Below are 104,385 nucleotides of genomic sequence, written 5' to 3'. Positions count from 1 at the left end.
TTCTGTATTTATTTTTGGACAAACTAGGGGTTTTGCTCCCTTCTTTATAATATATAATAATTTCAGATGATTAGACATGAAAAGTAAAGTCATTTTGTCACTTACGATCGGCATGTTATGACTTATGCGATGGAACTGTTAATCTTAATTTTCGTTTGCCGCTTGTCGCTTATCAAATGCATAATTTACAGTCTAAATAATTATTATGTGTGGTCTATTCAGTTGTCTATTACTGAGAAACAAAAACACACATATTCATATCCCAATTAGGTCTGTTTCCATGTATGACGTTATAGGGTTATAATAATGGGTGTTGGTAATTAAATAGTGTTAAATATATTAAGTTTGTTATAGAAGGCTCCGGAAAGTGTCGGTATGCTTTCCAGATGAGTTGCCGCACATTCTTTTAAAGTTTATTATCGATAAGTTAATATCGTCCGAATTTCTATTCTGTTAAACAATAATAAGAAGGCACTTCCATAAGAAACAATGTTCGAATTAAAGTTTGAAGCTTCATTTAATTAGAGAGACAAAGGTAGCTTGTACATGGAGCATGAGGTTTCTTTATAAGTGATGCATGTAGTGGTCCAAAGCACTAACGTAGCCACGAAGCATTATATAAATTTAGGGTTTGTTGAATTGAATGGAGGAAATTAAATCCAAATTTCCAGAAAAGGGAGCAAAGCGACAGTGTCCTCGAGTTGGCTTTAAGATCCCTTCACCCTTTTTCCATCTCTCGGATCTATGAACTAGAAAAATCTCTAATCGAAAATATGAATAAACGGAGTTATCTCCGACGTCTTTCTATATATGCTTTGCCTTTTACCAGTTGTGAAAAATAACGAGAAAGAAAGCTTTGCCAGGTTAACTTGTATCGTGGCCATGCATGGTTGGTGAAGCTTTGCTGTGCTTGCATTCACAGTGTTAAAAACTTGCAGGTGCGTACTAGGAGCATTGAAGGGGACCAATGACAAATTCAATTTTTCACTGGAAGAAGATGAGAAGAACGAGGTATATATGGAAATGTATTCTCGAGTATTATTTGTCATGTTGGGTGGGTTCGATTTGGGTACATTAATGTTCGATCAGTTTCGTATATATGGTAGAGTGGTAAACCAGCTTAGTGCATTAACTTACCAGGTTTGTAATAAACTTACTAGCTAGGTTTGCCAAATTGTACAACGCTCTTGATGTTCTTCATCTACTACTACTAGTACGTACAGCTGTATAATTCACTGCTGCATGCATGTATAACTTTTTCTAATCTTTTCGGACATGAAATCTAATAAAATTTATTAGCTATAGCAATTTGATCAACCGAGTTTCTCTTTAGCTTAACGCGAGCTTAAGCATATACTTTTTTTTTTCTATAATCAAAGGAAAAATTATCAAAATTGTACCGAAATTTCGTAATTAATCCGGTGAAAAAGTATGTACGTAGTGATTCTCGAAGATTGTAACGTACGTGATGAAGCCATGAAGCTTAAATTACAATCATTTCAAGAGGGGTTTTGAAGACCATTTCCTAAACATCCCGAGGTTTCTAATTAGCGATGTCGGTATCCCCCTCTTACTATGTTAACCAGGGATCGATGCTGCAATGTAAGACATGCTAGACTCTCTTCATCTCCAAATGAGAAGAATGTTCGTTCAACCTACAGGTATATATATTGTTAGATCAATGGTAGAGAACTTCATCTCTTTTATTCCAAAATTTGCTGTGATTAGAAATTTCTATTCGTGATTTATTGTTTTACCAATAGTAGAAACATTCAAAATATCCCGAACCCTAAATCCTACAGTACGTTATATCTAGCATCCAATGATTGTTCACCTAAAATGAATAGATAATGGAGCATTATTCTTGGCTAGCTAGCTAGATATTTTGATCAAGAAAGAGAAAGGGGGCTAAAGACAAACAAAGGTTGTGCCTTGGGTCTCAACTTTGTATGCTTTTTTAAGAAGAAAAATAATAAGGGCTTCCATAAATGTGATTACTTGAATGGTTGGAAATGGGTTTTAAGGGTTTTGTTTCTTTATTTGCTTTCTTTCCCAGTTTCTCTCACTCATTATTGAAAAAGAGTGGTGGTGATTTTGTTTGTCTTTTCACTATTGTTTGATCGATGATGAATTTGCACGACTAAATCTGCAACTGTATACTCTGTTTGTGTGATGAGAAAGAGGCTAGCTCGCTATGTACGTAAAAGTGTAAAACACAGAGACTGGGACTTGTCTATGGAGGTGTTCATTTTTTTCTCATATAACAGTGATGAGTGAGAGCGAGAAGTACTGTTGGTTCTGTGTTAGATCGCTTTCATCATTCAACTCAAACAAACAACTTCTTTGGTTTCCCTTTCCTGGACGCGCCCAAGCTTTCACTCTTTTTTTATACCCACACCCATCAATTCGATTCCCCAGCTTTTGCTTTTCTATTATATATTTATATATATATATATATATATCTGTCTCTCTGTCTCTCTGTCCCTCTTTTTCTTGGTTACACCTGTCTCTCGCTCTCTCTACCTTAGCCAGATCTGGGCATCACAGTATTTCTATTTTTGGAAATTTTGTTTTTTCGTTTGCCACTTTGTTATTGCACGGACGTCTTCAATAATGTTAAGAACATGAGACACCTCTCTTGTCCCACCATTCCAAGCTTACTTAATTGTCAACTAGAATTCAACCAAACGTTAGCTCAATTTTTTGTCATTCTAATTTTTAGTATATTTGAAAACTATCGCATTAGTTCCTCAAATTTCTATTTCAACATAATTTTAGTTCTTTCCATCAATTAACATTATTTATGGCTTAATTTCCCACCAATTTTTAAGGCATTTTCGTGACTTCATTATTTTTCGATTTCATCTTTCATTTTCTTCCAATTTCAACTTATACATTTTTTATATAAAAAAAAACTAAGTTAATTAATTCACATCATTTCATTATAAAATTAATAAACATTCTTCATTTACCACAACTATTACAACCAAATTGGAGTTTGCAATTACAAAATAAACCAGCATATATGTCCATTAACCAACAACCATATTGTTATAATAATATACTCAAAAACTCTATCATAGGCAATGTTTCTTAATATCGGGATATATCGGTGATATATCCCCGATCTATCTTTGATTTTTACAAATGATACGATAAGTCAATTATATTGATCAACCCGATAAATCAAGTCAAATGACGATATATCGGGTCAAACCGAGTTTGACCCAATATATCGATATAATTTTATTTTTTTTAAACCATGTCGTTTTGAAATTTTTTTTAAAGAAAATGAAAGAGTCGTCGATAACATTCGATAACGAGAAAGTTTATAATGAATGATCTCCTTAATTTATCTTTTAGGCACCTATTTTTATTAATTAAATTTATTTATGTATTTTAATTGTCAGAACAATAAAATGTTTTTCTTTTATGAAATTTATTGGGTACATTTTGAACTATAAGTTTTAATTTCTCAAGTTTATTTGGTATATTTTGAATATGTTAATAAATATATTAAATTTAATTAAAAACTAGTAAAAATGATAAATCCGATATATTTCGATATTTCTCCGTTATATCCTTATTTTACAAAACCGATATGATGCCGATAACCACTATTTGGAACATTGATTATAGGCATTTAAATGTTTCAACAGAAAAGTAAAATGCTTATATAACAATTGGTTAATTTGAATTGTATAAAATGTTAGCTATAATCTAAGTGAAATTAATATAAAATAAAATAACGAAAACCCCTTAAAAATTAGTAGAAAATAAAGCCACTAACAATGTTAATTGACGAAATAAAATAAAATAAACTTAAAAGAGAAACTTTAAGTATTAATACTATAAATTTCAAATGTGAGATACTAAAAGTTAAAATAACTAATAATTAAAGTGCTGTCGAATTTACCATTTTTCCTTTGATCCATGATCAAGATCATCAACCCTAAACCCTACGGTCCATTGGATTTCATATTCTTCCTTTATAATTGCCTTTAGCTTGATAAATTATTGATCTCCAATTCATCATTATTTCTATGACAAACCAACCAACCATGCCATTCGTACTTTCATGAAATCAATTACTGATCGACGTGTATGTATTATTATCGAATATATCACGTGACCATGTTTAGCAGTTGTTTATCCAATAAATAGTAGCTCGACATTTGTTTAGAAATTGTTATGTTCGCACTCACTATGTAGCTAATGAATGATAAAGATAAAGTATTTACTTTCAAAAAATCTAAAAGATTTCATTTATTTATTTTACTGAATTGATTTTTATTTATATGTTTCTATAACAAACGACCGGTCGTACTTTCTTGAAATCAAATTACATACTGTTAAATTACGTGATGACATTTAGTTATATATGCGTTAAACTGTAGCTAGACACTTTATGAAATTAACTATATATGCACTCATTATATACCTACTACTAAATAATAAAGATATATTAAATGATAAACATCAAGTGCCCATTAAACATTAAAAAAATTTATGGTTTATTTTACAGGAATTAATTAGGTTTTGGATTTGGCACTCTGATTTTGCATGAGTTACAATTTTCGATTGATAACTAATTTGTCTAATTATGTGAGATTAGTACAGCAAATTATATAGACAAATCGACGAGTGTGGTGACAGAATTAAAGAGTACGTGGTATTCCTCTTGTTCCTTGAACATTGCACTCAATAGCTTAGTGCTAAAGCATAATGCTGGAATTAATGCTGGGACTTGCTATATAAGTTCCCCACTAACAAAAGAGCATGCATTCGATCAACGGATTGAGACAGATCGATCTAACCTAGCTAGCCTGACAAAGACTCGATCGTAGAGATGGAGCTAACTTATTAGCTAGGCCTAACCATATACCCAGCTGAGTTCTTGATCAAAGTACTTTCTCTAGCACCAATTAGCGATTTAGCTAGGTAATGCACGCAAATAAAAGAGATATCACTTGTACGTGCTACCCCTTCTCGCTAGTATACACAATAACAATGGAAGATAAGTAACATCAACTCTAGGACAAGCACGTTTGGGGAAAAAGTCTAACGTACCTAGCTATAGAATGCTCAATAGTAAAATCGATGAAAACCAGTTGGGCAGAATGGGGGATATATAGTTGAAGGTTCTAAAAGAATGATCTAGGTTACCTTAAGGAGCGAATAATAAGATTGTAAACATAAAAATGCATGTCATTCAGAAACTAAACTAATTCAGAAACTGATGAACCATTTGTGAGCATATTTGTATTTTGCTTGGCCTATTTGAGGGAAGACAATCAAATACATGCTAACATGCAATGATGCCAACCTAATTTTCGATTTAATATGAGGACCAAAGATCTATTTATCTGTAACATGTTTTTCTGGGTAATTGGTTTCATGGGAATTCAGTGAGACAGTTGGGAAGGGAATCAGTTTCCTATAATAATCCAACAATTTAATGCTGAAAACGAAAACGAAAGTGAAAGTTGTTGCCTAGGAATCTAACAATAGTTGGGTAGATATATGAGGTATATATCTAAATGATCTCATCCATAGGTTCATATATTTGCAAAAGAGATAATGTGCTGTTATAAATTCTTTCCTTGGTTTTACATGAAGCAGATGGAAATGGACCACACAGAAGAAAACTCTGTGGAATGGAACCTTGAGATAGAAGGTCGGTTTCAATGTTTCATGGTCCCGTTTCGATATAGAGTTAGGTTTCGAAAGTTGATGCTCTTAAAAAGATGACCATGGATGTAATTTGTACAATTCGTAATTGGAATGCCGTAATCTAAACGACTATACCAAAAATGTCTAAAAATGAAGTGCAATGAATCTTATTATTACTATCTAATAATCTGCAGCGGTAAATAGTAAGGGTGGAGTTCAGCTTGTGTTTTTCCTTTAGGGCAACAGAAGTAGTCTCCAGAGGTGAATTGAACTACATTCTAAATTCCAGAGTTGAACTTGTAGCTGTGGTTGTTGCTCCTGCACCACCCTCCTATGATGGATTGTGGTGAGGGGTCTTCCTTAGCTCATTTGTTCACAATTCACAAGTCACACTACATATGACTGTTCAAGTGGGTATGGATCGTTCCTAGCTGAGAGGAGAATGCACTTGCATATTATCATTGAGGAACAGCTCGAGGAGATTGAATGTCATATATAGTCACCTAACAACAAGCGAGGACTCTTGAATACTCCTTAGAACCCTTTCGTTTCACATTCTCTAGAAACTGAAAGCAGGTTTGTTACATTACTGATCATGATCCTAAACTACTTGAATCTAATTTCTACGATCCACCAAAACTTTAGGTACGCACGTACAATATAAACTTCTGTTCCCGCTTTCTTAATTTGAGCAAGGGTTTATTGTCGATGTTGTGCTAAACGAAAGTGCATCACCATTCACCAGTCCACGTACCACGCTGATAGTGTTTTATTAATTATTACTTGTGTGATGAATATAAATTAGAAATAGACCTTTGGCGTATAAAACCCGGTGTTATCTTAGATTTTGCCATAAGTTGGATTACCAATTAGCAGCTATGTCCACCTTTTGTCTTCAGCAAACATAACCCAATCCCACGGGAACGTCTGCTGGTATTTCACCATACAAGAGTAGTTTTATTCATATAAGTAAGAAACAAAGAAGCACCTATAAAGTACTGGACCATATATATCACCAAGCTATCTACCATGATATAAGATTGATCTAGATCTGTATAAACAGCAACACTGAAACCATCGTTATTACCTAGTACGATAGCTTCAATAGTTCTCCGTTTCTTAAGATGTTGAGTTGTAATTGGCCCAGTTTGACCATGAGGTGCAATTGAGAAAATATGCGTTTGCAGATTTAATCAGCAGCAGTTTTTAAAAAGTTCATTTTCCAGCTTTTATAATTTGGCTAAAAGTTGTATTGGAGTTTCTTTTTGTAGCTTTTATAATTTACCTAAAAGTTGATTTATCAAACACTTTGGTCAGATTATTTGAGAATTTAAGCCCATAATCTGGGCTAAACACAGCCTTAGGGTATGAGCATAAAGTTTGTTGTTTTAGCTCCTCTAACTTATTTTAAACGGTGTGAGGGCTAGGGCACATATTTTACTAATTTTAGTTATGCTTCCCATCAAAACTTAATTTGATCGATCTAGTACACTAAAGTGACTAAATATTAGATTAGAGCATCAAACCAAAACTTAATTAATATGAAATAATAGATTTAACACCTTTATTCAAAGCGCTTATACAAAGTCCATATTACAAGTTTCATTTCCGACATCGACCGGCATCGACGGAGTCATTGATTAAACATTTTTGTTCCGACGGATGGTCCATTGCATTAACATCTTCACATGCACGTACTATTCTTTACATATATACAATGAAATCGACGCATCATATAACACATTTTCACGCGCGCACTTTGCAAATGAGTGGAAGAACTGGTGGTACGTTACCTTAAGACACACAAGCACAACCTTTAATGCGATTCGAAAACTCAGATTGGGTCGATGTCGATGAGCTGTGTGACGAGGAAAGCTCAACTAGCTAATACATGAAGGTAATGAGGTAGGGGCCTCCCTCTTTCTCTCCGTGTCTATACCTTAGTTTTACATGCATGAAAGTGATAGTGAAGGATTTCCGAGAATGGAAACTTTCTCGACTGAAACTTGGAGCTTGTCTTTAAAGTGGTCACCGAAAGGAGGAGGCATACATCTCTCTCTTTTTTGGGGGTAACATGAGGGCATTCATCTCTGGCCATTAGTTCACTCTGAGAAGTAACTAATTAAGTGAAAAGGAATTATTGGGCTGATTGAGTTTCTTGAAAGGTGGCTTGCGTAGTCATGTACTCATGTTAGGTATGCAAACCCCCTACATTCATGCCTTTCCGTTCCTCTTGTGAAAAGAACCTCCGGTGGGTTAAAAAAGAAGAAGCTATCAGTATAGCTCTAAACACATGAATTGCCACTTTTACACTAATCTCCCTCTTTAATTTGCTTTGTTCGAATATTGTTTTCTTTCCAGAGTTTCGGACATTCATCATCTTAAATTGCAAATTTCCTCCAATGTGGAATTAATGTTAATGTAACCTTGAGTTGTAATTAAACCAGTTTATAACGAGTTGTTGAGTTTGTTTCGGAAATTCTAATCACACACTCGCGGTCGGTGTTGTTTAGTGAAGGTCCTAGAGGGGGGGGGGGGGGGGGGGGTGAATAGGACAATTGCAATTTTTCGTGTAAATTGATCATAAGGATACCAAGTGTGTGTACTATCATGAGATATGATTGTACGATTGGTGAAATGTGAATTGCAGTAAAATAAATAACACCAGGATATTTTTTATCCGCATAAACCTTAAATGCATGGAGAAAAACTGCGTCTCCTTAACTCTTGAAGAAGAAACTTTCCACTATGTTCTAACACATCAATTACAAGCTTGTAGCGACATAAGGATATCAACCTCGTGTTGTATCCTATCTTAGACTCTTCATAGTCTAGACTGTCCTACCTCACTTGCCTCACAATTTTTTTATAAAGTGAAAGTTCCACTAAAGACTTACTACATATCCTCAACCTAGTTAGGACACAGTTGTTGTAATCTTATAATGGTGTAGTCTTCGTTGCATCTATCAATCTGTCATGGCTTGCAAATGATATGAACGTGGGTTTTGAAAAGGGTTTTCAAGGTTATGTTCAAGCCTTAAGAGTTGCACTCCATAAGAAGGGAGCCTTAAGGCACATGTGAACAAATGCAGGATAACTAAAGTCCTGGCTGAAGAGAGAACACAAATTCTCAACTTTTCTGACCAAGGAATAAGGTGAGCCTAGCTCTCCTTATATAAGGCAAAAATCCTTCAGCCCCAAGTAAAGGTAGAAAGGTTCAAGACAGCTTCTAAAATATATGAAGCCATGAAAGTGACATAAAAAGCTTGCAAGTTGCCACACGGCAAGAAAACAGAGTATGAACCTTCAAGGGAAGCAGATGATTTTTAAGGCAAAGACTCAAGTGTCTTCTCCAAGTAATCAGATGATGAAAACGACTTGTCCCTAAGCCTAGACAGCACCAGCTGCAAGCTTAGAGAGATGTGTAACATAAATTTGAAACCTTAGACAAGGAAGGTCACAGGTTGGGCAAACACTCAACCCTATACAAGCTTGGACATCAAGACTTGCATAAATCTAAACTGAATACGTTAAGTGGTAAGCACACAAATGTGCTAGACAAGAAAATCTTTATTTCAAGGAGTATAATCCAAGTTTCAAAACATTTTGATGAAGAACAATGAAACCCAAAAAGTATGATAGACAACACTAAGTGTAACCTGCCAGGCAGGTTACGAAGGGAAAGTTCTATCCTAAGTGAAAACACGTGATATGTACATGCATGATATACTTGATTATACCATGACAAACTAGGCCTTGGGCTTCACTTGATCTGATCCAACTTGGTCTCGGGTCAAATACATCATTGGACTGTGTTTTGTTCATAGGGAAGGAGCATTCTGTTATGCGCCCTACCTCCGAGATCCCCAACAACATTTTAATACGTGTCAAGCATTCACTGGACTAAGTAAGAGTAGTGGGACCAACCTCGTTAACTTGCAGACGTTATGAAAAAAAAACAGATACCGTGCATGTGATTTTTGTAATTGAAATGGGGGTAAGTTCGGGGTAACCCCGACTTTGACTTAAAATGAGTTTGTTGATTTCTAAATCTGAACCGAAATCCGAAATCGGAGCTCCACAAAAATGGCGTCCACCACCTTCAGCGGAGACGGCACCCTTCTTCGGCTTCCTCGGCGCCGCCGTTTCCCTAGTCTTCTCCTGTATGGGAGTGGCGTACTGGATGGCAAAGAGTGGCATCGGCGTGGCGTTGATGGGAATGATGAGGACAGAGCTGGTGATGAAGTCGAGTGTGCTGGTAGTTATGGCGGGAGTGTAGGGGATTTATAGTTTGATCATTGATGTGATCATTAGTATTGGGATTAATCCTAAGGCTAAGTCTTATTATCTTTTTGACGGCTAAGTCTCTCTTCCGGTCTTACTTGCGGCCTCGCTGGTCTCTCTGCCGGAATGGCTATCAAGATTCAAGATCGTTGGTGATGCCGGTCTAACTAATGCACAACATCCAAAGATTTTTGTTAGAATGATTTTGTTTCTCATCTTCGCTGAAGCGTTGACTTTTTATGGTTTTGATTGTTGGGATCATCCTTTCATCCCAAGCTGGGCAGTCCAGAGTAGATTAGAGGTACCGTTCGTGCAAGCTTCTTTTGTAGGATTTGATGATTTGGTATTAACATAGAGTGGGAGTATCGGGGAAGTGATTGGAAGGTGTTGAAGATGAGGGCGAATCGTTGGATATTGGGGAGATTGAGGTGGAGGATGGGAGAAAGAGAGGAGAGGGAGATGGAGATCACCTGGTTTTTCATCAAGTTTTTGATTCAGATGGAAGACAAATGGGTTTTTGATCCTAACTCATGTTCACGTGCGACATAACACGTGTTTTGGTCAAACATAGTGAAATTCACAAGAGTCTAGGTAAAATTACCGAGATTGATAAACTGACGCCGTCCCACAAAAACTCGTGGGCTCTCCGAGGTCGGGCCTATTCCAGAACGCACCCATAGGGAATAGCCAACACATTTTTCATACTTACATTTAGGGTTTAGTCGTCTAGGGTTCTTGGTTAACGACATCAACCAGCATACGTGTTAACAAGTTAGATACATGCTAGCTAGTCAGCTAGAAGTGAGTAATAGAAGATTACTACCTCTCTGAAGAGTGGTACTAATAGCTGTCTCTAGCAAAAACAGATACATTAATTATTAAGAAAAGATGTATCGAGGCGTACTGGGGAAAACACCTAAGGAAATTATTGGCAAACAGATTTCAGGCAATTGTATTTGGACGTGAAATTTACTTCGCTTTCAAACCCTAAACAAGCTGGGATTTTCATTAAATTTCTGATAAGCAACTCCAACTAGAAAGCAAGTGTGTGTGTGTTTGTATAGTGTGTAATTCAAATTCCCAACATATGTTACATAGATCAGGATGTTCGATCAGCCATAAAACTAAAACCGAGTAGGTTTTATTCTTGACCATTGAAAACACTGATTAGCAGTGCCAGCCCGCCAGGTGCATGAAAATGAAACTGAAATATCTCATCGATCTCAAAACAGTGACATATATATATATATATACACAAATTTGTGATAAGATTTAATTCCATTTCAGTGATTTTACTCGATACTAGTCTATAAAGTGAATGCATGAACCTGTCAGCATATATAGTATGAAATATGCATCCCATCCCATACCTCTTGCTCATTTTGTCCCTCTTCAATTGTCAAAGTTTTCTAGTAGGAATAGCTAGGTACTCAGAACTAGCAACAAGAAACTCAACTATTCAACTTCTTCCGTTTTTAGGTCAGAAAATTTGGTACGAGTTTCCATTTAATTTCGGGAAGTAAGACTCTATCTGATGATGCTGCAGCGACTATATATGGCTGGCACCCTAAACTAGCAAATGGGCTACAGCTTAATTGATGGATTAAGATATTTCATACATTTCCATTAGGGTTTCTTCTTTTGTGAATGATTCTCTCAGCGAGGTCGTTTCAGATGGAATTTTTGACGGAGATGTTTTCATGCATATATGGAAGTCTCTTGGATTCAAAGCAACGTTTTCTTGTCACTTGTCACCTACCTGGCCTACTAGACTCCATATCGATCGAGTGCCATTTTCTAAGCCAAGCATTCGAATGTGCCTTGACTGAAGTTTGCGTGGCTTTACTTGCAGGTTTGAAGGACTGGATGCTTCTATAAGAGGTATTTTAATGAGACTGAAATTGGCTACGTTGAGGAAAACAATGTACGCATCCATATACATCTTTTTCTTGCAAACTTGAAGTTTGGGAAGAACACTCATGAATTTCCAACAGTCGTGCCACGGGTTCTTGTTCAGACCATATCTGTCTTAGGTGATATGGTATACCTGTTCTGACTGTTGATACCCTAAACAGGGAACTCTGTAACTCCAACCACAGATGATATATTCCTTAGGATAATTAGGCAAAACCTACCGTCCAAATAAAATAGAAGAGATAGAAACCAATATGCATGGGATAGTAGGTAATTAGTTATTACGAGACTTGACTGTCGGATGTCTGCGGGATTAATTTTAAGTAGTCTTAGGCCAGCTAGACGTGACTGCGCTTACGTGGTAATTACGTTGGACCCAGATGTTAATTCAGTTTATGCGAATGATCGGTAGGTGGTTCATAATGTTTAAAGGCTGACGGGTGGAACCTCTTGTGTGTAAATTCACTTATCCTAGGAGTACGTTGGCAATGAATTATGGATTGTAAGCACTAGCTAGGCCGCCTAAGTATAAGAGGGATGGCTGGATAATATGAATTAGAGTTAATTAGCGATGAGAGCTGTCTAGCATGCATTATAATTTAGTCGAGGGGTCAAAATTGAGGTCAGCCACGCACACCTAGACAGCTCCTTTCTTGTTTCTTCACTAAATAATGGCCTGTGATCATGGATACAGTGGGATGGATAACAGAAGATTAGAGGAGTGCAATGATGATGAATGTTCACATAAGGTTTTTCAATCAGGTACAACAAAGTGAAAACATCCTTTAGTATGTTGGGTATTAGAATTGCTTACCATAAAAACTTAAAAAGGAAGTAAAACGAATAGGTGGTACTGTGGTTGATGGTTAGATTGTTGTTAAAGTGGTTTCGGGACACTACGGAATGTTACCAAGTTTTCAAAGAAGTGTGCCTTATGATATAGATTGACGCAACTGCATGGGCCTTATGATTAATTGACATATCCATCATCATTAGATCTGATATGTAGAACCCAAACTAGTTAGAACCCATAAGCCTAATAAGAATTTAAAACCCAACTATTTTGGGCTGGAGGAATGACCCCAATATGCATTATCTAAAAGAATAAAAAAACAAAACAACTACCAGTTAATTCATTCTTTAAGCCAGACTGGTAGTTTAAACTGGCGATTGATTCTTCAGACAACCTACGTACTGTTAATGGAGCGGCAAATCTAATGGCTTATATAGCAACTACATCCGATATTGATCGCGGGCGCTATTCTTCTATTTGTGGAGGACCTTATTTCTTCTACCCCCAGATAAAACACATTTGTCTGGAGCTGTTATTATATCTTCTATTAATAAAACCAAAAGAGAAGTCAAAAAAATCAAATTGTTAAAATTTTGAATTATCTAATTTGCTAAGAGTTTATTAATTATCACTATATGTAAGTATATTCTTAAGAGGTATAAGAGTGTAACTTGACAAAGATTAAACCAAAAAATAAAGTTTTTTTTACAGTGGCTGACCCACAATCTCCATAATTGAAAAGAACTGTCATACCATGATCTCAACACCTCTAACAAGTATTAGACTAGTATTTTGGTAATAGGATTGTGCTAACTATTACTTGTTGGCTATGGTCTCAATTTGTTAATATCTTATATAAAATTCATATGTAAGCATAAGTACTTCTATTGGGAAATTAATATTTAATTTATTGTAATTATTACTTGTTGCTGTTAACACTGATGCTTGTTGGGTGGATGACTTCAAGGGAGGATTGGGGGTGATTGCCCGAAACCATCATGGTATATTGGTGGGGGGATTGGCTGGTCCTCTCAGAACCGAATCGGCTCTAATGACAGAAGCTCTGGCGCTGCTTGCTGGGGTCAAGATGGCAATGGATCTGAACTTGAAAGTAGTTGACTTTAGATCAGACTCTAAAATGGTGATCAGTGAGCTTCAATCCCCTCTCACTTCCCCTTGCAGGATATGGCGGATCGCTGTTATTATTGATGAGATAAGATGGCGATTTGAGTACTTCGATCATGTCAACTGGACTTGGTCTCCCCGAGAAGCTAATTGCGCTGCCCATGCAGCTGCACAGCTTGGTAATAAGATGTTGGGCTCCCACAGCTGGTTGGAGACTCCCCCACCATCCCTCACTCTGGTTCTCAGAAACGATGGCTTACCTTGTCCTCATGTTGCTTGATTATTGGCTGGAGAGTTTCTTCTCCAGTACCTCTTTTTGTATCGTGTATGTTCTTCTTCCTCTTGCCCTGTGTATTGAGATTAGAGCAGCTCGTTTTTCTTTGTTGTAGCTGGATCTCATCAGTAGATGGGTTGTTGGGCTCTGCCTGTTTTATGAAGTATTCTCTTTAACCAAAAAAAAAATAATCATTTAAGTTGTTATTTTTAAAGGGTTGTCTACTACCTTTGTGAAGCGATACCAAAACCTAAATCTAGGTTTTGCACAGCAAAGCGGCGTCATGTCGGACTTCGTCTACACCAAGACGCTCTGGCGTGCAAGTCCTAGGTTAAGGAGGCTTCTCTCTCGTGCAGGTTGAAGGTGTAGTGCGGGTTGTCAACTAGTTGTTTTTGATTGATCAAGGGTTGCGTCTTTCCTTCATATTGGCGTGTCAAAGTCCAAGCGTGGTGGATCAGAGGGTTGATCGAATATGCACTTTGTGTCGATCTATTGTAGACGACTAGTGGGAGCCGGATTCAACCCATAACTAAACTTGACGTCTTAGTTACCTAGAGGTGGCGGTCGAGGCTCAAGCTCCCTTAGCGGTGGCGGCAGAGTCGAGTCCTGCTTCTTCATGGCTCCAAAGCCAGACATGGCAATGGATTGAAGCGATGGAGAAACCTAGGTGGTTAGGTTTGGCTGGAGTTGCCGTGGATGAGGGAGGGTGGTAGGTTGTGGGCCTTAGCCTTATGTGTTGGGCTTCATATTTCCTGACCTCTCTCTCCTTCATGTTGGTTCAATATATGATTTTGGCCTCGTGGGGAAAGACCCTCCTCAAATTCTAGTTTCAACAAATCTTCCGGTTTGGGTACGTAATTGATGCCTTAGGTTTGAGTCGGTTAGTTTCTGTATTGAAATTAGTGCTTGTGAAGTTACATATTTGTTTTGCATTTTATTTTTTGTAGTGTCCGTTTGTTTGGACGCTTTCTTTCATTTTTGTGATTGAATAAGCGCATTGGCGCGTCTCCATTTGCGTAGTTTAGCTTGCATTTAGAGTCGTTTTGTCACTCTATTTGTTTGGTCATTGTGACCGTACATGACGATTGACAAATGAAGTTATTCATTCCCCTTAAAAAAAATTCTTTTTCAAGTGAGGCTCTCATGTACACTTGCCGTAAAGGTGTTTGTGTCAAGAAAATTGAAATAAGTAATTTTTTAAGTTCTAACCTTAATGAGAGATTAGTTCTTCACCCTCCTTTTCATTTCTTGATCGATCATTAGCAAACAACATAGCTAGCTTGGAGGACAGTTAAAAAATGAGGTTGAAAATTCCGTTTGGAGGCTTGCAGCATTAGAATCTAATCTTAGGATAAAATTGAAAGCATCCGAAGAAAATGTATCACCTAGATATAGTTCCCTTTCACTAGAATGACTATATCTACCTTCATTTTCAAGTTTGGTAGGCTGCAGTAATGCTGCAGGAACGTACTGAATGGAGTCAAGTGATCTTAGACCCACATGTTCATCAACATTATTGTCGTCCTTTTGAGGTTGAATGCCTTTACAAGGAGAAGAAACCAAATGGAGACCTTAAGAACTTGTTCAGATCAAGATGAAAAAAGAAGAAACACAACCATGTAGCCTGAAATGTGAAGAACACAACAAACACAGTCCTTTCAGATTACGACTGTACTGTTCTCTCTGTTTGGCAAAGTGGGGCTTCGAGGATTTTCAAGATCGCTAATCTTTCACAAAAGCTAGTGTGGTTGGTGGTGAGTGATTACGGCAAAATGACAAGGATGGAGATGCTGTGCTAGTGAGATTGAGAATTCAATATAACAGCTAAAGTAGATAATGGTTTTGGTTATTAGGTATGGGATGTGACTTTGCTTTCTCTCTAGCCATTCTATGATGAATATCAGAGTTCGTCACATGCCTAACTAGTTTCAGCATTGGTGTGGCTCTGGTTATTGGTATTGAATGCTTATCAACTTAACCATAAACTGTTTGGGGAAAGTGGCTCATCAGTAAGCAGTCATTCAATGTGTGTAACAGGGATTGGTGTTGATTTAATACAATTTTACGGTAGTTTGATGTACTTCAATACTATAACTTCGGAAATATATTGCATAGAAGTTTCTTCTGGTGACACTTTCATGTTTAGGTCGATCATGAGTTCATTCATGGTCTCATGGATGACTATAATAATAAATAAAAAACATGCCTAGTTACTACAGGTAATAAGCCACTATTTCACCAACTTTGTATATAGTTACTTGGCACCTTAGATTAAAATGTTGATGTTGATAACTTTCATATACAATTTCACTATTATAATTCCCAGATATGGGTTCGTGCTTATACACTGTATGCACACTAAGCAAGGGAATACAAAATAGGAGAAAACAGATGGCAGAATCAACAAAGAGTGTCACCTAAGATATTCATAGCTAGCAGGTTAAGCATCATTATTGAAGAAACTACTCAAAGATTTAAATAGCAGAATATGTATGATATTTATAAAATATGCTGTGGGACAATTGCATATATTAATCAAATCATGATCTGATACTATACCAGAAAAAATGAGGGACCTCTCAACACTGGTCAGCTAGATCATATTTTGAATCAATATGATATCTTGGTACAGATTTATAATGAATTACAGGCTTCATCATTGAAACTTGTTCCTAACTAAGAGCAGAAATAGCCAAATGATACCAGTACAATGTCTATACATAGTTGTTCATATAATATAGATATGTAATGTTTCATAAAGAAAAATGTAGGTATGTAATGCATCTTCTCTTATAGTAACATAAAGTAATAAAGCATCACAAGTTCTTAACTTCTTTACCTCAGAAAAACGAAAGTATCACAGAGTCAACACATAAAAATATTGAATGTGCCCACCTACTCAATAATAATTACAGGTCATGATAAAATGTTTTCATACGGGTAATTATAGTAGTGATACCGGTTATATAAGAATTATCGAATTATTACAGAACATAATATTTTTCAAAAAAGAAAGAGTAAAATCTATTGTTTAGGGTTTAACTTGATGATGACTCTATAGTCTTGAACAAATTTGAAGACTGAAGTCACTTTAAACGAACAAATTAAATCGGCCAAACCCTATTGAGATAATCAAAGAAATTCAATCTAAACACTTCATAAAATATTAAACCCTATTGCCACATAACAATTTGCTTTGCAAGTGAGTTCAAGACGGAGAACAGTGTATACCGAAATCTAGAACTCAAACTACCAGAATTTCCATAACATATTTCTGTTTTTCAGGCATGTGAAGAAGACGGCTGTTGTCTCAAACTGTCATGTATAGACAGGACAGAGACCCTTCTCCTCTCTCCCCACACTGTTCGTTTTTTTTCCTCACATGAAGACCGCGAGAAACGCAACAAACCAATAAACACTTTCAAGTTTCAACGACTCACAATCTCACACGCTTTCTGCTCCTCTCTTAGATCGTGTCGGATCCCAAATCCAAAGCCCCATCTCTCTCTCTCTCTCTCTCTCTCTCTCTCTCTCTCTCTCTGCTTCTTCCCTCAACCTTTACTTTGCCTTCATTTCACTTTTCCCTGTTTACCAAACGCTGCTTTCTCTTCCCTCTCTCGCTGCTTCTAAAAAGCTTAAACCTTTGTGGGTGTGGTTATTTCCACTTCGTTATCATATCATCATCGTTGAGTCGACTTCTCTCTTTTTAAGTGTCGGTGGGATCCGAGCGCACTCTTCTCATGATAACCATCATTGACTCTAGTTAATGCTTTCTCTCTCTGCTTCGCATTATAGCAAGTTCTTCTGATCATCGTCCATGCAATGTATGTAGTGCTCTCTTCTTGTTTTAGTTTTCAGGTTTCGTTTTGGTGTTTTGGTTGTAATGATTGTTGGGTTAACTTGTTTGCATTTCGATGACTGTTTTTGGTTTAAAGAATCGAGCTTTGTTGGTGAATGAAGCATGGATAAGGCGTGGCTATGGAAGAAGAAATCTACAGAGAAGCTGCCTATTGTTGCTGACAAAGTCAATGATTTGTCGAAAGGGAATGAAGAAGAGGTAAGCTTTTCTAGTTTTACAGAGATTTTCTTTGTTTGTAGTAGTAGTTTGTAGCTTATGATTACTGTGTTTGTTGCTAATTTGATGTAAGACCATGAGCTTGTTAAATTTATAGCTTTGTGAAATCCAGGTACATTGCAATTTTACCATTTTGGTCGTACCTGTCAATCTTGATGTGAAAGTTGCTAGTTTGTGTTTATGAAGAATATTGGTAATGCTAATCTGGAAGAGTCAATTAGCACTTGTCGCATTTTTTGGAATCTCGAATTACTTAAACTTAGTAAGGCTCTTCTGACCGCTAATACCAAGATGGGGTTCAGAATTTGGATTAGTGATCTCTCATAACTATAAATTGATATTTGGAGGCAGTTATGTATTGTGATTGAAAAGAACAGCTTAGTTGCTTTACATGATCAATTTCCTTTTCTTTTCCCTTGGACATCAACATAAGGTAGAGAAACCAAAGTGATCTGGTTTATTTCTTTACTAAACGAGATCTGATTTGGCCTATAGTATACAATCCTTATTTCGAACTGCTGTCTACACTGTAATTGTATGGAGCAATATGCATAGTGTCTGTGAGATTTCTTAAGCTAGTTTTCGACTTTTGATGATCATAAACAATTAAGGCTGTCAAATAATTAGTGTCCTGCCTAGTAATGTTGACAAAGAACTTAAATGATGATTTCCTAACAGAGTACTATTTATGTTGATCTTCAAGCATGTTTGCCATGCGTTGTGGTTTAGGTTGATGTATAGAATTTTTTATAATTGGGAGCTTTGAGCAGTTGGTGGTTATATATCTAATGTATTCTGTTCCTCTTTAGATGGAGGCAATTTTGAATGAGAAGGCAGAGCTAGAGAAAGATATAAAAGCTTTAAGTGATAAGTTAGCTTCAGCTCTCTCAGATTGTAAGAATAAAGATGAAATTGTGAAGAAACATGCCAACATGGCACAGGAAGCTGTTCATGGTAATATGTTTATGTTAGTAAACATAATCGTTGCCTTACATTCTGTTACTATATATTGTCATTATCACAGGTGAAATTTATTCTATTATATAATATGAACATATTTTGGTTAGGCTGGGAGAAGGTAGAAGCAGAAGCTGGGTTCCTAAAGCAAGAATTGGATAAATCATTGCAACTCAGAGACTCTGCTGAAGAAAGAATAGCTCAATTGGATGGAGCCCTCAAGGAGTGCATGCAACAGCTACGATATGTTCGAGACGATCAAGAGCAAAGGGTCCATGATGCTGTGATGAAGACAACAAGGGAATTCGAGAAATCCCAGATGGTGTTGGAAGAGAAGCTAGCAGAGACCAGTGGAAGGCTTTGTAAAATAGGTGCTGAAAACTCCCATCTTAATAAGGCTCTTTCAGTGAAGGAAAAGTTGACTGAAGATTTAAGGAAACAATTGAGTCAGATGGAAGCAGATGTGAATGCACTTATGGCCAGATTAGAGTCCACAGAGAAATATAATGCTTCTTTAACATATGAGGTTCGAGTTCTTGAGAAAGAACTTGAGATCAGGAATGAGGAAAGAGAATTCAATTGTCGGACTGCTGATGCAGCACACAAGCAACACCTCGAGGGTGCAAAAAAAGTTGCTAAATTAGAATTAGAATGTCAGAGGTTGCGTGTCCTGGTCAGGAAGCGGTTGCCAGGTCCTGCTGCCTTGGCTAAAATGAAAAATGAAGTTGAAATGCTTGGAACGGATTCTGTTGACATGAGGATGAGAAGTTTGAGCCCAAATGGTTTCTGGTATGAATCTACTGCCGACAAGTTTCATGAGGTTCCCACCAAAAAGATCAATTTTCTAACTGAGCAGTTATGTGCTATGGAAGAAGAAAATGCGATTCTCAAGGAAGCACTCAATAAGAAGATGAATGAGTTACAGTTTTCCAAAAATATGTATAACCGTGCAGCCTCCAAATTATCACAAGTTGAAACAGTGGTTGGAGAATCCCCAAGAGGCACTCATATGCCACATGAACTCTCTGTAGCATCTATGTCTGATATCGGTAGCGATGATAAGGCTAGTTGTGCAGAATCATGGGCTTCTACTTTGATTACAGAACTGGAGCATTTTAAAAATGAAAAGCAGAAAGACTGGCCGACGTGCAAAACTGTCGGAGCTTCAGACATAAATCTAATGGATGACTTCGCTGAAATGGAAAAACTAGCAGTGGTCACTGCTGATAAAGTGAGTGTTGGTTCGTATGCTTCCTCACCAGCTAATACAGTTGCTGGCCATTTGGAAAATCAGTATTCCTTGGAATTAGGGGGTAGTGATATAGTTCCTGTATCTGACAGTGAGTCAGGCTTCAGTTTGTCAAACAGGGAGTCCAGCCGTGTTGCTGATGCCAAAGCTCCTCATTGGCTCCAGGATATAGTGAAATTGGTGTTAGAGCACAGTCGTGTTGCAGGAAGAAGCCCTAAACAAATACAGGAGGATATAAGAATAGCTTTGGCCACCACAACTAATCCTTCTTCTGCTAAAAGCTCCATCTCATGGAAATACTCAAATGAGTGTGCAGTAACTGGTTCACCCAATGGAGCAAGTGGTGAGCAGTTACAACCGGATCTTAGGAAATCAATATGCAAAATAATTGAGCTTATTGAAGGAATCAGTGTGCCATCTTCAGATTATAACACAGACGCCAGACACAAGAATTCAGAAACACAGGCAGGCTACATGGTACGTGTTTTCCAATGGAAAACTTCTGAACTTGGCAGTCTTCTACAGCAATTTATTCATGCTTGTTATAATCTGTTAAATGGAAAGGATGGTCTTGATAAATTTGCTGAAGAACTAACTACGGCGCTGGACTGGATTTTGAACCACTGCTTTTCACTTCAAGATGTTTCAAGCATGAAGGATGCAATTAAGAAGCAATTTGATTGGGATGACACAAGAAGTGAAAGCGAAGCAGAAGTTGGAATGGCTATTTCTTCAAATGGCTGTAGCACTCAATTAGAAGAGCTGCAGTCCAATATGGTCCAAGAAATCAGAAAGTTAAAGGATGAACTTGTGAATACAGAATCTGGCAAAAGGGAGTTGGAAGGCAGACTTCAGTCAGCCAGTGATAAGAGTGAATTCCTGATCAATCAGCTTAAGGAATCTGAGAAAATTGTTGGAGGCTTGCAAGAAGAGTTACTAAGCTTAAGAGAGTCAAAGAGTATGATTGAAGATCAACTCAAAACTCAAGAGGCAATGAACGAAGATCTTAGCACGCAGCTCACAGTGGCTAGAGTTGAATTGAGTGAAGCTCAACAGAAGTTATCATCTCTAGAAGACGAGCTTGAAAACAAATACAAGTGCTGTGAAGAATTGGAAGCTTCATGTGTAGACTTACAGCTTCAGCTCAAAAGGTACCTACACAAATACATTAAAAAAAAAGTTGTATCTCATAGTTAACCATAGTTCCAACGACTTGCACTATTGCTTATGCATCTTTTTCATGTGTGTACTAGCAGTATGAAGAAGAAAAGCCCCGACTCCGATCATAATCAGGAGGAAAGGCAAGACCAAACTGTAAGTAAATAATCTCTACAATTGCATTTATCATTTTGTTAAAGGGAGATAAAAGATTAACATGTCTTCAGTTACACTAGCATTTTCCTTACATTTGACAAAGTATGTATTTTGTTTAACGAAGTACTCTTTTTTCCTCACTGGAGCATGATTAATGACTGTAATATGAATCTTTTGTAGTGCAAGAATGAGTCTTTTGTTTGCAGCACTTGATATTCAACATCATATTTCTTAATTAGATGTCTGAATTAACATAAGAAGCAGATATAGAACCCTGACACATGAAACCTTGACTTTAGTTTTTCAAAGCAGATAGTGTTAACCTTGAAAAAAAATGATCCACTTATGATGCAACAATATCTCTTTCCTTTCGTGTGCTTTGGTATTATTCACGAAATTACACTAAACAATTCAAAGTTTTTCTTTAATTTTTTTTATCTTTAATTGTGGGTGCTCAATTTTGCAGGAATGGGAGATAACAGCTGCTTCAGAAAAGTTGGCAGAATGCCAAGAGACTATACTTAACCTCGGGAAGCAGTTGAAGGCAATGGCTGCACCAAGAGAAGCAGCCTTATTTGACAAGGTCATCACTGATCCTGCTGATGTAAGTACCACAACAGTCATAGCCACAGACCCTACCTCAAACAAGACCATGAGCCGCCGATCGTCTCTACTTGATCGAATGCTAGCAGAAGATGACACTACTACCAAAGAATTTACACCTCCAAAGACGAAACAAGTTGACGATAATTCCACTTCCATATTTGGTCCCAAGACGGTAGTAGAGCCCCTTGAGAACATCCTCAATCTCAATGTTAAATACCAGGATGAGAATGCTGCTACTGGATCATTGGCCATGGTGCCAAGCAAGAAAAGAAGTGTGAGCTTATGGAGAAAGCTACTCTGGAGAAAGAAGAAAAGTAGCAGCAAGAAAGCACCCCTTCCGATTGCCTCGTGAGAGATCACTATCCCATGATAAAAGCACTGTTGCAGCCCCGGACTCGGTTTTTTGGTAGTTTAGTTAAACACCAGTGGGAACTAATAAGGATACAACTTCTGTAGGTTGATAGAAGGATACTGGAGAGTGCTCGAGAGTGATTTTTTCTTTTGGTTGCCATATTTTGTGCATCAGTCGTGTTTGTGTCAGTGTGTATATATATCAATGCCTATAGCTAACTAGGAATTTGCAGCAATGTCAGCACATTAGAAGTTGACATTTTTGTACCATCTTGTAATTCCAGATCTGTACACCCTTAATATCCAAATGAATAAAGTAATATTTCCCTTCTGAAAATTATGCATAATACTTTTGATTCACTGGTTGGAAATAAACTCCACAAAAATTTAACAGTACCCATGCATAAACAAAGTTTTAGTTTATTAATAAATAAGCGTTACAGCAGATTAAGCAATGTCAAATGGACACCAGCTTTCTCAAAAAAAAAAAAAACAAAACTATAATGATGCCACAAAACTTGGGCAGAAATAACATGTTGTAGAAAGATCTGCTATGAATTAATGCTCAACCAAAAAAACCTCTCCCCTCTCTAGTCATGAAGGCAGTCTCACGACGCTGTATATGCCAGTTGACACGTATCTTTATCTATACTATCAATCTCTGTACAGCACAAAATTTGCAATATCTGGGAGGCCACCCTCTTTATAACAATTAGCAACCTGCTCCAAATATTCATCCCAACTCTCTTCAACAGAAGCTAAATCCAATAAAAAAGCTGCTTCATCCAACGCAACCTGAAAAAAAGGTGGAACTCAGAGGGTAAGAAACTGTTTTACCAACTACTGTTTCCTCCTTTGAAAGTCACAAGGGAAATATAAAAACCTGGGCAGGGGCTTTCCCCTTCTTCAGATCTGCTTGCCTTCCCTCCTCACCCACCCTCTCCTTAATGTACTCGATTTGCTCATCCTCCCACTGTGCCATATCAGCAACTTCCTGAATCATATGCCACAAGAGAATTTTAGCCGAGGATAGGAGGCTAGAAAATTTAGGAAGTGACCGAACAAAGTTGTAACCTGGTATTTGCACCCCAAAGTCCACCAGGGTGATTTTAAAGCTCCCCTAGCAGCATCTTTAGCTTCAACTGTACGACCGACCCTATAAAAAAACACACAAGACTCCTTAGATAATGAAATGTAAGTGGTTTGGAAAACGAATTCACAACATTGTATAGGAAATAGTAACAGGTGACGTTTCCTACGAACTTCAGCAAAACCTCAGCATTGAATACAAAAGGCCGTGCAAATCCAGGAAAATGCTCCTTCTTTGTATAAAATTCTCCCGTTACCAAGGCCGAGACCTTTCAAAAGCACAAAGAAAATTAGGACCCCAGCTTCAAATGAAGTTAACATAGAGACAGCACTAAAAGTCAGGTGCTTACTTGGTCCCCTTCCTCAAAATGCGACTTCACTTTGCGCTCCAGGACATCTGGAAATAATCCAACCTAAAAAAAGAACTATGAGTTAGAACTCATCTATTAATAAAAGGAAACAAAGAAGCAGCAAAACAAACTACAATAGAAATGTTCCGTACGTTTCTTAAAATATAGATATCTAGTTTTGAGATCTCCGACTTGGCAAAGTCACCCTTTCTATAAAGTTTCTCCCCAACAACACCAGATGCGTGAAATATCTCTTTATTGCTTTCCCCAGCGTGTTTAGCATCTTCTTCAACTAGCATTCTATGGATAAGTTGGTCTACCTGTCGATGAAATACATAAGACTTCTTCGAAGAGAGACTAGAGAGTTCCATACCAGTAGAAAAAATCCATTGAAATTAAAAGATTACCATAAAGCCACAAAGCGAAGCACAGTGCTTTACTTACATTCTTAGCTAAAAGCCACACTCCATGCTTCTTGACCTCCACCACCGGCATATCCATACTGCAGGAATTGGACTAGATAAATGAAGTGTTCCAAAAGGGATCAAAATCGTTCCTGAGAAACACTCACCCTGGTGGAGCTGTAGGCCACCGGAGCAATGCAGTTACAGAACCTGTTCACAAGGTATAGCTGAACATTACAACAGCTTTAAACAACAAGACAACTCTTGGGGTGATAATAAACAAGATAAAGGGATCCCTTTCCATACCTGAGCTATTTTTTGTAAGCGGTACAGCAAGGGGGATTAAACCTTGCTTTGCTCCCGGAGAAATAATCGAATCACCTGTTTTTCATACTAATGTATGTAAGGACTTGCTGAGGAACACACAAAATACTTTTAGAATGAGAGTGTATACATTATTGTTTTCTAATGCCACAGAATTCGGCACAAGATTGTCTTCTAAAGATAATATATAACCACTGTTCAGAAAAATCAATCTTTTGATGCATAATATGTCAAGCAACCAACACATGCAAATCCCATAACACAAAAAATGAGTGACCAAACAAAGTAATGATCTTATGGCTGAAAAAATGAATCTTGAAGAGATTAACAAAGCATCACTAAAGACCCACCTCTTGTCTTGAGCATTTTCAGCAACTGAGTTAAATGCTGAGGAGGCTGAGTTCCTGCCACCTCCTTAATGAAAGACACATGGTCTGCAAATCAATTCCCAAAACAAAACCTAAGAAACAAAACATAACAAACAAGCAAGCACTTCCAGAATCCAAAACCAAACAGAGCCTTAGCTCACCAGAACTGGAAGAAGAGTAAGAACAGCGAGGACTAGCTCTGCCATGTCCAAGAAGTACAGTAGGGAAAGCAGTGGCTCGAGGACGTCCGCACACAACCCCGCCGCCAATTTTCATTTTTTGTGCTAACTGGTCTGGTGTTCTTCTGTCTTTGTTAATTTATCTTGATGTTTGCTCCGTAATTCTCAGCCACATTACACTTTGGGCTAAGAGAAGTTAGAACCTGACTTGCCTTCAACCCAAGGGCCTCATACAGTCAGGCCCAGATGATCTTTTATTACTTTTGGTCTGAACCCAGATGATCATGATCTTTCGAATCAATAGAATTATATACGAACCTGTAGAAGGGGTTTATCTTCCTTAATTTTCACATCAACTTTCCGCAGTTGGTCCAAGCATTCATAATTTCATAGAACTCGTTCATATGGTCCATGAGACTATCATCGTTGTCCATCTTCAGCTTGTACAGTTTCCCCTTCAGATGTAATTTGTTGGTCAAACTATTAGCAGGATAGAGCTTTTCCAACTTTTTGGGAAGAGCCGACGGAAAATCTTCATCCATAGTTCCATACCATCGTTGGTAATGCTATCAGCTATATAGAGACAAACTGTGCTAACACACTGAGAATAAGACTAGTACAAGATACATGAGTTAAATCTCATAACCAAAATCTCAAAACTCTTGTACACACTCACTCATTCAATACCTAAGATCAGAAAATCACCTAAGAGAATTTTCCTCTGAGAACTATTTTCTTTCACTGATTCACTCTCATGCACAACACACAAGAGGTTTCTATTGCTTGCCGGTGTTACTGTCTGATGCTTACTTGTTATGCATACTTCAAATAGTTTGCCATGCAGCCAATTTATAGGCAATAGATAATCATACATGTGGCTTTTTTCTTCCTCCCTATTCCAATTGCTGCACCGCACAATTGAAGATTACCTCTTTAACTTCCAGTTCCACAAACATCATTTAAAGCCTAGCTATATTCACCCAAGTTAAAACTTGCCGCATCATTATTCCATGAGTCATATTTCCATGAGAATAAATACCAATCTCAACAAGACAATCATTTTGATATGGTTTCAAGTTTAGCGATGGTTCTTGGAACTTGCCTCAGCTTCTACGTACAATTTTCCTCTCTGTTAACACTATCTTAAGATCTCATCACTACTAGAAAAAAAAAGTCTTAACCAACGAAAATGTTTCGCCGTCTAGGGGCCATAATTCGTCACAAAAGTACTAAAATGTTTTTCTTTCATCATGTAGTAAACTAATAAGAATAGTTCCACTTAAATAACAGTCACTTTATCGTTTAAGTGTTTAAAATTTTATTTTAAAAAAGTAACAATTTTCTATTTATTCAATTGTATTAATAGTCAATGATAATTTCCGCAAAACTTTCTCTCTTTTTTTATTTTCCTTTTCAGTTAATTTAAGATACGATTATTTCCTTTTGAAATAATAAGTTTTATTTTTAATTTTTTCTTCTTCTCACACCAAAGACCCACGCGCCGCCATCAAAATTCCCCAACCACCGATGAAAATATAGTTCCGGCCTCTACTACACTTCCCGGCCATGACCTTGAGCTGCTACTCTATCCAATCTCACTGGTGCTGCTCCAGAAGTCCTCCAAACTTCGTCCAAGCTAGGCCGTCCAGCCGCTACTGTGGCGTCGAGGAAGGTAAAAGGAACACCAGATAAGGGAGATTCGACGATGATGGTAAGGAAACAGAGGAAAGGAATGAATTTAGAGTCAGATCCAAATCAATGGAATTGAAGGCTGAATAGATCTAAAACAAAGGACCGAAAGGATTCGCCATTTCAGCGACGTCGCTGGAACTCCTCCGATGGCTCGGTCTGCCTTCAAATTGATCTCGTCGGAATCATAGATCAATATAAGGAGAGAGTTTAAGTAAATAAGGAGATCGATTAAAATTTTGGAACTTGCCCGAAATTTCAAAATGTGTCGTTTGAATTTGGCTCAAATTTTGGGTGGAAAAGGAAAGCGCTTAAAATTTTAGAACTTGATCGACGAATTCTAACATAGCGTCGCCTAAGTTAGAAATTACTAATAGTTGATAAATAAGAAAAAGCATACAAAAAATCTTCAAAATCAATCGGTATGTGAGTTATGTCATTAACCAGATCATAAATATCCATAAAAAGGAAATAAATCTCAAATTAATTAATCTATTTTCTTTAGAAAATAGAAAATTAATTTGCTACTGAATTTGGTATAGAAAATATATTATTCAAAAAAGGAATATACTATCGTAAATCTCAATCATTAGTTCGTATATTTTAATAGTCCGTAATTTGTGAATAATTTTAACTATAATTTGGGTGTCCACATATCCAAAAATCTAGTAGTTAAAAAAATACCATAAAAAACAATCCAATCAAATGATTTTAATCATCTAAAATCAACCGTCGGATATAATATCTCCATAAACATACAAGAATATGGAAATAAAAAAATAAAATCAATTATTATTATTATGGAGAATAATAAAAATAATAAAAGATGAATGAATCGTGAATACATGAGTTATAACTGTTAAAAAAATTAATTTAATTTAATCTTTAGGTTTAAGTGCATCTTATGCAAAATAAAAGATAGTGTAAAGAAATAAATTGTAATTTTTAACAAATTATTGGTTCTTTAGGATAATTTTTATATCGATGTATTTTGGTATTTCAATAATTCAATAATTTATGGGATAAACAGAGTTGACTGTGGCGTAACAATAGCCGCACCCTTAGTTTATCCTCGATCATGTAAGTACAAAAATTGTTGGCCAATTTGAAGTTAGGTAAGGCTTTGATCACATCAGTCAATTGCGAAATTGAAATTCTTATGAAACGAAAACTAAAAAACATTAATAACTGGTTTTTAGTAACTTCAGTTTTTTAATCATGGACTTTCATAGTCCCCTTTTTTCCACTTCTGTTTGAGATTTGGAAATAGAACAAGGAGATAAACCATTACTTATACGACGAATTATATCGTGGCATAAGTGGAAAATATTTGTTGGCAAAGTGGACCTATACGACATCTTTTTTTTGTCGCTTAAGACTTCCTCAAAACGATGAATATAAAACGACGAAGCGGTTTCATCGCATAAATCCTTCTCTAGACGAGAAAATTATAATTGTCTCGTGTAAGAAACGTCTAAAACGACTAAATGATTTTAAGTGATTATTCATTGCTTAAAGGCTTATTTTATCACCAAAATTTCTTCGTCGTTTAGGATTTTTTTTTTTCTGGTAGTGTATGCACGTATAAGATTGATCTCATGTTATCATTCTAACGTACACGCAGGGGCTAGGCCGCGTATGGTAGGTACTAGAACGTACGTGGCTAGGTTTTGTGACTTAGGAAATGAACAGCAAGATGCATGGTTGCTTTGCGCACACAGGAAACAGGTCTATATATATGTCGCGTCATCAGTGCATCATTACTACCGCGCGAGCATATGGATGCTGTGTCGGTTAGCAATTTCATCGGATTAGCTAGCTTGCAGTTGTATATACGATTCTCTTCCATAGTGGAATACTAAGTAGGCTTGATGGCTTATCCTCTATTGAAATTTATTCTAAAGAAAAGAAAAGAAAAAATTACAAGAGTAAGGAGGTGACATTAACCGAACACCTTAAAGTAGGAACAAATGACAAAAACAAGAGAAAAATGAAACTTAACAAAAACAATAGAGGATAAGCCAAACAACAAATCTGTTAGGACTAAGTCCAGACCCTAAGCCCATAATATACTATTAGCCTCTTAAGTAGATGACTAAGTATACTGGGGCAATGAAGAGAATAACAACTATCTCTATTGTCTTCTTCTGGTGGTCCTTCGACACCTTTCTTCTGCTAGTGTAATGACTAAGGCCTTATATCCTTGTATGTGTGACTCTTTTGAGGGCTATGAATGAAATGAGTATCATGTTTATCTAATTTATTTGCTTGCATTTCCTTTAATTTCCTTCATTGCCTAGTTCGATGGATTATGATCCTATTATCTGGTATTAGAGACATTCGATCCATACAGGCGAAGTGTTTCCAGCCCCTCATTATCCCTCCCACCCATCTCAACTTCCACCGCCGTGGTGAGAGTTGTTTGATGGTGTTACTGGCCGCTATTACTACTGGAACACTGAGACGAATCACACTCAGTTTGAAAAACCTGGGGTGCATCACAGCCTCTCCACCCATCAGCCTCTCCAGATCTGTTTTATCAACCACCTCTCTATCCCACTTTTTCAGATCTGTTTCAGCCACCTGCTACTGAGAGTGTTCCTCCGCTAGATGAGTGTGCATCACTCTGCCTTGTGGCTCTTCAGCAAATGCAGAAGGACTTTCATGAAATCTTCAGGGAGGAAGAACGTCGGTCTTAAGAGAGCCGTGTGAAAATCTTGGAGAAGCGTCGCCAGCTTCGGGAAATCATTTCTGGTTGGGCGGCCCCCCACCACAGTACCCAACCCACTACCCAGGTGTTTTCAACTTCACCAGAACCTCAACACCCATCACACCCTCACGCTGCCGACGACCAACAAGGTCTCAGTTACACCCACTCTAATCCCACTTACCCCCACTCTGAACCCACCACCCAACCCATTCTCTCAAACTCTTCGTACTGCCCACAACATCACTCACAAAATCCACCATACCCCCACCCTACCCAACCAATTTCTCTTCATGGAAAACAGCCTAAGGCTTTCAGCATTCGAGCCGCCATGGCAGCAAAAGCCCGAGCTTTCAAAAAAGGCCGAAAATCGGAGTTGTTATGTGGTGCGAGTATGTCCTCAGGATTCTCTATTTACAACAAGCCCCAAATTGGGGTCGTGAAGGCAAAGAGCGGTGTTTTCCTCCCTGAATCTATGAAGGAACTCTATCCACTTGGTGTGAGTCCACAGATTCCGACTGATACGTCGAACTTGTCCGCAACAAACCCATCTCTATCGGCATTAATTTCCGCTGTCTCCGCGCACCGGGAGATAAGCCGCACCTCACAACCCAAAAGCGACGCCACCGTCATTTCGAAGGGTACTACTACCAGCGTTCTCGTCCCCAGCGCTACTGAGCTCGTCTCCCACCTTGCAAGCCTCAGTTAAGCCAACTTTGCGGTTGCAATTGACGTTGCTCCGTTTGTTGAGGACACTACATGGGTTGACGACGATTCATCTTCACTCCTCATGAATTCACTCGCCAACAGCAATACCGACAGATTCACCCATGACCGATCTCCACTTTAAATTGGAGGTGCTTACCCAGTTGGCTTCAGTCCAATGGAGACTCTTGAGTCTGGTGAGTATGGTTCGTCATTAATTGTTCAGGTTGATAAACGTTTGTCACTTGTGATTGTTCAAAAGAATGAAGTTGGGAAGAATCCTCTTGGGCTCCCTGTTGATAAAGTTCAGGACTTGTTTATTGTGTCCTGGTCCATTCTTCCGAACGCGGGTGAATGTGATTATGTTGTGGTGGTATAAACAAACGACATTCATGATCCAGCATGTCTATTTGGTGATAAAGATGGCGATAGCAATGAACTAGTGACACTTCGCTGCACTAATGCAACATGTATCGATTATGTGGCAATTGTTGTGATAAGAGTCTCTAGTCATGCCATGTTTGATCTATATTCTACAGTTGTGCAGCATGTATCTGTAATTGATGAAATTTACAAACAACAAGTTGGTTTGGTGTATCAATTTTGCAAGTTGGGTAACTTTGATCCGACCGGCTAGGCATTGTCTTGTGTTATCCCTCCTTGTTTTGATTCTATGATTATTGGTAATACTTTTCACTATGCTCTTCCTGGTGAAGCGAATTTGTTTGATGATGATTTGGGAAAAGAAATGTTTCAGTGTATCAACGGGCAGATTGGGATTGCAGACCAACTGTTCAATGAAATACATGTGGTGTTTTTGCCTGCTATGATTCACAAATGGACACATGCCCCCGCCGATAAGGAAGGTTTCTGTTTCAATCAAGCAGCACAATTTGAGAGTTATATGAACCAGCGGGAGCATAGTTTGGAATTGTCAATAACACATAGTCAAGAAGGCTCCAAGTTCTTGTAGACGCTCACCTATAGGTACGTTGATTGACCTGATGTTTGAGGTTGTACATGCCGATGTTGATGATAATGTCTGCTATGCTATCATGTCATTTCTTATGTATGTTCTTCAACGCCTGTGTATTGATCGCTGGAGTAGTGATGGTTTCAAAATGGATTAGGACGACTTCCTTTCCATGGTTAAGGAATTGACTCTAGATGGGTTTTGGACTGTTAGTGTTGGAACTGCAGTTACTATTTCCTTTGGGAGTTTATGCACTCCTGGTTTGTCACTTGGAGACAATGAATTGATTCATGAAGCAATCCAAATGCTTGCAGCCTGTGAACACAAAGCGGTTGTGACTCAAAGCGGTTTTCGTTCATTGTTGTTGGATGCAGCTATTTTCTTTTCAGCAAAAGATGTCTACTAGTGCAAATTTAAAAGAACACCTTTCAAAGCCAACATTCTGTTTGGGTGTTTCTGAACCCAATTTAAAATTTCCCATATTTCAGTTGAGTCGTGAGCTACTTGGTCGAGTCCGTCATCATTTTGATATGTTTATCAAGGACCTTTATTCCAGGAACTTTGAGATGGCCTAGCCTTGTCTCAACCAATGTTACAGAACAATCACGACCACTGCTGATGTCCCTCTTTTACTACACGAGAGTTTAACCGGAGTACTTGTATTTTATCATTTTGTGTTTGTACTGCATATCTCCTCTATTTTTCTTCTCACTGTACTTGTGATGGTGATTTTGATGTGATGTTACAAGCAGTTTCAAACGATGTTCAAGTTGTAGTGCTGGAAATTGTCATAGCAAATCCTAAATTTCACTTTGAAGATGAAAAGTATTATATTAAGCAGGCCAAGGCACTCACGGTGGTGGAACGTATAAAAGGTTCACAAGCTAACAACAAGTTAGAAACTCTCAGTGCCATGATTAGTACAATTGTAAGTACTGCACTCTTATATAATTTATGGTCCAACATGAATAGATTGGATTACTTTTATGAACCGACTTCCTCAGGGGCCGATATATTAGTTAAGCTTCTAGATGCATTGGGGTGGAAGACACATGCACATGAGCTAGATTGTTTCTTCATGCCTTTTATGGTCTCTGCCCTATCTCATTTTGTGGCTATAAAGCTGCTCATATATGTCACCGTCAACAAGGGTTCTAGTTTCAGCCTTGGTATTGCAATTTTCAATGTTGGTGTTGAAACTATAGTGCATTCCTCCAAGAGGCTCTTCATTTTCCAGGTAGACGTGGATGGTTACTGCATGTGGTCTGCTGGCTTATTGATCTCGGGAGGTGCAACTATTGCCTGTGTCCTTTTTGTCTACTCTCTGGACTACAATCTTGTGCATGGGACTTGTGTTTCTTCGGCTGCAATGGTGGGATTTCCATGGTTTGGCCATTATATTAAAGGAATGTGCTCCTTGTACTGTTGGATTGCTGGTGCTTACTTCTATCATTCGGCATGTGTCTTTGATGTCTATGCTACCACAGTTTGAAATGTAGTATGAGGATGCTTATAGTGGCAGCTTCTATGGAACAACGGTACAGTTCCCAGCTGAAATTACAAATGTTTGCTAAAATGTGTATGAGAGTGTCGTTGAAGGTGTGTTTCAGTTTGTGGAGGAACTCTTTAGGATGTTTATCTTTGGATATGCCAATCAGAAGGTTGTTGTACTTCAGCTGCCGACTTGTGGAGCTTTGTTTTCATCATTACATGCCTCTGAAGAGTTTCACGAAAGCGTTATGCAGTATTTCAGGGCATTGCTTTTGTACTCATTTCCATCCTCTACTAAGCTCTGCACATGTGCTCCCATCTTTGAAGTTGTTCTCGAAAATCTCATTTATGTTAACTGGGCTATGGTGGCAACATGCTGTGAAGTGGAGGTAATTTCTGTTGACGACGGCATTGGCGCCACATTCGGTCTAACTAAGGAATCAATGTCATACATTACCTATGATCCACTGGTTGTGCTTGGGCATGCAGTTAAGTTGTTTAACCATGCTTCAACGCCAGACATTCATGGCCATGATCAGCTAATTTCCAATTTCTCAAGCTTGATTTCAAGGAGGGAAGACTTGTTAGGACTAAGTCCAGACCCTAAGCCCATAATCTGCTATTAGCCTCTTCAGTAGATGACTCAGTATGCTGGGGCAATTAGGATAATTACAACTATCTCTATTGTCTTCTTCTGGTGGTCCTTTGACACTTGTCTTCTGCTAGTATAGTGGCTAAGGCCTTATATCCTTGTATGTGTGCTTCTTTTAAGGGCTATGAATGAAATGAATATCATGTTTATCTAATTTATGTTACCTAGTTTGATGGATTATGATCTTATTAGAATCTAATTATGATATAGTTGTTGGTCATTACACGTGCACGATACGGTTATGATGAGGATAACGATATTACATTGCATATACAGTGGATATCCAATTGCTCATAATTTATGGGTTCAATGGGATTGTGATCAAGTTTGTTTGTACTTATCTGATATGTGAATAAGGTCAGAAAAATAATATTCATTATCAACCGTTAGATGTGAGATATATAACACATAATTACATTTGAATGTGAGATGTACAACACATAGTCACATATATTGATGTATAGTAGTAGATTGACCTGCATTTGTTACGCCCTTTATACACCAAGCCTTCATGTAGAGAGAGAAGAACTATGGGAGGCGTTAAGCTCATCTCCACAAGTACGGTGAGAGCTGCAGCGAGCCATGATAAGGAGCTCTCAACTCAAAAGATCGAGTTAGCTCCATGGGATCTTTAGCTTCTTCTTGTGGATTCAATGCAGAAGGGTGTACTCTTTCAAAAACCTAATGGCTTTACACAACACAACCTTCAGCATCTCAAAACCTCCCTTTCACGCACCCTCGACTTCATTCCCCCACTCTCCGGCCACCTTGCCACCATAAACCGGCCACCACGATAACACGACCTCCTTCTTCATTAACTGTAACGATGTTGGGGCTCTTTTCGTGCATTCCAGGGCTGATGGCGTTACAGTCTCTGATATCAATGACTTTGTCAATTCATTTTTCCCTCTAAATGGTGTTAAAAACTACCAAGGCACTTCCGAGCCGTTGCTTGTAGTTTAAGTGACCGAGCTTGTGGATGGTGTTTTCATGGGTTGCATCATCAACCATACGTACCATTGCTGATGGCACTTCCTTTTGGCATTTCTTCAATTCTTGGTCTGAAATCTCTCGCGGTCTTGATCGTGTGTTAAAGCCTCCTGTTCTTCAGCATTGGTTTCATGATGGAACCGATTTTCCCATCCGCATTCCCTTCCCCAATGACCATAGTAAAGTGCTTTTCGACAAAATCATGGATATAGACTCACCTCCACTAAAAGAGAGGATTTTTCACTTCTCAAAGGAAAGCATCGCTCAATTGAATGCAAAAGCCAATGTCGATCGAGATTGAGAGCAATAGACCAATCTCCTCTCTACAAGCAATTTTAGCTCATCTTAATGGAACAGATGAGAGTTCCAGTCAAAGCAAATCTACTATCTCAACTAGGAAGCCTCATGCAGAGAGGACGTCTCCTATATCTCAGCTATTGCCTATATCTTAGCCATTGTAACTGCTTTGTAGGATAAGGTTGTATCTGTAGATTTATCAAATGTGTAACAGATCTTTATCTTTTTGTAACAAACCACAGAATGATCAATATATAAACCAAGGTCAGATACACAATTGGTATCTTGACTCAGCCAAATATTCTCTTCCTCTGTGTTCGTTTATGGTATCAAGAGCCTAAATCTCATACGATAATTTTTTTTTCTGCCAACCAATATGGCCACCGAACCCTTCACCACCTCTGCTACCATGAACTCCACCGCCGCTACTCAATCCTCTGACTCTACAACCTCCACCATATCTCCTATTCCCTATCCTCAACGTTTCTCCTCTGATTCAACTCCCAATATTTCCAACTACCTCTCGATCAAACTTGATCGAAATAATTATCCCCTCTGGCTTGCTCAAATTAAACCTCTGTTAATGGGACATGTTGATGGGTCTTCCTCTTGTCCTCTAGCTTTTCTTCGTGATGAAGTTGGTGAATTGACTACCAACATCAACCCCGCGTATGAGCTTTGGGTTGCTCAAGATCAAATGGTCCTTGGTTGGATCAACAACTCTCTTACCCCATCTGTCTTAGCCACTGTTGCACGATCCACTAATTCCTTCTTTACTTGGACCTCTCTTGCTAAGCGTTTTGCTTCGAAATCCCAAAACAGGCTCCTACAACTCCGGGGCGAGCTTATGCGCACCATGTGTGGCACTTTGTCGATTGCCAACTATTTGGACAAAATTAATTCTCTTGCTGACAACCTTGCTCTTGCAAGCAGCCCTATGTCTGATGATGATTTGGTATCAATTATAATGAACAATGTTGGCACTGCTTATGAACACACTGTGAGTTCGGCTCAAGCTCGAGATACACCGATCACTTATGAATCTCTTGAAGCTCTTTTTCTTTCAGCTGAGTAGTGCATGCATGACCAGCAACAACAAACCCTCGAGTTGAACTGTGTTACCACAGCATTTCAAGCTACTCACATATCTCCTCGAGGTCGTGGTCGTGGTCGTTCTACTTTTTCTCGAGGCTTATCTCCAAGTTTTGGCCGCGGTTTCAATCATGCACGAGGTCGAGGCTCCTCTGTCCTTGGTCCTCATCCATCCACGACCATGTTTTCTGGCAGCTCTACATCCTCTCGCCCTATATGTCAAATATGTGCTAAGCTGGGACATATTGCTCTAGATTGTTACAATAGGCTTAACATTGCTTATGAAGGCAGAGGTCCATCCAAAAAATTAGTGCTATGGCTGCATCCACATCCACATCCACCCCGGCTGCCTCCACCTGATTGCTCGATACTAGAGCCAATTCTCATGTTACTGCTGACTTGGGGAACCTGCAACATCCCACCCCCTACAATGGTAATGACCACATCAATGGTATAGGTACAACAACTCTTCCTATTTCTCATATCGGTTCAAGTTCCATCAATCTTAGTAATCATCCTTTTACTCTCAATGATATTCTTCTTTGTCCCTATGCCTCCAAAAATTTATTATCTATTCATCACTTAACCGCTGACAATAATTGTTATCTATTGATCCATCCTGATTTCTTTGTGATTAAGGACATCCAGACGGGGAGGATCCTCTATAGAGGACAATGTGAGAATGGTCTGTACCCTCTGCGTTTTCATCAACAACATGACCTTGATTCTCCCAGGCATTTTGCTTTTGTAGGCGTACGAGTATCAGCATCTGTTTGGCATTCTCGGCTAGGGCATACCTCCTTTAAAACTCTTTCCAAGATTCTTGCAAATAATGTCGTGCCTGTGTCCGGTAGTAGTTCTGTTAGGTTTTGTCATTCTTGTCCACTAGGAAAAATCACCAAGTTACCTTTTGTATTGTCTCATTCTATTTCCAGTAAACCGCTTGATTTGATTCACTCGGATGTTTGGTCGTGTTCAACTCATTCAGTTCAAGGTTTTCAATACTATGTTTTATTTGTTGATGACTATTCCCGCTATACTTGGATTTTTCCAATGCAACATAAACATGAGGTTTTTAACCTCTTCGTTAAATTTTAAGACGTATGTTGAAAAACAATTCTTTGGCACTATAAAGTAGTTTTAATCTGACGAAGGTGGGGAGTATAAATCGAATGCATTTAAGAAATACTTTCAAACTCATGGCATTCACCATCGTTTTTCTTGTCCTAAGCATCCTGAGCAGAATGGCCTCGCTGAAAGAAAACATCGCCACATTTTCGATACATGCTTTACTCTACTTGCTCATGCTCATATGCCCTCCATCTACTGGACTGAAGCCTTTCTTGTTGTTGTATATATTATTAATCGTCTTCCTTCTCCGGTCATCAAAAATTCCACTCCTTATGAGAAATTATTCCTTAACTCTCCTGATTACACTTTCTTACGTACGTTTGGATGTGCATGTTATCCTTATCTCCGCCCATATAACCACTCTAAGCTTGAACTTCGATCCAAACAGTGTGTTTTCTTAGGTTACTCGTTGAATTATGTTGGTTACATGTGCTTGGACTTATCTATGGGGCTCATATACTTATCTCACCATGTTCTCTTTGACGAGGAAACTTTCCCATTCCAACAGACCATTCTCTCCTCTCCCACAGGTATGTCATCTGCTACTTCCAATGACTTACAATTCTTTTCTCTTACAACACCTCTCATATCTATGTCCCCACCATCACCACCTACTCTATCACATCATAACTCATCCGGCCCTCCACCCATTATACAGCCTCCTTCATCCATAATCGAACCTACACACAATCCATCCTACTCTTCTCCCTCTTTGGATGTTGCAGGGACTTCAACTCAGGTATGTGCTTCCACTAATCAACACACTATGGTCACCAGACTTAAAACTGGCGTTCGGAAACTTAATCCAAAATATGCATTACATGTTGCACTAATCCATGATGTCACATAACCTACTTCATATACAAAAGCAGTGAAAGATGAATGTTGGCGCCAAGCTATGCAACAAGAGTACACTGCTCTCCAACAGAATGAAACATGGGAGCTTGTTCCTTACAAACCTGGAATGAATGTATTACCCAACAAATGGATATACAAGATCAAGAAGATGGCCAATGGTGCAGTGGAACGCTACAAAGCCAGACTTGTTGCAAATGGTTTTCATCAACAAGAGGGTGTGGATTTTCATGAGACATTTAGTCCAGTGGTTAAACATTCTACTATTCGGTTGATCTTGGCGTTAGCAGTCAGTAACAAGTGGCATGTCCGACAACTGGATGTTCACAATGCCTTTCTTCATGGTCATCTCCACGATGAAGTCTACATGAGACAGCAAACCGGGTATATTGATCCATCTTTTCCTAAACATGTTTGTAAATTAAAACGCTCACTATATGGACTCAAACAAGCTCCTCGAGCGTGGTTCTAGCGTTTTGCAGATTACTAGGCCGGTTTAGGATTTCAGGAATCTCTCTCAGACTACTCCATGTTTACATATGCACAAGCTGGTATTTTTCTTGTTTTGTTAATATATGTTGACGACATATTGATTATTGGCAATAGCTCCACTCATCTTTCTCAGCTTATACGTGATCTCGGGAAGGAATTTTCAATGAAAGATCTTGGTGCAATACATTATTTTTTGGGGATAGAAGCTACATATGAAGGTTTAGCCTTGTATTTAACGCAAAAGAAATACATTGTTGATCTACTCAACAAAACCAAGATGTTGGATGTCCGACCTTGTTCCACACCTGCCTCTACTGGTCAAAAACTTAGTCTCCATGCAGGCACAAAGCTCTCTGATCCAACTGAATATCGGAGTGTAGTAGGAGCTCTTCAATACTTAACTCTTACCTGTCCTGACATTTCATACTCAGTGAACCAAGTCTGCAAGTTCATGCATTCTCCCACAACGGTCCATTGGTCTGCTGTCAAACGTATTTTACGTTATTTGAAGTTCCCCATCAATCATGGTTTGAAATATCAACCTGGTTCCTTTTTCCTCAATGCTTACTCTGATGCTGATTATGCCGGCGACCCTGATAATCGCCAATCTACAAGAAGTTATTGCGTTTATTTGGGACCCAATCTGATTTCTTGGAGTTCTAAAACTCACAGGACCGTTTCTCGTTCTAGTGCCGAAGTCGAGTACCGGCAACTTGCCTTCACAGCAGCTGAAATCTCATGGCTTCGCTCTATGTTTCATGATCTCAGTCTCTTCTTACAATGTTCCAAAGTCTAGTGTGATAATCTCTCAGCCATTGCCATTGCTTCTAATCCAGTTTTTCATGCAAGAATCAAGCATGTTGTCAATAAGGAACTTCAGGTTCACTTTGTCTCCACAACAGATCAGGTAGCTGACATCTTCACAAAAGGTCTGTCCTCCTCTCGTTTTCACTTCTTAGTCTCCAAGCTTCCCGTGCTCCAACGCCCAGTTCGCTTGCGGGGGAGTAATGGAACAGATGAGAGTCCCAGTCAAAGCAACTCTACTATCTCAGCTAGGAAGCCTCATGCAGAGAGGACGTCTCCTATATCTCAGCTACTGCCTTCTCTTCCTCTGTGTTCGTTTACATCTTTGGCGCTCCATAGGACGTTGCAGTGATACACATCACGATAGAGAATTGAGTTACCGCTTACTTACCGGTAAGCATATTGTCTTGTTATTAACACTATCTTAAACCTTAATTGTTCTCACTGTTATCATTTATGCCAACGTATACACGCAGGAGCTAGATCGAGATTGAATCCACCGTTGCCCCAAGAATACTCTGGCGTTGCAGTTCAAGCTGGAACGGTGACCATAAAAGCAGGTGAGCTACTCGAACGTGGATTAGGTTTCATGGCCAGGGAAATGAACAAGGTACGTGGTTGCTTTGCACACTGAAGAGCGAGTTTTCCGAATCTTCTTAGGGTCCTGGGTCCGGGAGCCAAAGTTGCTCACAAAAGAGAACTTAGCTGCGAAAGCTTTGGTCACAAGCAGCTCCCCGCGGTTCAATGTGTACGGGAATGACTTCGGATGGGGAAGGGCAGTCGCGGTGAGGACCGGTGCTGGGAACAAGTCATTTGGGAAGATTTCAGTGTTTTCAGGGGCAGAAGAGGGAAACATTGATATTGAAGCTTGCCTTTTGGCTGAAACATTGGAGGCAATGGGAAATGATTCAGAATTCATGGAAGCGGTTGCTTTCTAGCTAACAGATTATTGATCAAATAGAAACTACCACATGCATAATTAATTAACTATACCACAAATATGCATGGGGTTCATATATTTGCTTCTATGTATAACCGTCCACTACTTATGTAATCGATTGAATTATGAAGCATCGACAAGTTATATGTTATGTTGTACGTGTTTAGATTAAAATGTTGGATCAATCATTTGACTCATCGACCGTTTCTCTCTTTTTCTTAGTTTAAAGGAATATCAGTTATATCGCACATCTGAAGAAGTCATGCTCTTATTGCTCTATATTGTTATGCACAGGCCGTCAGCTTCGAGACACAATTCGTAAATAAGTTTGTTATTTCTTCTAGGCAAAAGATGGTGTGTACCTCTTGGCTGTTGCATGCATGACGATCTATAAGATGTCATATATTTGGAAATGGTCCTGAAAAGCATTTTAACATTGAGGACCAGACAAAAAATAATATACAGATTTTCTCAAATAAGGAGGTCCGCACCAATGGTGCGGATTTCCATTTTAAACCACTTTTCGGTCGAATTTCCTCATCTACACCGTCTAGTATCTAGATAATATTGTGTAGATCATCTTTGCAAAATTTCAGCCAATTTGGTGATCGTTAAGGTCCTCAAAATCGAAAAACAAATGGACGGACTGAATTCTGTCAAACATGAACCGTTCACGTTTTTAACAGAAAAACACAATTTTGAGTGTCTTAACGATCACCAAATTGGCTGAAATTTTGCAGAGATGATCTACACAATATTATCTAGATAATAGATTATGGAAATGAAGAAATGCGATCGAAAAGTGGTGCAAAAATAGAAATCTGCACCAAAACAATGGTGCAGACCTCCGCAACCAAGACGAGCTATATATATATATTGCGATCACTCGATCAGATGACACAAAAGTTTAAGTGGCGGTTATTATTTACGTAATCTCAACGACCACATCTTCTTTCACTACAAAAAAATAGTGTGCAATAGCTACATCTGCCCCGAAGCAAAACAATGAATCATGGGAAGTTTCGGGTTTCAACTTGCTCAGATGTCACGATGGCAATGTATGTGAAATATATGATATTTACTATTTTTACCCCAAAACTTTGGCAGACATGAATATGAGGTTTTTTATCCTCTAAATATTAAATAAATTCATAAAGCAAGTTAGTGTCTCACGAAAGAAATGATATGCGGATGCATGCAGTAGTGGTAACGGGCTGTTGTGATTTAAATAAAGTCTCGAGTTTGAAACCTTATGAATGCAGCACGGAGAGTTGATCCCTTTACAGATGCCGTCAAATACTCGAAATTGATGATTTGTAAAGGAGTAAACCCCGATATGCCAAATCATTTTTAAAAGAAATGATCTGTGACTCACCATAATTGGTTTTACAATAAATTGATTAGATGTATTTTTTTTTGATTGAAACAAACTTTAATTGAAGCAAAAAAAACACAACAATCCTGGGGAAACATAACAAAATGTTCCCAGCACTAGCTTCTAATACTTCTGTCAATAATCTCAATAAGATTAGATGTATTTCTTTTGAATGATTATAAAATTATCATAGCTTTTTTTTAGTTTGAAAATTATTATTGAGTTATTTTCAGAGTGTACAAAAAGTGGTGAGAGATAGATCTTTCCTTCCATCTTCTACCCTTCTCGAAAAGGTGTGTTCATTTTAGAAACGGAAAACCCAGCTTGCTTCATTTTTCTTCGTCATCATCTCTCTCTTTGTTTTCTTTCTGTCTCTTTATATCTGAAGCCTTAGGAGCAATTTTATAAATCTAATGCAATGATATTATGGAATCAAAATCCAGATCTAGAGCCAGATCAAAAATAATTTCAGATTTGTTCTTGTTTGGTCCTCTTATTGAACTCCAGCCAATCAATGGCAATAAAGAGGTTTTTATTATCCAGTTGTTGTTCAGTTGATCTCTTTTTATTACTCATCTACTTTATATCTTTGTTGGCAGGGGCAAGAAGAGATCTGGAAACCTGATGGGCTTGTGGAGGGGAGCTTACATCATAACACTCTAAATTCATGCTTAGATTAACGGAATGAATAAGATACAGTAATTACCCATCCCAAATTTAGCTGTTTATCTTTAGTTTTATTTTGTTTTCTTTTACAGATTCTTTGTGTATCTCAGATGAAAAACTCAGCTCAACAGATACGGTATACAGTGCCAACTATCATGAAAAATATTTAGGAATCTCAGATGAAAAATATTTAGTTTTATTTATGCGTCTAAAGCCCCTTCCCTAAAATATGATATTTGACGTCATTAATTTGGTCCCCATGAAAATGGGTTTGCAATGGATCCGAATTTCAGAACCACAAGGCTGCTGATTACAGATCGATATCATTGAATGCAGAGTTTCAACAATTGAATGATACATGTGAACAAGCCAATCAATCAACTGTACCCCACTACACCACAGCACCACAAATAAAGAGATGAGAAGATCTGAAGTTGATCAATCCAATATTTGTGGACTTTGAAGTTGCAGAGATAGGTTAATAATCTGCCCGGCCAAGCATTGTTTCTCATGGAGAAGATTCGTTGCATCTCCACAACTTATATCCAACCCAAAAGCCACACAGATCTGTGTACCAGAATTGAGTTATCTCCATCTGATGTTCTATTACTCCCAGCAGGTCCCATCCAAAAAGGCCTTTTCTTCCGCAAATCCCAACCCGATCACGAAGAGGACCTCAACGACGAGCAGAACCTGAAGCTGATTGAGCACCTGAAAGCCTCCTTCTCACGCGCGTTGGACATCTTCCACCCACTTGCTGGCCGGCTCGCCGTCACGGAAAATGAGGACGACAACACCATCTCATTCTCCTTTGACTGCAATGGCGCCGGAGCCGAATTTGTCCATGCAGCCGCGGATGGTGTCACAGTCGCAGATATCCTCGACCCTGTTTATGTTCCGGATCACATCGTGTACTCTCTCTTTTTGATGAATGGGGTTGCAAACTACGAAGGCACATCCAAACCCTTGCTTGCAGTTCAGGTAACCGAGCTCATTGATGGCATTTTCATTGGTTTGACTATGAACCATTCTGTTTGTGATGGTACATGCTTCTGGAAATTCTTCAACACTTGGTCCGAAATCTCTCGATCGGGAACTTCTACCATGGCGAAGCCCATTTTCAGCCGTGAATTTCTTGGAGGAATTATCCCTCTCCCAATCCGAATTCCCTTCTTTCAATATCAAAATCCAAAAGATAAATTAGTGCTACCAACAGAACAATTACAGCAGAGAGTCTTCCATTTCAGCAAGGTTAGGATTGCGGAGCTAAAATCCAAAGCCAATGCACAGATGGGAACTACCAAGATATCTTCCCTCCAAGCACTCATGGGCCATCTTTGGGCATCCATAACCCGAACCCGACAACTTATTTCCAGTACTGCTGACGATGAAGAAATAACTAAGTACGTGGTAATAGTAGGCTTGAGACAAAGACTGGTGCACCCTTCATTGTCGGATCATTACCTTGGAAATGCGGTACTAATTGGCACCGCAACATCCACTGTAAGGGAACTGCTTGAAGGTGGCCTAGGCTGCGCCGCTGTAGAACTGAACAGGATGATAGCCTTGCAGACGGAACAAGAAGCGATGAAATTCTTGAAGGGCTTTGTTGAGAATCCTAGTATGCTAAAAAGAAGTGATGTGGCTAGTAAATATTCGTTGACTACGGGAAGCTCGCCTCGGTTTAATGTGTATGGCAATGACTTTGGTTGGGGAAAGCCGGTGGCGGTTCGAAGCGGCTCCGGTAACAAATTCGATGGGAAGTTGACTGTGTTTGCTGGGGCGGAAGAAGGAAGTATAACTTTTGAGGTGTGCCTTTCGAGTCAGACTCTACAAGCTTTGGCGGAGGATGCAGAGTTTATGGAGAGTGTGGCAGTGTAAGTTTTTTACTGGTTACTGTTAATTGAGTAATTGTGTGATTTGCTGGAGGATGCAGAGTTCATGGAGAGTGTGGCAGTGTAAGTTTTTTTACTGGTAGTTAATTGAGTAATTGTGTGATTTGTGTCAACACAGTTCGACGATATTCCAAATTTCCATTCGGAAAAAAGGTAGTTCGGCGATATGATCTCGTCATTGTCATCTATTTTTAATTAATTTAGCGGCGATGTGTATGTGCTATTGCTGCCAATCCTTGCCTGCTCATCTTCACACGTATGTTGAAGATTAGAGCATTATGTTTAATAGCCTTAATTATCCCGTCTCTGGCAGCTGACTGCTAGCTATCAAACATATATATATACATACACACATACATGTAAACAAGTAGTCACACGTCCAAGAAGGATTTCCAAACATATACGAAGCAACGGAAGCATACAAATGCCAATATCATTATAATACCTTGCATTCGATAGATTTTATTCCACATTGATTGATAGACGATTTCAATTTTTTAATGTGAGTTCAGGCAAAAAAAAATCTCATAAAAAACATATTGATCGAGGTTTAGTTAAGGAAGATACTAGTTGAAACTCCTCGAAGAATGAATTAGGTGATGCAACTTGTTGAGAAAGATCACAATTAGGTTAAATCTTTTGAAGAAAATCTCAAATAGGTGAAATAATTTGAGAAAAAAAAAAAACCTCAATTCTTGGGCATGCTGTCCCGATTTTTTCATTACCAAAAAGAAGCAAAAAAAATTAATTGAAGAACTTATCTAACAGTGATCAGTGCCAGCCTGCATGACAATGACAGGGCTTTATCTTCATTCAATGAATTCTGCTTTGCGTTTCTTTCCCGTTTCTAAATTAATCAACCACTTCTAGAATATCTACGTTTTTTTTTATAGAAGAAACGTCTAGAATATCATTAAGTGCTTGTTAAGCCAGTTATGTCAGTATTGGCATCAAAAACCTACTACGGGCGATGAGCTATATCATTACAAGCCCTAGGAATATATATGAACCTTACGAGAAATGATCTTGTGAAGTATATAGTCCTATGGACACGCTAATCTGGGCTCCGTATTGCGTGTCTGACACACATAGACACACTCGGACAGACGGTAATACGTAATAGATACGAACGTGTCCCTTTAGAACACGCAATTAAGGAGAACACGTTAGAATATATTTGTCCTTATTTTAAACAAAAACTCTCTCAGTATCTCACAATCTCACTACCCATGCAGCCTTCAACTTTTGATCTCAAAAAACCCATTTTAGATCTCACTACCTCCGGTTTCGCTCTGCCCCAAATCTTTGTCGTGTCCGACCGCCCACTGCTCCTCCCACTCGGCGCTTCTCTTTCCCTTCTCTCAGGTCACCATTTCTATCTTGAATTTTCAATTTTTTATGATTGAGTGATTTGGTTTGATTGGGATTACATGCTAGTTGTAGTTGAATTGGGTTTTCGTTTGATGATTTTGGGTTCACCATTTTAGATAAAAAAATTCAAGCTTTAGTTTACAAGTTTGAATCTCTATGTTGAACTCATCTAATCTTCTCTATGAGGCCAAGTTCTCTTTCTCTTGTTTTTTTTTTAAATGATTTTGATTCTACTAGCCGATGATGATTATATGGTGACCGTGTAATTGATGACTATCTGTGATTACATACATACCTCTTAACCTCGTGATTCAACACTGAATGTTAGTCAAGAATTCAATTTGAGACTGTGATTTCAAAGTAAATGATCTTCGAAAGTTTTTGTTGGTTGAATGGGTTCTATAGTTGCAAATATACAATTGCAAAGTATATTCCGGCTAAATGATATTATCCCTTTCTACATTCTATAAAAAGTTGCATTGATGTTGCTCTTCCTCTTGATACTTTATTACCAATTTTTTTTTAAACACTGATACAATTCTTTGGCTAAAGAATATCGTAGTACTTCACTTATTACTTCATGTATGTTTTTCTTCGAAATTCCTTTTGTTATGATATGTTTAGGAAACAACCGTAATCAATTTCAACTTTTACTTAAATATGTGATTTTTTTTATATTTCCATTTAGTTATCCACATATTAGTGTTGGTAGATTTGTTGTGCCAATGTGCCATGTTAGGCCCTGGCAAAGTTAATATTGTTGTAGCCCTGTGGGTGGGTTCTTTTGTGTCATGGTTTACTTTAAGTGTGTAGGAATGTAATTTACTTGATTTTATATAATCTGACTGAGATGTTTAGTTGCATGTGTGAAATTTAAAGAAGGCTTGTAATTAGAGTTTTTGAATATGTGATTTTTGTGCAGTAAATGTTTGGACTAAAATGAAGTAGTTAGATTGGGTATTTGCAAATGATGTGTCTTCTAGACATTTGTAATAGACATCCTAAAGAACAATTAGGAACTTGAATCATTGAGAAAAGATTTTTCTACAATTACTTATCTTTTTTTGAAGTTGCAGACCTGCATTGAAAAAATAACAGATTTTAAATTTACGTTGACAATTTTTTTTCTTTTTCAGGAAGTATGAGTACAGGAAGATCAATTCTTATTAGTTCTAGTGCTAGATCAGTTAATGTCGGTGGTAATGTTGGAGATGGAGGTGGCCAGGAAGATCATCAAATAGATGATAAAACTCCATTGTGGACATTTGTGAAGAAGATTAGCAAGTATGTAAGTGGAGATAATTAGAGATGACATTGTAGTTTTTGCAATATGTACTACAACGGCTCGTATACTAGAGTTCGGGCACATTTGTTGAGCGAAGGAGGGGAAATTGCTAGGTGCCCTAAGGTTAATCCTGAAGCCAAATATAAATTGGTCAAGTTGGTGAGAGAATGCAAGAAGCGATTGATGAATACAACTCTTAAAACGTTACTCTAGCATCAACAAGACATCAAAGGGGGAGTAGTGCCACTAGTAGTGTTGGGTTGAGCACTTATCATGCATATGCACACGAACCAACAACATGCGATACATGAAAGAAGAGAAAAACAGTTGTTGGTTCTAGTTTCATTGAGAAAGCCTTTCAAAACTTGGCTAGGGAAGAATGTGATGTTGAGGTTGCAAGGAAATTCTATACCGGTGGCCTACCATTCAATTTGGCAAGAAATTCACATTACCGGAACTCTTATGTTCATGCTTCTACTCTTCCGGGCTATGTTCTACTAGATTACAATGCCATAAAGACCTCACTTCTTGCAAATGAAAATAAGAATATTGAGAAGCATTTGCAACTAGGGGTGGGCACGGGACGGGACGGGATGGGATGGGACGGGACGGGATGAGACGGGACGGGACGGGATGGGACGGGACGGGACGGGGCTCATCCCACATCCCATCACACTCTTTTGAATCGGGACGGGACGAGGGTTTTTAAGAATGCATCCCACTCGGGATTGATCCCAGTTGGGACAGGACGGGACAAATCCCACCTTCCTATGAAGTTAAATAAAAACCTATATTTTTACTTTTTCATTAACAAAATAACATTCAATAATGAAATTTTAACCAAAAAATGCATATTATGTTCAAAATATTATAATTTACCATTATTATTTGAGTTGATATAATTTTAGAGTTATTAAGAACATAAATTAGTTTCATTTTAATACAAATATATAATAATTTTTAAGTTTTCATTAAAGGTGGGACGGGACGAGACGAAGCGGGATATAAATTATTCGTTCCACGTCCCGTCGCACTATTATGAAACGGGACGGGATCGGGACGAAGCGGGATATAAATTATTCGTCTCACGTCCCGTCCCACTATTATGAAACGGGACGGGATCGGGACGGGATCGTGATTTCTGTTTTTTATGTCCACCCCTATTTGTAACCACACAACTTCATGGAAGGATAATGGTGTGAGTATATGTAGTGATGGTTGGTTCGATGTATAAAGAAGATCATTGATTAATGTGATTGTTATTTCTGAGAGTGGTCCGATAATGTTGAAAGTTGTAAATTGTGAGGGAGAATACAATGACTCAGAATTAATTGCAAACTTGATTATTGAATCCATCAAGAAAGTTGGATATGAAAATGTAGTGCAAGTGATTACCGATAATGCTCTCATTTGTGTGAAAGTTGGTGCAACAATAACAAGTATGTATTTTACTATTTTTTGGACACCATGTGTAGTTCACACATTAAATATTGATGTGAAAGAATATATGCCCACCTTCTAATTGCTTGAGCAATATAGACGTGTATGACCCATGTTCTTGGATACAACCTATTGCGGAGCATGTTGTATATATTAAGAACTTCATAATGAATTATGGAATGAGATTAGTTATGTTCCATGATCATTGCCCTTTGAAGTTGCTTTCGGTTGCTCCCACAAGGTTTGCATCTACGATTATTATGTTTAAGAGGTTTTAAGGCAACCAAGAATGGTTTGCAACAAATGATGATTAGTCTAAAGTGAGATGATTATAGATTAGATGATCAACTTAAGGCGGCTAGGGTAAAAGAGATGTTGGATGATTTAATGTGGGATGATATTGACTACATTCTTATTTTTACCGAGCTTATTTATGAGATAATTAGGAAGGCGGATACCGACAAGCCTTGTATTCATTTGATGTATGAATGGTGGGTTTATATGATTGTTCAAGTGAAGAAATTTATTTATAGGAAAGAAAGAAAAAACCTTGAAGAAAAATCTTTCTTTTGGAATGCGGTTCACAAGGTGTTGATGACTCGTTGGACCAAGAGCAATACACTTTTTCATTGCTTTGCTCATTCTTTGAATCTCAAGTAAGTGTTATTTGTTATCTATCTTAATTAGTGCACTTTATATTATTGTAGTAATTTTATAAAATATATTCATATTTATTTAATTAGTTAGTAGAAGCTTATAAATATTTATATTTCAATGTTTGTGTATTATAGTTCGGAATGACTTAGTGAAGCTACTCATCGTGTTGCTCCCCACAAAGATTTGGAGATTACAAGAGAAAGGAAATCATGTCACATGCAGTACTTTGCTGAAGAAGATGAGAGAAGAAAGGTTAACATATAATTTTCCAATTTTTCTATGTATATGCAAAAGTTTGGAAGTGGAGATGTTATGAATGATAAATACTGATTATAGCCAATTACATGGTGGCCAATCCATGTAGCTTCAACATCTACTCTTCAAGGTATAACCTTTGAGGTTCTAGGTCAACTTATTTCTTCTTGTTATAAAAGAAATTGGAGTACAAACAATTTCATTCATTCTTTAAAGATAAACAAACTACTCCCACAAAAAGCGGAAGATTTGGTATTTGTACATACCAATCTTCGCCTCTTATCTAGGAAAAGTCTAATTTACAATAGTAGTGTAACTATTATGTGGGATGTAGGAGGTGATCAATTTGAATCTTCGGAAGATATTAATGTTGGAAGACTTGAGATGGCCAACCTTACACTTGATGAACCACAATTAGAGGGATACTTATTTGATGATGTTGATGATATTGACATAGAGAACATTGTGGAGGATGACATTAAAGTTTGAATGAAGTTATTAACTATGAATTCAATTCGGAACTATGAAGGCACTTCAAAACCATTGCTTGCAGTGAAAGTCACTGAGCTTGCAGATGGCATATTTATCGGATGCTGCATAAACCATGTTGTTGCAGATGGTACCTCTTTCAGGCATTTCCTTAATACTTGGTCTCACATCTCTCGTTCTGGCACTGATGATACAATTTCTCAAAGCAGTCCTGCTTTAGTTGGTCGTCATTTTCTTGATGGCCTAATTGATCTCCCAGTTCGCATACCATTCTCTCAAATCCAAATCCTGGAGAAACTTATTCGACAGATGGCTTCTTCAACTCTCTACAAAGGGTATTTCACTTCCCCAAAGAAAAAGTTGCACAGCTCAAAGCGAGGGCTAATGCTGAGATGGGAACAAACAACATCTCATCCCTTCAGGCTCTCATGGCTCATCTTTGGCGAGCCACAACACGTGGACGATGTGATCTTAAATCCGATGAGACTACTTATCGGATTGTAATAGGGTTGAGGCAAAGATTGAAGCCACCATTGCCAGATCATTACATGGGGAATGCGCTTTCAGTAGTTCAAGTCAAGTCAACTGTAAGTGATCTCCTACACAATGGACCAGGATGGGCGGTTGAAAATCAATAAAACTATTGCTTCCATGACAACTGAAAATGTGACAAGAGAATTGGAGGACTGGGTAAAGGCCCCTACCATCGTCCAAGTTTAAGGGCTCAAACAAGTGTTCATAGCTTGCTCACAGGAAGCTCACCCCGGTTCAATGTGTATGGTAATGATTTTGGTTGGGGGAGACCGCTTGCTGTGAGAAGTGAAAATGCGAACAAAATGAATGGGGAGCTGACAATGTTTCCTGGTGCTGAAGAAGGAAGTCCTGATTTTCAAGTCTGCCTTTTGCCTGACCCTACATGCTATGGCCGATGATGAAGAGTTCATGGAAGCTGCGCTTGTGAACTAGATATATTTGTCACTTTAGGTAAGTAAACACTGACTTACCTAGGTGTTTAATCAAGCATCTCAAGCTAAGTAGAGTTGCTATGAGACCATCTCTAGTGAAGAGATCAAGATTTAATGGTAAACTTAATAAATCAAGATATGTGTTTGTAACATCTATTACCTAAGTGAGCAGATGTTTGATGAGATGCAAGAAATATAGCCAATTGTTGTCTATATCTATTGAAGTTGCTACTAGAAATGCCTTGTGCTAATTACACTCAACTAACTTTGGAGCCAAAAAAAAATTTAGAGATACCTTGCTTTCCTTAGTCTCAGAGAAGTAAAGCAGATCATAAGAATCCCCGGTGAAGTTCCACTATTCCAGCCTTGTCAGAATGTGAGTCACTATTGATGAAATACTTTTCTGATTTACAGAGAAAGAGAAAGAATGAGAACTGGAGGAGGATGACTCTGGAATGGACCAGTGTCTGAGTCCAGTTTTACTCGGTCAGATCACTCAGATGAGCCATACTCTAGGTGAATTGCTAGTACTATCCTTGGTATTATAGTTGTTTAAATAGTGGGAATCCGAGTCTCAAAATTAAAAAACAGATCGATGTGGAAGTATTATTTGAGCTTAATTTGAGGATTAGGAAAGAAATGCAGAAGAGAAAATATACCAGCCAAGGACGACTCAATGTGGAAGTATGAGAAGAAGACACATTGGCTTCATTGTGCAGCCTAATTTAATTGGAAACTAAAAGACTTGTAAATTAAGATATGACACAATGGTAAAGCTATAATGACAACCGACAGAGCAACAAGCAACCAGTAGTATATCATCAAAACTTGATCAAATATAAATATATACCGGAGGACAATCTTTGAATGACCATTACATCATCATCCTTAAACACCTAAAAACTTTGCATTGCCAGCTTCAGCAGCCTCATCGTTGTTGAGTGGCTTCCTGCCTTCTCCCTTAACTTAGCAACCTTTTCTTTGAGGCATTTCATCGAACACCTTGTGCGCCCTTTCAAGACCAAATATTTGAATACTAATTTTGAGCTATTGTTTTACACCCGTGCTAACACGGTATGTATCATGATGACTTAATATTCAACGACCAAAGACAGCAACTTTAGCCACAGAATGGCTCCCCATCAAAAATTGGAAAAGCTTGGTGTAGTTTGTGCGCAGTTTACATATGTAGACTTAAACCTAATACCAACAAAATTCATTGGCTAATTTAAACCTAATACCAGTTTGATTCAAAGTACCTAATACCAGTTTGATTCAAAGTACGTAGATGTGGTCATACATTGAACCTTTTCTCACCAACCATCACACTTTGTACTCGAATAGTTATTTCTTTATAAGAAACAAAGACATAAAACATTTCCCAAAATGCCTAGTTGCCTACCATAACACGCAAATTGCAATAGTATAAAAACACAATGATTGATCTCTTTGCAATTTGTCTACCAAAAAGAAGACTCAAGAATTTCACCGAACAAAACATTTGCTGAGATCAAAGCTAAGAACGTTTCATCAATGAAGAGTGCTAAAGCTTCAAAAAAGAAGAAGATACCGGTAAGCAATCTATCTACAATAATTATAACTATTGATGTCGTATTTTTCTGAATTGTACGTACTTAGTTTACACGGGTAAAAATTGCATATGTGTTTGATTTTATCGTGCCACAACTGCATGCTTAACGCGTAAAATTAACTAAAATAGATTGCTTATAATGCAAGGTGTATAGACTTTAAATACAAAAATTGTATTTATATGTGAATGATGAAACATTTACAAAAAAAACTCATCAAAAAGAAAATAAAAATAAAAAGAGAGATGGGTAAAAAGTTAAATGGCGGCCCCTCCCAAAACTGAGACGTGACTACTGACTAGGGTTTCAACTCACCCAACCCGCCAAATTCCTCTTCCAAATCCCATCCCCCCAATTTCTCTCTTACCTCTATGAATCGGATCCCGATCCGAACCCGCTATTCCACTCTCGGGTCCCAATAGCCTCCCGGAGCTTCGCCTGCAACAATGACGTCGAAAGCTTCGCCTTCAGCTTCCGCCAACAGATCGGAGCCTCTCCTGGATCCTCCGGTATCCTCAATTCATCTATTTCTCGCTTGATATGGATAGAAAGATCTTAAACTTTGTTGTTAAATCCATGATTTTGATAATGCTCGTGTCTGATCATATATATAAGGTTCTGTGTTTCTGTATCGATATACGAATTTAGGATAATTGTGTGGATTTTGGGGTGTTCCTGAATGAGTTTGCAGAATGTGGGTTGATTTGGAAGGAGAAAGAATGTAGCTTAATCTGGTTTTGTACTTCAGTTGGGATTTCAGTGTCGATTTTCGACAATGTTAGCCGAAATTTTGGTTGCATTGCGGACGAAAGAACAGATACCAGCTTTGGAATAGATTTTAATTACTGTGGAAGTTGTTTCGGTGATTCGGAATTGAGGTTTTTGAGTTTCAGGTGTCGATAGAGTACTTATTGGCTGCTTTGGGAACCCCTTTGCTTTTTCGTTCTAGTGTTCAGTTAATTTTAGTGTGATTTCTACTATATTGTAATCGGTCGCAAATTAATTGGCCCTTTTTTTTTCAGATGAAGGAAAAGGAAGAAAATGCTCTGACTATTGACCTAAAGGATATATCAGTGATTATAGATTCTCTACAGAAGCAAGTTATTACTAACCGCGGTGTTTCTATAAAGGTGCATTTATATGGATCTTACTAGTGGTGGATAGTTGTAGACTCATTTTATATCCAGTCTCAACCTCATAACTTATTTTGTTTGTTTGGAACTTTTTCTTGTTGCAGAAAAGAATGGAAGAAAACAGGCAAAAATTGGCTGGTGTCACTAACAATTTTTATAACTTGTCAATGGAAAGAAGAAGTAATAGCTTATTAAATCCTGGTAAAAGTGATGACATATTGACAAAGAGGCAACAAGATGCATTTAAGCTGCAAAATGGTGATGAAAGTAATGGGAGCAATGACAGCTCTCAAGAAGATGGGCATGGTTCCACGGCAGTTCTTCTAGAATCCAACGTTGCTGTCAAGAATGCTGTTCGTCCTATTAAGCTTCCGGAAGTTAAAAGACTACCTCCTTATACTACATGGGTATTTTTGGACAGGTGTGTTGAGTTCGCAATGCAGTATGGTGTTTTTTCTCCGATGATCTATGTATAAACGTTCATTACACCTGTCATGCTAAAGTAATGGTTGAAGTTTTATGTTTCAGATTTTTGGGACATTAGAAAGTATTTTGGTCTGTGAGATATGAAATATGCATTGAACTTAAAACTTTTATACAAGTACTTGTTATAATGTGTACCATCTTTGATCTTTTGTCATGAATTATGTGCAATTTAAATATTACCGCAGTTTCTAGATTTGGTTTTTTAAGGTTTCACCTCTACTAATTGAATTTCAGATCTTGTGCAATAATATTGTGTGATCATATCATATTTTCATATTATCCTTTTGACTTAATTGAGTTTGCTAGATATAGTATTATTTTTATCATTATTTTAAATTTAGTAGGTATTATTATTATTATTATTATTTTGATTTAGTTTGTTTTATATACTTGTTTAGAAATCAAAGAATGACAGAGGATCAGTCGGTTGTGGGTCGAAGAAGAATATATTATGATCAAAATGGAGGCGAAGCTCTTATATGTAGTGATAGTGAGGAGGAAGCAATTGATGAGGAGGAGGAAAAGAGGGAGTTTGTTGAATCTGAAGACTATATACTTCGGTTAGTACAAGTATATTAATGAGTGTTATAAACTATGATTTTGTTCCTTTAAGGTTGATGTACTGAAATTGAATTAGCTGTCACACTCCATATATTCAGGACTGCACATGAAATCATTATATCATCATACAATCAACAGCTTCATAATCAGTACTCTAGTAAATGCTTTATTAATCTATCATAGGATTTCTATATATCTCAAACTAGGACTGCAGGATTGTCAGTACTCAGGGTGAAGGTGTTGCCAATCTTTTATTTTTAGAAAAATGATATTCTCTATAGAAGAGTTCTCCATTGACAAGCTAATTACTTTTTTTTTCATACCATTTAAAAGGACCTTTTTTGGCAACTGAAATATAAAAGTGACCTGGAAAAATATGAGTCTCTCAAATTATTGACAACTTTAATGAAGTTGGATGCTTATGGGGTGAGAAATGGTTGGAAACCCCACGTGTGATGGCGTAGTAGCATGCAGCGTGTGTTTGATATCTGGTTCAACAAGCAATTCCCAATATCTGATCTTTCCCATTAAACTACAAAAGGAAACCAATAAGTGGTTTTCACTAATTTATTACTTAGTTTGTAGTATTGTGATTGCATCATTCTTAATTTCCTTTTGTGAGGTACAAACCTGCTGATTTGAAATTTTCTATATATTGAGTTCTCTTCCGCATTATATGGTCAGACCCAGATTTCTCATCTTTAATCGATCATTTAGTGTGATACTTTTCTTTATGCAAATCAACAATCTGAATGGAGTACAAAAGCATATGTACTTTCACTTTTTGACTGCATGTGATTCTCTGATCAATTGATTATGAAATGCCAGCATGACTATAAAAGAAGCTGGTGTCACCGATCCTGTGTTGGAGTCATTGGCACAATATTTCTCCAGAAGTCCTGCTGAAGTCAAGGTATAGAATTTTCCTTATTCTGGTTCTTGGGACCCCTTTTCCAATTTGCCATGCTTCTCTGTCCAATTTGTAAAGTAATAAACACTGGTCAGTGTAAGATTTGGTCCAGCCGTTTCCCATTTTCTTTTTGCTGACTTTACAGAGATATGAAACACCATCAACATCTTATACAGGCAAGATATGAAGTTCTTATGAAAGAAGAGGAGTCCATGGGGATCTCAAAGTTTACAGATAATGAAGACCTCTCAAAAAATGACAATTCTTTTCTTGATAAAGATCTGGAAGCTGCTCTTGATTCATTTGATAACCTATTTTGTCGACGATGTCTCGTAAGTATTATATATGTAATTTCACCTCGTGCTGTTTTGTCTTATATTAATTGTTCCACTCTTGCTTCATTTTGGCAGGTATTTGATTGCAGATTGCATGGATGCTCACAAGATCTTGTCTTTCCTGTAAGCAACTAGTTAATAGCTGTCTGATTGACAGACTTTCATATTCTTTACTGATACAAAACCTTGTCAGGGTGAGAAACAAGCTCCTAGGAGTCCACCAGATGATGAAAATGTGCTGTGTGGTCCAAATTGTTATAGATCGGTATGTGTTGCATGTAAAGAATTTGTGTAGCAAGGAATAGTATAGGAAATTGCAAATAATTTGTTCATGTATTTTCAAACTGTCCCCTTTTCAGGTACGGAAATCTGAAGGCATTGCTACAGTAAGCTCTTCGATGAATGACTATCGAGAAGAAAAAGATTTCAAGAGATCTTTGGGTTTATCTAGAAGGAAGGGAAAGTCCTTCCAAAGTGAAAGCGCTTCATCAAATGCAAAAAACATATCAGAAAGCAGTGATTCAGAAAATGAAACCAGACAGGATGATACTTGTAGCCATGATCCAATATCCTCAAAGACTAGGGTAGCAGGGAAAAGTGGAATTCCTAAGAGGAACAGCAAGAGAGTTGCAGAGCGTGTTTTGGTGTGTATGCAGAAGAGGCAGAAGAAAACTGTGGCTTCTGATTGCAATTCAATAGTTGATGGTGGTCTTGGTGCAAGTGATTTGAAGCTTAGATCTAATTCAAGCAAAGATAATGAAGACACTAGTTCTTCTTCACAAAAGAATCTAAAATCTTCTACCAGTGGAAGGTCTATGAGGGATTCACCACTGAAGGACAGTAACAAAGTAGTTCAGGGTGAAGTTCTTGATGCCTCATCAAATGAGATGATCACGGATCCACCTGCCACTAGTAGTGATGACAATGTGCGGAAAGAAGAGTATGTAGATGAAAACGTATACAAGCAAGAATGCAGTGATGACAAAACTTGGAAAACTATCGAGACAAGTCTTTTTGAAAAAGGCATAGAGATATTTGGCAAGAACAGGTACTTTCTTGAGTTACCACTGTGTTGAAAAGAAACATGTCTTTTTGAAACTGGTTTAAAATATATAAAAAGATCAGAATAATATGTTTCTTTGAAATACATGGAGCGTTTATGGTGGATAGCTTCATTATAGCCACTTGATATACACAAATCTCTATTTATATAAAATTTCTTTTGATTGTTCAGTTACTTAATATTTTCCTGTCTCCATCTTACATTCGGTTTGACATCCTTCACTGCAGCTGTTTAATAGCAAGAAACCTGTTGAATGGTATGAAATCTTGTTGGGAGGTCTTTCAGTATATGAATTACTCAGACAGTAAGGTTTCCTGCCTAGCAGGTGATGCTGCAAACTCCCTTGTTGAAGGGTATTCCAAGGTTAATTTCTAGTTAATATGTGATCAGTGGCTTTAGTTGGTATGCCTATCTGTTTATTGAGCAGGACGAACCACCCTAACAAATGACTGTATTCTGCTCAAATGGACTATAGGGTAATAATGAAGCAAGAAGAAGGTCAAAGTTCTTACGTAGGAAGGGTAGAGTCCGACGCTTGAAGTATACTTGGAAGTCTGCTGCTTACCATTCAATCAGGAAACGAATTACAGAGAAAAAAGATCAACCATGCAGGCAGTATAATCCATGTACTTGCCAAACAGCTTGTGGAAAGCAGTGTAGTTGTCTTCTGAATGGGACATGTTGTGAGAAGTACTGTGGGTGAGTATTTAATGCTCTAATAGTTTGTTCGCAGAGTGCTCCATTGAATGGTTTATACTCTGATTGCTGTCTGCATTTTAATATTTTCAGTGAATGATGAATCTAAATGTTATTCTATTTTCTTAACAATTTTTTCTAGGTGTGTTAAGATGTGCAAGAATAGATTTAGAGGCTGTCATTGTGCTAAAAGTCAATGCCGAAGTCGTCAATGCCCCTGTTTTGCTGCAGATAGAGAATGCGATCCAGATGTTTGTAGGAATTGCTGGGTCAGGTGTGCATATGACTAATTTTCTTAATATCGTGTATCGTGGCAAAATTTTCATATGTAAACTCAAGTGTTTTTGCTTTCAAGTTTCTCAATGGTTTTAATTTTGTATGCGTTGATAAGCGAATTTAGTTTGTTTTTTTTAAGGTGAAGCGAGTTTAGTTTGTTATGCCTAATTCTGCATCTCATGTGTTGAAAATTAAAATTATATAGTCATATCTATGTAATGGTAAACCTGTAATTTCAATAGTTTGACCAGCCTTGATGAAGTATTCAATTTTGTTCTCTGATTTGATATAGTCATATGAGTGGGCTTTTACATGTTGGGCTTGTCCTAGATGTTTAGACAACATGAAGATGAAGACAGTAGGCACCGTGAATTAGAAATCAATGCATGATCTCTCTCTCTCTCTCTCTCTCTCTCTCTCTCTCGTAGAAATGAATATTTAGTTGCTGCTCTGTTATCTCTGTTCGAATTTCTATCTAAAATATGATTCATTTTGCAGTTGTGGTGATGGTAGTCTTGGGGTTCCAAACCATCTCTCTCTCTCTCTCTCTCTCTTTCTCTCTCTCTCGTAGAAATGAATATTTAGTTGCTGCTCTGTTATCTCTGTTCGAATTTATATCTAAAATATGATCCATTTTGCAGTTGTGGTGATGGTAGTCTTGGGGTTCCAAACCAAAGAGGTGATAATTATGAGTGTAGAAATATGAAGCTTCTTCTGAAACAACAACAAAGGGTAATCTCATGTCACTTCTGCATTTCAGTTGTTTTCCTTAACTCTTATATATACCAGGCACTATATGGCCTATTTTAAGTAGCGAGCAGGAATATCCAAAACGCCGCAGTGCTCTAGTAACTAGTCAGGCTGCTTATATTCTCATTTATCTACAGGTCTTGCTTGGAAGATCTGATGTATCTGGCTGGGGGGCTTTCTTAAAGGTAATAAATATCCTGATTTTGGGTTGCATGTGATGTGGTTTCCCTGTTGCTGCTTGCTGACTTTCCTGGTTACCTTTCAGAATAGTGTCAGCAAGCATGAATATCTTGGTGAGTATACTGGGGAGTTGATCTCACATCGTGAAGCAGATAAGCGTGGGAAAATATATGACCGTGAAAATTCGTCATTTCTCTTCAATCTCAATGATCAGGCATGTGGTATACTACCTTTGGTGCTGTTTGATATTTAATTTCTTCTCCTTCAAGATGCATGAATAATCAAAGGCTTTTGTACAGTTTGTGCTTGATGCCTATCGGAAGGGTGATAAATTGAAGTTTGCCAACCACTCTCCCGATCCAAATTGCTATGCGAAGGTACCCTTTGTATGCCACTGAGTTGGTCAAATGATTTTAAGTGGAACTATATGAACTTTCTTTTTTAGGGTAAAGCTCATGGGTTAGTGAAGCAGCATCTTGTTTTCTCGCCACAAAATATAAAAGGAATTGTCAAATTTGCAATAAAACCATTCCATTTCAGGTCATTATGGTTGCTGGAGATCACAGGGTGGGTATATTTGCCAAGGAACGAATTGCTTCGGGAGAGGAACTTTTCTATGATTACCGTTATGAGCCAGATAGAGCTCCTGCTTGGGCTCGGAAGCCTGAGGCATCCGGGTCAAAAAGGGACGATGGTGCCCCTTCAAGCGGTCGCGCAAAGAAGGTTGCTTAATTGGCAATTTATTTCGATCTTTTGATTCACTTTTTCAGTTGGCCATTCGCTTACAGGTAAAAGATGCATCCTCTTTTTCCCATTGACCACAGATGTATTCGTCCTCATTTTGTAGTAAAGGGGCCATTGCCTTCTTTAAAGAGATTGAACATTAATTTTAGCGATTCATTTTACTCCAAATCTGATTGTACTTGCTGAAGCTCCAAAAGTCACTAGCATAGTGAATCAAAAATACCACCCTTGACATGAATTTTTTTAATACAACTTGAACGCTCTTCAGCATTACCTTCTTGCACTTAACTGGTACAATTTATATCTGATTATTACTATTAATTTTAAGAGCTGAATAGTTGCACCTTCACTATAGTTTGTCAAATATTGTTGTGGAGCTTTTAGAGTTATGTTTATAAATTCGTACCAGCTAGCATCAACTACTAACAATACAATTGCGTGACGAGAAGGATACTTCAGAGTTCAGACTTGAAAGGCAAACCTACCTACCACGTGAGAACCACTGTAGGAAGTTCCATCTGGAGTTCAAACCCAAAACTTCAAAAATCAAAAGCCAATTTCTAATCTACGGAGAGATTATCAGCTACGGCGAGGTTGTTCGTTTTTCAGTTTCGTAGTACTATGAATACGCCTGCAGTGAATTCGTCAATTCGGTAATGGAGTTTACTTGCTAGAATGTTTACCTCGTTTAGGTTGATAGGCATAACAGTTTATTGTTGCTAAAACTTAATTTGGGTACGTATTAGTGAAGAAAACTGTTGAATTATATGACTATTCACTTCTTTAAAAACAAAAAAAGCGGAAAAAATAACAAAAAACGACAATGTGAATTTAAAGGGTTGCTAACCTTAAGGGATAATTTTGAAGCCCTATCCAAGCCAAAAGCCGGTGATAGATAAGTGAAAACACATTTTAAAGATGTTACTATCATGAAAATCAGCCTCCCATAGCTGAGGCTAAATGTATGGGCACACACGACGCGCGTAGCCACTTCAATTCATGCAATTAAGATGTATTTCTCTCTCAGTCCGTTAAAATAGTCTCTTAAGTGAGCAAACCTAGCGAATTTATAACTAATATATTATAATTTATGAAATTCTGCTCATCGGACCTTAACATAATTATAACTTTTTTCATCTCAAAATCTACGCATTCATCTCTCATCAGCAACTAATAGCCAATTAGTGAATGATAATGGTGATAATGGAGCCGTTGGCAACTGGGCATGCACATAGAAAGTTGGATAAAACCATAGAACGAACCCTTTTTACCTCAAAAGAAAAAAAAGAAAAAGAAACATAAAGCCCGCGTTCAACACCCAAAACAACTCTATTAGTGAAAAACCAACACGCTCATCTCTCTCTCTCTCTCTCTCTCTCTGGTGAGCAGTGGGATTTCAGCAAAGCTTTGAGCTCTCCACAGTAATCAAAGCTGCCATGTTACCCTGTTCACCACACCACCAAAGCACCACAATTGGGTATCTCTGTCTCCTCTTACTCTTCTTCTCTGTCTTCTCCACAATCTCTGCTTGCTCCAATGGAAACTGCCAGGTATGTTTTGTCTCTGTTCATTTCCACATTGAGATCTGTTGTGTTTCATTGCTTGTATATGCATTTGAGCTTTTGTGTTGTAATAATTCACAGCTTCTAGAAGCTTGTGCTGCCGCCACCGACTGTGGTCCCGGTCTTTACTGTGGCAACTGCCCTGCTGCAGGCAAGACTCAACCTGTCTGCACCAGAGGCCAGGCCATCGTACCCACTTCGATTGTAAGCCTTTTCTGTCATGGTTTTGAACTGTTTTAGCTGAATTCAAGTGATTGTGATTAGCCCATGTTCTTGGTTTTGTTGATTTGGGCGTTGTTTGTAGATTAATGGCTTGCCTTTCAACAAGTACACATGGTTGGTGACTCACAACTCGTTCAGCATCGTCGACGCGCCGCCTTTGCCCGGTGTGCAGAGACTCACATTTTACAATCAGGAAGATACAGTGACTAACCAGTTGAGGGTATATATTCTTTTTATCTGCAATGTTTTTGGTTGGTTAGAGGTTGAGAGGGAAATATGATACGTTTGGAATGTCATTCCTTTCTTTTGTTTTGTTTCCTGGGAATTTAAAATTAGAATGAAACTATGAAAGTATTCTCTCTGTTTGTTTTTTTAACTATTGTTTAATGATGGAAAGCTTATTGGTTTATGTTATGCTGTTTGTAGAATGGAGTGAGGGGGTTGATGTTGGATATGTATGATTTCGAGGATGATATCTGGCTCTGCCATTCGTTTAAAGGGCAATGCTTCAACTTCACTGCATTTGTAATATTCTTCTGCCTTCCATTTTAACACTTGATTGTTAATAATGTGAGTTCTTGGGTATAATGTGTCCATATGTATTGCTCTCAGCAACCTGCTATTAACACTTTGACGGAGGTGGAAGCATTTTTAAGCCAGAACCCAACAGAGATTGTGACTATTATTATTGAGGACTATGTGCATACTACAAAAGGGCTAACAACATTGTTTACTAAGGCTGGATTGGACAAATATTGGTTTCCAGTATCCAAAATGCCAAGGAAGGGTGAGGACTGGCCTACTGTGACTGAGATGGTGCAGGATAATCACCGGCTTATTGTTTTCACCTCTGATGCTACAAAAGAAGCACAGGAGGGAGTAGCTTACCAATGGAAGTACATGGTGGAAAATGAATGTAAGTACTAAGGAGTGTAATATCATCAATTATGCCGTCCAACTAATATTTAAATATGTACTTAGTAGTCTTCATTGACTGGATTTACAGCTGGAGATCCTGGGGTCAGGCCCGGTTCGTGCCCCAAGAGGAAAGAATCAAAGGCACTGACTTCAAAAAGTGCCTCTCTTTTCTTCCAAAATCATTTCTCAACATATCCAGTTGAAACCGAAGCATGCAAAGAGCATTCAACTTCACTTCAAGCGATGGTAGGAACCTGTTACAAAGCAGCTGGAGTGATGCCAAACTTTTTGGCTGTCAACTTTTACATGGTATGGGGATTTTATCTAGGAAAGAAAAACATATGGAACGACATCCAACTATAAATGTGAGCTAAGTTAGTAATGATACTAATGCAGCGGAGTGATGGCGGAGGTGTATTTGATGCTGTTGATAGGATGAATGGACCAACACTTTGTGGGTGTAGTACACTCGCTGCCTGCCAGGTTAGTTTATATTAGTTTTTCTGGCATTCAGTTTTCTTCTGTTTGTTTACTCCATCCAAATCAATTTTCACAACTTTATGGTTGATTATAACTTATAAGAAAACACTGTTGGAATTTTACAGCCTGGAGTACCTTTTGGATCATGCAAGAATGTTTCTGCACCTACTAGAAGTCCAGCAATCAACAATGCAGGAAGCTTCTCTGGCTCTGTTCAGTTTGCGAATTCTGCTTCAAAGCTTTCTTCTACGAATCATATAATTGCGTTTTTGTTTTTTCTTCCACTGATGGCTTTTTGGTTATGACTGCAACATCTACATAACTAGGATAGGCAGTGAGTTACTTCTTGAGGTGTTTCTATTATATTATATGAATACTAAGGTTTAGAGCAGTGGCTGAGTACTCTGCCTAGTTGTGTGGAAAGTGAAGGTTGACTGGTTCTCTGTATCTAGAGTAATGATATATCAGTTAAGATTTTAAAGGAGACGTATTTGTATGACTTGCCGAAGAAATTATAACTTGTGCAACAAATTATGGAGTTGCACCTGAAGACATAATACTCATGAAGCACCAAGAATTAGTTCAGGTATGGATGTGCTTCTTTATGTAGCTGGTTCTCAAATATATGAATTTTGGCAACTTACACCCTATAATTTTTTTATTCACCTATTTATTATAAAAGTTTGATGCAAATGTTCCAGTTCGTATCAGAATCATCCATTTCTTTGTTTTTGTATATGGTTGATTGGTCAAAGAGGTCACTTGAAAACTGGTTTCTTTTATTTTCATCTTTTGTGCTGGTCGGATACTTACAGTTCAATCTGGTCAGTAATTGGCATGTCGTTCAAATGTTTTGAAGCCCTGAAAGTCATCAGTAACTATATCAAGAACAGGACTATATAAACCCCTTCAGTAGGAAAGTTTGTGCCAATAAACCATATCCGATAATGAAAATTTTGTTGTAGCTGCATTGTCTTCACTCTGTTTCCTTTTATTTGCCTTATTGTTCATACTGATCAATGTTTTCGTGATTCATTTGTGCTTTCAGGTGTTCTGTCAGGAAATGGAGTAATGTAGAATGAATAGAGGATTGTACGGCCTAGCATCTACAGAACTGCTGCTGCTCGTATTATCAGTATTAGGTTTCCCAAGAGTTTGTTGTATTCACATTTCATGTCGGCTTTGGATTAGGGATCATTCATCGATTGCAGTCGTAGACAGGAGATCAATTTAAGATTCTGAACTTAATATTATTATGCAGATTCAAATATCAATTTAGTTTCTCCACTTAATGAAGGGTCATTCATACTAAACATTCAGTCTTCGCTGCAATTTTATCTGTTTTCGGATTGTTCTTTCTACCCATATCTGAGCACTGTTGTATATTTGACTCTGGGCATGTCTTACAACACAGAATTACTCTTATAAAAGTGTACAAGTGTAAAGAAGAGCAATGCAATTATGAAAGTGAACGTGAGGGCCTTTAGATATACTAAAGGCACATAAATTTCTACCTTATAATGAACTTGATTATTTGATTTGACTTGGAATCCTCATTCCAACAATAATGACATTAGGACATTTGGTGTTTATTAAACTTTAGATTCATTTGAATCGTATTCACACATTGCACAAAGGAATAAAAGTTGGGTGTTATACATTCAATTATATACAGAGAAAGAGCAAGAAGCCAAGAATACAAACACCAGCAATAATTGAGCTGATAAAGAAACCTCAACCTCCCATGCAGGACATTGAGTTGAAAGAAAACACATGTAGGGCAACATTAAACAGAGAAGTAGAAGAATGAGCACATTATATCACAAAAGGCGGCAACATAGCAGCATCAACACTTAAAGGCAGTCCTTTGGGTTTTATCTGAAGAGCTGGACTGATAGTAAGCAAAGCAATGAAGCATTCTACCGGAACTCTGGTCCCCCATACATTGATGGACTCGAGCTTGCGGCAACTATTTACAAGAACGAGAAGGCCGTTCTCTGTTACGTGACGGCAGCTCCATAGAACAATAGTCTGAAAGAACACAACAGGCAGAAAGAAGTTTAGCATCTGTAGAACAAAAAGATTCCAGAAAACGCATTTGGAAAATGGCGATAAACATGTGCTTAGCAATGCTTTTAAAACCTGCCAGAAGTTCTTAGACATCTAAAATTTGCTTGCTAAGTTCTCCGATAATGCTTCCACGTACATTTTGGAAACACTTGAATCTTTTAACGAAAAATGTGTTTTAACAAACATGCTTCTGGCTTAGGTACTACCTAGTAAAAATGTAATAGTACTTTCAACAAAAGCACTTCAAAAACATGCCCGAATTCCCCCTGAACAACATACCTTCAAATGTGGACAGTTATTAGCAATGGCATACAGTGATTCATCTGTGATGAATGTGCCACCAATATTCAGACGCTGCAAGGAATTAGCTCTGGATATCTGTTGCAAAATAAGATCATCTTAGAAAGAAGAAACCTTTATTTAGCTAAACCAAAAGCCCTTACCCATTAGGCATATGACTTACCAAATGAACAACACCTTTGTCTGTGATCCCTGTAATACCCCATAACGATATGGATGTTAAATTGCTGATACACTTTGCCAAAGAGATCCTGTACAATCCGGTGTCGGATATCTGACAACCCCACCGGCTTCTTGAACTGACAACAAACAACAACAACAACAACCAATTCATCAGTGAACTTAATTAGTACATCTCGAATATCACCCACATTATTAGAGATTTAAATTGACCAACCAAACTAAGCATAGAAATTGATCAACTTTGTTCAGCTAGTAGCAAAACTTAGATTGAAGTAATAAGTTAAAGTTAGTGAATGATCATGGGAAATGAAAACCAAAGTGGGTTTCTTTCACTTTCCAGTTTGCGTTTGACTTTGATCCTAACTTGCAACCTACTTAACAAAGCTTTTAGAAAATAATAGCAAATATGTAGAAACAGAGAGAACCCAAATTACATACATATCTAAGTCTCTGAGGCTGTAAGCATAGCGAAGAACACGAGCGGTGGAGTCATCATCCATCTTCCAACCAGCAAAGCTCAAACTCTCTCTGCGTCCAAGGCTCTGCTTCACCCCCTGTTTCCATTTTCTACACACACCGCTTGCTCTTCACAAATTTACAACAAAACCAAATTCAGAAACAGCAAAAGAAAGAAATCAACAACCCAGAATAGTTTAATTCAAAGACAGTAATCAGTTGATGATGATGATGAAATGCATAAGAAAACGTACTGGGCCAAATCAGTGAAGGAAGTGATGAGAACAAAGATATTAGCCAAGAGGTCCAGAGGCAACCGATCAATCTCAGCCTCTGGCTCCATTAAGTGTTTTTGAGCTAAACGATTATAAGTCCAAAGGATTTTTCTGGAGGTGTTTTAAGATTTTGTGGTACGTTGGAAATAGTCGTGAACTAGGTAATGAAAAAAGCTACAAGTTACATACATGTGAAGGTACGTCTTCTTCAACGAACCATAAATACAAAGAAAGGTAGGACAAGATGTGCTCATGTTGCTGTCATCGTTTCGAAGAATCAAGTAATTGCCGCTTTCTTTATTAATTAAGGGACTAAATTACCAAAGAAACTAGATAATCAAACCTTAATAACTAATAAATCTTTTTCAAATTTTGTCAGATTCAGACTATTGTTGAATCTTGATTTGCATACCATTGTGAATGAACAAGAGTCATTCTAGTTGCACCTCCCAATTTACTATATGTACCTCATGTAGTTTTTATAAAAATGTATTCTCTCTTTTACCCTCTAAACATAATCGGCCAAAAATACATAATTTTCAGTTTTTCACTTTCATATTGTTTGTATGTTCCATTTGCGGTCATCCTAGACGCCTATGGTGCACTACACATGTTGCGGCTCTAATTTATGGTATTGATTTTTATTAATGAAGCTGAGGATTTTCATAGGAAGATGATCAAGGTCCAATACCTAAGTTTATTCTTCTTACATGGATCTTGATTTTAAGTTCTTATTGTTGACTTTTCTCTCCGTTAGCTAAATAATCTCTCACTTTGTGAATGTATTGTTCATGTATTTATCTTAGGTATTTATTAATGAAATTGTTGACTACAATGGGGGACGTGTACCCGAATTGTTGCCAAACAAAAGCCGTTATCATAGATCTCGCAGCACCCGTCCTCCTCCACCGCAATCCCAAACCATGAGCGCCTGAATCCCTGATACCGAGAGACACCAGAGATAAGATGCCCACACTCGCCATCCTCTTTAATCCTTGCTACGAAATCCGGGAACACGATTGGCATCCCACACCCAAACGTCGTCTGTTGCGCACCCATTCCACCTGCAATCACCATCCCAAACTAAAAACCAGAAACCATGGCACAATTCCTTCCTATCCTCCAATCACTAGACCAAATCCCCGAGCACAAATCTCGTCCGACCACACATGGCTCACGTTGGCGAGGCCAGATGCCAAAGCCAACGTCGCCGTGCAGCCGGACGAGAACGATTAAATACGACAGCAAAGTTGTCAAACCCAAACGCTTGGAGCGCGTTCTTTGGAAAAATCTATCATACGCCGCTGTATGGTATACGCCAGCACATCCGACCGCACAATCCCACCACCACCACTGCGTGCAAAAGCTGACAGTCCCTGTCAGCCGTTCAACCCAATGTTTTCAGATGCGAAAGCGAAGGCGAAGGCGACATGGTCAAGCCTCACAAGGCGAGAGCATCGGCGTGCAAAGGCGATTTAAGGCGATCGCCTTTCCAACAAACATTAATTTAATACAATACGTTTTCAAATAATATGAATATCCTTCAAAATATGTAAATATGTCATTATAACCACAACATTCATCCAAAATAAGGTTCTAATCAAATTATAGAATTAATATATAGAGTCATACTAAATTAAATGCAACAGCTACACTTCAATGCGTTCAATCTTCTTGTTCAATCTTCATCGTCATATCCACTCACACCCACATGAATATCATTACAATCATCAATGTTCAATGCATCAATATGTGGATGTAAAGTAAGGTCTTCAATCTCATCTTCATTCCTAAGTAATGAATCCAATGTTTTCATTTTCTTCTTGGATTTGGATTTTTCTTTACCTAAAAAAACGTACTAGTATAAATATGGATTGATACGTATATTTTAAACAAACTAAATAACATGAGGATGAATAAGAAAGTACTTACTTGAGCTTTCAACATTCTTCCTTTTAGAAGAATGTGCGTAAGAGGGCTCATCAAATCTCATGTCATCATCCGACAAAGGAACATCATCTATTGTTGGCTCATCTAGTGGCTCTACACATATAGGAACTCTAGTTGACAAATTTTGTTCATAACATTCAATCGGTACATTCCTTATAGCTTCCACCTCAAACACACCTTCTTCAAGCCAAGAGAGATCATTTGGCAATATAGGATCTTCCACCTCTGATATCCATTCATCATCGGAATCGATTTCTTCCACTAAAATGGGATCAAGCTTCTTCACTCGTCTTCTAATGTTTCTTTCCCTTAGTAAAGAGTTGTACTTGACATAAACCAATGCATTTAATCTTTTGTGCTCAAGTCGGTTCCTTTTCTTAGTGTGAATCTAAAATAAACATAAAAATAAATTTAGATAACATAAATATGCTACTGATTATATAAATTGGTAATGATTAAGCAATTCCTTACCGACTCAAAGGTACTCCAATTCCTCTCGCATCCAGAGGCACTACATGTTAGGCTAAGTACACGGATAGCAAACTTTGTCAACTCAGGTGTTTCCTCTCCAAAACGCTCCCACCAACTCGCTGAAAATATAAAGTATATTTAAGTTGTAAATAATAAAATATAGACAATTGTAAAGAATAATATATGAGGCATTACCTGGACTTCTTAGCTTCCTGGAATGTATTGCTATCTTACTTCCAAACTCTCCAAGGCATTTATCAAACATCTCCAATTGGATATCAGCCTTTAGCCGATCCTCAAATGACATCATTCTATCCATGCATTCATGCAATCCTTTCTTGACTTCTAAAACAGTTGAGAAGTTGTCTTCATAATGTAGTTGAGGGTTTAGAAAATATCCGGCAGCATGCAAAGGTTGATGTAGTTGAGGAGTCCACCTTGCATCAATTTTGTTCCAAATTGGTTGATAATGTCTAGGGTTCTTCTTCAATCCAAATGCAATCTTCTCCTTTGCGGCATCCATTAATTCATATATGTAGCCCATAGCAGGTCTTACCTCCGAATCAACCTCCCTCAAAACACACACTAATGGCATCACACCCTTCACACAAAATGCAACATCACTCCAAAAATTCTTTTGAAATAGAACAATTGCACGAGCCCCTATGCCTTCATGACTTTTTACAAAAGGACCATCAATCCACTTCTTGCTGTTAAACATCATTTGAAGAGGTTGTTTTTGGTTATAGATACTTTGAAGGGTGAGAAAGGAAGTTGCAAAGCGAGTTACCGCCGGACGAATGATCTCACTGTTGTTTGTGAATTCCCTCATGAGAGAAAGGACCCAAGTGTGACCATAGAGAAACTTCACCACTTTCTTAGCACTTGCAATGGTCTTCTCAAAGATGATTAGCTTGCTAATATCTTCAAGCATAAGATCAATACAATGTGATGCACATGGAGTCCACCACAACTTCAACCTCCTTTGCATAAGTCTAAGGCCCGCATTTTTATAATTTGATGCATTATCGGTGATTATTTGAACTACATTATCTTCCCCAACTTCTCTAACCACTTCATCTAAATACTTTAGCATTAAACTACCATTTTTTACACTACCGGATGCATCAATGGACTTCAAAAAGAAAGTACCCGCCGGGCTATTCACAAGAAAATTAAGAAGTACTCTACCTTTTCCATCGGTCCAACCATCCGACATGATAGAACACCCATACTTCTCCCAAGCTTTCTTATGCTCTAACAAATACTTATCAATATCTTCAACTTCTTCCCTAAGAATCCAAGTCCTTAATTCATGCATAGAAGGAGGCTTGAACCCTACACCATACTTGGCAATTCCCTCTACCATAGCTAACCAAAATGGATCATTAACCGTATTAAAAGGAAGCACTCTAGAAAACATAAAACGCCCAACCATCCGACAAACATCTTTTCTTAACTCTTTTTTGTAAGCTTCATTCAATACGGTTTGCCTAGGTTGAGAAGACACAAAACTATCAAGTGGTCCTTTGATTTTTGGTTGAGCAACACTACTCCCACATTCTTCTAATGGAGAATCTATACTATCACTTCCACCACCAATTCCTTCCCCAATCTCACGGAGCATAGCACATCTCTTAAATTTCAAATCCTTAAAGTCTTTTATAGCTAATTGATACTCATTCTTCACATCAGAAGGGACTTTATTACAAGCTTTCATACCACCCGAAATACCTGCTAAATGATGCTTAAGTCTAGAAATAGTGCCACTGCATACTTGATTACAGAAAATACATCTAAAATATTTCTCCCCTTCCATCTTTTTTGTAAATTTCCATGCTTTATCTCTTCCATCTACCCCTTTCTCACTCATGACTAATATTCACAAACACCAACAAACACATACAACAAATTCTCAGAAACTATTAATCAAATTTATGGTATGTAGTCAACTAAAATCAAACAAATATATGAAAAAATAAAATCAATTATTAAAAATGATTAAAGTTGACTAACCTCAAAGCTAAGTAAATCTTCAAGTTTCAAATAGGCAAATTATAGGCAGCAAAATTTTTGATCTTCAATGGAGAGGAAGAGACTCACGGAGGCAGAGGGCAGAGGGCAGAGAGAATGAGGGAGGCAGAGAGTATAATAGAATGCTAGGTTGAAATTTGGTTCACTTGTATAATTGTTAAAAGCCTTTCTGTCGTTTGAAACTAAGCAAAACGGAGACTAAGCAAAACGGAGCCGTTTTGGTTAAATGAAAGGTACCAAAACGACGTCGTTTTGGCCAAGAGAAAAAAAAAAATTTGCGTCTTCCACTTCGTCTCTGTCTTCCACTTCGGTCCGACCCTCGCGCCGCTGCTGCGATCCAAGAAATGATTTTGCGAGCCCAGGAAGTGCGATGCTGCGATCCATGAAGAGGTCCTGCGAGGCTGCGATGGCCGGAGCACCGGTGTCTCTTCAATCAAGACGACGGCCGGAACACTCGAGAAGTCGTCTCTTGGAGCCTGAAGAATCATGCGAGCCGAGAAGAAGTCCTGCCTCCTGCGAGGCGGCGACGTTCCGGCCGGAGCACTGGTCTCTTCGGAGCACTCTCAAACAACCCAAACCGACCTGCGACCTGGGTAGCTTCTGGGCCCGCGATTGAAGTCGATTCGCTTCGCATCGCTCCGCCGCTCGTTCCGTCGCTCCGTCGCTCCGACGGTCGCCTTTCCATCGCCTCGCCTGGGTTTGAGGCAGCGAGGCTTTTCTCCTTCGCTCCGCCGGCAAGCGCGCACCGGCGACGCCTCGGCGTCGCATCTGAAAACACTGGTTCAACCCATGCTGTATGATATACATCGATGTACCCTAGACGAACCTGCGTTCTTTTTTGTTAAGGAAAAGTTTTTGTTCATGTCTTTATGTTAGGTATAGTTTTTTTTTTCTTGCATTGACCCTCATTTTCCAATACAATTAGACCCACCGACAAACCTTGTTGTAGTACAATTCGATTATTTATACTGTAATGCAATTAGAATCAAACACTATACGTTATTTTATTTTCTTTGAAGCATAGCCTAGTATTCTTGATTACATAGACGAAAATTTAGGAGAACATAAATCAATTGCATTTATAATTCTTCCCTTATATCACATCTGGTGAGATCTTTACTTGGGAGAAAAAACTATGCCTACAAGCCAAGAGGAAGTCTCGAAAGAAAATTGCAATCTTGCTCCTATGGAAAATATGAATATACAGACGAGCAGCTCTGATAGTCAAATGGGCGAGAGAGATGACAAAGCTATGATGGCTGTTTTCAATCTTTGTTATATGAAGCATGCCGTCGATAATCATGAAATAGGCACACACATATTAGTGTCCTATAAACGCAAGTTTCTTGATTATCAAATTGGCTTATCCCCAGATGCTGGAACCAAGCAAAAAGCCCTAGAAACCGAAGAACACTCGGAAGCCATTATTGTTGCACAACAGGAAGGCTTGTATTGTCGAAACTATGCTCCCAGCTGCAATCTCCCACCTGTCCGTAGCCTACACAGCCTTATTCAAATTTGTAGCAAGCCATATGAGAAGCAATTGACAGTTACTGATGTGAATAAACACCAGGCAAGGCTAGCTATGAGCAAAGAGCATGTTACAACTCACCTAGTTCCATTGTTGAATGAGAATGAAGATCTTGGTAGAGGAATTCAAGTCACAACTTATGATTTGGCAGGTAAGGAGTATGCCATGGTGTTCAAACTTTGGGCGGGCAAGATTCATGTCTTGACTGGGGGATGGAAAACTTTCTGCTTTGACCACAAATTGGTTGAGAAGGAAGATTTTGTTAGGGTGTGGATGTTCCGAAATGTAGCAACTGGTAACCTTTGCTTTGTAATTGTCAAGAAAGATCTTAAAGGTCTTTGAACCATCAAGGAACGTTTTACAATGAGTCGAATTCGTAGTGCCTGTAGTTCAAAGAATCAGTGACCATTTTTAGGGTAATCTCATATACATTTTGAAACTCAATATTTATATTCCCCAGTGTTTTCTGTACAATCCAGCAATAATTGTAGGACTTTGGAGAGTTCTCTCTTTCGGAACTTGGTTTGTGTTTGATTTAGGCGATATCAAAGCCTTTTTTTCTCAATGTATCTGTTTAATTTGTTTGAATTTTTCGTGTGTGAACTTGTTTATAATTTTATTCAAGTTGTCGAGTAACCTATGGTTTTTATTGCATTGTTGTATCTACTTATGAGTTATCGGAAGCAGGCGTCCGATATCGATTAATTTGAGAGGATCAGGATATTGTTCACAATATTATCGCAGAGTTTAGTCCTAGAAACCTGATCACGTAGGCCGTAGGGAGTGACATGGGCTGCCACACTACAATGTTTCACATTGAGCCTGATCACGAGTCCAAATTACCATAAGCCGACCCATTTTGATAAAAGAGTGCTATGTTCATCGATAATACCTGATTTCTCGGGACTACTCCTGCCATAATTAGGCGATCTAAAACTGTTTCCCTCATATGGAATCCATGTTAAAATAGAAGGTCCGGCAATGAAGCATTTAGTTTCCAATAATTCAACATAACTTAATACAATTAAGCACGCAATCCCTATTGGTTTTGCAAGCTATTTCATGTGAGTACTTATTGTAGACACAAGAAATTTAATGAAGTAAATCATCTTCATTAAATAATTAAATCGACTAAAAACCCGACAAAATTGCACACGTGACCCAAAAGTCAACAAAGTTGGTGCGGATCCGAATAAAACTCGTGTCAGCACACAAATGAATGATCATAATCAAAACTACGTGATTCTGACTTAAATCGGAAATTGAATGTCATCGACGATCGAAATGGTAATCGGACATTTGATTAAATTAATAAATTCTTTTACGGTTATAATTAAATCAATTATTTGAATCTTTTTAATTTAGTTATTTTCATAACTAATTTTAAATTAATTAGAAAATACATATTGATTTAATTATACAATTTAAGAAATTTATTATTTTTAGTGTCATTAAAATATTCTATAAAATAGAAGTCTTGACACTATAAATACCCCTTCCAACATAAAGAGAGGGAGGATTTTTTACATTGGGGAAGAAGAGAGAAAATCACTTGAGCAATATCACTCTCGAGAAATCCCGAAGTCTCCCAAGTCCACGAAGAATCATCAAGCTACCAAATCGCTCGTTCTTCATCAAATCCAAATTCAAACTCAAGTCCACGAAGAATCATCAAGCCACCAAATCGCTCGTTCTTCGTCAAATCCAAATCCAAACTCAAGTCCACGAAGAATCATCAAGCCACCAAATCGCTCGTTCTTCGTCAAATCCAGATCCAAACTCAAGTCCACGAAGAATCGTTAAGGTACAAAATCGCTCGCTCTTCATCAAATCCAAATCCAAGCTCAAATTCTCAAGATCAAGTGCATGTCACCCTTGAGCCAAATTACATACGGAAATAGAATCAGAGGAGTTCATAAAGATTGTAACCCCACGTTTGATTATCAATAAATTACATTTTATTTATACACGTGTCTTCACTCTTATTTATTTTCAAATTCTCGTTCTACACTTATAATCTCAATGACGTAAGGTACCTCATTTGATCTATGACCAAACAACTCCCGCGCCAAGGCGCCAAGCAGGTATCAAGTTGAATTTCTGGGATTAAAACCTGATTAAGTTCGTCACTCTCTGCTGGTACCAGAATCAAGTAGTTGATATTGTGTTCAAGATACTTAAAAATCTTGCACACTCCACATCATCACGCGAGAATATGTCATTTTATGATGAGAGAATTACTTCATGTATAATTCATTCTTTTTTTATTAATCCGATATGAAGTTATTCTCCATTCGTAATCACAAGTTTTTCTTATTTATACATGCGAATTTTGAATGGTATATGAAATTGTCATCATATTTGTTCATATATTCCATAACCCTGCTAGCAGCCTAGCACTAAACCTGAACACATGATATGAGCTATGAACATGGTTAAGGAACTTCATTGCTCACCAATCAAATCAGTCTCTTCAGTCTCCGACGCACAAGCGACCTATATATGAGTAATATGACCCTCTGACCTCTCTGATTGACAATCCAGCACCTCGAAGACTCAAACGATCATGATCATGATCAATAATCTTATCATCATCATGACTACTCGTCCAAAATCAGAACCAGAGGCAATTACTTGGCGTGTGATCCCGATCCATCTTTGATCTCCGATCCGACGTGCGTGACGTCTATTGATGGCGACACCGATTCTCCACTGGTCCCGCGCATAGGGTATAGTCAAGAGGGGTGGGATACGGTATCGTTTCTACCAATGGGGGGTCGACAGGTCAGCTTAGGGCAAAGCCAAAAGGATGAAAGATATGGAAAAAAAATTATGGGACATAATATGTGTCTGGTTAAGGTGACGTTTCTATCGGACATGACAGCGACAACGGAAGTGAGTGATCTGATCCGCTTAGAGATTCGCTTCGTTATAGAGAAGAGACAGAACACGACGTTAAACCAGAGCCCAAGTAACCATGGAAATTTAGTCGTGAAAGAACTAGATATATTCTTCTTTAGCAAAAGCCAAGTTCTCTTCAACGTTGTACGTTGGTTAAATGTAGTTTGTGCTTCGCCGTCTTGAGTTCTTATCCACATCTATTACTGCAAAGGTGTTGATGATCAAGTTTGTTTTAGTAACCCAACGAGTAATCTTGTTTTAACAAAGCCAACGAAATTATGCACGAGACTGTGAATCGAGAACGGCTAGTTGTAAGTAGTAACTTTTCTCTACAAGAAATGAAAAAAAAAACATCTTACACTAGTTAAGAACGAGACTAGGTATCCTAAAAAAACGAGACTAGGTAAATAAATGTAGGGAACCAATATTTATTATAGAATTTTCAATCATTGATATCTAATAATATTTTTCTATAATAAAAATGTATATTTAATGAAATCTCTGCTTATTTAAGTTGGTACAAATACAACTTGATGATCGAAAATTCGTGATCATATACTAACTTAATACGTTGGATACAACTTCATGATGTAACAACTAGCTAGCAACATTAGTTTACAACTACAAGCACTTAGTTTATCTTCGTAGTGAGGCAATGTATTACGTACCTATAACTGCTAATAGAGATCAGATTTCGAATCTCTGAAACACGTTTATTGTGAGCATGATCTTCGTATATTCCTCTGCAGCTTTTCCAATTGTCTTCCTCCTCGATAATTAGACTTGTCAATGTACCTCCACCCCTCTTTAATCAAAGGCAGTACGTTACAAATGGAGATGGATCATAGGCAAGCAATTACCAATGAAAAACCAAGAACATCACTGATCCCATGGCTTGTTCCATCTTAGTTTGTACTCAACGGCCTCTCACTTTTCAAAACTGCAACAAAAAATTAAACAAAGGAACCCAGAACACAGTTTTAAGAATTTTTCAAATTTGGAAGAAAATGATATTTATAGGTATAGATGTTATGGAAGGCATAGTCAAAACTGTAACCTCTGCAACATTGGTTATAATGGCAGAATAACTCTGAGTCCAAGTCTAGTGGTGTCTCACGTGTGATGTTGACTGTTGAGTGCTACTTTCTCTTAATTAATCTTACCCCCAATCAAACCTATCACAAAGCTCATGCTACATTCACCTTCAAATTCATTTTTGGACATTTTAATACTTGATATTTAAAATATGACATACCAAGATACCAAACATCGAGTATCAAACTGTCCAATTGACCATACCTCAAATACCATGGAAAGAATTTACCCTTCATTTTTCTTGTCTTCTATGGTACTCTGGAGCATTAAGACTCATGCCATGAATCGGTTAATCCGTTAACGTATAATATACTACACATTGCACACATAGTTAAACAGCTTAAAATTATGTGGTTGACAATTGATATTACTTCTTTACTCCACTAAACGTTGTATAATGACGGCCGTAGAATTTCGGGTGCATAGTTTTCATTGAAGCACTATATCGACAATAGAGACTTTCCGCAAACAATGACTAATTTAACTGTTGGGGACTCCAGAGTTTTAATACTGGAAAACACTCACTGTTTTCCATTAACCTTGATATTTGTTTTATCTTGTTCCATAAATGTAAACCAACTAGCTAGCTAGCCCATTCTGTGAAAAGCCCCAGACGCAACAAGCACAGAAACCAAAAGCTCATAACACAGAAAACAGAAAACTCTGTTTCTGAAACAGAGTAATGGGAATGGGGGATACATTTGAGTACAATTACCAAAACAACTCCTGTTCATCTTCAGCTCCTGCTTCTTCGGTAACAGTCGCACAGCCTCATTCGTCCACGGACGATATCTCACTGTTTCTGCAGCAAATTCTGGTGCGTTCTTCTTCTTTGAGCGGACAGCAGTTCTTGTTTTCGTCTTCACCTGCTGGTTATACTCTGCCGGAAAATCTCGGCCATCAGAGCAACAACAGTTTCGTGGGAAGCGGGATCAGGGGCGTTGATGGCTCTACGGCGGTTGTGACGGGCAGTGGTCCAAATGTGTCTTCGTCTTCAGTTGGAGCTAGTGAGAATGAGGCCGACGATTATGATTGTGAAAGCGAGGTACTTTGAATTTTTCGAAGTTTGAATCTTTACTAAAAGAAAATGAAAAAAAAAGAAGAAGATGGATGCTTATGCTTTGTTGGTTAAATGTGTGCGTTCCTTTAAAGATCAGAGCTTTTTTTTTCTTCTGTTTATTCTTGTTGATGGTTTGTTTTATACCTTTTTCTTAGAAAATGAAGGAAAAGGAGAGTATGCATTTTGGCTGATCTCTCTTCAAGAACATAATAAGATTTCACCCTTGAAAATAACTAGGAAAAATTTACTTGGAACAAAAAAGAAAGAGGAAATGTGTGATACGAAACAATAGTTTTTTATTTGTTTTGTAAATTAAAGATGTTCTTCAAGAACATAATAAGATTTCACCCTTGAAAATAACTAGGAAAAATTTACTTGGAACAAAAAAGAAAGAGGAAATGTGTGATACGAAACAATAGTTTTTTATTTGTTTTGTAAATTAAAGATATTTGAAGAATTGTAAATGCAGGAGGGTCTTGAAGCGTTGGTAGAAGAGGCAGCAGTGAAATCCGGTGGTAGAAGTTCTTCAAAGAGAAGTAGAGCTGCAGAAGTTCATAATTTGTCTGAAAAGGTTGGTTTTTATTTTATTTTTATATGATTACAAATTTCTAATTGTCATTCTTTATGTATATATATTTTTTCATGTGCAAGTATGGTGTTTTTCTTTCTTTCTGGTTTTCACGTACATTATGGTTTGTTGAGCAGAGGAGGAGGAGTAGGATTAATGAGAAAATGAAGGCATTGCAGAATCTCATCCCAAATTCTAATAAGGTAAAGGTAGTGTACATAATATACTTAATATATAAGTTCCTCTTATGAGTGATTTTGATTACTTATGGATTAGTTTGTTTGTCAATGGCAGACAGACAAGGCTTCAATGCTTGATGAAGCCATTGAGTATCTTAAACAGCTCCAGCTTCAAGTACAGGTTTGCTACCTTTTTTTTCTCAAAGCTTCCGGTTCTATGAAGTTCAACGATATAGTTACCAGTCAAAATAAAAGATTTAAAAGGTGACGTTTTTGATTAAAACTGAGAGATTGTTTTTAATTGATCGCATTCCAGATGTTGTCAATGAGAAATGGTATGAGTTTGCATCCCATGTGCCTACCTGGAGCGTCGCAACTGTCACAAATAAGAATGGAATTTGGTGGAGAGGAAAATAGGCATGGGCCTTTGAACATGTCAGGAACACTGAATATGAACCAGGAACCCTCAACACAAAATTTGTACAATCCAAACCAGTCGTATGTACCAGATATGTCAAATGTAGTCAATTCAGAAAACGCATTTGGGTTGGAATCATCTATTCAGGCTCACTTCGGGCCCTTTCCGCTCCCAAACTCATCTAAGGTTAAATCATTGCTCTTTAAATTTATTGCATACGGGGTCAAGTATTTGGTTTTAACTGTCCTTTTACCTTGTTGCCATATGAAGGGAATCTGCAGGGATGAACTCTTGCAGCATCAACCAATTAGTGTAAATCATTCGGAGACTAATCCTCTAGGTGAGTGTGTTAAGCGTTCCCTCTGTTTTCCAGTTATTCTTAAGAGCTTATACACAAGCTCCTAGTTTTTGGGTCTAACATGTGTATTTGTTTGTGAAAAGAATTTGAAGTGGGAGCTACAGCTGAAGTTTCACTTCCCTTTAATGCTCAAATATCTGATCTGAAGAGCAATGGTTCCCTGGAAACATGTGTCATGGGAAGAGACCGGCGAGAAAGCAGGCCCTTGAAATCGATAGAACAACATCTTCATCTTGACAGGCACTTTACACTTTAGGATTAACAAGATGTTAATTTGTATATCCTTACTTTGCATATACTGATGAATATAGCTTGCATTGCACAGGAATATGAGTCCTAATTGATAAGATGAGGACTGCACTAAGGACCTTATGATTCAAGCAAGCTTGGTTGCTCAACATTTTGGATTTGGTGTAGCCACAAGCTCACAAGTACTTAGTGATCGACAGCTTCTGCAATTCTTGAAATTGTTCAAAGATTCAATTTCATGAACTCGCCAAGGCTCGTTACCTTGTAGAAATGGTTGAAACTGGGGATGATGTTTGTAAAACTTTATATATTTCTTTTATTCCGGTTCTCTTACTGAGAAAGTGGGCATTGTTCTTCACTGTATGACAGTCTTGTGTACAATTATCAATGCCATCTATTTGCAGCACCCACTGCCTAATATGAACTATCACTTTCATTTTAACTCGATCAAAGGTCCAAAATTTTCTGCAAGTTTATTCCTTTCAAGAGCCTGAATGCTCACGTTTCATTGATGATCAGAGAAAAACAAAATGAAAGAAACTAAACCAAGTTTCTTCCAAAGCTATATTTGGGTTAAAGTAATGTTACCACAGAAAGCAGAATGCTGGTTCTTTGTGGTGCTTTGCCTACAACCTAGTTCAAGAGTGAGAGGACTGGTCCAAGAACGAGATTACGAGAATTCAATGCTTTGGCATCTATGGTTCTGTAGATTGATCGTTAGTCAAATGGTTCTTGTACTTTTACCAAATTCTGTGTTCTCTTTTTCTGGTCCAACGATTCTCTAAAACAGTAGTCATCAGTGAAGCTAGACTTTTCGGAGGTTGAAATATGCCGCAATGACCACGTTCTTGCAGTTCACATTGTCACCGTTGATCTCGGAATTCCATAAACAGATCACGTTTGCCTGAGATTTTTAGGCTATGTGGAAATATAAAATTTACGACCACTTTTTTATGTGTATTCTCATTCATTGATCTCTTAAAATTCATTAACCAAGTTAATAAGATGGATAAAAAGGAATGTACAAAAAATGTTAGCTCACTTAGCTAATCATTTTCTTTTCATAACGAAAATTGCATTGGGCGTCGTGATATTCTTTTTTACAGGATCGCCTCTATGTATATATCTAAAAAGAAAAATTGGATTGTATTCTTCTTCTAAATGGTGATTCTTACACAATATCACGACTAGTGCAGTACTAGTTTGTTGGCACCAACTCTATTCCATCGTCCGAATGCAACTAGGAAACTACTCCCGCGGTTGTCATCATTACAAAACCAACGACAAATGGGGGCTACTACATCACCTTGGCCATCGTGATTAAAGGCTTGCTCTTTTGATTTTGAGTTGTCAATCAAACTTGCCGATCATTTGCTTTATAGTTAAAGTCGAGGGAGACCCAAATCAAAGTCTTTTTTCGAGCGACAAAATGAAAAATCAAAGTCACCGGTAGACGTGCACTCACCGGTGGAATCATAAATCCATCAATTGAATTGAAACGATGCATCACAACTATACATGGTTTGCAACAGACTAACACGTGGTCCTCTCGCCACACTATGATGTTTAGGCAAAGCTTGTTATGAACAATATGATAGATGTGTGTACTCATTGGAGAAGACAATTTGAGAGATTGAAATCATCACTTGATCCACTTCCAAGTTCCAACACAATAAAACTACCCGGTTGCCATCGTCATTGCCACCATTAGCTCCCACAGTCCCACCCCACCTCGACACCACCATTTCGTCCCATCCGTATTACTCACCACTATTTCATGACAAACTTAATCAAAAATGAGGAGGCTAGGAAGTCTTGGATGTTTTAACTCGGGCCTAAGACTTGATACAACAATTAAAGCATTTTAATTACGCGATAAACTACCCACGCCAAAAAATGCTTTTGATCAACAACCTTGTATCTCAACAACCTCATAAGAAATTCGATGGAAACTAACATAAATAATCACATGAAGTATAATCGATTCCGCATATGCGAGATCATTTTAATAAAATGTTGATAACGATTCATAAAAAAGAAATTTGGCGTAGGGTTCAAAGATTGATTTAACAACATTCTAATAATGAATTTATTGTTCTTGGCAACTATTTATTGGAATTTATCAAAAAGCCAGACCTAAAACGAACAAGAACAAATGAACAACCAAGGGCCAAGATATATATGGTTCTTAAAGACGCGGCCTATGCTACAGACAGACAAGACACGTCACCCCATCGCCGCTGCCTTCCCCACCAAAACACCACTGCCAGATTCCCTCCATTTCCTCAATCGTGACCGTACCACACTCTCCTCCTCCTCCTCCGTTTCGAACGGACCCATACGACAACCAATCCCCCACCATTCTCGTGCCGTATTCTCCAAGCGACCCGCCGTACACGCCCCCCCTCGAACCTATAAAAACCAAAGCAAACCCAGCTAGTCAGGAGTAGAAGAAAATCAAAAACCGAATCCGCTTCTCTCTCTCTCAGCTATGGCAGCCAAATCCAACGGCCAGCTACTCCCCGGCCCCACCAATCCAATGGTGACTCCTCTCCTCACCGATCTCTACCAGTTCACCATGGCCTACGCTTACTGGAAAGCCGGCAAGCACAACGAACGCGCCGTGTGAGTCCCGCCCTCACCAAAACGCACCGTTTCGTTTCTTCTTCTTCTTCAGTTTTATTAAATAGCATAGTAATTCATTTCAGGTTCGATTTGTATTTCCGGAAGAATCCGTTCGGCGGCGAGTACACGGTGTTCGCCGGCCTGGAGGAATGCATCAAATTCATTGCCAATTTCAAATTAACCGAGGATGAAATCGATTTCGTCCGCCAATCGTTATCGTCTTCTTCCTGTGATGTACGGCTCGATTTTGATCTCATTGCATACATTTTTAGTTAGTTTGTTGTTCATCTGATTTTCGAAACGGCGATGATGAATTTGCAGGAAGGATTCTTTGACTATCTGAGAGGAGTCGACTGCTCCGAAGTCGAAGTCTACGCTATTCAAGAAGGATCAGTCGTTTTCCCCAAGGTTCCTTTGGTTAGAGTTGAAGGACCAATCGCCGTGAGAATCGAATTTGTCTTTCCTTGATTAATGTAGTGAATTTTTGAGGGAACTGTTAATTAAATTGTGCATTTGTGTTACTACTACCTTCAGGTGGTTCAGTTACTCGAGACGCCGTTTTTGAATCTCATTAATTATGCATCATTAGTTTCCACGAATGCCGCAAGGCATCGGTTTGTGGCTGGAGAATCTAAAATGCTGCTCGAGTTCGGGCTTCGACGAGCTCAGGTGTGTTTGACACGAGCCTTGGCTTTGACAAGCTTGGGTTTTCTTTTACGTTTGAATTGCTTGTTTTGATGTTTTGAGTGGGGTGATTTTCATGAGTACCATGTGTTTGTTGGATGTTCAGGGACCTGATGGTGGGATAGCGGCATCTAGGTACTGCTACATGGGGGGATTTCATGCAACAAGGTAGCTTCTTTAGTTAAACTCCACTGCTGCATATTAGGATTGTTTTTTTTATATTCTTATTCAGTTGCTTATATGTTTTTTCTTTCTTTCTTCTTAAACATGCTAGTATTATACTATTATATGCATCATAATAGTAACTATCTTTGCAGTTTTCACATCTCTCTTATTACACATTTGGACAAATTTCATTGAATTTTGCAATTTTTGACAGTAATGTTGCTGCTGGAAAGATATTTGGGATCCCTTTGCGTGGAACGCATTCACATGCTTTTGTCAGCTCATTCATGGTTTGTGAATGAAATTTTGTTTTATATGTATACTGTCCCTAAGGGGTGGTATGTCCATTTACATGTACACGAGCAGCTGGGTTTAAGCCCCAAAATCTTCCTTAAAATTTGTGCAGACAGATTAATAGGCCTTAAATTAGCATTATGTGTCCACTGCTTATTGCCGGAGATTTCATTGATTTTGTTTAACGTCTTTTGATCGCAATGCTACTTAGTTTTCTTAATAAATCCCATTGATTTTTTAGATAAAAATTTATGACCTTAGTGCTGTTGAATTTTGCCTGATAAGGATAGGATAAATACAATAAGTTTAGTCTGAAGTCCTTGTTATGATACATTCTTTTCATAATCTTGGTCCTTTTATTTGTGCAATTTTACATATACCTATTCTCTGTCTAATTTACTCAACTATTTGCAGAGCCCAGATGAGATTATAGATAAAACACTTCACAGCAGTGATAAGCGCACTACTTGTGAGGATTTTGTTACCCTTGTTCAGACCTGGTTGAGCAAAATTCAGGTTTGTTGATCGTTTCTTCTGGATATAATTTCATATGCTTTAGTGCAATGGTTTAAATTTGAGTTCTCTTCCATTTTCATTCTGGATTATTATTCCTGTTACTCATGTAAGATATTTCTGCCCTCATAGTTCCTTATATTTTCGTAGACGTTCAATTATAACTTCTTTCATGAGTTGGGAACCTGAGATGATGATGATTACATATTATCAAGCATATCATTCATGTGGCATGTTTTTTTGGAAAAAAATTTCACAAAATGTTGCATCGGTTATGCATTCAGATTGCTCCACACATCTCATTTAGTTTTTTTTTCTTGTAATCCTGTTCCCTAATCGGATCTAAGATGACAGCAATGAATTTAAACATTACTGACACATGTTTGTGTTTACAGTGGTCAAATTCATTAAATGGTACCTTTGGTGAGACCAATCAAAGTGAGCTAGCAGCATTCACATCGTATGCCCTGGCATTCCCTGATAACTTTCTAGCTCTTGTAGACACATATGATGTAAGTACACATCATTTAGATTACTTAATAATTGATGTGGCTAAAGCTAAAATACATTTGTGGTCTCTGTAACATTATACCTGCCTTCATTTTACAGGTTATGAGGAGTGGAATTCCCAACTTTTGTGCGGTTGCTTTAGCACTGAATGATTTAGGGTAAGTATGAAAGGTTCTTGTGAGTATCAATTGTTGATGAATATGCTCTATTAATGTGGATGTGAATGCTACAGATTTTCTGGAACCTAATCATGCCACACCTTAGAGGACAGAACCATTAAGTGGTATTCACCTGATGCTTAGTATCAGTTGAGTTAGGGTGGAGTTGGAAAATTGGGTATTCTCAGCTAGTTCTGAGAAGTAACAATATTGCCTAGGATAATGAGGATGATAATAACAATTGATGAACGACAGTCGTGAATGTCAAAGAACATCAAATGATTCATATCATTTATCTGGTGAATCTAAAAATATGAAAATTTTGTACATCAGGTTTGAATATGAATAACCAGAGTAGCACTTTTAAAAAAAATAGTGATTGAATTACCATAGGCCTATTTCCCCAGCTTTTCGGGTTTCTGGTAATTAGTTGTTGTGTAAATAATGATGCAGTTGGGCAGGTTTACTGTTTAATTAAAACATGATGTGCCTAAAATAGCAGTTATAGATTGAGTTATTCTATCAATGGTCGTGTTTCCCATCTTTCCTTTTCCATTCATTTATTCTTGTCCTTGCATGTCATCCATGTGTTGCCTACTGCTCGAGTCTCAGATTCATTAAGCTGACATTAGTTGATACTTCAATACAAGTAAATTGCAGTTTCAATTAATGGTTTAGGTGATGCTATGCCCAGGTACAAAGCAGCTGGCATTAGGTTGGATTCAGGTGATCTAGCATATCTCTCCTGTGAGGCTCGTAAGATATTCTGCATCATTGAGAAAGAATTCGCAGTACCAGGATTTGGAAAGACAGTTATCACAGCTAGTAATGATCTAAATGAGGAAACATTGGATGCTTTAAACAAACAGGTACTGACACTTTCTAGGCATTGACCCACTCCTGTTCTCCTTGATTTTTTTTCCCAACACCTAAATCCTAAACCTCTCTCTCTCTCTCTCTCTCACATACAATTCCTTTTCACAGATGATGCAAGTGAACATCGTTTAGCTTACTTAATCTATTTGTTTTGTAGGGCCATGAGGTTGATGCATTTGGAATTGGGACCCATGTGGTTACTTGCTATGCTCAAGCTGCTCTGGGTTGTGTTTTCAAGCTTGTTGAGATAAATAATCAGCCTCGCATCAAACTTTCTGAAGATGTTACAAAGGTTTGCTCTTTCTGATCAATAAATCTATAGTATCATTCTTTTTCGGTTCTTTTTTTCTGGATTCTAATATTTATTGTTATTTTAGGTCTCCATTCCTTGTAAAAAACGATCCTACAGATTGTTTGGGAAAGAAGGTTATCCCCTGGTAGACATAATGACCGGAGAAAACGAACCACCTCCGAAGGTATCTTGCTAAATCTTCCTCCGCAACATGTTCCTAAGATTCTTTGTTACTTTTATTTAGTTTCTTATAATAAGAGTTGATAATGATGCGTCCATTCACCCATTTCGGATGAATTGGTTTAGGCATTTCAAAGTGCTTGGAAGTTGGGACACAGGATGCTTTGAAATTGGAATTATGATATATTGTCATTCGGGAATCTAAATATGCTAGAAACTTAGAATTGTGTTCTGGAAACAAGGTCTCGTTTAATTCTATAACATGATTCTGTTCCCAAGAGGTAGGCGAAAAATAGAAATTAAATGATAAAGCTTAATTTTGCTTCAGCTTTCACGTGTATTGTGAGTTCAACCCTCCAAATGTACAAAGGAGTGGCCTCAGTTCAATTTGCTACATTCATACACGTATATCTTTCCTTGTCTTTTACTTTTTAACTCTTTATATATATTTTCTCATTTACAGTTGGATTTTATCTCAACAACATAATACAAATGTAGATAACTGAAAGAGAGTAATCACTGTTTATCTCGAAACCTTTTTTTTCTTTCCAATTAGCGTTTGTCTTGAAACTTTAAGTTGGAAGTACATTAGTTCTCTACATACTCATAGCTGCTTGTTGTTTATTACTGTTTCTTAGTCCTATGGATTCTATAAAAACAAGCAGTTCACTCCATATGATGATCTTTATTATGGTTGTTTTTGGCACGTGTAGGTTGGAGAACGGATCCTGTGTCGTCACCCGTTTAATGAATCAAAGAGAGCATATGTAGTGCCACAGCGTGTTGAGGAACTCATGAAATGCTTTTGGCATGGCCCAGGTACAGGTTCCGGATATGTCGTCATATTTTCTATCTGACATCACTAGCTTCCCATTATTTTCTTGCTATCAGTTTTACCATTTAAGTTATTTAACCCACGTAGTTTTTTTCCGAATTATTCTGTATATACTGGTTTTATTTAATGGCGTGCTTCTTATTTTGTGTCTTGGATTGCTTAATTTTGGTTTCTTATAAATGACGTTATAGTTCTGCCAGACTTTTGATTTAAACTGAAGGACACATGAGCATTTTGTTGGTTTAATTCTGTAGAAAAATGCTTCAATACATCAAATTGTTAGCATCTGGGTAATGCTCTAATCATTTTTTCATCTATTGAAGGTGGAGTAAGAGAAGATCTGCCACCATTGAAGGACATCAGAGAGCGCTGCATCAGCCAACTCAAGAAGATGCGGCCCGACCACATGAGAAGACTAAACCCCACTCCCTATAAGGTACCACCGATACAACTAGTTAGATTATTCTCATTTTTTGGTGGTTGTATTTCTAACTACAACTTTTTAAACTAAGCAGGTTAGTGTAAGTGCAAAACTGTATGACTTCATTCACTTCTTGTGGTTGAATGAGGCACCTGTTGGGGAGTTACAGTGAGATTTGCTCCCAATAGCAAGGGTAACAGAAGCAGTACATGTGTCGCAGCGCAAGCAATGTTTAAAGGTTTAGCTGTTTAGGAGCTTCTCTAAATAGTATTACCACAGAGACATGAATATACATAATTAGTTTTTAAATGAGGGACATGGAATTTTCTTGTTAATAGTAGTTTCTTCCCATTCTTCAACAGCTGCATCCATTTTGAATGAAATATGATTTCTCTTTTTGCATAATTTTGAGATCGATAGTTTCTGTTAGCATCTATCGAAGCGAAAATGGAATATGATGCAAACAAGTATATTCTATTCTCATCTGCTGTGGTTGTTTTATCTTCTAGTTCTGAAACGTTTTTCCACAATCTGAAAATCAAGCACTTTCGAAGGAAATCCGAATTCCTTATACTATCACATTAAGAACACATGATCTAATTAGGATTCCCTAAGCATTTTTTAAATGTTGTTTGCTGTTAAATCAGCTGCCATAGTTCAGGAATCAGCAAGCATTTACAGGGATTAATACAGATATTTAAGGATGATTTCAGCTACTGTTGCCAATTGAATTTTGTTGCTGAAATGCTTCTGTTCAAGAAAGGGTATAGCCTTTTGTCAACAAAAGGAATTTGTCCATAAAAATCTAGCATTTGGTAAAGGTGATAGATTACAAATTTCTAGGGTCTGTATAGTTCCATCAGTATCCAGTTATATATATATATATATATATATATATATATATATATATAGTCCTTATCCACAGTGAAACTTCATTCTGAAATTACAGAGTGAAGTTCCAATTTTGGCACATTTTTCGGTCAATTCTAAAGTTTCACTTTGGATAGACTGTATATATATATATCATCCAGAGTGAACATTCAATCTGAAATTATAAATTGAAGTTTCAATTTTGGCACACTTATCGAAAAAATCATCTCTACAAATATTCATCCAATTTAACAATGATTTGAGCTTTCAAAATAGAGATTTACACGAACGGTTCACGTTGAATAGTTTTAATTCGTTCATTGATTTAATCTAATTTTAATATCCGAATTAGATGAAACTTTATAGAGATGATCTTTAATAGCATACCTAAATATTGAATCATTTGTGATAAAAAAATTGACCGAAAAATGTGCTAAAATTAGAACTTTACTTTGTAATCCAGAGTGAATATTCGCTCTGAATAAAGATTATATATATCATATCGTAGGTAGAATGTTAATTGGTTTTATTTATGTTTAATAGTCTCGTCACTAAACCCTGACGTATAACAACAACTACTCGGCGGCATAGAGATGCAATAATAGGTTCAAGGCAAGTTAATGACGAACAAAGTAATGATTCGAACAATCCGATATCCAGCCATTAGTGCAAGCAGCCTACCACCAACCTCTAATCCTCCATATTTCTTGCTGTAATCCACAGATAAGAGTAACAAGACAAAGTATCATACTTTATAAACATATATGTCATGCTTTGGCATATATAGAATTGTATGTTGGTCCCTAAAGACAGGGAAGAATAGTGTTATGAAATTAATGATGTAGTTGATTAGATCCCTATTTCCCCACTGCTTACTGTGTTCCTCAATTATTAATCAATTTGCTGATGAATAGAACCAATAAAACAGAAATGACTGGTCAGAAAACATGGTAGATTGTTAGTTATAGAATTCTTGACTACCAAGTTAGAGGGGTTTGAGGAATAGTAAAAAAAATCTAAATGGGGAGGAAGAGTATTATGATTATCAGGAATATGATTTGTTTGATTATTAACAAGTTTGGATTCTTCCTAGTGGATTCAGAAGGTAAGGGGAATATTTAATCATATAGAAACAACAAATGGACACGGTATATCAGTATATGGAGGAAAGAGTCATACAATAGCTGAATAGCGTTAAAAGGTTACTTGTTATAGTTGTTTATGAGGATTGGGAGGACACAATCTATAGTCATAGATAATAAGAGTAGGTGGTAAACTTCATTATCAGCAATCAACCAGGCATGAAGCATCTATAATTGCATTATTAGAGAGAGAACCTCCATTAATTGTCCTAAAACGTTTATATGTTTTTAATACTGAGACAACCTCAACAAAATATCTCATTATGTATCTTCCTCGTGAAAAGGTAAAACAAAAATTTAGTGTATTTACAAAAAGCATCTATATGTATCTCCTTTCATTAAATAGTAAGTGAATAACTGATTTTGGTCATATGTTGTTCACAATGTTCATGGCACATACATGTTAATGCAGTGTACTACGGCGGTGTAGTTCACTCCACTACGTCGATTTATGATGTGTTGTGCTCCTTGCTCTTCTTCCTGTCACAGACATCACAACTCGTGAGAGTAGAGACCACGGTGGCGTGGTTTTCAACTCTTCGATGCTTAAGTTAGGTAGATAGTAATTTCTACAGAGTAACGATAAGTAGTTTGGATTGCTTACTTGAAATGACAAAGGGTTAGGCCTTTAATAGTTGAGTAGAGGTGGACCAGCGTTCCATTCCCGATGTGGGGCTTGCTCTATCTAAAGGTGTTTCCTAGAATCATTTTTGGAGCGAGCGTGAAGGCGCGTCTGTAGTCGGATTGGGCCGTGTTGCGGCCCGCCGCGCAACTGGTGTGGTTGGCTCCACGCCGGTGTTGTATGTTCGAGCTTCGTTTGGGCTCAACACTGCTGATTTTAGTGCTGATTATGGTCAAACATAAGCCTATGCTAACAATACATATTCATTAGGATCTCCATTCCATAATGTCTATTTCATTGATACACCAAATATCACACATTTTTCTAACAAATTAACAGAAACGGCACATTGACACATTCTAGTAACACTTGCATACTTGTTAACTAGAACGATGACTTCGAGTCTTTGACTTTCCTTTTCCTACACTTGCTTTGTTCGGCTATTTCCGTATTTGTACTTTAAAAATCTACAATTCTACACAACCATGGTGATGGAGCTTCCAAGTTCCAACGACCCCGCCTCTTTTTACCTCCCTAGAAAAAGAAAAAAAAAAAGCAAACCATCTCTCTAGTTTCTACTACGATCTTTTTCCGATTCCAAACCATCCCATCAATGCCAGCTGCCATTTCTCTCTCTCTCTCTCTCTCTCTCTCTCTCTCTCTCTCTCTCTCTCTCTCTCTACTCTTCACTCTCTCATTAAAGCTTGTATCTTTAGCACAACCAGAGAGCTCTTCACATTCATGTAAAAGAAGCACCACAAATGTCGTCTGATGTCAAAACAGAGCACATGAACGACCACCTCTCCGAACCCACCTCCATTTTTGGTCTAAGCTTGTGGGTGGTGCTCGGAGTCTGCGTCGGAGCCGCCTTTGTGCTCGTTCTGGTCCTCATTTCACTCTACTTGGCCTCCAAGCGATCCAAGAACAAGTCTTTACAGACACCCTCAATCCCTGCCGTCCCCAAGGAGATCCAGGAGATCAGAGTCGACCATGTTCAGGCTTTCTCGAACCCGGAACCCGAACCGGCTCCGAGAATCGAGAGGCAGGCTTTGCTCAAGTCTGCAGAGGAGGAGAGCCCAACTGGGTACCAGAAGGTTCACATTGATATAGGGAAGGACCATAGGATAACTTATCCGTGTGGGAAGTCTTCTTCTTCACATGGAAGTGGGGAGGCTCAGGTTGCTATGGTGGGCCCTGAGGTTTCTCACTTGGGTTGGGGGCATTGGTACACTCTGAGAGAGCTTGAGGTGGCAACTAATGGGTTTGTGCATGAGAATGTTATAGGTGAAGGAGGGTATGGGATTGTGTACCGTGGTGTTTTGGAAGACAAGACTCATATTGCTGTCAAGAACTTGCTCAACAACAAGTGAGTTATTTGAAAATTCACACTTTTTTTTTTGCTTTTCTAATGTTGTGTGTGTAGGCAATTGGGTTGTTATGAAGTGATTTTTAGTTAGTGTTAGATCTATAGAATTGTGTTAGTTTTGATTGTGATTAGTGGAATGTGTGTCATTGGACTGATGGACTGGGATTGTATATTTTGTGAAGGGGGCAAGCTGAGAAGGAGTTCAAGGTTGAAGTTGAGGTAATCGGACGAGTTCGACATAAGAATTTAGTGAGATTGCTTGGTTTCTGTGCTGAAGGAGCTCATAGGTACTCTGTCTTTCCCTGATACTTCTAGCTTTTCTTTTTTTAAGCATTGATATTTTATCATCAAGTAATTGATGTAGTGCTTGGTTGATTCTTATGTGATAGGATGCTTGTGTATGAGTACGTCAACAATGGTAACTTAGAACAGTGGATTCATGGCGATGTAGGGCCTGTGAGTCCTCTGACATGGGAGATTCGGATGAATATCATATTGAAAACGGCAAAAGGGTATAATGCAATTTCCATATGTGATTTAAACGATTGATTTTTCTACATTCCCCTGCCTCTCATCAATGACATTTGTTGACATTGTTATTTGACAATGTAGGTTGTCATACCTGCACGAAGGACTGGAACCTAAGGTTATTCACCGTGATATAAAATCGAGTAACATATTACTTGACAAGCAATGGAATGCCAAGGTGTCAGACTTTGGCCTAGCTAAGCTCATTGGCTCCGAGAGGAGCTACATTACAACCCGAGTCATGGGAACGTTTGGGTATGTTTGGACCTTCCCTCCATGTGATGTGTCTGTGTTCGTTCACTTGCATTGGATATACTAACAGTTTGTTCTGCCTTTTGAAAGCTATGTAGCTCCGGAATATGCCAGCACAGGCATGTTGAATGAAAGAAGTGATGTGTATAGCTTTGGGATTCTTATCATGGAAATAATATCAGGGAGGAATCCAGTTGATTATAGCCAGCCTCCAGGAGAGGTTTGGACAAGAATTCATTTTCTCTTTCGGATTTTTTTTTCCTTCATATTTTTTTTTAAAATCTAAAACTAAAGAAATTTTCAGGTGAACTTAGTTGAGTGGCTTAAGAAAATGGTTTCGAACAGGGAACCAGAGAAAGTATTGGATCCTAAGTTATCTGAGAAACCTCGTTCTAGAGCACTCAAGAGGGCTCTTCTTGTAGCTTTGAAGTGTGTGGACCCAAATGCGCTGAAGCGGCCAAAAATGGGACATGTTGTTCATATGCTAGAAGCTGAAGAGGAGCAATTCAAAGATGTATGTATGCACTTCTGAATTAAAATCAATCTGAACTCTCATTTCGATTTCTTTTAGCACTTGCCATACAACATAGATCGTCTTATCCCTGTTCTTTGTGTACAGAAATATCTATAATGTTCATTTATCCATTTTCATTGATATCTGGTTTATTTAGCCTTAATGCTTTCCTCACTTGTTCCAGTACTATCTGCATTTACACCTCTGATGCTATGTGTAATTTCTTTACTGAACCCTGTAATCTGTTATTTACTTACCAAGTTTTCAACACTGTGATTCAGGATGCGAAATCTATACGGGTCCTTGGATGCTCAGATGTTGACAATGTGAAGAATAGGTTGAAGGACAAGCAGGTGACAGACTCAGGTGATAGTAGCGGATATGAAAATCGAATGCGTGCTGATAAGATATGACAGAGACATGAAGAAGAGAAGTAGTAAAATATTTGCCGGTTGCAGATCTCATCCTCTTTCAAATGGTCATTGGGTTCGCTGAAACTTCCAGTTACCTGGTGGCTTTTTCGTAGGTTATTAGTCTACATTGTATACAGCCTCTATTGTGCACCATATTTGAAACAACATCCACCATATTATAGTGTCATGTAATCTACTCACATTCAGCTCACTCCTGTAAGTTGAATGAGAGTTTTCGTATATAGCAAATTCAAGTTACATTTTTAAGAGCTTAGGATTTTTGGGGCTGCAGACAAATGCACTTTTCAAAGAAGAGGCAAAGATGAACTTTATTCACATTATGATACAGACATACAGTAGAGTGAAGGCCATACCATTATTGGTCTGAGAACTTGGACAAACTTAGTGTTTGATCATACACTGATACACTGCTGTCTGCTGTCCCACTAGTGTCATATATCTGTTTAGCTCTCAATTTTAGAGTGGGACTATACACAACTTTACAGCAGAGCCCTGATTAGGAAGTTTTCTATCACTCTGTTCATTTATAAACAAGAAAAGATTGCATTTAATTACCAAAAAATAAAATAAAATGATTGCATTTGAACTTGTTTTTTTGCTTTAGGTGGATATGGAATATGACCATGGCAACAGAAGGACTAACTTCTGCATAGGAGCATCAAATTTTCACTTTGTTTCATATTTAAACTTCTGCAATTTTGTGAAAGATATAAAAGGTTGTATCTTTTTAGTTGCTTTGATGCATTATAGATTTATATTAGTTCAGTAGTTACCTAATGTTGCACTGTTTTGCAGGATTCGTCTATGGTGCAGCGCTGTATGGTGTCTTAAAATGCACGTGGGGTTCGTGAGATGTATGAATGGTAGATTAGAGGTATGTATGGTATGCAGCGCTGCACCATATAATTTCGCATGTTTTGCATGGTTCGGCTCAAAGCTTTTGACAAAAGAGTCTACTCCCACTCAGAATTCCTAATGTGTAGAAAGCTATCACATCGTATTTTACAGGTCACAGAAGGTGTTTTAGAATTTGTAATGTCATGATTCAGTTTCAGTTTGTCCGCCCCTAGCAGATGATACTTCAATGTGGCAGATTAGGACGTTTTAACCTCCAGAGTTAGTGACCTTAATCTTTGTACTTTGAAAGACTGCACCGGTAATTCTCATGTCATTTTCCTTCATATTCTGATAGGGACCGGGAGTCTGAGATCCACCACCAAATCATTTTGCCATTGTGGTATTAGATCATACGTGAGTAGAGATCTCCTGGTCTTATGTGGTTTGTCACTTTGTTTCAACTCTTGAGCACTTTGGAGTTGGGAGAGACGATGCTTATCAGAAAATGGTGTTGGAAATGGTTGAGATTTGATTAACTGAACTGAATAATTTGGCAAGTCAAAAACTATGGGGGAGTAATATAATCAGAACATGCAGGATTGGAAAACAAACCCATTCTTTAGTATATTGGAAATACCCTTTTAAATTCCAACAAACACAGATAATATTAGGGGTGGATTAGTTGGTATACCAACCTTAATTTTCCAATATCATATACCAACATATATATAATTGGTATGAAAATCAACCATTTATACAAACTAATAACGTTGGTATACCAATTGAGTAGTACGGTTGGTAATGAGCTTCTACCAACATATTTATGGCCTAAAAATTTAAAGGCCAAATCCAAATAAGTAATAACAAATAAGTGAAATAACAATAGAATTTCAAAGTCTTATACAACTTCAACCAAATACAAAGTCATAAATTGAAAGTCAAAGTCCAAATAGCCAAACTGTCAAAATACTAACAAATTCTCAAAACGATTGAAAAAAAAAAGATAGGTTTAAAGGCGAGATATGTTGACATGTTGAAGGCAGTGATGGTGTTACTGATAGGTCTAAGCATTTGTACTCGGACCACCTCTTCTTACCTCAAAGTTTTGCGTAATAGCATTCTCTACAATAATAGCATAAACAGCTTAAATACATATTGGGAATTCGATTGAATCGATTCATTCATAACTAAGTACATAAATTGAAGACGAGAAAAAGAGTGTACTTGACAAAGAAGACGAGAGAATGAGTGTATTTGGCGGGCGGCGAATCAAAGAACAATAGATCTACAACGAAATGAGAGAGGAAAAGAAGCAGATCGAGAAGTGAGAGAGAGAACTCAAATAACTCAAAAGTGACTGAAAGTAGGGGTGGACAAACTGACCCGAAAACCGAAAAAAACCGGACCCGAACCCAAACCGAATCCGAACAAACCGAAATCCGAATCAAACCGAACCGAAAATAAAAAAACCGAACCGAACCGATTCTATTTGGGTTGGGTTTTGGGTTAAGTCCCTTAGAAAATAGAAACCGAACCGACCCGAACAACCCGAAGTCAATGGTCAACGTTACAAAACGACATTATTTTGTCATATTTATAATTTTACATTATTATTATTTTTTAAATAAAAAAATAGTGTGGTCGGCCTCACAGCCACACATAATTTCTAACCTAATTGACCTAATGTATAAGAGGCGCATTATTTAGCCGTCTTGCTTCCTTCATAATGCGATAAGTTTATTTTAAACCTAATATAAATGTTATGATACATTAGTTGACACTTAGGAAATCGACAACTCTAATTCGAAATATAATCGATCGACACCAGCAGATATGATTGGTATATATATTTAGGGACCCCGTAAAAATTTCGTCCGTTTTGGACATGGTTTGACCGTTCGTACCTACGGTTAACTAAAAAAGAGGCGTTTTCACATATTGAAACCCTATTGACCGGGGCTTTGCCAAATATATTTCTTTAGTGCGACCGCGCATGATAGGTAACAAAAATTAAGTGATTTCAGATATGCAAACGGCTTTCGGCGTTCGCATATTTGTAATAGGTTCTCCCTTATGGCATAATAGTGGTGTTTTCGATTTACCAAAAATTTCGACGGTTAAATGAGGTCCGAATTGGATGAAATTTTTATAGGGTCACTAAATATATATAACGATCACATCGGCTGGTGTCGATCGATCCCTAGAAGTTTCCTTCATATAGTCGCTTCATAATGCGATAGTTTTATTTTAAACCTAATATAAAGGTTATGATACATTAGTTGACACTTAGGTGATCGTCAACTCTAATTCGAAATATGGTCGATCGACACCAGCAGATGTGATTGGTATATATATTTAGGGACCCCGTAAAAATTTCGTCCATTTTGGACATGGTTTAACCGTTCGTACCTAAGGTCAACCAAAAAAGAGGCGTTTTCACATAATAAAACCTCATTGAACGGGGATTTGCCAAATAGATTTCTTCAGTGCGACCGCGCATGATAAGTAACAAAAATTAGGTGATTTCAGATATGCAAACGGCTTTCGGCGTTCGCATATTTGTAATAGGTCCTCCCTTATGGCATAATAGTGATGTTTTCGATTTACCAAAAATTCCGACGGTTAAATGAGGTCCGAATTGGATGAAATTTTTATAGGGTCACTAAATATATATAACGATCACATTGGCTAGTGTCGATCGATCTCTAGAAGTTTCCTTCATATAGTCGCTTCATAATGCGATAGTTTTATTTTAAACCTAATATAAAGGTTATGATACATTAGTTGACACTTGGGTGATCGTCAACTCTAATTCGAAATATGGTTGATCGACACCAACAGATGTGATTGGTATATATATTTAGGGACCCGGTAAAAATTTCGTCCATTTTGGACATGGTTTGACCGTTCGTACCTACGGTCAACCAAAAAAGAGGCGTTTTCACATAATAAAACCTCATTGACCGGGGCTTTGCCAAATAGATTTCTTCAGTGCGACCGCGCAAGAAAGGTAACAAAAATTAGGTGACTTCAGATATGCAAACGGCTTTCGGCGTTCGCATCTTTGTAATGGATTCTCCTTTAGGACAAATTAGTGGTGTTTTCAGTTTACCGGAAATTCTGACGGTCAAACTAGGTCCGAATATGATGAAATTTTTTCATGGTCACTAAATATATATACTGATCACATCGGATGGTGTCGATCGATCACTAAAAGTTTCCTTCATATAGTCGCTTCATAATGCGATAGTTTTATTATAAATCTAATATAAAGGTATGATACATTAGTGGACACTTCAGCAATCGATAACTCCAGTTTGAAATATGGTCGATCGACACTAGCAGATGTGATCAGTATATATATTTAGGGAACCCGTAAAAATTTCGTCCGATTTGGATATTGATTGATCGTCCATACTTATGGTAAAAAAAAAGCGTTTTGACATATTAAAATCCTCATTGACCGGGGCTTTGCCAAATGGATTTTTTTGGTGCGACCGCACACAATCGGTGACAAAAATTAGGTGATTTCATATATGCAAACGACTTTTAGTGTTCGCATATTGGTAATGGGTCTTCCCTTATGACATATTAGTGTTGTTTTCGGGTAAAAACCCATCGGGCTTGCGGGCCTCGGCGAGCTTTTCAGATCCACGGGCTAAATGATGAGGCATAATTCAATTAGGTATGAAATAATCATTAGACTATTAGTTTTTCATCTTTATGTTAAATTTTGTACTTTTAAAATTAATATATAATATTACGTATTTTACATACGGGTAAAACCGAAAAAAAAAACCGAACCGAACCGAACCGTACGGGTTGGGTTGGGTTGGGTTGTGGGTTACAGTCTCTAAAATAGAAAAACCGAACCGAACCGAACCGAATTTAAAATTTGGGTTGGGTTATGGGTTTTGTCCAAAACCGAACCGAATAGACCCGTGTCCACCCCTAACTGAAAGTGTGAGGTTGAGAGAGATTAGATTAAAGTTAGTAGATTTCTACGGTTTGAATTTATTTTTTAATAAATTTACGGTTAAAATTTAAAGATATATATATATATATTTAATTAAATAATTAAATATAATATAAGTCGGTAGGTACGGTATACCATAATATATGAAAATATGTACCACATACCGTAATGTATTTTAATATTGGTATGATATACTGTATCATATATCATATACTGAGTATTTGGTATACCAACGTATGTGGTACGGTTAATATACGATCTGGTTGGGATATTTTTATATACCATTGTCATCCCTAGATAATATGACCAGAATGATTCTTTTGGGAATTTGTAAATAAGTGAAGGGTGCGACTATTGTCACCCCACAGTCTATTTTGTTTCCCCATGTTCTCTTTCCACCCTAATTTTTTTTTCATTTCTAAATTACTTTGTTCAGCCAATTATAATAACTAATTTGTCATTTTTTAATAATACTTTGTTCACCTAACATAATTTTTTACATTCTCCTCTCATCTTACATCATTTTTTTTCAATTCTAATTTATTCAGATTGTATTTCAAATTCATTTTGACAATCTCTATTAAGAAAAAAGCTTGCAATTAATTACTACTACTTGTAATTATGTTTTGCAAATAATATATAGGGTCACGCACAATATTCATATATACATATATGAATGAGCATAATTTAGTTGAGCAAAAAATCTCAACTAAAAAAACAAGTTAGATCATATTAAGTCCAAATCTCAATAAAAAGAACAAGGACACTCTTCAATTTAACAATATTGTCATTGATATGAATCCATTGCTGTCTATAAATGTCTCTTTAGTGGCATAATATTTCTTGAACTTAAGAAAGATTAAGGATATCAATCCATTGTTGTCTATAGATGGCTAATCCTTAATACCAAATTAGGGTTTCTGGTTTCAATCTTTTTATTATTTTTAATAATATGTATATACATGTGTTTTGTAAAATAAACAAAAAAATTGTAATTGGATAAATTATTTGGTCTATTACAATAATGTTATCAATCCATTGTTGTCTATAGATGACTAATCCTTAATACCAAATTAGGGTTTCTGGTTTCAATCTTTTTATTATTTTTAAGGATTAATATGTATATACGTGTGTTTTGTAAAATAAACAAAAAAATTGTAATTGGATAAATTATTTGGTCTATTACAATAATTTTATATCAGGACATTACGGTATTTCAATAAATTAATTAGTTATGGGATGAACAAAATAGATTATGGGGTGACAATAGCCGCACCCTAAGTGAAAACTAGGGAATAATAGCCAATTTCACCGAATGTCACTAATAAAATCTATTTTGATATGGCAAATCCAAAAATTGTCTAATATATACTCTAATAGATATGATATTATTAATCATAAACTCGTAGAATATGAGAACTGAGAAGTCCATCATATATACATCTCCAGAATATCTCACCTCAATACCCAGAATGATGAATCAATTGCTTTTGATATAAGATTTTGCGTGTGGTTTAAAAAATTACAAGGGAGGTTACAACAGGGTACGGTGTGCAGCAATTATATCTGCATTGAGAGCGTGGCAGCCAAAATTGTTGCACAGAACCACCTCAACAGGACTGATGTGCTATCCTGAGGAGCAAAGTTACTACTAGGACCTTGAGGAGGAGAAGGTGAAATGCCGAGGGATGCAGGCGGTGGTGGAGCAAGTTTTGGGACATCACATGAACCAAAGGTAGCATTTCCAGTTGTAGCATTCACCTGTATGATAAAGTGTTTCAATTAGAAAAGTAAGGTGATGCAAAATTGCAAATGATCGTTATGGTTCCACGGATAAATTTCACCTATGAACAGAAGTGAAGGTTCCATACCTTGCAATATGTAATACTGTCACACCCACATGTCAGTTGACCATTTGATTTATCCACGGCTTCAGCAGCTCCACTGCCATCACTTTTCTGCAAGAACAAAATCAGTAGGTTAGGCAACTACAGGTTAATTCTTCATTTGTTTATTTCACTCTGTTTGAAGGATTGCCGGACATAAGATTAGCCTGTAAATACCTGGTAATAATCAACAGCAATGAAGTTTGGCCACCGTTTCCCAGCTGCATCATAACAAGTTTTTATCGTGCGCAGTAATGGAGCTGAATTATCCATGCAAGTTGCGGATGCATTAGGCATATCACGGAAGTAGTTCACCAGAACTAGTGGCTTAGAAGTTGTGTTCAGGGGAGATGATTCAGCACGATTCGGACATGAGTTAGGTATCATCCCACCATTTCCATCTGAGAATATAGTATCCAGCAAAAATTTAGGAACTATGGTGAAAAAACTAATCTACATAAGCCCAGAACTAATTATATGATGCAGAAAGTTTGATTTTTAACACAAACAATAATGCTTCCTGCAGATGTACAACAAGAACCTAAATATATAAAGGTAGGATGTTAAAATATCTAACTAGTAGTTCTAAGAAACATTGGACACACTAGTGAGGGTATTCTATTGAAGTATTAAGACGACTCACATTGATTTTCTACGACATAGTTCCACTCGTAAGCGATTCCATCTGAAGCCTCCTTAGATGACTTAGAGGTGAAGACTACCAACCTCTGGTTGTTCTTAGCCATATCATCAACGGTTGGCCAATCTTTCCCATCCTTTGGCATTCGAGACATTGGGAACAGAAAGTTCTTTAAGCCAGCTGCTTCAAAGACTTTTGACAAGCCTGATGGAGATGTTACATAATCTTCGATGAATATAGTGACAATCTCTGAGGGATTTGCATCCAAAAATGCTTTAATTTCTTTCAGCACGTCAAGAGCAGGTTTCTGCAGAAAATATTGGGGGACAAGCATGCTCGATAAATCAATTACAACAATGAAGCATTTGTATTATAAATTGATTCATTTAACTCGTGCAGAACCATTAACGAAGTCACAACACTTACAAATGATGTGACAGCGTAACATTGACCCCCAGTTGAGTGACATAACCAGATGTCGTTCTGAAAGTCATACATATCCAACATAAATCCTCGAACTCCATTCTGCCGCACAATGAAAATTATAGCAATGGTGTTAGCCAGATGAAATAAGTTTTTATAAATTTAACAAACACAAAAACAATTGAAAAGAAGAAAGCGACTTCTACCATAATTCACTTATATAGATAATATGCATATAGATAAAAAAAGTTAAAAACAAGTGAAGCTGAGGCCGGGAGGCAGCTGATAATGGACCTAATGGCATAGTCTTTGCATAATTTCATGGGCACTAGTTAAATGTTTCAGGTGGCTTTAGGTAGCTGGAGGCGTCTCCTTTAATCACAGTATGATCAGCAAAGGCTCAAATTCGTAAATTTTAATCTCCGGGACAGGTACTCAAGCGAAAAGAGAACAGTGACATTTGCATCAATTGTTGTCAACAGACCCACATGCTTAACCTGAGATTCCTCATTGTTTAGAAACCCATTTTATCTATTTCCTCTGTTACATTTTGCTTTAAAATCCAGTCTGCCCTGAAAATGATTATGCTTTTTCAGCCTAGTGATTTAACGACAACATATTACAATCTATAAAAAAATCACATGTTAAAACATCAATTTGGACTGCTAAGAGATTTAAGACTTCACACAAGACCACAGGCCTGACCCCTCTGATCTCTTATCAGTAAATCTTGTGCATTCGTCTAAAACCAGTAAATCATGTCTAGACTTCTAAATAGATACATTTATATGTAGAAATTAATCACTAAATCCTAAGCTCAAAAGGGTGAATTCTTAAACCTTTCAGCACATTATGGGATATGAGCACCAAAATATCAGAACTCCTGCGCCCCAATTTGACAATTATAATGATTCTATGATGCAATGCCGCTGCATATGCCAATACTTTTATAGGCATGTAACACACCATACATAAAAAATGGAGTGTGGGAATTAAAAACAAACAACAAGGTAACACCCTACAAATCAACCATGTGCCAAATCACTTTTAGGATTTTTCATTTACTCTCATTTGGTCAAATCCTTCAGCATTTTCACACATTGACCCAATCTTACACCTCTCATAAAAGAAAGCAAAACCTAACCGTAATATTCACAAAGTCACCTTAGCAAGATTACCATTTCATCCCCACACCAAAAAAAACAATTACCAGTGATTATAAATGAAGCAAAGGAACTGTCAAGAACAACAAACTCCTCAGAACAGAGGCAACAAGAATCCGAATTAAGAAATAACACTTACTTGAAGCTGAGATGTAACGGTGTCGTTTTGATTCATCGGAGCAATGATGATATTTCCAGTGGACGACCTTACACCAGCTTGAGCGAACGAGTTGTGGGTCGTCAACCATGTGTACTTATTAAAGGGAAGACCTTTCACCTAATAAACCAACATTCACCTAATCAAAAACCAAAACCCCCACATGCAGGGTTTGATACAATACTGAATCAAAACAAATATTCATGCAAATTAAGAAAGAAGAGTTATATGTTACCTTAGATGTAGGATTTGTGGGTTGAATCCGTGTACATCTGGGTCGGGTATTACCATTTGCAGCGCATGTTTGGCAGCTTAAACCGGCGTCGCAATCTTTATCTACGGAACAAGTCTCTCCGATCTGTAAGCCATTTCAGAAACTCATTAGTCAAAAATAGAACAAATCCAGAAGATAGAAACGGGTTTATAAGCTAAAAGTGGTAAAAACGTTTAAACCTTGAGGCTAATAGAGGGCGATAATAGGAAAGCTACGATGAACAGAGCTTGAAGTAAGAAAGTTCCCATCTTTAACCTGCAAATATAATTGAAGATATAATGGCAATGTGAATAAGGGAGGTTTAAGCCTCAGAGGTTTTGCAAGAAAGGAAACAAATGTTGATCAAAGAAGAAAGCTTACCACTTTTTTGGTTTTTTTTTTTGGGCAACAATTTCCAGGTTTGGGGTTGAGTGTGAGAGACTCTTGTAAACTGAGATAGATGGAAGAAGATGTGGGGATAGATATATGTTGTGGGCTTTAATGTTTAAAGGGGTGGTTGAAAGAGAGAGAGAGAGTGTAGAAAAGGGAGGAGTTGGTGGCTCTATCTCTCTCTTTCTGATGAAGGGTGGGGCTGGGGTGGGTTGGACAGAGCTGAGTGTTCTCTGAGACCCTTCTCCTGGGTTTTATTGTCTTCTTCTTCTTCCTTTATTTGGGTTTTGAAATTTACAATAAGAAAGGAGGAGGAGAAGGAAGAAATGAGAACAGAGGAAAACGACCAATGTGTCGATTCTATGGCGGGTTTTAGATGACACGAGGCCGAAGGGAACTGCGTTGTGGTTCCCGGTAGGTGCGGACTTCTTTGTCACTATAGTTTAGCATCGCCTTGCTTTTCTTTTTCTAATTTTCATAGAAAAACTCATAGCAAAAATAGAAAGATTATGAGTTCGGAATATTGCATTCTTTAAGAGCTGGATTCTTCTTTCTCTTTTTAACTCAATATCTACTAATTCTCATTCATGCAGATCATCCGCTACGATTTGGAGTTTGAATGAACGAACGAAACACTGTTAGTAAAGTATACTTCAATCAAATAGACATCTCTAATACTTAATTTGTATGATCGCGTTATTTCTCATTTATTATTTCATCAAAGTATAGACACAATTTCCAAATTGATCTTTACATATGCATATTGTTATTGTCAATGGTCGTGTCAGATTGGGTTCGTGTCGGGTCAAAGTGTCTCACGTGTCATAAAATGTAAACTCAAACCCAACTCATTTAATAATCGTGTCAAAAATTTAAACTCAAATTCAACTTATTTATTAAACGGGTTACCCGTTTCCAACCCGTTTAAACCATTTATTAAATATATCATGTCGTTTTAGATAAGATAACCAATTGAAGCAAGAACCAAACAAAAAGAATCAATGTATTACCCAAAATTCTAGTTCAAAATGAGAAAATACTTACTAAATCCATATATACATATAATGTTACAATTTTTTAAATAGCTTGTATACACTTTTTTTATATAGAATTTAGTTCGCGGGTTCATTTCGTGTTAGCGGGTTAACCCGTCGTTGACCCGTTTATTAAATGTGTCATGACGGGTTGACCCTTCGCTGACCCGCTTTTTAATTGTGCGGGTTCAACCCGCTTTATTTTGTGCGGGTTTTGAGTCGTGTTATCGGGTCGCAATGTTCTAAAAATCACCGTCTAGGACCGCCTAGGCGCACGGAGATCCTTGGCCGCCTCGATTTTGGGCCGATTAATCCCCGATTAATCCTTTTGGCGCTGGTTTTTAGATGTCTGCCCGATTAACGCCTAGCGTTTTTTAGAACCTTGTCGGGTCATGTCAGAATTGACAGCCTTAGCGGCGTAGATGCATCACAATAAACCTTGTAAAATGTCATTGTGAGTATAAAATAAACAAAGATCGTTCAGTTCGGAGAATTAAAAAGAAAACTCTAAACTTTTAGTGTTAACAAACAAAATTGGGGTTTAAGAATATTTTTATAACTACTATTTTAAAATAAAACTTAAACTACTATTTACATAATCGACTCGTTGCAAAGTTTCACCAAAAACAATCATAACACATAACAATTACACATTCAAATTCAATTACACATTCATTTACAATCAATTACATATTTTTAGTTCCGATCTAATTAGAGACTTAACGGTCATCTAATCGTTGTAGACTTCTTAAGTGTTTAGAACTAACTCAACACCAAATTCTAAATTTTATGCTAACTTATTTAAAGATACTCAGCGTAGAAATCAAACAAGGAAACATATAAGCAAAAAAGTTTTTATCGGAGACATGTTAACATGGCGGCGTCACACACCATGAAATACATGCAAATTTTTAGAATTTTAAACCCTTTTAATTGGTGCAAACCGAACCTACTTAGCGCATGATTCGATGTGTACCAAATTGGTAGATGAAAATAGCACCCAAATGATATCACAAAGATTGTATTCAAACACTAAATTTGGTTGCACATATCTGAAAATTAACTAAAAATATATAAATGCAATGAAGAACACATGAAATGAATCACAAATAAAGAAATCGTTATAACATATGGACTGCAAATTGTCTTTTAATTATCAAATAAAATCTGAAAATTTATTAACAACATACAATACCAAAGTCTAAACATAAACACAAACTTACGTCGTTCATAAATAAACGAATATGAAACTACAAATATCAACATAACCATGATGAACGTTGCGAGAATCACACTTTGGAGTGGTTTAGTTGGGCTATGCTCCAAAGGGGACTGCTCGGCGTGGATGGTGGAGTGTCACACGGTGCTGCTCAATGCTAGGGCCGTGAGGTGGTGGTAGGAAAGGTGAATGAAGTGTTGGAGAGGCTGCTAATTTTTGTAGGTGTGTATGGAGAAAATTGGGCAGAGTTTTGGCATGAAAAAAGTGCTAAATTTTATGAAGCTAGTATGTGCTATATATAGAGGAAAATTCGAAGGTATACCCCCAAGAATATCTTAATGATCTTTTCTTTCTCTCAAAGTCTTTTCCTTTATTTTCTCTTAAAATTAGCATAACTAACCTCTATGCATTGTTTTCGTCATGACTCTCGCTAGAAAATTGCTATTGAGGTAATTCTAATTGTATTGGAAACTAAACTTCCGTAGCATTTTATCCATATATGACACATTATCTGAATCATCATGAGCTTTCCTGGAGAGCCCGTCAAAGGTGGATGACGTGCACTGGCAGATTTCTGA

The 104,385-nt window shown here is 37.7% G+C and overlaps 12 protein-coding genes and 2 pseudogenes across 18 annotated transcripts; 10 read left to right on the top strand and 4 right to left on the bottom strand.

The window, feature by feature from the left end:
• The first annotated feature begins 9,759 nt into the window (after window positions 1–9,759).
• On the top strand, window positions 9,760–10,256 carry LOC126791446 (V-type proton ATPase 16 kDa proteolipid subunit-like; annotated as a pseudogene).
• Window positions 10,257–17,596: 7,340 nt separating this feature from the next.
• On the top strand, window positions 17,597–22,947 carry LOC126783215 (filament-like plant protein 7). 2 transcript variants are annotated; one of them, XM_050508645.1, is made up of 6 exons: window positions 17,597–17,887; window positions 17,999–18,120; window positions 18,948–19,092; window positions 19,206–21,495; window positions 21,601–21,658; window positions 22,125–22,947. In XM_050508645.1, the coding sequence occupies exons 2-6, from the start codon at window positions 18,025–18,027 to the stop codon at window positions 22,614–22,616; spliced, it is 3,081 nt and encodes a 1,026-aa protein (XP_050364602.1). In that variant the 5' UTR covers window positions 17,597–17,887; window positions 17,999–18,024; the 3' UTR covers window positions 22,617–22,947. The 2 variants fall into 2 exon arrangements, with proteins under 2 accessions (XP_050364602.1, XP_050364595.1); XM_050508638.1 differs by having other exon boundaries at window positions 21,598–21,658.
• A 253-nt stretch (window positions 22,948–23,200) lies between these two features.
• LOC126783228 (protein IN CHLOROPLAST ATPASE BIOGENESIS, chloroplastic-like) lies at window positions 23,201–25,443 on the bottom strand. The gene is made up of 11 exons (XM_050508658.1): window positions 25,312–25,443; window positions 25,133–25,216; window positions 24,765–24,839; window positions 24,626–24,668; window positions 24,499–24,556; window positions 24,207–24,374; window positions 24,055–24,117; window positions 23,879–23,973; window positions 23,690–23,771; window positions 23,499–23,609; window positions 23,201–23,410 (listed from the first exon to the last, which is right to left on the bottom strand). Exons 1-11 carry the CDS (start codon window positions 25,424–25,426, stop codon window positions 23,270–23,272), a joined length of 1,035 nt encoding a protein of 344 aa, XP_050364615.1. The 5' UTR covers window positions 25,427–25,443; the 3' UTR covers window positions 23,201–23,269.
• Window positions 25,444–34,076: 8,633 nt separating this feature from the next.
• On the top strand, window positions 34,077–40,145 carry LOC126801088 (uncharacterized acetyltransferase At3g50280-like). Its single transcript, XM_050528547.1, is given in 7 exon segments — window positions 34,077–34,331; window positions 34,333–34,560; window positions 34,562–34,821; window positions 34,823–34,878; window positions 39,529–39,600; window positions 39,684–39,820; window positions 39,822–40,145. Coding segments are annotated over 7 exon segments (1,332 nt in total).
• Window positions 40,146–41,868: 1,723 nt separating this feature from the next.
• On the top strand, window positions 41,869–44,248 carry LOC126785754 (uncharacterized acetyltransferase At3g50280-like). Of its 3 annotated transcripts, XM_050511408.1 has the most exons (3): window positions 41,869–42,050; window positions 42,122–42,220; window positions 42,525–44,248. In XM_050511408.1, exon 3 carries the CDS (start codon window positions 42,699–42,701, stop codon window positions 44,067–44,069), a length of 1,371 nt encoding a protein of 456 aa, XP_050367365.1. In that variant the 5' UTR covers window positions 41,869–42,050; window positions 42,122–42,220; window positions 42,525–42,698; the 3' UTR covers window positions 44,070–44,248. The 3 variants fall into 3 exon arrangements, with proteins under 3 accessions (XP_050367365.1, XP_050367351.1, XP_050367358.1); XM_050511394.1 differs by having other exon boundaries at window positions 41,869–42,220; XM_050511401.1 differs by having other exon boundaries at window positions 41,869–42,220; window positions 42,482–44,248.
• Window positions 44,249–49,595: 5,347 nt separating this feature from the next.
• Window positions 49,596–50,546, top strand: LOC126801080 (uncharacterized acetyltransferase At3g50280-like; annotated as a pseudogene).
• A 1,440-nt stretch (window positions 50,547–51,986) lies between these two features.
• Window positions 51,987–59,527, top strand: LOC126786519 (histone-lysine N-methyltransferase CLF). 3 transcript variants are annotated; one of them, XM_050512478.1, is made up of 17 exons: window positions 51,987–52,117; window positions 53,157–53,264; window positions 53,372–53,688; window positions 54,152–54,313; window positions 55,143–55,227; window positions 55,401–55,556; window positions 55,635–55,682; window positions 55,753–55,824; window positions 55,919–56,607; window positions 56,850–56,985; window positions 57,098–57,321; window positions 57,461–57,592; window positions 58,236–58,326; window positions 58,482–58,529; window positions 58,610–58,738; window positions 58,824–58,901; window positions 59,065–59,527. In XM_050512478.1, the coding sequence occupies exons 1-17, from the start codon at window positions 52,079–52,081 to the stop codon at window positions 59,254–59,256; spliced, it is 2,706 nt and encodes a 901-aa protein (XP_050368435.1). In that variant the 5' UTR covers window positions 51,987–52,078; the 3' UTR covers window positions 59,257–59,527. The 3 variants fall into 3 exon arrangements, with proteins under 3 accessions (XP_050368435.1, XP_050368359.1, XP_050368514.1); XM_050512402.1 differs by lacking the exon at window positions 51,987–52,117 and adding an exon at window positions 52,498–52,643; XM_050512557.1 differs by lacking the exons at window positions 51,987–52,117; window positions 53,157–53,264; window positions 53,372–53,688 and having other exon boundaries at window positions 54,253–54,313; window positions 55,370–55,556.
• Window positions 59,528–60,613: 1,086 nt separating this feature from the next.
• On the top strand, window positions 60,614–63,789 carry LOC126786722 (PI-PLC X domain-containing protein At5g67130). 2 transcript variants are annotated; one of them, XR_007671212.1, is made up of 9 exons: window positions 60,614–60,818; window positions 60,912–61,034; window positions 61,135–61,272; window positions 61,479–61,577; window positions 61,665–61,968; window positions 62,059–62,279; window positions 62,367–62,453; window positions 62,576–63,036; window positions 63,499–63,784. XR_007671212.1 is itself a non-coding variant. In XM_050512709.1 (8 exons), the coding sequence occupies exons 1-8, from the start codon at window positions 60,705–60,707 to the stop codon at window positions 62,753–62,755; spliced, it is 1,266 nt and encodes a 421-aa protein (XP_050368666.1). In that variant the 5' UTR covers window positions 60,614–60,704; the 3' UTR covers window positions 62,756–63,789. The 2 variants fall into 2 exon arrangements, 1 of the variants encoding a protein (XP_050368666.1); XM_050512709.1 differs by having other exon boundaries at window positions 62,576–63,789.
• Window positions 63,790–64,084: 295 nt separating this feature from the next.
• On the bottom strand, window positions 64,085–65,894 carry LOC126795086 (F-box protein At5g67140). Its single transcript, XM_050521914.1, has 5 exons — window positions 65,714–65,894; window positions 65,442–65,588; window positions 64,984–65,119; window positions 64,800–64,898; window positions 64,085–64,481 (listed from the first exon to the last, which is right to left on the bottom strand). Exons 1-5 carry the CDS (start codon window positions 65,800–65,802, stop codon window positions 64,266–64,268), a joined length of 687 nt encoding a protein of 228 aa, XP_050377871.1. The 5' UTR covers window positions 65,803–65,894; the 3' UTR covers window positions 64,085–64,265.
• A 653-nt stretch (window positions 65,895–66,547) lies between these two features.
• On the bottom strand, window positions 66,548–70,028 carry LOC126801070 (uncharacterized). The gene is made up of 5 exons (XM_050528526.1): window positions 68,351–70,028; window positions 68,156–68,274; window positions 67,641–68,072; window positions 67,035–67,110; window positions 66,548–66,798 (listed from the first exon to the last, which is right to left on the bottom strand). The coding sequence occupies exons 1-5, from the start codon at window positions 70,026–70,028 to the stop codon at window positions 66,548–66,550; spliced, it is 2,556 nt and encodes an 851-aa protein (XP_050384483.1).
• A 6,154-nt stretch (window positions 70,029–76,182) lies between these two features.
• On the top strand, window positions 76,183–78,946 carry LOC126804992 (transcription factor SPATULA-like). The gene is made up of 7 exons (XM_050532075.1): window positions 76,183–76,761; window positions 77,246–77,347; window positions 77,482–77,547; window positions 77,639–77,704; window positions 77,840–78,127; window positions 78,212–78,281; window positions 78,383–78,946. Exons 1-7 carry the CDS (start codon window positions 76,399–76,401, stop codon window positions 78,553–78,555), a joined length of 1,128 nt encoding a protein of 375 aa, XP_050388032.1. The 5' UTR covers window positions 76,183–76,398; the 3' UTR covers window positions 78,556–78,946.
• Window positions 78,947–80,776: 1,830 nt separating this feature from the next.
• LOC126804989 (nicotinate phosphoribosyltransferase 2-like) lies at window positions 80,777–86,506 on the top strand. The gene is made up of 15 exons (XM_050532073.1): window positions 80,777–81,173; window positions 81,257–81,407; window positions 81,495–81,614; window positions 81,708–81,842; window positions 81,964–82,025; window positions 82,237–82,312; window positions 82,731–82,832; window positions 83,225–83,341; window positions 83,439–83,497; window positions 84,192–84,366; window positions 84,531–84,665; window positions 84,751–84,849; window positions 85,559–85,664; window positions 86,004–86,116; window positions 86,196–86,506. The coding sequence occupies exons 1-15, from the start codon at window positions 81,040–81,042 to the stop codon at window positions 86,271–86,273; spliced, it is 1,662 nt and encodes a 553-aa protein (XP_050388030.1). The 5' UTR covers window positions 80,777–81,039; the 3' UTR covers window positions 86,274–86,506.
• Window positions 86,507–89,425: 2,919 nt separating this feature from the next.
• LOC126804990 (probable serine/threonine-protein kinase At1g01540) lies at window positions 89,426–92,145 on the top strand. The gene is made up of 7 exons (XM_050532074.1): window positions 89,426–90,101; window positions 90,284–90,388; window positions 90,491–90,613; window positions 90,714–90,884; window positions 90,972–91,101; window positions 91,186–91,395; window positions 91,677–92,145. Exons 1-7 carry the CDS (start codon window positions 89,497–89,499, stop codon window positions 91,806–91,808), a joined length of 1,476 nt encoding a protein of 491 aa, XP_050388031.1. The 5' UTR covers window positions 89,426–89,496; the 3' UTR covers window positions 91,809–92,145.
• Window positions 92,146–97,960: 5,815 nt separating this feature from the next.
• Window positions 97,961–101,788, bottom strand: LOC126786401 (PI-PLC X domain-containing protein At5g67130). Its single transcript, XM_050512223.1, has 9 exons — window positions 101,546–101,788; window positions 101,365–101,440; window positions 101,147–101,269; window positions 100,894–101,031; window positions 99,595–99,693; window positions 99,172–99,475; window positions 98,706–98,929; window positions 98,514–98,600; window positions 97,961–98,403 (listed from the first exon to the last, which is right to left on the bottom strand). The coding sequence occupies exons 2-9, from the start codon at window positions 101,431–101,433 to the stop codon at window positions 98,203–98,205; spliced, it is 1,245 nt and encodes a 414-aa protein (XP_050368180.1). The 5' UTR covers window positions 101,434–101,440; window positions 101,546–101,788; the 3' UTR covers window positions 97,961–98,202.
• Window positions 101,789–104,385: the final 2,597 nt, after the last annotated feature.

This window comes from Argentina anserina, chromosome 1 (genome assembly GCF_933775445.1).
Source record: "Argentina anserina chromosome 1, drPotAnse1.1, whole genome shotgun sequence".
NCBI classification, from domain to species: domain Eukaryota; kingdom Viridiplantae; phylum Streptophyta; class Magnoliopsida; order Rosales; family Rosaceae; genus Argentina; species Argentina anserina.
Note: the sequence above shows the minus strand (reverse complement) of the source record. Positions and strands in the feature narration are given on the sequence as shown.

Coding starts and splice junctions, on each gene's coding strand:
- LOC126785754 (XM_050511408.1), top strand. CDS start 42,699: ATGGAGAAGATTCGTTGCATCTCCACAACTTATATCCAACCCAAAAGC.
- LOC126795086 (XM_050521914.1), bottom strand. CDS start 65,802: ATGGAGCCAGAGGCTGAGATTGATCGGTTGCCTCTGGACCTCTTGGCT. Junction 65,120..65,441: donor AGCCTCAGAGACTTAGATAT/GTATGTAATTTG, acceptor GTTTGTTGTCAG/TTCAAGAAGCCGGTGGGGTT. Junction 64,482..64,799: donor ATAACTGTCCACATTTGAAG/GTATGTTGTTCA, acceptor GTGTTCTTTCAG/ACTATTGTTCTATGGAGCTG.
- LOC126804990 (XM_050532074.1), top strand. CDS start 89,497: ATGTCGTCTGATGTCAAAACAGAGCACATGAACGACCACCTCTCCGAA. Junction 90,102..90,283: donor AAGAACTTGCTCAACAACAA/GTGAGTTATTTG, acceptor TATTTTGTGAAG/GGGGCAAGCTGAGAAGGAGT. Junction 91,396..91,676: donor AAGAGGAGCAATTCAAAGAT/GTATGTATGCAC, acceptor ACTGTGATTCAG/GATGCGAAATCTATACGGGT.
- LOC126786519 (XM_050512402.1), top strand. CDS start 52,581: ATGACGTCGAAAGCTTCGCCTTCAGCTTCCGCCAACAGATCGGAGCCT. Junction 53,265..53,371: donor ACCGCGGTGTTTCTATAAAG/GTGCATTTATAT, acceptor TTCTTGTTGCAG/AAAAGAATGGAAGAAAACAG. Junction 58,902..59,064: donor ATCCAAATTGCTATGCGAAG/GTACCCTTTGTA, acceptor ATTCCATTTCAG/GTCATTATGGTTGCTGGAGA.
- LOC126783228 (XM_050508658.1), bottom strand. CDS start 25,426: ATGAAAATTGGCGGCGGGGTTGTGTGCGGACGTCCTCGAGCCACTGCT. Junction 24,840..25,132: donor GAAAATGCTCAAGACAAGAG/GTGGGTCTTTAG, acceptor TATGAAAAACAG/GTGATTCGATTATTTCTCCG. Junction 24,669..24,764: donor GCTTACAAAAAATAGCTCAG/GTATGGAAAGGG, acceptor CCTTGTGAACAG/GTTCTGTAACTGCATTGCTC.
- LOC126801070 (XM_050528526.1), bottom strand. CDS start 70,028: ATGAGTGAGAAAGGGGTAGATGGAAGAGATAAAGCATGGAAATTTACA. Junction 68,275..68,350: donor CAGGAAGCTAAGAAGTCCAG/GTAATGCCTCAT, acceptor TTATATTTTCAG/CGAGTTGGTGGGAGCGTTTT. Junction 66,799..67,034: donor GGCGTATACCATACAGCGGC/GTATGATAGATT, acceptor TGGTGATTGCAG/GTGGAATGGGTGCGCAACAG.
- LOC126804989 (XM_050532073.1), top strand. CDS start 81,040: ATGGCAGCCAAATCCAACGGCCAGCTACTCCCCGGCCCCACCAATCCA. Junction 81,843..81,963: donor TCGGGCTTCGACGAGCTCAG/GTGTGTTTGACA, acceptor TTGGATGTTCAG/GGACCTGATGGTGGGATAGC. Junction 84,850..85,558: donor AAAACGAACCACCTCCGAAG/GTATCTTGCTAA, acceptor TGGCACGTGTAG/GTTGGAGAACGGATCCTGTG.
- LOC126786401 (XM_050512223.1), bottom strand. CDS start 101,433: ATGGGAACTTTCTTACTTCAAGCTCTGTTCATCGTAGCTTTCCTATTA. Junction 101,270..101,364: donor CGCCCTCTATTAGCCTCAAG/GTTTAAACGTTT, acceptor AATGGCTTACAG/ATCGGAGAGACTTGTTCCGT. Junction 98,930..99,171: donor CTATGTCGTAGAAAATCAAT/GTGAGTCGTCTT, acceptor CTATATTCTCAG/ATGGAAATGGTGGGATGATA.
- LOC126783215 (XM_050508638.1), top strand. CDS start 18,025: ATGGATAAGGCGTGGCTATGGAAGAAGAAATCTACAGAGAAGCTGCCT. Junction 19,093..19,205: donor GGCACAGGAAGCTGTTCATG/GTAATATGTTTA, acceptor TATTTTGGTTAG/GCTGGGAGAAGGTAGAAGCA. Junction 21,496..21,597: donor TTACAGCTTCAGCTCAAAAG/GTACCTACACAA, acceptor TGTGTGTACTAG/CAGTATGAAGAAGAAAAGCC.
- LOC126804992 (XM_050532075.1), top strand. CDS start 76,399: ATGGGAATGGGGGATACATTTGAGTACAATTACCAAAACAACTCCTGT. Junction 76,762..77,245: donor ATTATGATTGTGAAAGCGAG/GTACTTTGAATT, acceptor TTGTAAATGCAG/GAGGGTCTTGAAGCGTTGGT. Junction 77,548..77,638: donor TCATCCCAAATTCTAATAAG/GTAAAGGTAGTG, acceptor TGTCAATGGCAG/ACAGACAAGGCTTCAATGCT.
- LOC126786722 (XM_050512709.1), top strand. CDS start 60,705: ATGTTACCCTGTTCACCACACCACCAAAGCACCACAATTGGGTATCTC. Junction 60,819..60,911: donor GCTCCAATGGAAACTGCCAG/GTATGTTTTGTC, acceptor AATAATTCACAG/CTTCTAGAAGCTTGTGCTGC. Junction 61,035..61,134: donor CCATCGTACCCACTTCGATT/GTAAGCCTTTTC, acceptor CGTTGTTTGTAG/ATTAATGGCTTGCCTTTCAA.